Here is a 144,179-nt window from a genome sequence, read left to right as displayed (position 1 = left end):
GAGGGAGCCGGTCCAGAACTAGTAATTAAATAAGGACAGTACATGCCATTTTATGGATGAAGTAACTGCGATGAGTCCAATTACTTGATGTCTTGCCAGGCCACACACACACATATCTCTAGAAGTACCCTGTCTCTTAGATTTATGGTCAATTTATTAAAAATATGTAGGGCTATTTAAAAAGAAAAATAAAAGTAACCAAACAAAAGATTATCGACATTTTTAAAACAAGTGTTCCGGGTGACTTTATATACAAATACCACTTAAAGCCTATAAAATATAGGTTTCTTGGTCAAATTCAGCTCCCTGTCTGTTTTTATAAATAAAGTTTTATTGGTGCATAGTCAACTTCATTCTTTTGCACACTGTTTATTGCTGCTTTCACATTCTGTTGCTTTCACAATGTTGAATTGTTTCACCAGACACTATATGTTTTACAAAACCAAAGGAGCCGCTCTAAGACCCATTACAGCAAGGCTTGCCAACCTCTGCTCCAAGATTTTGGATTACGTCATTGCATAGATTCCTACTTATACTTTAAAACCTTTACTCATGACACAGCAATGTTTATTAGGTATTGTTGAACACTGATTAAAATGATGTTGATTTACAATAACATTTCAAATGTGAAAAAGTCTAGAGTCACCTACTAAAATGTCTATTTTAATTATAGTGATCATCTTCAAGTGTGAAGAAACTACAAATGAGAGTTGGGCATGGTGGCACACGCCTTTAATCCCAGCCTTGGGAGGCAGAGGCAGAGGGATCACTGTGAGTTCGAGGCCAGCCTGGTCTACAAAGTAAGTCCAGGACAGCCAAGGCTACACAGAGAGACCCTGGGGGGGGGGGGGAGAAAGAAAGAAAAAGAAAAAAGAAACTACAAATGTGCAACAACTTTTTTCATTTGTATTTAATTTTTAGTTACGTGTATGTGTTTCCACGTGTATGTGCATGTGAGTACAAGTGTCCACAGAGGCCAGAAGAAGGCATCAGTTTCCCTGTGAGCTGCTTGATGTGAGTGCTTGGAAGAGAACTCCGGTTCTGTGCAAGAGCAGGAAGTACTTTTAACCCCTGAGCCGCCTTGCTGGCCCTCAACATCTCCTTGATAACTTAGGAAGCAGTGTGTGGCCACCATGCAATCTGCAATGTAGAAAAGCCACAACCTAACAAGTGGGGAAACACTGATATTGGCTAAGTTTGCAATGTGTAGTTTGAACAAAGATCTATGACCTACTTACTGGGTTCCAGTTCCTTCACCTAGAATTAGTGTTATGTAACCAATCCTCCTTAAAGCCCATTACAGCATAAATATTCCATTGCCTATATCCCACCTCCCCAAAATGAAAATAACCTTCATGCTCTGTCCCCCACGGGAGGGGAGGGGGGCGCGGAGCTTTACGCTCTCATGAATTTACTGTTAGCACCGGTTTTTAAACAGCCCTGCAGAAACTCTGGGCAATCTCAATCTGATTCCCTGGGAAGTAAAGAAGAAGTCAAACTTTGGAATGAAGAGCATCAAACCGTACACAAAATATTTAACTCATGCCTGGATAATAAGAGGCTTTTGGTGCTGAAGAAATGAAAATGAAAGTGTGCCTAGGAAGAGGACAAAGTAGACATCATCGGTTTCCACAAAGATTTTGAATGGAGACAGATCATCAGCTAAGAAATGTAAAGGAGAAGAGGGAGGGGCCGGAAGGAAGGCTCGGTCAGTGAACTAACCCACCTGCAGGCCTGAGGATGGGAGTTAAGTCCTTACTATCTATGTAAGGAGCCAGATGTGTGGCGCACACTCTGTGTGCATACACACACACACACACACACACACACACACACACACACACACATGCACTCATGCACACACATACACACATGCATGCATGAATGCACTCACACACATGCACACACACATACACACACATATACACACACAAACACACATACACACAGAGGCATGCACACATGCACACATGCACCCACTCACACACACACACACACACTCACATACTACATACATCTCACACATACATACACATTCACACACACATGCACACTCTCACACACTACATACAACTCACATACACAACACAGCATGCACATACATTTTAAAAAATAAAACCAAAATAGTAAATGGTGATTTAAAAGACCCTTTTTGGAGTGAAATAAATATATCCATGTTGTGAGGTAGGATTCAAAATTTAACATAAATTTTAAAAGTAAAATGCAGCATTGCTCTTAAAGTAAAATATAACTTTTAAAAATATTTTGTTCATAAGCAAAACTTTGGTGATTATAGCCAAGACCCCCCACCTTGTATGCCTGTTCACTAATGGGAAAGTTGGAGAGGTATTGCCTTATGGAGAATAAATTCTGAGGGTTAGAGAAAGAAAGAAAGAAAGAAAGAAAGAAAGAAAGAAAGAAAGAAAAGAAAGAAAAAGAAAGCCCTTGTATCTTTGCATTGGTCCATCAGAATTTATACTCTGACATCCCTGTGCCTCAAAACTTCTAACCATCCCTAAGAAGTTTATTCCTCCAATATGTGTGTAAGTGAGCAATCAGAGTAGCTGGTTTATACATTCCCAGGAGCCGAGGTATGTTGTCCTCATGTGCAATAAACTACTGTGGGCAGAAGTCAAACAGCATACATCTACAAGATGATCTCTAAACTCCTTTCCAAGCAAGGGAGACAGAGAAGATGAAAGGTGGAGTTGGAAATAATCCAGGAAATTCTGTACTAACTCAAGGACAGAACAACCCCAAGTACAGCTTTGAGCCATGATTTCTTTACCTGCCCATGAGACTGTAGACCCACGTGTGCTAAACATAAAACCTTTAGAAAATCACACTCACTAGTGTGTAGTGGTCACTACTAGTATCTTCTTACTTTCCTACCTAAAAACATTTCCTACCTTCCATGTCTTCTAAGAATTAATGAAAACACTATTATTTTAGCGGGGGGGTTGGTGTTGGTATTTTTTGGGGGGTTTTGTTGTTGTTGTTGCTTTTCAAGACAGGGTTTCTCTGTGTAGCCTTGGCTGTCCTGGACTCACTTTGTAGACCAGGCTGGCCTCAAACCCACAGCTATCCGCCTGCCTCTGCCTCCCAAGTGCTGGGATTAAAGGCATGCACCACCACGCCCAGCCTAACACTATTATTTTATGTGGGTGGCTAATCTGTTATTTTTCTAGAAAATAATTAGCACTGCAAGCGATGCTGGTATTAGCCAATTTTGTAAAAGAAGAGGGGCTAGGGAGAGATGCAAAGGTGATGCTATGAGACAATGAGGCATAAAAGAAAAGTGTTCATGCTGAGCTGGCCCTGTTCCTTCCCTGTGCAACATGGAGAGCTGGCTCTGGTGATGTGGGGTCAGGAGAGCTGGGCCCATTGCATGAGTGTTGGAGAGCAGGCCCTGCCCCTCACCAGCTGCACCATTCCAGAGACTGGGTCCTGTACCTCACATTAGCAGCATTGAAGAGCTGGCTCTGGTGGCAGGAGAGCAGACGAGCTAGCTCTGAGGGAGTAAGCATAGAAAAGCTGGCCCCACCACTCATGTGCTGTGAGGTAGCGTGGGTGAGGGAAAGATGCCTCCCCAAACACCCCTCATTGTCTGTGGCAGGTAGGAGAGCTGGCCCTGAGGTCATGAGAGCAGGAGACCTGTCCCTGTCCCTCACTGGCTCCAGCATTCAGGAGAGTGGACTGTGCATCAACCCTGGGCTGTACAGCAGAGCTGACCCTGGTGGCATGGAGGATGGGTGAGCTATCCCTGAGGTGAGGAGAGCTGGCTTGGCCCCTTAATGGCTGAGGTATTGAGAGAGCTAAGCTGGACAGCACTGGTGAGCTTGCCCTGGTGGTGTGGGAGAACTAACTAGCAGGCTGACCAACTCAGCTACCACCCAAGCTCAGACCTAGGTATTTGCATTGGGCCACCCCAACATTTACCTCATCTATAAACTGCTTTAGCGTGTGAAAAGCCCAGCCCTACAGATCCAAAGCTGCAAGATCTCCACGACACAGGGCAATTAACAGGATATACGAGAGGAGTCCCAGTAAGGATCCAGGATTAGTAGTGTAGCAGAACCCAGAGGCCTTGATCCAAACCAATGACTCAATGAACATTTGCAGGTGAAGATATGTGGACAAAAGTGTGTACTGTGGGACACACTGACACACTACAGGTTCTATGACAAGAGTTGTTGTTGTTGTTGTTGTTGTTGTTGTTTATTCTATCCTATTCTGTTCTATTTTATTGTTTTGGGGAGGAGGTTGCAAGGGCATAGGGATGTGGAGATGAGTGAGATTGGGGTGCATGATGCAAAACTCACCAAGAATAAAAAGTGTTTTAAAAGCATATTCCCCACCCCACCCCCCAAAAAAGAGAAAGAAACTAGTGCCAAGTATCATAAAATTATCCGGCCATTTTTTAAATTTCCCACTTGTTTTTTTGTTTTGTTTTGTTTAGCCTTGGCTGTCCTGGACTCACTTTGTAGCCTAGGCTGGCCTTGAACTCACATCAGTCCTCTTGCCTCTGACTCCCGAGTGCTGGGAATAAAGGCATGTGCCACCATGCCCGGCACTTGTTTTATAAGTGTTTTTAAAGTTTAAGTCAGAAATCAAAAAGACAATAACTACCAATATTCAATAGTAAATATCAGTAGCCACAACAACTCCCTATTTCCCACTTCTTTCAGTTTTTGTTAATGCTTTCCTTGTTTTTGATGAAGACAGGTTTTGTTGGGGTTTTCTTTGGTTGCTTCGTTTTTGGTTTTGGTTCTGTTTTCTTGTAACATCCATAGGCTAGAATTTTACTAATTGATTCTGTGTTGTATGTTTCTCTGTCCTCTATATTTTCTATAAACTAGTACTTGAGTTGAAATACTTCAGCATTCTCAATATAAAGTGCATTGGCAAATTGTATTATCAATGCTGTCATGTAATTCATCAAAGGGTCTTGTTTTGTGAATTGCTAGATGGGTTTTGATGATTGTTTCTTGTGTCTGTGTATTTAGTTCTTTGAGGTTGCAAAACGGTGTGGGTTTTTTTATTATTTTACATTTCTTAATTGTTTTATTTCTGTGTGTGCATGCATATGTATAAACGTGTGCCAGGGTAGACATGTTGAGGTCAGGAGTTCATTCTCTCATCTTACCATGTGAGTCCTAAAGATGGAACTCAGGCCACCAGCTTGGTGGCAAGCACCTTTACCCACTGAGCCATCTCGCTAGACCCCTAAAAGTAATATTCTAATGTTATAAACCTGCTTTCATTTGCCAGCTGAAACACTTCTTTGAAAACCACATTCTAAAGCGCCTGCCTCTAGTGAGTTGTTGGTACCCCAGGGCACTCTGCAGAGCAAGATAAATGCTGTCCCTCCCCCCTCACAGATTCCAGAGTAACACATTGGCTCCTTACAACACTACAAAGGGCACCATTGCGGGCTCTACACGGTATTTTTCATTAAACAAACTAAAATTACTTGAGTAATTTCTATGTCCTGATCTGTAACAGGACATGTACGGGATGAGTCTACACTGTTAGAACTAGAAACAAGGAAGTTAGGAATATTGGGGAAATACACTAGCACTGCTCAAGAGCCAACTTAAAGGTTTGCACAGGCCAGATATAATCCAAACACAGAGGTGAGGAGATATGAGCAAGGAGTTGAGGCTGAAGAGAATGCTCACAAGGTAAGAGCACTTCTTGCTCTTCCAGAGGACCCGCGGTCAGTCCCTAGCACCCACACACGGCTGTTCACAAGCACTTTGAATTCATCTCTAGGGGGACCCAGCACCTTCTTCTGGCCTCTGCATCCATATGCACATGTACACATAGAGACACATTCACATGGAATTTAAAATAAACAAAGTAAAATAAAATGTTTTTAAAGGGAGAATTAAGCTTAAACTCGACTTATACATTTGAACTTAAAACTTCATGGTGACACCAAACAAAAACTGTCTAAGTCTAAATCATGTCCTTTTTTAATCCAGATGTTTTAACCTCGATATAATCAGATTCATGAATATTTTCCCTAAAAGTTTGTGCTTCATTATGTTTGTTCAAGAACTTCCCCCTCTCCATTATAGCATAAAAATAGCCTCCCAATTTCTTAATTGCCTTTCATATTTAAGTCTTACTTCAAACCATTTTCCGGTATCATGCAAGAGACGTTTCAGTGTTTAATTGAAGTCTCAGAAGGAACGATCAGAGAAAAACCAAAGAAGGCATTTTAGAAAAAAACTGTAGCTAGGGTTTTTCTGGAATTAAAGTAGAAATAAAGAGGAAATCTGTGCTCAGACACATGCAAAACAGCAGACAAGAAACTTAAAATTAGCAAAGGGGAGGGCGAGGGTGTTCACACAGATGAATAACAGAGTGGCATTTTTAAAACGTGTCTTTTTGGGGGGCAGGGAGCATGCACATGCCTCTGTGTGTGTGTGTGTGTGTGTGTGTGTGTGAAGACAGATTGGGGAAGCTGATTCCCTCCTTCCACCATGTGCATCCCAGGCAGGGATCAAATGCCCGGTGTCTAAGCACCTTTAACCAGCCCAGTTATCTCTCCGGCCCTGTATTTTTCAGTGTCAATAATGAAAGCCAGTCACTTTTATTTCTCCCAAATACAAAGAAAGGGAGAAAAGTCTGAATTTAAAACTGGGTACCATTATCTGCCTGGGACCCTGCTGACCGTGAGGGTCTTGGAATCAGACCAGCGTCATCCTCAGCCATCAATAGAGAAGCTTCCCCCTGGCACAGATGGGAACAAAAACAGAGACCCACAGCAGGCCAGTGTGCAGAGAGTGAGAGAACTTGGAGCACTCAGTCCTAAAAGGGAGGTCTCCATCAAATCCCTTTCCTCACGGCTCAGGGAAGCCTGCAGAACAGGAGGCAAGAGTGTAAGAGCCAGAGCCAGGGGTGATGGAAGACAACAGGGAAACCAGGCATTTCAAGAACAGCCGGACTGGCACACTGTGTACTCACAAAGATTGTGGCAGTCTGTGCAGGGCTGGCACAGGGCTAAGCCAGATGGGGTCCCAGCACTGAGAGACAGAAATGGACACAAGTCCCCATCCTTAACCTAGAAGCTATCTCACATCCAAAGACCTTCTAGGTCTGTGTGATCTGGCTGGAATGCAGACACGCCCTTAGCTCAGACTTCTAACCCCAGACAAGGAAGGTGAAGTTAGTTTGTAAAAGGAAGCAGCCATGTTTGAAAGCAATGTCTAATTGAGAGGCCGAGCAGATAAAGTGACTAATCAGAGAAAAATTTGACAGAATAGGATCTGCCCAGTTCTCACAAGAACAGAGAGGAAAGAGAACAGCACAGAGGGAGGGAGGGAGGGGGTGGGGGGTTGGGGGGCCGAGAGAGATAAATTGTACCAGGACAGTTTTACAGAGACCGGTTATAGAGAGAGAACAAGCTAAACACAGGTGAAGACAAGAGAGTGAGAAGGAGCCAGAAGATTAGAACAGAGTGCTAGAGTTAGTTTGAGGCCAAGCAGAACAATTCAGTCAGAGGCTCTGAGAAGCCAATTTGAATCACTCAGTTTGGGGAAGGGTTTGAGGCAGCGTCCAGAGTTCAGAAAGAGCTAGAAAAGGTGAGCTTACTCAGCAGTAAGTTTCAGAGGCTGAAAACATTCTAGGCCTAGATAAGATTGTACAGAGTCTAGAAGCTTCCAGGACCAGGCCTAGGTTAGCAGACAGAGGCGGTAAATCTCAAGATGACAATTGCGTCAGGCTAATGAAAGTTACTTTTACAAAAACTAGCTTTCTCCGACAGAGTTGTGGTAGTTCAAATGAAAGTGGCCTCCAAGGCCCACAGGGAGTGGCACTATTAGGAGGCGTGGCCTTGTTGGAGTAGGTGTGGTTTTATTGGAGGAAGTGTGTCACTGGGGGGTGGGCTTTGAGGTTTCACATGCTCAAGCCTGGTCCAGGACATCCCTCCCTTTTTTCTGCTTGAGGATCTAAATGCAGAAGTCTCCGCTGTTTCTCCAGCACCATGTTTGCCTGCACGCTGCCATGTTTCCTGCTGTGATGATAACGGACTAGACCAGCACGAATTAAATGTTTTCCTTTGTAAGAATTGCCATGGTTGTGCTGTCTCTTCACAGCAATAAACCCTAACTAACAAGAGTCCCATTGGGTACACAAATCCCTCTTATAGACAGACTTCATGCCCAACAGTCAATATCCAGCACAAACCAAATTCAGAGTCATTTTGGAGGTTCCTTGTTTCATAATGTTTTGTCTGGACGTTACTTCCTTTTCCCCCTTTGCTGATCTTCTACATATATATTATGGTTTCCAGCATTGTGTTTCTATGGGATTTCTGTGTGAGTGTGAATGTGTGTGTGTGTGTGTGTGTGTGTGTGTGTGTGTGTGTGTGTGTCCCTTGGATCTTTTTCTTCTGTTTGTTTCACCCTATCATGATTTGTTTGTTTTTCATTTGTTTTATCTTATTTTATTTTACTATTTTTTTATTTGTTTATGTTCTAATGAGAGAGAGAAAGAATGTGGATTTGGGTGGATGTGGAGTTGCAGGAGGGGAAACCATAACCAGACTATATTGTATGAAAACTCCATTGTCGGGCTGGAGAGATGGCTCAGTGGTTAAGAGAGCCGCCTGCTCTTCCACAGGTCCTGAGTTCAATCCCTAGCAACCACATGGTGGCTCACAACCATCTATAATGTAATCTGATACACTCTTCTGCAGATAAAGCACTCATATGCAATAAATAAAATAAATAAATCTTTTTTAAAAAAAAAAAGAATGAGAATAAAGAGCTGCAGGTGTGGCTCACTGACAAACACCTGCCTAGCATGCCCAGGGCCCTCGATTTCACTCCAAACATTGGAAAACAAATAGCAAGATACCTCAGGAACAATGAATATTACTCCAAAACGATTATCTAAGATGTGAGACAGCACAGTGAGGAAAAAAAGTGGAAATGATGTCCACAGTTGCTCTCTCTGTGGATGGTACCAGCAGCAATGCCTGACTTGTGACAATAGGGACAGAAACTGACAACAACTAGACATTAAACAACTGCGTGTAAGCCAGAGTAGAGAGGGTCTGCTTCAAGCTGAACAGCTCCGTTCACTTGTTTTATTCAAAGCAGAATTAAAATATCATAAGTGTAACTTTAAATTCAGGTAAAAAATGTATAATGAAATTTCTATAATAACCAATAGAAACAGATGATATCAACTCCAAACGAACAGAAGAGAAGAAAAGCAAGCAAACGGAAATATACGTATATCAATAAAATATAACTAAACTGAGGTTCCAGACATTTACTATTTTTTTGAATTTTTTGGAGATAGTTTCCCATCTATCCCAGGCTGGCTGAAGATAAGCCTAGATAAGCTTGATTTTCCAACCTTCCTCTCCTGTGAGTATAGGTATGGCCCACCATGCAGTTTACATGGTGCTGAGGATCTAGCCCAAGGCCTTGTGGGTAGTGTGACAAGCACCCTGCCACCTCAGTTATAAGCCTAGCCCTGGGCACTTAGTGCCAAATAACTCCATGGGAAGGAATTGGTTTTTTTTAACAAATAATGTTGTAACATTGAATAACTATGTGCCAGGAAAAAATATGGTCCCCTTTCTTATATTTTTGGTTATGAGTCTAGCCTTTGATAGACTGAGCCAACTCTCCAGCCCAAAAGCATGTATCCTAGGCTGGCCTTGAACTCCAGATCCCCCTGTCTCTGCTCTTTCAGCAAATCCTACTGGCCTGCGCCTGCCAGAACCGGCCCCCCTTTTTTTATGATGTCCACAAAAAATGGCTTTAAATAAAAGCTGAGGCTATAAGTTTCCTAGAAGAAAATATAGAATTAAATCTTTGTGATTCTTGGCTATACAAAAACAAAAGTAACAATGGAAATGTAGAGAAACTAAAGATGACACTATAAAGCTTAATGCTGCGAGGGAAATCATCAAAAAAGTGAATGTAACCCACAAAATGGAAAAGAAGATTTTCAGTCATATATCTGATAAGTAACTTGTGTCTAGACTCTATAAAGAATCCATCCGACTCAATAAAATAACTAAAAGCCCAGCCTTCCTAAAAACCTAAAGCTGTTATTCATTTTTAAAAAACAAGCCATATTTTAAAAAGAAAAAATATCTGAATTGACACCTTTCTTTTTTTTTCTTTTGTTTTGTTTTGGTTTGGGTTTTTTGAGACAGGGTTTCTCTGTGTAGCCTTCACTATCCTTGACTCACTTTGTAGACCAGACTGGCCTCGAACTCACAGTGATCCACCTGCCTCTGCCTCCTGAGTGCTGGGATTAAAGGCGTGCACCACCACCGCCCGGCTTGAATGGACACATTTTTAAAGAAGACATACAAATGGCCAATAAGCACTGAAAAGATGTTTGATAGCAGTAATCAAAGGCATGCAAAGCAAAACTACAAACCAGGCTTAGTAGAACACACCTGTAATCCCAGTTTGAGGAGGCTAAGGCAGCATTGCAAGCAAGCTCATGGCCAACCTGCCCTGTACTGGGAGGCCAGATCTAAAGATGGGGAAGAGGAGGGGAGGGAGACAGAGCAGGCTAAGATAGCCACACTCCCTAGGACAGTCTTTCTTTTTTTTAAGGCATTTATTGGAGAAACATGGTTATTGGTGAAAATGTAAAGTGGTGTAGTCACTTCGGAAGAGTTAGGCAGCTCCTCAAATGTAAACATTGGCTTGTTCTACGTGATACAGAAATTCCACTGCAAGGCCTCTCTCCAAGCAATCCAAGCACGTCTATGTATACACAAATGCTATACACAAATGCTTACAAGAGTATACTCAGAATAGCTCAAACCAATTAAATTGTCCTTCCTGATACAAAACATTAATTCATAACAAAGATGCTGTACCGATGTATGGCACAAGGTAGAAAAGTTTAAACACTATGCTAAGCAATAGAAGCCAAGTCACAATATAGGCGATGTGCTTTCCTTCCCACAGTCCCTTGCGGCCGTCCTTTCTAGTTTTTGGCCGGCAGAATGGCTCCCACAAAGAAGGGTGGTGACCCGAGAATATACCAACATTCACAAGCGCATCCATGGAGTGGGCCTCTAGAAGTGTGCTCCTTGGGCACTCAAAGAAAATGGGAAATTTCCCATGAAGGAGATAGGGACTCCAGATGTGCTCATAGACACCAGGCTCAATAAAGCTGTCTGGGCCAAAGAAATAAGAAATGTTCCATATCGTATCTGAGTACTTTTGTCCAGAAAATGTAATGAGGATGAAGATTCACCAAAGTAGGTCCACACATTGGTAACTTACATGCCTGTTACCACATTCAAGAATCTACAGATGGTCAATGTGAATGAGAACTAACCTGCTGAATGGCAAATAAAGTTACAGAATTGCAAGAAGGAGAAGAAGAAGAAGAGGAGGAGGAAGAAAAAGAGGAAGAGGAGGAAGAAGAAGAGGAAGAGGAGGAGGAGGCGGAAGAAGAAAAGAAGAAGAAGAAGAAGAAGAAGAAGAAGAAGAAGAAGAAGAAGAAGAAGAAGAAGGAGAAGAAGAAGGAGAAGAAGAAGAAGAAGAAGGCCAAATCACAAGACTGGATGTAGCCGGGCATAAGGGAGCACATCCCAGAACTCAGGAAGCAGAGGCAGGCAAAGCTCTGAGTTCAAGGCCAGCTTGGTCTCTGTGGCAAGTTGTAGGACAGACATGACTACACACTTAGACCTGTTTAAAAACAAAATAAAGGCTGAATAGTATATGATTCCATTTATATTCAATGTCAAGGATAGGCAGATTTATATACAGACAGAAAATAGATCAGTGGCTACTGGGGAAGTTAGGGAGCCATAAGACTACTCACTGATAAGAATCTCCTCTATGGTTTGTAAAACTATTTTTAAATTTAACTGTTCTGATGGCTACATTGACCTCGGCTCTAGCCTTCCCTCGGCTCCCTGGTTGTTGTGATCTCCTCAAAAGAATTCAGAATAAGCACACACAGTGTAGTTCAGAAGATAGGTAGGATTTATTATAAAGTTACGTCCTCTGGAGACGGAAGAGTGGACTGTGGCCAAAAGGACCATTGTGACAACCTAGGTTGTTGGTAGGCTTTGGAGAAGACAACTCCCATTTACAGGAGCCGATGAAAGGTCATGGCTCTTGCCCACAAAGTCTGTGGGTAGATAGTAATCTTATGACCTTCCAGAAGAATTCAAAGCATCATATCCCCAGGCAGGACCAAAGACAGAACTTAGAACTATTCATTTTACCAGTATTCCGAATCCCACAGCTTCAGTTCCTGAGTTCACAAGCTGCTCGTTTTAATCACTGGGCTGGCTCCTCTTATGGCAACTTAACACAAGCTAGAGTCACTGGAAAGGAAGGAACGTCAATTGAGAAAACGCCTCGGTAAGATCCGGCTGTACAGCATTTTCTTCATTAGTGATTGATGGGAGAGGGCCCAGCCCACTGTGGGTGGTGCCATCCCTAAGCTGGTGGCCCTGGGTTCTATAAGAAAGCAGGTCAAGCGAGCCAGGAATCAGCACCCATCCCTGGGCTCTGCATCAGCTCCTGACCCCAGGTTCCTGCCATGTTGGAGTTCCTGTCCTGACTTCCTTTGATGATGAATAGCAATATGGAAGTGTAAGCCAAATAAATCCTTCCCCCGCCCCCAACTTGTGTTTTTTGGTCATGATGTTTCATCACAGCAATAGAAACCCTATCTAAGAGAGTTACATTTCCTATTGCTATACTCATGGCAGCAGCCTAACTAAGAAAGGGTTTATTCCAGCTAAAGTATACATGTCATGGCAGCTGTAGAGTCAAGACAGCAGGGCCTTGAAGCAGCTGGATTCCATCCACAGCCAGAGACAAAGAGCAATGAACACATGCTGGTGATATTCATGCAGCTTTCTTCTTTCCCCCGTCTGCCTCGCTCCTTTTTATACAGTCCATGACCCTGGCCAGAGAATGGTGCCACCTACAGTGACCCAGTTTTCCCACCCCAATTAGGGCAATCAAGACAGTCTGCCATAAGCACACCCAGAGGCCCATCCCTCCGGTGAGTCTAGACTTGGTCAAGTTGACAATTAACATTAACATTGCTAGTTATGAAAGAGGGCACCCATCTTCAATGACTTTCAAGCCCCCTAATATGTAACTAGCTACCCAGCATAGTTAATGTAATGAAAAATCCTTACTTGTGCTCCCTGTATAATAAGGGAATTGTATATCCAGTAAAGTTGCTGAAAACAAAAACAAATTAAAAGATGGCTGGAGCCAGGATGGGGAGAGCACTACCTCAGCCATGTTTCTGCTTGTCTTGCACATCTGTTACAGATATTTCCCAGCAGAGTGGAGATGCATTGCTAGTTGACTCAAAGGCCCTAACCAACTAAAAATGGGGCTTTTCTTCCCAGATCTAGTTAGAAGTATCCTGGAAGAGTATCTCCAGCTGGCCTTCCTGAAGACTTGTCTTCATTCTTCAAGCCAGTCACACCGGTGAAAGGCATAAAGGCTTATGATCCATCAAGTTCAGGCAGGTGGGGCAGGCTAGGCTGTTACCAGAAGTCAAAGAAGGAAAGGGAGGAAAGACGAAAGGAAGGGAGGAAGGAAGGAAAAGAGGAGAGAGAAGAAAGAGAAAGAAGAAAGAAAAAGGAATTATCAAGCTGGGATTTACAGTTCACCTACTGCCCCACTTCAAATAATGTATTTATAAATCGCAGTCAAGAACCTTAATGAGTTTCCTAACAGAAAAAACTGCATCTAGTTCATGGTCAGCCCGTGGGTGCCCATCTTTACATGAGTCTGGTCAACTACTTATTATGCAAGCCTTTGTCTAAAGAAGCCCTATTCTAGTTGGATATTACACAATATGAAAAGGTTACATAATTGAATGATTTTATCTAACTTTATGAGGACATTTATGTGATTGCTTTTTGGCAATGGCCAAGGCCAGAATCCCTCTGATAAATTAATTTCCTTTAATACCACCCTTAATCATTTTCCTCAGAGGCTCATATACTTCAAAATTTACTTGTATTAATTCACCTCAGTTAAAAAAATCTTTTTTTTTCTTAGCTTCACATTTATTGTGCTTCTTAAAGTCAATTTTATCAACAGAACTTCCAAAATTGCCAAAGTACAAGGATGAATGTCAGAATGCCAAGGGTTTCTAGATGAATTCTGACAAGACAGAAAAGGTCAGAGCAGATTTCTTCAGCATGTTTAAATGTGGTCCTGATTATAAAGATTTTACAAGGAGTATTTAGGTTATTTCTTAAAATGACTGTGGTATTCCTCTCTACTTGATGGATTTAATTTTGCTTGGAATGTTCTCTCTAGAGCTCCCACCTTCTGCCTGGTTTCTGGTTTGCCCCATTTCATGTTTCTGCCCTGGGTTTAGATGTCATTTCTTCAAGACTTTCCATGCAAGATAGGCCAGTTGCCTCTTCAAATACCCTCTCTGAATTTAGAATTTGCCTCTAGGGTAGTATATAGTGCAGTACGTCGTAGTTACTTGTTAGTGTATTTCTCCCTCTGCATGATAAAATCAAGTCTCCAGGAACAAAGCCTGACCACCCCAGCCAAGTGCAGGGACTGGAGACAGTGTGTTCGCCCCAGCCAAGTACAGGGACTGCAGACAGTGTGTTCACCCCAGCCGAGCACAGAGACTGCAGACAGTAAGTGTGTTTGTCCCACTCAACCACAGGGACTGCAGACAGTAAGTGTGTTCGCCCCAGCCAACCACAGGTACTGCAGACAGTAAGTGTGTTTGGCCTAGCAGAGCACAGAGACTGCAGACAGTAGTAAGTGTGTTTGCCCCAACTGAGCACAGAGACTGCAGACAGTAAGTGTGTTCACCCCAACTGAGCACAGAGACTGCAGACAGTAAGTGTGTTCACCCGAGCCAACCACAGGGACTGCAGATAGTAAGTGTGTTCACCCCAGCCAACCACAGGGACTGCAGACAGTAAGTGTGTTCACCCCAACCGAGCACAGGGACTGCAGACAGTAAGTGTGTTTGCCCCAGCCGAGTACAGGGACTGCAGACAGTAAGTGTGTTCACCCCAACCGAGCACAGGGACTGCAGACAGAAAGTGTGTTCACCCCAACCGAGCACAGGGACTGCAGACAGAAAGTGTGTTCACCCCAACCGAGCACAGGGACTGCAGACAGAAAGTGTGTTTGCCCCAGCTGAGCACAGGGACTACAGACAGTGTGTTCACCCCAGCGGAGCACAGGGACTGCAGACAGTAAGTGGTAAGTGTTCATCAACCAACACGGTTTGAGAAACATCATTCAGAGCAAATGTTTCACATTCCCAAAAAAGTTCCATGGTCATGAAAAGACTGAGAAACTGTACCAATAAATGGCTGTAAAGAAGTTAAAGAAGGTGACTCCAGAAGCAGAAAAAAGGACCACCTCATGTCTCTGCTCTCGGTTTAGATATCATCTCTTCAAGTCTTCCCATGAAGGACACACTAGGTGGCCCCTCAAATATTCTCAATGGGGCAACTGAATTTAGCCAATTAGAGCAGATAAAAATATTGTATAAATGTTAATTTTTTTCTGTTACATTAGATGTTAACATTTAGGGATTGGGCTGAAGGACATAAAAGATTTTTTTGGCGGGGGGGGGGGGGGGGGGGGAGGTTTCAAGACAGGGATTCTCTGTGTTAGCCTTGGCTGTCGTAGCCTCGCTTGGTAGACCAGGCTCACCCCGAACTCACAGCAATCCTCCTGCCTCTGCCTCTCAAGTGCTGGGATTAAAGGCGTGATCCACCACCACCTGGCTATAAGAGAATTTTTTATCTTCCTACATTTTAATCATTTCTAATTATTTCAACATGAAAAGACCTTTTTTTTTTTTTTTTTTTTTTTTTTTTGGTTTCTCGAGACAGGATTTCTCTGTGTTAGCCTTGGCTGTCCTGGACTCGCTTTGTAGACCAGGTTCGAACTCACAGCGATCCACCTGCCTCTGCCTCCCGAGTGCTGGAATTAAAGGCATGTGCCACCACGCCCAGTAAAAAGCTATTTTTTTTTTAAAACAGAAGCAGGTATATATCTGTTGACTTAGTATAAAAAAGGAGGGAGGTGATGGAGAGAGAAAGAGAAGAAGTCCAGAAGGGATGAAAGATAGAAGCTCGCTGGCTTTGGGAAGTTTAGCTAAAATAATAAACTTGAGAACTTTTCTAAGCATGGTATCTGAAAGGCCATGCTGTTACCCCATTCTCAGCAGTCAATCAGGAAATTCTGCTTCAACCACAACCTCAGGTAATCCTTTGCCACTTACTCCCCAATTTTGTTCCATATGCTCTCAAATGCTGCTTCTGTTTAGCAAGTATTTACCACGACACGCTTGCTTGTGTGCCGGGTACTAGAGTGAACACTAGGGATAAATACAAAGGAAGTAAGGTTTGATCCTTGCCCTGGGCGGGAGCAGGACACAGTCCAGAGAGGAGACTGAAGAAAAAGAAATCAAAAAGTGTCCACACACTGAGAAGCACGGAAAACCCAAGTAAAGAAGCAATGTAGAAAAATGGGTGCTTTCCTTGGATGACAAAAGCCTCAGGAAAGGGGGGCTGGGCAAGCTGAATTTTGAAGATGAGTGGAATTTTCTCAGGTAGAGAAGTTGGAAAAAAAAACTTCCAGGCACAGCCAGTACAAGACCCAGTCACAGAGATTCAGGAGAGTGAGTTCAGCAGAACTAAAAAGAGGAGCAGCCATAACAAATAGCCCTTCTCCTTGGTAGCTTTACAGGGATGTAATTCATCCATCATATAACTCAATGTTTAAACTCTATCTCAGTGGTTTCTCAGATAGTCACCGGGTTGAACAACTGTCACTGCTACTTAATTTCAAAACATTCTCATGGGGCCGGAGAGATGACTCCGAGGTCAAGAGCACTTGTTGCTTTTCCAGAGGACCCAGGTTCAGTTCCCAGCACCCTCATGGCAGCTAACAATCATCTGTAACTGCAGTTCCAATGAATCTGATGTCCTTTTCTGGCCTCCGTGGGGACCAGGCATGCAAGTGGTGCACAGACATACATGCAGGCAAAACACCCATACACGTAAAACAAAACAAAAACATCTTTTTTTTTTTAAGAACCATTTTTTTTCTGGGGCTGGAGAAATGGCTCAGCGATTAAGAGCATGTAGTGCTTGTTCAGATGACCTGTGTTCAATTCCCAGCACTCATGTCACGTGCTCACTACCACATGTAACTCTGGATCCAGTCATATTAAATTATGGCACACCCTAATCTAGTATGACCTTATTTTGACTTGATTATATCTGAAAAAAAAAATCCCTATTTCCAGATAAGATCATTGTCAGGAGCACAAAGGATTTCAGTGTACATATTAGAGGGACACAAATAAAATCATAACAAGAAGTAATTGTTAGTTGCCCTATAGTAACCATTAGAAAATAATTTTTTTATGTATAACATCTATTTTCTGCTACCTATACCTTCTTGCTGTTTTGTGTTTGTAATTGAAATTAATTTTGAACTGGCACACAGCATCCTGGTGAGGTTCTAGTCTCCATCTGAAGCAACCTAGAATCACCTGGGAAGACGGAACCTCAACTGAAGAACAGCCTCAGCTGGCCTGTGGACGTATCTGTAAGAGACCGTCTTGACTGATGGCTGATATGGGAGGGCCCAGCCTACTGTGGGCGGCAGCATCCCTAGTAGGTGGGGCCGAGCTGTACAAGAAAGCTAGCTGATAAAGATACCACGAGCTTGAGGCACAGAAGATGGAGAAATCGAGCTGGTACCAGGACCTCCATCCTTCTATCTAACGTTCGCAGTAGTAAAAGGGTCATTGCATGCTCTCAGAAGAGAAAAATAACTATCAGTCTTACCCAACTGTGAACCCTGTGAGCTCCACTAATAAGCAGCCTGGCAAGACTTGCCCAGTGGTACAATAGTGGCATAAATGTTATGGGACCAGCCAGTCACTTCTGCTTGCTTCTAAGGCCAATTCCTCAAGCTAGAACTCATGCCCGGCGCCATCCATAGAGACAAGAGCCTTCCTTTCCTATATATGGTAAATCATCTGCAGATGAATTAAAGTACCTAACACAATATGAATGTCATGTAAATAACTGTTATACCTTATTTTTTGGCAAAATAAAGACAAAAGGTCTCTATATGCCCAGGAGGTGAATTTTGTTCCTAATGAAAATTTCATCTACAGTTGAATTCTCTATGTAGATTCCACAGACAGAGACACCCAACTAAGATTAATAACTGTTCCAAGGGGAAAGTTTTCCCAACTTGCAGTGTAGTGGAAATTGTCTGTGAACTACGTGCTACCCCAGTTGGCAAGTCCATGAAAAGAGAACCTAAATTACAGTACTCTTTTTTTTTAATATTTTAGTTAAATTTTAATTTATGTGTATTGGTGTGAGGGTGTCAGATCTTGGAGTTACAGACAGTTGTGAGCTGCCATGTGGGTTCTGGGACTTGAACCTGGGTCCTTTGGAAGAACAGGCAGTGCTCTTAACCACTGAGCCATCTCTCCAACCCAAATACAGTACTCTTCAGTCCTTTACTGCGTGGGACACTCCTGCACGGATGGTCCCTGACTTTTTAGTAGGTCATCTCCTGAGCTCTTTGCTCATTTCTAGACCACGTGTTCTGCTTTTGGATCATATTTTATGAAACAAATTGTGCAATACATGCTAGACTCCAGAGGTTGATCTCCCAAATCCTGTTTTAGTAGAGCCACAAACCCAAACATGAAATAAAAAGGAATGAAAAAAATTAAGATAAATCAATTTTACTAATAAAAATTTAATTACTTAGCATTTTTTAAAAAAATTACAGCCAGACATGGCAGCGCATGCCTTTAATCCCAGCACTCAGGAGGCAGAGGCAGGCGGATCTCTGTGATTTCGAGGCCAGTCTGGTCTACAAAGTGAGTCCAGGACAGCCAAGGCTACACAGAGAAACCCTGTCTTGAAAAGAAACAAAACAAAACTACAAACCTTTCCCATCACAAGAAGTATTTATACACAGTAGTTGGGAAGATGGCCAGTTGAGATATCTGTGGAAACGCTAAAGAAGGCTTCGGGTAAGATGACCATTTTTATGATGTTAATTTTCCCAATCCACGAGCAAGGAAGATCATTCCATCTTCTCATGTCATCTTCAATCTCTTTCTTCAGAGTTTTGAAATTTTTTTCAAACAACTCCTTCACTTGCTCCTGGCCTCCGTGGGCACCAGGCATGCAAGTGGTACACAGACATACGTGCAGGCAAAACACCCATACACATAAAACAAAACAAAAACATCTTTTTTTTTTAAGAACCATTTTTTTTCTGGGGCTGGAGAAATGGCTCAGCAATTAGGAGCACGTAGTGCGTGTTCAGATGACCTGTGTTCAATTTCAGCACTCATGTCACGTGCTCACTACCACATGTAACTCTGGCTCCAGTCATATTAAATTGTGGCCCACCCTAATCCTTCACTTGCTGTGCCAGTACCATGCTGTTTTAATTACTGTTGCTTTATAGTACAGCTTGAGATCAGGTATGGAGATTCCTCCAGAGGATCTTTTATTGTACAAGATTGTCTTAGCTGTTCTGGGTTGTTTTTTTTTTTTTCCATATGAAGTTGAGAATTGAACTTTCAATGTCTTTAAAAAATTGTGTGCTCACTGCTCAAACTTCACTGCTCAAACTATGGCACCAGCCAAGGACAATACGTGCAGTAAACTTCGAACCCCTACCCAGATGTAGCCAATGGACAGGACATTCTCCACAGTTGAGTGGAGAGTGGGTTATGACTTTCACACTAACTCTGGTGCCCCATATCTGACCACGTCCCCTGGATGGGGAGGCCTGGTGGCACTCAGAGGAAGGATAGCAGGCTACCAAGAAGAGACTTGATACCCTATGAGCATATACAGGGGGAGGAGGTCCCCCTCAGGCACAGTCATAGGGGAGGAGAGTAGGGGGAAAAATGGGAGGGAGGAATGGGAGGATACAAGGGATGGAATAATAATTGAGATGTAATATGAATAAATTAATAACATACTTTTAAAAAAGAAGGCTTCTGGTCACTTTCAAGGGATTCAGAGGCTAGTAAAGAATCCTGCCTGATTCTCTTTCTGTCCTTTCTAAATCCATTTTTAAGTATGATTTTTTTTTCTCATTCAGCCAAGTGAGAATACTTAATAAAAGTATTTTAAGTTATAATTTCTTTTTTGCCTTTACATGGGCATTACAGCAAGGGCACCCTTTCTAGGATCTGGAGTATATAATGCCTCAGGCTTCCAGTCCTCCCTTTAATCCCTCCTAACTCAGTATAAATTCTCCCATGCTAAGAAGCGCCTTGTCTTCCGTTTTCTCCATTCTTCCGACCCTCACTTAGCTATATAGTTCCAGAACTATTCGTTTACTTTTAAAAAAATTATTTCTTTTTCAAGTCTTATAATTCAATGCTTGCTTGCTTGCTTTGAAACAGTGGGTGTGTTTATTGTACGCTTTGCTTTTTGTGTATTTATTTTAATATGTGCAAAGGGCCAGGCATGATTGGTGAACACCATTAATCCCGGCACTTGAGAGGCAGAAGCAAGTAGAGCTCTGTGAGTTCGAGGCCAGCCCAGTTTCTATAACGAGTTCCAAACCAGCCTGGGCTACATAGTGAGAGTCTCAAGAAAAATACTACACTACACAAGAAAATTCAAGCCAGAAAATGAATGCTTTGATGTCAAAATAGACCAAAGATCTCATAAGCCAATTTTCATGATGAGATATGTAAAACAATGTGTACACTTTGATTTAGAAACAATGTATTTATTTATAATACAATTGGAATTTTGTAGATGAGATCTGACCCTGCATCCTAATCTTGTGATTCCATATTTTAAAAGCAAACTTAGACTTCCAGGTGAAGTCTAGAGTGTAAGAGGCTTGACTGATGCATCCGCCTGCAGCAATGACTATGAGTGCGCTCTGTCGTAGCACATTTCCTTGGATAAGCAAATGAGAAGAAATTCTGCATCATACGTTCTCAGTGTAATGTAAGTTTAAAAAAAAAATGAGGTAACCACGCCTACCCAAATTCAGACAACAGAAAATGCCAAGTGCTAGTTAGGTTACGGGCAGCACTAATGAGGTTATGAGCAGCACAGCTCTCACCATTGCTAGCAGGATTGTGAAAAGCCACCGCCATTTAGAAAGACAGTTTTACATAACTAAATAACACAGCAATTGCGTTGCTAGGTATTTTCCCAAAGCAGTTGGAAAATTATGTTCACATGAACCCCTGCGTATGTTTAGCACTTTCATTCATTATTGCTAAGTCTTGGGGTCAACCAAATGTCATTTAAGAGATGAGTGAACGTATAAATTCTATTATGTTCAGACTCATCCAAATAACCAGATTATCACTAAAAAGAATTGAGCTATCAAACCATGAAAAGACATGGAAGGAAAGAAATGGAAGCCACCAAAATAACAAAAAACAAAACAAAACAGAAAACAAACAAAAACAAATAACAAGAAGAACCTGCCAGCTATAATTCAATCCCACAGCATTGTGGGAAGGTGCAGTCGCAGAGACAGCAGGCTTAGAAAGAAGAACTCAGTGGCTGAAGCACAGAGTTTTGGGTTCTGTAAAACTATTTTTGCATGCTAGAGTCATGGCAGATATGTGTTATTATGAATTTGTCTAAACTCATAGGATGCCGGCAGCCAAGTATATAATGTAAACCGTGGGCTGTGGGTGATAATGATTTGTCCATGTTGGGCTATCAGTTGTGACGTCTGCGCCACAGTGGTGGGAAACGCTGACAGGACGCATGGGCATGAGGGCATGGATGTGAAAACTGTGTAGCTTCTCATGGTTCAAAGAATCGAGAGCTAACCTAAAAACGCAAATCTATTCAAAATAGATGAAGCAATTTTGCCTTAAATCTATAGGAGAAAACAATCTAGATCAGGACCAGAGTCAAAATTTAAATTTAAGGGAAAAAAAAAATTAAAACAAAGAGCTGACAGCATCTTCAAAGGAGCAATGCAGCTGCCCAAGCCTCCAGCTTTCGAGCATGGCGTGTGTGCAGTCCTTTAGAACGGCTTCCAGCCCGCTGACAAGAGCATGCTTCTCCCCAGGCCAAATTACAACACTGAGGCAGCTCGAGGGCAAAATATAATCAACCATTTGTTGATTATTTATTCTTTAATCATGTCCTCAAGCACCTACAGATGTAAGGAGGCATGTGGCCTCGGACTGAAGCTGTTTGCAAACAGCAGGATCGCCTGGCCCACGAAACGGCACTCGCTGTGTGATGAGGGCCGCCCCTCTAACACCGCGTGTGGTTAGCACCTATGCCCTGCTGCCGTTGGCAGAGCACATCCTCTGCGGGCACGCTGCCAGCCTAACAGATGGGCCTGAGCGTAGCCCTGCCAGAGAATCAGTGTGTGCGATGAGTTCACAACTGTGGTTATATTTCTTTCCAAGGATGCTGCATCTACAGAATGGGCAATTTCCGTGATTTCAAATCGAATTAATAAATATGTAAATCGTTCTCCGTGTCAGTGGTTTCCTGGGACGGCAGCACCAGCAGCATCGGGGGAACTTGGAGGATGTGTGACTCCCCAGGCTCTATGCTAACTTAATAAGCCAGAAACTCTGGAAAAGACCCAGCCGAGTACGATACATCAAATACAATACGTCAGATAACTCCTGATGCAGCTGGTATGTGAACCACTGCTCTAAACCACCAAGGTTCCCGGCACACAGAATTATTTGAAAATTTTTTCAAAATAATGTTATGACTCAAGAGATGTCTCAGATGTTAAGGACACTTGCTGCTCTTGCAGAGGACTGGAGTTTGGTTCCCGGTAACCACATTATGCTGCTCACAACTCCAGCTTCCAAGGAGCTGAAGGCCCCTTCTAGGCTCCAAAGGAACCCCCACACATGTACATAAAATGTTTTTATAAATAAAAGAAAAGCATTTAGCTAACGTTGCCAAATTCCCTGAAATACACAAGATGGCTTTAGTAAAAAATGGCAATAACACTATAGTTAGAGAAAAGTCAAAACAAGTTTAGAGCCTCAGAAATGACTGGGATTTAAGAAATACCCACAGAACAGGCACATGGGAATAAGAGCCAGGAGGAGCATAGAGGATTAACTGAGCCCCAGGGTGTAACCAGGGACCTTTGGTGTGGTGTTTGTTTTGTTTTCTGAGACAGGGTTTTTCTGTGTAGCCTTGGCTGTCCTGAACTCACTTTGTAGATGAGGCTGGCCTCAAAACTCATAGATATCCGGCTGCCTCTGCCTCTGCCTCTGCCTCTGCCTCTGCCTCCCCAAGTGCTAGGATGACAGACGTACTGGTGTGGTATTTATTAAGTAACCACCTTGTGACAGTCCCCTGTGGAAGGAAGGATGCAAATAGGATTGCGCAGAGGCGGAATCCAAATGGGAAGATTTGGTTCAAAGTCATCTCAATATGGGCAGAGATAGTAAGGCTAAGATTAGGGTTGTATAAGTGATGTGCCCTGGGGAGGTATGTCGTGGGACACTCTGTTAAACACTGAAGGGGCCAACAAGTGATAGTTGTCAGCCCATATGACTCCGTCAGCTGAGCTGACAGGTCCTTCATTTAAAAAGGATCTTTACGTTGTATCACAGAGATGGGCAAAGTATGTAGAACAACAGAAAGCCCTAGTGGTTATGACTGCAACACTGTCTCCCAGGTCAGGTCAGCATTCACAAGGATTATCATCAGATCTGACTGGCCCAGAGCCTGGTTCTTGTGTGTGTGTGTGTGTGTGTGTGTGTGTGTGTGTGTGTGTGTGTGTGTGTGTGTGTAGTGGTGGTGGTGGTGTGCTGTGGTGGTGGTGTCGTTGTTGTGTATATATTTGTGATCATATGGTATTGGTGCACATGCATGTGTGTGCAAAAAGGGCCAGATTACAACCTCACATGTCATTTCTCAGGAGCAGTCTGTATTATTTTTGGAGGCAGAGTCATTGGCCTGGAGCTTACCAAATAAGCCAGCCTGCTCAGCGAGCACCAGGGAACTACATATCTCCAGTCCCTTGTGTTAGGATTATAAGCACAAGCCGTTATGTCCAGTTTTTGATTAGTTGATGTGTGTGTGTGTGTGTGTGTGTGTGTGTGTGTGTGCGCGCGCGCGCGCACGCACGCGCCCTGGAGAATCAAACTTGAGTCTTCTGCTTACATGGTAAGCACTTCACCAACTGAGCTATCTCTCCAGCCCTCTACACCCCAACCATGTTTACTTAGAATGGCCTAAAAAATGAAGTTGGTCAATGACATCATGGAACTCCCTAAAAAAGAACAGCAAGATGCTGTCCCACCACCTGTTCTTACCTGCTGAGTATAGAAACAGCCATTTAACAGAGCCAGCCTCCCACTTCCATGCAGCCCTGTGGGTATCCTACCCAAGCATGGCTGTGCTTTAGATCCCACCTCTCTGTCCCTTCATTAACTTTGTCTGGGAGAAACACTAAACATCTGCCCTAGTAATTTAGTTAGTATGGCCTTTTGATAACAAACAGCTCCCGTTTATTCAATAATGCACGCTGCATTGACTGTTGGAATGTTTCACTCATGGCAATCGGGTAGCTTTGGGTCTGCAGGACCAGCCCTTTCATATGCTCCAGCAGGTCATAAATGGGGTAGGTATTGGGGTGGACCAACTCAAAGCCCTGGATCTGGGCTTGAGTAGTAGCTGAGTTGGTCAGCCTTTCAGGTCTCCGACACCCACACCACGAGGGCCAGCTCCCCAGCACTACCTTGGCTAGCTCACCCAGTGCTGCAGTTGGCAAAGGGCAGAGCCAGCTGTCCTACTCTCATGCCCTTGTGGACAGCTTCTCCGCCCCCATGGCACCAGGGCCAGCTCAGCTGTGCTGCCCAGTGAGGTGTAGATCTATGTCCTCCAGAATGCTGCAGCCAGCGATGAGTGGGGCCAGCTCTCCACAGCCCTTGGACATCCCAGGTGACAGCCCAAACCAGGTACATCTGTAAGGTCTTTGGAGGTAATCAACACAGACACCCCCCACCCCCACTACTGCATGGCCTCAGGTGGCAAGGCAGGCTAGCCACCTCAGGCTGTTCTTCTCCTCCGCGGGCCATGTGGAGGGTGGGCCTCTAGCTGGGTGCCTTCCGCTCACCTTAACTAGAATCTTATTTGGAGCTTTGTGATTGGGTTCAGATCCCTTAGCCACTGGTTAAGACAGTTCCCTGGGCTTTCCTCCCATGAAGCTTCACTTTATTATCATATCATTTGTCTTAGTTAGGGCTTCTATTGCTGGGATAAAACACCATGACCGCAAGCACTGTGAGGAGGAAAGGGTCATCTCACCCTACAGCTCCTAAGTCCATTACTGAGGAAAGCCAGGGCAGGAACTCAGGGAAGGAACCAGGAGGCAGGAACCGGGAGGCAGGAACTGCAGCGGAAGCCGTGGAGGAGTGCTGGAGGCCAGAGGACGGCTTTGTGAAGTCAGTTCTCTATAGCCATCTTTTCATGAGTTCTGGGGGTGGAACTCGGGTTGCCAAGTCTGCAGCCAGTGTCTATCCACTGAGCCCATCTCACTGGCCCCTGTTGTCACATCCTCACAAATCTATTATTGAAGGTACAAGACACCCATTGGCAAATTTTAGTCAAACGGCGTGCTAAAGGCCCTTAGACCGTTCTTTTAGCAAATTACCTTGCTTATAAGGCAAAGATATTCATTGTCGTATCTCCAAGTCTGTTCTTTTCTAAGACTTAGGGTGAAAACTGGAGTCTCAGGGCAGCCAGCGAATGGGGACCAGAGCTGTTGTTCAGCGACTGGCGAGTGGCCTGGGTTTCACATCCAGCAGGTCGACCCAGGCATTGCTTGCTTCCAGATGAGGAGAAAAAGACCTTGAGATCAAAAGTTCTAAAGTCCCGTTTCTAGTTCAGGGGCTGCTTAGAGCACTCAGGATGAGGCCGAGGCCCGGGCACTAGGCCAGGTTCTCGATCTTACCGGAGGAAGTGTTTCAATTTAGCTCTTTTAGAGTGAGATTCGTGGTATCAGGTGGCAATAGAGACTTGGGAGCTCCGCAAGCTTGTGATGACACCAAAAGTGTCACAGCCCTTTGTCTAGCTGCTGTGCTAAGCACTGCAGAGGAAACAGATAGATGTTCGAAACCAGCCGGCAGGCAGGTCCTAGTGAGACGCAGGCCCGGAGGTGGTGCTTCACCAGCGGGTCAGCACCAAACTGACAGCGTCTCAGACGGTCGTGGTGAAAGAATATCGCAAGCACATGAGTGCAAGCCAGACAGCCTTTATTTATAAACCTTGGGCAGAGGGGAGGGATTTATGGGTGAATGTGTCTGATTCGCTCGGGCTAGAAGCGCCAGGGCACTTAATCTACATGCAGTGGTACAGTACCTCATTTACAGGAGGTAGCATGGGGTCCTATCTCAAGAAGGAAAACCCAGTGCTTAATTATCCTATGGGGGGAGGAGGGGTTAAAGGCCCTTTGCTGGAGGCTAGGATCTCTTTAGCATAAGGTAGGGCACCTCCAGGAATCCCCAGGTGTTTGCTAAACCTGTTTGTTGTTGTTGTTGTTTGTTTAATTTATTCACTTTACATTTCAATTGTCGCCCCCTCTCTCATCTCTTCCTGATCCCATCCTCCTAAATCTGTTTTCTAATCAGGAAAGGGTCTGGCCTATAATCTCCCCTGAGGACTATGTGACACTCCTTTGAGGATCTGGAGGTCCCAAATCTGGGGAAGAGAGAACCCCGCTAAGAAAGGGAGCCCATGACTGACGTCAGTTGATTATCCCAAGACTTTGACCTCTCCAGTAGTGCCCCACACAGAGAAAGAGCAGAAACAGGCACTCAGGAGTGAGAGCTGAGCCTTCTGTAAAGTGCTACCCCAGAAACCAGCCAGCCCTGCTCCGCCTCTCTTTACCTGTCTTGTTGGCACTCCCCCTAGAACTAGATTTATCTTTCTTACCTGTTTCTTCCCCCTAGAACTAGATTTATCTTTCTTACCTGTTTCTTCCCACAGATGGCTTAATACTTGTTTTTTTCAAAATGTGGCTTCCTCATAACCTGGCTTTGCTCTTGGCCTCTGGTCTGTGGTGCTGCCATTTTACACATCCCTCCATATCAATCCCTACTATTATCCACCACACAGTCTATTTCCCAAATCAGATTATCATAAATGATCCGATGGTTGGTCCCGTTTCTTCCTCTTTTTTATTTTTTTAATTTAAAAAAAAATTTTTTTATCTTCCTCTTTTAATAGTCTTTTGAGTCATGTCACCTGCCTCATCAGTTGCTCTCTGATCTATAATTTGGCTCCTCCTACTCCAGTCAGTCAGGTGAAAGGCAGACTTAAATACAGTTACCCTCAAATGCCCCCTCAGTAGGGACAGTGTACAGCCACATCTACTACAACCTCACTCTCCACACCTTCTTTCTTTGTGCTCTAGAATAAGAGCCCTATCCTAAACACAGTCACAGCAACTGCCTCTGAGCTGGGCACATTTTTGGTATCAGTTTACCCCAACAGAACCTCAACTATTGGTGGAGCTGAACACCAAACCACCAGCCAGGAGATAAGAGTTGCAGCAATATCTCCAAGAAGCCTCCTTTGCTCTGGGAACCAATAATAATATAATCTTATTGGAGAGCCAATAAAGTGAGAATATAGTGCAGAGGCAATTTTAAAAGTGTACTCCTTAGGCAGGCGGATTGATGTGAGTTCAAGGCCAGCCTGGTCTACAAAGTGAGTCCAAGACAGCCAAGGCTACACAGAGAAACCCTGTCTCGAAAACCAGAAACAAACAAACAAAACCACCTCACTTGGGGCTGAGGCTGACTCTCAGAATAGTGCTTGCCTAGCCCAGCTCAGCAACTCTGTCCTTCTACTCGCTTCACGAGGACTTCAGTTCCATGCCTGGTACCACATACACTGTGTGTGGTGGTACACACCTGTAGTCACAACATTCACTCTCCCTAGATTACAGAGATAGTTTGAGACCGACCTGGACTAAATAATACCTTGTCTCAGAAAGAAAGAAAGATATATATATCTTGACCTTCCTACCTCTGCTGCTAAATTATTGTGTTCTTAATTTTGACACAGCATAAATTTAAAATATATTACCCAGATACATCTTTTATTATCTGCAAATTATTTTTAGTCTTTGGCTTTAAATCCTAACATTATATGTAGCACATTTGGCTTGTAGCAAATGTGCTAATTATTAATGTTTTTAAGCAGCACATAATGGTTTATGTGTGGGTAACAAACCAAGATACTCCTTGGACTTGAAGGGAAAGGAAGCTGGTTTTGGAGACATCAGATCTGCCTGTCTGAGTCCACTAGAACAGGCTGAGCTTGTCGGCTGGCTCCATTCCAGCTCTGCAGAGCTGCATGCTCCCAGGCAAGTGAACAGACAGAAAAGCTGCATTGTGGGTGCCCCCAAGTGGGTACTCTCTGAGGTGCACACTTCAGGATCTCAGGCCATTAGCATGAGTTCATGTGTGTAAGGTGCTTTCACATACAGGCAAAAGCTGAAAGGTGTATGTTTTTCAGCATATATTTCTCACTGTCATATAATGACAGGTGATCTAATATTTAATATAATATCCCAGGTTATCATGAAACATTTATTTCCTTGCAAATATCTTAAAGGAAGGTTTTCAAGTTATGTCTTATTTGAACCTGAACAACCACTTAACCTCCATGATCCATGGTTGCCTCATTTTTAAAATGATGTAAAGGGTGCCTAAAACAGAATTTACCCCATGAAATTATATGTTATATAAGACAAATAGGACAAATCCCAGCACATTATACATGCTTAAGAAATATCACTTATCATTAGTACTTTATTTATTAATACTAGCATTGTTAACAATATTGTTATACTTAAAACACAAAAACATAACATAACATGTTGTAAAATTAACCTTTTTATAAAATTAAACATAAAATTAACATAACTGAAAATAAAAAATCTATGGATTGAGATATAACTATATACTGGCATTATAGGAACTCCTAGATAATAAACTCTTTTCTTTAAGCATCCAAAGACAACTTCCATTATATACAACCAAGAACTGAACACTTGGTATGACTACAGCTGTGGATGAGGTTGACTTACAAAGGTGAACAAAACAAGAGATAAAGAAACGGTCAAGAAATGCTACAACCGAATGAAGAGATACAACAACCAAATAGAATTTTGTATGAGTCCTTGCGTTAGAGGTGGATAATTCCATAAGGGGTCTGGCTGAATAACTGAAATGTGGATTGTAGAGCAGATAAAAGTTCTGTGTCGGTGTAATGTTTCCTGAATTTGGTGCCGTTCTCTGGCTACATCAGAGAATCTTCTGGTTCTTAGGAAACATATACAGAAATATCAGTGGGCATAATGCTTACTTTCATATGGAATCAAAAAATAATAAAATGTGAAAGAATTGGGCTGGAGAGATGGCTCTACGAATAAGAGCACTGGCTGCTCTTCCTTCAGACCCGGGTTCAATTCCCAGCACCCACACGGCAGCTCACAACTGTCTATAACTCCAGTTCCAAGTGATCCAACACCCTCATACAGACATACAGGCAGGCAAACACCAGTGTACATAAAAATTTAAAATACATGAATAAATTTTTTAAAATTATGAGATAATCTTATACTTAACTGTCAATACATATAGACAGTGCCATATGTGTAGATGTGTGTGTAGGAGAGAGAGAGAGAGAGAGAGAGAGAGAGAGAGAGAGAGAGAGAGGAGAGAGAGACAGAGAGAGAGACAGACAGAGACAGAGACAGACAGAGACAGAGACAGAGACAGAGACAGAGAATGGAGAAATATCTAAGGACACGGCTCAGAGATTAAGTGCTTGCCACCCTAGCTTGAGGACCTGAGTTCAGATCCCTAGCATCCATGCAGAAATGAGCACATCAGTGCTGCCTTTATTCCCGGTACTAGAGGCAATGGCGGATGGACCCTGGGCTCCATGGCCAGCTAGTTCAGCCTACTCCATGAGCTCCAGGTCCTGTGAAAGGCCCTGTCTCAAAAGGTAAGGCAGAAAACGATCAAGAAAGACCCCAGATGTCAACTAATGCCCTCCACATACACACAGGTATTACATATCCATGCACACACACACAAACACATATACTAACACATACGCAAAGAAGGCTAAAATAAAATAGCAAAATTTGTAATATAATTGTTATCTGCACTCTTCTTGTAATTTTCATTGTTTAAAATTTAAAATTCTGACACTGGATGTAGTGGTGCTCTCCTTTAATCCCAGCATCCAGGATGCAAAGGCGAGTGAATCTCTGTGAGTTTGAGGCCAGCCTGGTCTACTAGTGAGTCTAGAACAGCCAGAGCTGTTACACAAAGAAACTCTGTCTTGAAAAACAAAACAAAATAAATATCTAAAATTCTAAATTTAAAAATTGAGTAAAACACATGCCTGGGGATATATCTTAGTGGCAGAGAACTTGTCTAGTGCACAAGGGTCTGGGTTAAAACTTCAGTATTGAACAAAAAATGTTTATCTGGGTTGAGTATCAGTTTAGTTCTTGACTAATTACCTAGCATGTATAAGGCCTTAAACTCAATATCCTATGTCATACCTAATAGATATAAAAATGAATGTTTTATTTCATATAATAACTAAAAATTTTGCATCATAAAAGAGATGCAAAGGTGTAAGAGTTTTTAAAGTCACCTCTAAAGAAAATATCACCTAACCATCTAGAACTTTGCAATAGACTCACAAGATTATTACAAATCATTAGCAAATAAAGTATGTTGTATATTATTGTAATATCCAATGAAGAATATTGTCTAATGTCTGATGTCCCTAAAGAATATTGAGTAAATTAACTAATTCTTTTTTAAAAGTTGAGAGTTAAAACATAAGTTCTTTTCCTGCATTAAAAAATAGATACATGCTTCAAGAGCTCGTACAAGTGCAGTTCTGTGACTGCGCCTTACACAGCACCTTCCCTGGGTTTCTTTTAAATACAGAAAAAAACATCCTGGCTCATTTCCTGAAATGTTAACTCACACTCCATGTGGCAGGGCTGGAGCAATGACTCAGTGGTTAAGAGTGCTCACTACTCCTTCAGAGGACCCAAGTTCAGTTCCCAACATGCCCCCAGCATCTCACACCAGCTGTAACGCCAAGTTCCAGAGCAGCTAATGCCCTCCCATGGTGTGCCCTTCCATGGTATCTGCACACACATGGTGCACATACATACAGTCAGGCGTACACATGCATACACACAAAATTAAATAAATAGTCCTTAAAGCTTAAAATCATACATTTTTTCATTTAGGTAATTGGTAGGTAAGAAAAAGAATCAGTAATTCATTGTGTCTTCTCTGTTCTAACTATAAAACAACACAACAAAAAAATTTAGGTTCTTTCCACCTCCTCTTCTGTGATATTCCCTGAGCCTTTGGGGGGGGGGTGACATAGATGTCCCACGTAGAGCGAAGCAAGCAGAAGTCACTGATCCTCAGCACTTTGACTGTGTCCTCAGTCTTTCCGTTAACCACCCACTACACAATGAAGCATCACCGAAGGGCAAGAGCAGCACTAACCAACCTGGAGGTGCAAATGGAGCTGCTTTAGGAAGCAGCTTGACAGCGTGAGCATTTTGTGCGTCCATAAGTGTGTGGGTTTATTTCTGGGTCTTCTATTTGATTCAATTCCACTGATCAACCAGTCTATTGCTGTGCCAGTACCACACTGTTGTTATCACTGTTGCTCTATGGTACAGCTTGAGATCAGGGAAGGAGATTGCTCTGGAAGATCTTTTATTGTACAGGATTGTTTTTGTCTATTCAGGGTCTTTTGTTTTTCCATAGGAGTTGAGAATTGATCTTTCAAGGTCTTTAAAGAATTGTGTAGGTATTTTGATAGGGATTGCATTGACCCTGTAGATTTTGGTAAGATGGCCATTTTTACTATTTTGATCCTCCTGATCCATGAGCACCTTCTAATATCTTCTTCAATTTCTTTCTTTAGAGACTTGAAGTTTTTTTTTTTTTTTTTTGTGCAAGTCCTTCACTTGCTTGGTTAGAGTTACACCAAAGATTATTTATATTATTTGTGGCTATTGAGGAGGATGTAGTTTTCCTAATTTATTTCTCAGCAGGGCTACTGATTTTTTTTTTTAGTTGATTTTGTATCCAGACTCTTTGCTGAAGGTGTTTATCAGCTGTAGAATTTCCTTGGTAGAATTCTTGGGGTCACTTATGTATATTATCATATCATCTGCAAATAGTGATCATTTGACTTCTTCCTTTCCAATTTGTATCCCCTTGGTCTCCCTTAGTTGTCTTATTGCTCTAGTTAGGACTTCAAGTACTATATTGAAGAGATACAGAGAGAGTGGACAGCCTTGTCTTGTCCCTGATATCAGTGTTGTGTTGGCTATTGGCTTGCTGTATATTGCCTTTATTGTGTTTAGGTATGTGCCTTGTATCCCTGATTTCTCCAAGACTTCCATTCATATTCTTAAATTTTGGCTAATCTTTCCCCCATTCCTTTCTCCTTTTCTTTCCTTCTTCTATTCTTTATGTTCCTTCGTTTGTTTGTTTGTTTGTGACATGGAGGGTTGCTCGTTCTAGCTCTCTCTACCACCCAGCCTAAGCCACAGCTATATTTTGAGAGTCTTGAACATATAATCGTCCTGTTTCAGGCTCCCAAGTCGCTGGAATTAATATCATGTGCCAGCACACCTAGCTCCATTTTTTTAAAGAAAATAATGATCATCCCAATAGATGTGAAATGACATTTATTTTTTGTAGAAAGGTTTTCTCTCTCTGTAGTCTTAGTTTGTAAACCAGGCTGGCCTCAAACTTATAGAGATCCTTTTGCCTCTGCCTACCGACTGCTGAGATTAAAGGTATGTGTCACCACAGGCATATTGTCATTGTGGTTTTGTTAGCATTTCTGTAATGCCTGATGATGGTGCCCTTTCATGACGAGGGATGGGGAGTACACTTACTAGTGGGCATAGGGACAAATATTTAGATTGGAGTCAATGCTGGCTTACTAAATTAATGGTTGTAGGTTCTCCTCCAAGATCCATAGCTTCACTAGCCCCAGATAGTTGGCTAGGTTCCAGACATGATTTTCTTCTGGCTGAGAAGATCTTAAGTCAAATTAGAGAGCTGTTATTACTGTCAAGACGTGCATACCATTACCACAGCTTTAGGATTATTGTGACATGCTGGCCATGGTCAAGGTTCACAGGTATCATAGCTGGGTAGGACTGTTGGTCACTTCCCTTCTTTGGAAGTTTGCATGGCACCTTCTGGCACCTGTTTTCCTTAAGAAGGAAAATGTCAGGTCAGTTTCACTTTAGGGGTCTCCGGGCCCCGTATCTGAAGTGCATGGCATCTCCAGCAATGGGTACTTACCTCTGCCTCTGGGGGCAACCAATGACAACAGGCACAGGGGGCAACCACTGACAATGGGCACAGGGGGCAACCACTGACAATGGGCACAGGGGGCAACCAATGACAATGGGCACAGGGGGAAACCAATGACAATGGGCACAATGTTTTGGGAGTCTCTTGGACAACTCTGACCAACAACGCCAGATGAGCATCCCAAGACAAACATCATGTGTTCTCTCTCACCTGAGGCTTCTCGCTCAAAATCTTCATATAAGTACATATCCTAGAGTAATTGCAGAAACCAGGAAAGTAAAAAAGGATCATTGCTGGGGGCAGGGGGAGCAACAGAGAGGAGAATAGCAAGGCATAAGTGATCTGATTAGAAAAATGGAGGCTCTAATTAGGGAATCAGAAAGATAAATACAAAAGAAAAAGAGAGGAGGGTAAAATAATTTTTAAAAAGTCTTTAAAGGCATAAAGAATTATCCTATTAATTATCTACCTTAAGAAAACTATAAGGCAGGTAAGTTTTGTGTGAATATATGAATGGATGGACAGATGGATGGACAAACAGACAAATAGACGGATAAAATTTAAATGAAAAAATTTCCCCATCTGGGCTAATCATGTTCCCATCAGGTGCCAAAGACAACCTAACAAAATCCAAACACCAGGCATGAGTTACATATAATTTTTTAAAGATCATTTTACTTAAAAAAAAAAAAAAGTTGGTCAGATATCAAAGCATGTGCCAATGAGGCTAAGAGTCAGTATTTTGGCAGGCTAAAGATCCAAATTAAATAAAAACTCTGAGGCAAGAAATTTCTAGAAGGAATTGGAAAATCTCAGGGGTAACGCTGTTTGTCTAGATAAAGTGGCAACAGCAAAGGGAGACAGTAAAGAAGTATGGTCTGACTTTCACTTTATCCTGCGTTGGTCACCACCAGCACACCCTAATTCTGTGGATTTCCCGTTTTCCTTTCCATCTGCCTTTGGTGGTGCGTGTTTGAAATGTATCACACGAGGTAACTGAAGACCGGGAGTTCCAGGTGGATTTTACTGAAGCAAAGCAGACACGGTTACAAAGTATCTCTCAAAACTTTTAAGTGTCCTGAATCAGCCTGGACTCACCGGCCCTTTGGAGATCACGTCCTCGCTTGCTACTGCCGTTCATATCCACGGCATTGTACAAAAGTAAACCCATAGCAGATGGCCTGGCTCGCTTGAGGATGGGGAACTCAACGCCTGAATTCCAAATCACCGCCCTAGCCCCACCCCCTTGATTTGTGATTTCATATAAGTGGACCATACATGGAATCTGACAAGACCGTGACAGATTTTTTTTTTTTTTTAGCTTCAAAATCCTGCTGTAAGGTCTGGCGTGGTGGCACACGCCTTTAATCCCAGAACTCGGGAGGCAGAGGCAGGCGGATGGCTGTGAGTTTGAGGCCAGCCTGGTCCACAAAGCTAGTCCAGGACAGCCAAGGCTACACAGAGAAACTGTCTCGGAGGGGGAAAAAATCCTGCTGTAACAAATTGTCACAGGAAAAAAAATGTCACAGACTTAATGATAATTACAACACAGATTTGCTATCTCCTAGTTTTGGAGTTCACAAGTCTCATTAGACTAAACTCCATGCTACTTCTGAAGGCTGTACAGGAAAATTTATCCTGAGCCCTTTCTACTTCCTGGAAGCTACCGACAACTCCTGGCAAGTGGTCGCTTCCTTGTTTCCAGTGCTTGGCACAGTTAGTGGAGCCTTTCTCATGCTGTGTCACTCTAACTCGGCTTCCATGGCCACATCCTGACTTCTCCGCTTGCATCTCTTATAAATCCTCCCGTGGCTCTATAGTGTTCATCCAGATACAAGACAATTTCCTCATCTCAATACCCTTAATTTAGTCTCATCTGTGAGGTCCCTGTGACCACGTGAAGCGGCACATTCCCAGGCTCTGAGGACTGGAACACAAACATTTTATGGAGGGGGTAGAATTAAAGCAACATTCTACCTACCACAAGGCTCCTCCATGCCAGACAAGGTGGCGCATCCCATAATCCCCATATAGGGAAGGTGGAGGCAAGGGAATTGGGAGTTCAAAGTCAACCTTGACTCCACAGTGCGTTCTAGGCCAGCCTGGACTATACGAGATCATGTCTTATAAATCAAAAAAACTAACTAACTAACTAACTAACTAACTAAAACAATCCCTCAAAAAACTCATCTAAAGAAGTTTCAGAGCAGAAAAAGCAAGGTCTAGCAATAATAAAAATAATAAATGTACCTACAGCTGAGATCCTTATACTCTGATGCAGGCAATGGAGGAGGAAGAGGTAAAGGTGTAGAACACCTGGTGTGCCTCTTGGAGAATAAAATGGGAAAGAATTAAGTAATTTAATTGGCTGCTTGAGTTAGGGCTTGGAGGGATGGCTCACCAATGAAGAGCGCTTGCTGCTCTTGTGGAGGACCTGAGTTCTGTTCCACATAGCGGCTCATAACCGTCTGTAACTCCAGTGCCAGGGAATCTGGTGCGCTCCACTGTCCTCCTCAGACACCGGGCAAACACACAGTGCACTTAAATACTTGCAGGAAAAACACTCACATAAGATAAAAATGAATAAATCTGGGTTCTGAAGAGGTGGCTCAGTGGTTAAGAACACTGGCTGCTCTTCTAAGGACTTTGAGTTCAATTCCCAGAACCCACGTGATAGAGCAGAACTGTCTGTATCTCCAGTCCGAGGGGCGTCTGAAGTCCTCTTCTGGCCTCCTCCAGTACTGCATATATACTGTCACAGACAGACAGACATCCAAGCACACCAAACATGTGAAATAAAAATAAAGATAAAAAAAAATAGACAAATCAAATAGACAAATCTTTTCCAAAAACATGTAAATTACACTAAATTAAAATATGAGCCTGGGCTGGAGAAATGGCTCAGAGGTTAAGAGCACTGCCTACTCTTCCAAAGGTCATGAGTTCAATTCCCAGCAACCCCATAGTGGCTCACAACCATCTATAATGAGATCTTGTGCCCTCTTCTGGCGTAAACGGGTACATGCAGGCAGAGCACTGTAAATGCAATAAATAAATATTTTTAAAAATATGAGCCTAAAATATACAATTGTACAATTTTTTATGAGTTGAAGAATTGTCCATATTGGGGTTGTTTGGGAGAGAATGTTGAGAAAGTTGGGGTTTTTTTGTTTGTTTGTTTTTTAGGTTTTATTTTATCTTATTTTATTTTATTTTGGTTTGGGTGGGGGTTTTTTGTTTTGTTTTGCTTTTTGCTTTGTTTGTTTGTTTTTTGAGACAGGGTTTCTCTGTGTAGCCCTGGCTGTCCTGAACTGTCAACCAGGCTGGCCTTGAACTCACAGCCTCCTCAAGTGTTGGGATCACAGGCCTGTGCCACCATGCCTGGCTGAGAGTTGTTTTGGGTTAGTTTGGTTTGGCTGTTTGGAGACAGGGTTTCATTATGTTGCCTAGGCTGGCTTCAAAACGGTGAACCCAGCTGATGCTCCGGTCTCTGACTCTCCGTTGCTGGGACTGTAGCTGCACAGCACTGCACGCCCCTTTGAAGCTTCACTGTTGCTTTAAGGATACACACTTGCTGTGCTCCTTCTCAGACACGAGTTCTGGTGGATGAAGGTGAAAAGACAGAAATGGTCAAGAAAGACAGAATCTGACCAAAGAACTGGGAAGAACCTGCAGTTAAGTCACATGTGGTCACCTGCTGCACACAGGAACCCACACACAGACATGTGAAAATGACTGGCCTGCTGTGTAAGCAAAAACAGGACAAAGTGTTTTCCCCACACACGGCTTCGAAATTTGGAATGTCCTCACCTCAAGGAAAAGCCTGGCCTTCTCAACTCAAAGCTTTCAGGTATTCATTTAACAACTTGGCTTTGCTGTATTCACCGGTCAGAAGTGTTCGTCTGACCGGTTCATCTCCAGTGCCTGCAAAAATCAAAGTCTTGATCTTGCCTACTTCAAATCAAGGAGGCAATTTTTGGCAACGCCCTAGTTTAATATACAAACAAATCTTGATGCTTCCACTTACAGATACCATTTTGTGGAATGTGCTTCCTTAATGTTTTGCTTCAAAAAAATACACTTTAAAATTATATATCCATATCTGACTTGGGAATGCGCCATAAGACACTAATCTAATCACCAAAATGCTTAGAGTAGAAATTCTTAGAAAGGTGAGGTGGGTAGTTTAGCGTGTGATAGTATCTGTATAATGGGCAACATTATTTAAATTAGCAATGGGGAAAGGTGCTGAGAAAGGTACAGTTAGTGCTGTGTAACTGCTATCAGGACGTAATAAGCCAGAAGTGAATTCACAATGAGCATTAATCAGCATAACGCATTTGCACAATATGCAATCCCCAGAATTTCTTAATTGATAGAGTAACTTTATAACCACATAACATCAGGGCTAATAATTTAATCTACAAATTCCTCCCTGAGACTAGTGTAGGGAAAAAAATGGTAGAAAGAGCTCTCTTGGGTCTGGCTCAGCAATCAAGACTATATTGTTCTTCCAGAGAATCTGAATTCAGTCCCTAACACCCATATCAGGCAGGGCCAGGGATCTCATGTTTGAAGCCTCCTAACACACACACCCACACACACCCACACACACACACACACACACACACGTGCACACATGTACACACACGCACACACAAAATTAAAAATAATTTTAAACTTTAAAAAAAATGAAGAAAAACTCTCTCTTATTTTGTTAGTGTTATAAAAATTCTCATCTCTTAAGCATGTGTTAACTATCCAAGTCTTCTAAAAAAAATAGATGGTTTCAATTTCTTGAGGGAGAATGGGGACTTACACTTACAGTTGGTTTTCAAAAACAACAACAACACACTCACACACACACAAAACAGAACAAAACAAACCCGCTGAAATTCATGTAAAACCTCCCTGTATCCCCGTATACAAAATAATCCTAGCTAACATAAAGAGGCCAGACACACAGACACATGCTACCCTCAGCCAGGCACAGCGTACCCCTGCATGCATTAAGAGTTAGGATATAAAGCCTGCTGCGCGCGTCTGTGAAGCCGCTCATCCCTTTCGCCGTCGTGCCGAGCCCGCTGAGGAGTCACCATGAGCAAGGCCCACCCTCCCGAATGGAAGGAATTTATGGACAAGAAGTTATCATTGAAGTTAAGTGGTGGCAGCCACGGACAAGGAATACTGCGGGGCTTTGACCCCTTCATGAACCTTGTGATTGATGAGTGTGTAGAGATGGCAGCCAGTGGGCAACAGAAAACATCGGCATGGTGGTCATCCGAGGGAACAGCATCATCATGTCAGAAGCCTTGGAAAGAGTCTAAACAATGTTGCGCAGAGGCACCCACATCCCTCCCCAGAGAGCCTGTGTGACTGTGACGTTGAATTGGGTTACGGACATTTTCATATGAAACTTTTTGCTAAATAAACTTTTGTGATACTCAAAAAAAAAAAAGAGTTAGAATATAAGTTAAGAATATTGAATAGGTCTACGGCCTAAAGTCTGTCCATGTCCTTCACCAAGACCTGAAATTTACCATTCACTGAGCACTTAGCAGTGCTTACCTGTGCTTCCATGAATGGTAGCGCAGCAGAGAAAGTATTGTTATTGATCGCTTGAATTATTAAAATATCCCTAATGTACATTGTTAAGAAGCCCATTTTTACTATACCATATCAAATAACACAGTTACACGAAACTAAAAGATTAACAATTTCTGCATTACATCTCAACCTTATTGCTCAATAATTACAGACTGCCCAAATTAATTAATTGAGTTGTAAGCCAAGCATTTTCTAAACTGTGGGGATATAGCAATACTCTGCCCTTGGGGACTAATATTCTGTGAGAACCAAAAAAGCAAGCAATAAATCAAATCTGAAGGAAACGGGGCTGGAGAGGTGGCTCCGGGTCTACAAGAGCAGACTTTGGTTCGCAGCACTCACGGCAAGCAGCTGATAACCACCCACAACTCCAGCTCCGCGGAATCCGAGCACCTACCCTGGCCTCCATGAGTATCCTCACACACAGGGCAGAAACTCACCCAGGCAAACATGCAGACATCTTAATAAAAGCTAAAAAATAGGAAGCTCAGCTGGGCAGTGGTGGTGCACGCCTTTAATCCCAGCACTTGGGAGGCAGAGACAAGCGGATCTCTGTAAGTTCGAGGCCAGCCTGGTCTACAAAGTGAGTCCAGGACAGTCAACACTACACAGAGAAACCCTGTGTCTCGAAAAAACAAAAGCGAAACCAAAAAGAAAAAAAAAAAAAAGGAAGCTCAGTAGCTAAGTAAGTACATTTACCGCTCTTATAGAAGACTCAAGTTTGGTGCCCAGCACCCACATGATGCCTTGTTACCATCTGTAACTCCAGTTCCAGAGGATCTGGTATCCTTTTCTGGCCTACTTGGCTACATACATATCCATGCAAAACACTCATACATATAAAATAAAAATAAGTCTTTTTTGAAAAAAAAATTAATAAGAGCTTTTTTTTTAAGATGAAAAAAGACAGCCAGGCATGGTGGTGCATACCTTTAATCCCAGTACTCAAGAGGCAGAGGCAGACAGATCTCTAAGTTCAAGGCCAGCCTGACAGAATTATATAGAGAGGGTGTCTCAACAATAATAAATCTTAGTTTCTGTTCTTGTTTCCTCCAACCTACTATTTCTCTCATAGATAACTATGAACCTCCTAGCAGTTCATAGTAATCCTTGGCTGCAGAGCAAGTTCAAGGCCAGGCTGGGATACATAAGACCCTGTAAAGAAAGGAAGGGAGGGAGGGAGGGCGAGGAGGAAGAAGAGGGAACTGAGGGAGGGAGGGAAAGAGAGAAGGAGAAAGAGGAAGACAGAGATATAGAAGGGAGAGAGAGAGGGAGGAAGAGAAGAAGCAGGAGTGAGTGTGTAAGAGAGCGAGCATGCTGGTAAGAATGTGGAGAGATTTACCAAGAGGAGACTTGATACCCTATGAACATATAGAGGGGGAGGTAATCCCCCTCAGGAACAGTCATAGGGGAGGGGAGTAAGGGGAAAATGGGAGGGAGGGAAGAATGGGAGGATACAAGGGAGGGGATAACCATTGAGATGTAACAAGGATAAATTAATAAAATAAATAAATAAATAAATAAATAAAAAGAATGTGGAGAGACTAGAAACCTTGTGTTTACTGTAGAAATATAAAATGGCCCAGCCACTGTGAAAAAACAGTACAGTGTTTTAAAATATAATTATGATATGACCCAGCAGTATTTTGCGGTATATGCCCAAAAGAATTCAAGGTGGAAATTCAAATGGGTATTTTTACATCTGTGGTCATAGCCGCATCATTCACAATAGCCAAAAAGTAGAAGCAACCCAAGTGTCCATCACCAATGAATGGTTAAGCCAAGTGTGATGCATATATGTGTGTATACATGCAAATATACATATGATATATATGGATATTATCCAGTCTTATAAAGAAAAAAATGTTCTGACACATGCCTCAACCTGAATGAACAGGAAAAACATGTGCTATGTGAAAGAAATCAGTTATTAACCAGGTGCTGTGGTGGTGCACACTTGTAATCCCAGCACTCTCAAGCCTGAGGCAGGAGGATACCTCTTTCTAAGCCAGCATGGATTATATAACTAGATCCAATCTCAAAACCTAAAACATGAACTTAAGAGAGGGGCGCGTATGCTGTGAGATGGCTGGGTGGGCCAAGGTGCTTGCTTGGCCCTGCACTTGATTTCAGCTGAATTCAATTCCTGGGATCCATGTGGTGGGAACAGAGTCGCTCAAGTTGTTCTCCGACCTTTACATGCGCACTGGCATCTATACACATATGCCTGCCCTCACATATGTACCAAGTAAGTAAATAAATGTAATAAGAAAACTTAAAAGAATCCCCTCGCAATGGGCAAAGGGACGCCTTGTTGGTGGTGGTGTCAGTCGGGGCAGAGCAGACGGCAGTCCTTTGTTCATCCTAGCCTGATGCCTGGCCTGGTGGCCAAAGTTCTTCTGTGCTTAGCGTGCATAAAAATCAGATCAAACCCAGGAAGCACAGTGAGAGAGTAGGAAGACATACAGAGACCTGCAGACTGCCATGCCACCCACGGACCTGCCCCTCTGGGGCTCAGCTCAGGTGAGCTGTCACACCTGCTTGCTGCCACACCACGAAAACCAGTGGATGTCACCCAGGAGCCGGCAGCCTGCATGGCCTGCCTGCCGTGGGAGCCACCACAGTGTGTGAGCGAGGGAGCGTGTGGTGGGTCAGGTGGGTAAGGAGAAGGGGAGCAGCTTGAGCGTTATGAACGAGATGGAACTGGAGACGTGAGGGAGGAGAAAAGTAGCCTGCTGTGAGCGGCCATCCCTGCCCCCTGAGGCCACTGTGAAGTCCTAGCCTGAGCTGCTGCTGGGGCCTTGACAGGGGTTGGTGTCCATGGCTCCTATTGCCACTGGAGAACGTCAGGCTGTCCCTGGTGGAGGAGCTGCGAGGGACCACGTGGATGTTCAGGGCCTGTGCAGAACCGGCTGTGGCACTCTCACCAGCAGCAGCACTCCAGAGAGCAAGAGTGGGCCCTGAGCCTTGCCCAGGGCATGCAGTGGTGCTGGCGCTGGTGGCAGGAATGTGGGTAAGCTAGTCCAAGGGCGTGAGTGTGGGAGAGCTGACCCCCCCCCCCGCCACTTGTCTGCAATAGGGTGACATGGACACAGGAGTGATGCCCACACCCCACACCTTGCCCCTCACCACCTCTGCCATTCAGGGTCACGAGCTTAGGAAACCTAGCCCTACCCCTCACCAGCTGCAGCACTCAGGAGAGTGGGCTCTGCATCTTGCCTGGAGAGCATAGCAGAGCTGACCCTGGGGGGGGGGGGGCGGGGCGCGTGCAGGTGAGCCAGCCCCAAGGGCAAGAGTGAGGGAGAGCTGGCCCCACCACCGGTCAACTGTGAAGTGGCATGGTGCAAGGGTGATGCCCACCACCACTACCCCCCCACACACACACATAGCCAGATGTGGCAGGGGAGAGCTAGTTCTGCCTCCTCATTAGTTGTTGCAGTTGGCAGAGTGGGTCCTGCACCTCCCCTGGGCAACACAGTGGGGCTGGCCCTGCTGGTGAGGGCAAGGGTGAGCCAAACCTGAGACTGTGAGAGAAGGAACGTTGGCCCAGCCCCTTGCAGGCTGCAGCACTTGGGAAAGCGGGCCCACACTTTGACTGGATAGCACAACGAAACCGGCTCTGGACATCTGGGTTTTGATGAACTGGACACAAGGTCATGAGAGCAAGAGAGCTGGCTGACCCTGCCTCCTGCCAATGGCAGCACTGGATGGCCTAGCCACAGCAGTACTGGAGAGCTTGCCCTGATAGTGTGGATAACGGAGATCCAATGCACTGACCAGCTCAGCTACCACCCAGGCTCACATCCAAGGCTCTGAGTTGGCTCACCCCCAAATCTGTATCGACTGCAGATGGTTGGGACTTGTGAAAGGGCTAGCTCTGCTGATCCAAAGCTACAGGATCTCCATGACACAGAGCAACAACAGGATAACCAGGAAAAATCCCAGTGAGGATCCAATATTGATGGTGTCATGGAACCACACCAATGACTCATCGCAACGAACGGTTTCAAGTAAAGATGTGTGGACAGACGGATGCACTGTGGGACACACTGTGACATACTATAGTTTCCACAATGAGATGTTTCTATGCTTTGCTTTGTTTTGTTTATTTATATGTATGAGATTTTTATTTCGGGGGGGGGGGGGGATGGTGACAAGGGTGAAGGGCAAATACGAGGTGACTGTGAGATGAGTGGGGCTGGGGTGCATGATGTGACACAAAGAATCACACCTTTAATCCCAGCACTCGGGAGGCAGAGGCAGGCAAATCGCTGTGAGTTCTAGGCCAGCTTGGTCTACAAAGTGAGTCCAGGACAGCCAAGGGTACACAGAGAAACCCTGTCTCAATAAACCAAAAATAAAAATAAATAAAATAAAATAAAAAGAAACAAAGAATCAATAAAAAGTTTTTTAAAAATAAAAAGAAACAGCAACTAGTTACAAAAAGACAGATAATATATGAGTTGTACCAAGGACCCTGAGTGGTCAAGTTCACAAAACCAGAAAGAATGGTTACTTTCTGGGGCTGGAGAGAGGGCAGTGGAAAATACCATTGCTATAACATTATACAGGCTGGGCAAGTTTTATTTTTATACAGTTATTTTATATTTAGAAATCTATCTATCTGGAAGAAAGCCAAGCACAATGGCACACGCCTTTAATCCCAGCCCTTGGAAGACAGAGGTATGAGGATCACTGTGAGTTGGAGGCCAGCCTGATCTACATGGTTGCAAAGTTCTTGACCCTTCATTTGTCTGTCCCAGTACTTCTAGTCAAGTACTCTTTCTGGGGAAAAATTGGGCTGTCTTTTAAAAAAAAACAACCTTTTTTAGGTTCTTAGAAAGAAATAACCCCGCTTAGCGTGCACCTGGTGGTGCAGACCTGTAATCCTAGCTACTTGGAAGGCTGAAACAGGAGGATCAAGGTTCAAGGCTCCCCTCGGTTACATACTGAGCTCAAGGCCTGCCTGAACTGCCCACCCTATCTGAAAGAAAAGTGAAAAGAGGGTTGGCTTGTACCTCGGCGGGTAGAATCCCTGACTGGCAGGTGCAAGGTGCTAGCCTCAGTCCCCAAGAGCGACAAAAAAAAAAATTAAAATTTATCTTCACCGTTAGCGACAGTAACAAGACGGTTAGCGCGGTCCGTCTTCAGAGTGCTCCTCCTTTTTATTTCACAGCCCCGCCAGCCTGTCTTTGTCTTCCTCTGCCGGTTACCAATAAAGTTGTTACAAAGTGACCTTGAGCGTCTTCCCCCGCCTTCTCCATCCGGGTGCTGCGGCGTGGATAAGAGCCGCACCGCGCCTGCGCGTCCAGCCCCATTGCTTCGACCTCTGCCGCCGCTGCCGCCGCCGCCGCCGCCGCCACCTCGGAAGGTAAGCGGAGGTAAGCGGAGGGCGCGGGGAGCGGGCCGCCGGGCGCCATCCAGCGGGCTTGCGCCTTCCGGGCACGCGGCCACGGCGACCGTCTACGCGGGGGCCCTCGGGGCCGGGGTGGGAAGGGCAGGCCCCTGGGGGACACTTGACCTTAAGCCGCTTTCCGCTCCGCAGAGAGGAAGCGGGAGAGGAGCCCACGTCGCCTGTCACCTAGATCCACGCCGCCACGCCAGGAGGAAAGATGTTCGCCTGCGCCAAGCTCGCCCGCACCCCCGCTCTGGTGCGTAACCCGGGCCTCGGCCCAGCGAACACGCGGAGGGAGCGGCTCTCCTTCACCCTTGCCACGATGTCCTCTGCTCCCTCCCTCCCAGCCCTGGGGCCGGCAGACTGTTCCCCTCCCGCCCTGCGTCCCCGCGGGGCCTGGCTGTCAGGCCCACTCGGCGTAGGTCACAGCCTCCTTGCTCCTGGGGGGCGCCCCCCTCCCCCCACGTCCCAGTCCCTGCGGAGTTGGGGGGTTCGGCGCGAAGGTCGGGGTGCTGGGAAGTTAGAGGAGGAGGGGGCCGCTGAGGCCTAGTTCCCTCCGCGGCGCTGCCCGTGCTTGTCTGTAGGTCAAACTCGCCGCTGCAGAGGGAGGGACTTTGCTTCCATGTGTAGGCGGAGAGAGGCGGCGGGGGAGCCCCGAAGCTTGCTTTTTGGAGGTTTTAAGCCAAGTCTAAAGCTAAAGGATTTGTCCTAGAGAAGCAGGTCCTGGTTCGGAAGGGATTTTCTGTGACCTTAGTGTCCGTGGACACTCAAGGGCAGAGAAGCCGGGACTGCAAGATGTCCTTACTGTGAGAGCATTTCCCCAGTTCTTAAAACTGCCATCAAACTGCTTAAACTCTGCAGTAAATGTGTAATTAATAGGCATTTAGGAATACTTTGGGAATAGTGGGGGCTCGATTAACTGCTGGACTGTTTTTAAATGACAGCAGTCCTAGTGACACTCCTGACGCTCCTGTTGGCCCACCTAAACTTGAATTACAGCACTACAAATTATTGAAACTTACACAGCAACACTTAGTCACTTTGTAACGAATTGTTCTTGGGATTTTAGTTCACAAGTAGATTAGATAGAACGTTTTACAATTCATTAGCATGAAGTGTTAGGTTGGCTTCGTGTATTCAAAATGACCGAACACCAAAGCTAGTTGCACCGATAAATTAATCTCTGCTGGTTCTTCTGCTTTCTCCTTTAGAATGTACAGCTACAAGAAGGTCACTGGAGACTAGTCTCTGTTCTTAATACTTGAGATTTTTCCTTTTCCTTCCACTAATAGATCCGAGCTGGATCCAGAATTGCTTATAGACCAATTTCTGCATCAGTGTTATCTCGACCAGAGACTAGGACTGGAGAGGTAAGTAGTAACGATAGAAATTAGGAAACAGTGTCAAATAAGTCTTACAGTTCTGATAGAGTGAAGGGGTATATTAATGAATGGTTCCAGGGTGGCCTCTTGCCACTTTTTTTTTTTTTTTTTTGTGGCGAGCACAGCCTCCAGAATTATTTAGTTGGTAGCTTTGAGATTAAAATATTCTTTGTTGAAAAGCATACTTCACTATTCTGTTCAGCCCTAGAAGGTATAGGTATTGCTAACTATCTTGAATAAGATAAGAATTACTCCAGGCTCTTATTTTCTTTTTCATTGTGCCATACACTTATTTATTCATACCAAGCTACAATATAAAGAAATTGCCATTTTGGCACTACAGGAGTTAAAGTAGATGCGATTGCTAAATTGACCTTTGCCTTCTTTCCTGTTCCCAGGGCTCTACAGCATTTAATGGGGCCCAGAATGGTATGTGCCAGCTGATCCGAAGGGAGTTTCAGACCAGTGTAATCAGCAGAGACATTGATACTGCTGCCAAATTCATTGGTGCAGGCGCTGCAACAGTAGGAGTTGCAGGTTCTGGTGCTGGTATTGGAACAGTCTTTGGCAGTCTTATCATTGGATATGCCAGGTAATCACTCTGTCCCAGAGGAAGCTAAAGATACAGTGGGAAGCTATAATTGGAAATAGGAAAGTAAGGAAATAGTAGCTCCTTGGAATGAAGTGTATTGTGTGTCTTGCATTATATGTTGTGAGTTGTGTCCGTTAGTCACTTACTCAGAGAGGTGAGAAGGACGGGCACACGCCTGTAACCCCAACCAGTCAGGAGACGGGGCAAGAGGAACACAAATGTCAGGATCCCTCAAAATGGTTGTAAACTAAGTATTTATATTTGCATACAAAGATGGCTTCTGTCTTTATGCCACGTGACTAGCAGTGGGTAGAAAAGAACTTAGGAGACAAACACTGTGGTATGGGGAGACAGCACCTCCATCCAACTGTCTAGTTTGCAAAGATGGGCACACAAGTTACCTGATTCTTTACCATTTACCAAATGTGTTGACATGAATATTTCAAAGTAACTGTGTCACCTGTGTTGTGTCTTCTAGAAACCCTTCGCTGAAGCAGCAGCTGTTCTCGTACGCTATCCTGGGCTTTGCCTTGTCTGAAGCTATGGGTCTCTTTTGTTTGATGGTTGCTTTCCTGATCTTGTTTGCCATGTAACAGAAATTACTGCCTGAAATGTTGGCGTTCATAGTAATTACGGATGTAATTCTGTGTATCTTGCTGTGACTCCAAAAACTGTAGTGCTGGCGTCATGGAAATGTACGTTATTTCCAAAGTCATTTCATTAAAGATGAAAACTTTAATTTTTGCCGTGATTTGTACTTATCTAAATTTAGATCACCATAAAAAAGATAATCCACTGAGGCAGGTGGATGTCCAGGTTAGAGGAAGGTGTAGCAGTTACCCTGGTTTTTATGGGAATTCTCTTATGTAGTGTTCCACAGATTGTAATCTATGGGGCTTTTTCTTTATGTAAGGGAGAGATATTTTAGTCCTTTTGAGCTTCTTTGAAACATGATTAATACAGATCACATCAAAATAGCTTTGTGTTTTTAAAGGTTACCATGAGGGCCTGGAGAGATGGCTTAGTGGTTAAGAGCACTGTCTACTCTTCCAGAGGTTCCAGGTTCAATTCCCAGCCACCACATGGTGGCTCACAACCATCTGTAATGGAATCTGATTTCCCCTTCTGATGTACATGAAAACAGCATTCATATACATAAAGGTTACCATTAATTAGAACACATAGAAACATAACCACCTTCCAAGTAGATGTGGCTACCCTTACATTGCTGGTTCTAAAAAGAAATCCTAGCTCCTTCCTAAGGCTTGGAAGCAGTTACTGGGAGAACATGAGATTTAAGCCTCACATTAAACAGATCTGCGTCTGCAGTAAATAATCATCTGTCTTCTGAGATGGGACCCAGTCAGACTGGCAGCTAGTTTCTGATTTGAGCAAGTTTCTTTAAGAGCAGTTACCAAAAGAGTGAGTTGGGCACATATTTTTAGTATCCTGAAACTCTGCTGCTGCCATTTGTAGTGGAAGTGAATAATGGTTGAGCGAGTGCTTCTTACTCAGACTTTTCTATTAAAAGGTAGAAAGTGCTGTGACCATAGAAAGACTGTTCCTGCCCTAGCAGATAAACTACCATCAGGTTGACATCTAAGATTCTGGTTCCAGGTAGAAGATAGTGGTGGTGAGAAGGGACAAACTAGAGTGTACGTATGTATGAAAATGTAATTAAAGCCATTACTTCATGTGCTAGCTAAACTTAAATTTTTTAGATGAAGAGGATTAGGACAGTGAACTAGTTTACTTTAGAGCCCTCAGCCTAAATTGGTTTCAGCTGAGAATCCTGAAGCACAGCGGGACACCTTTCCTTGTGCATCACCTAGGTGCTTGTTTAAACTAATCCCTAGACTCTTGGCCTATAATAAGAATCTTGACCCTGAGATTTGGAAATCTGCATTTGAAAACAGATTTCAATCATTGCTTAGACATAGCCTTGTTTATTTAAATAAAAGGCTCAAAAGAGCAGGAGCTATAATTGCTTTTAATTATTCATCTTTTCTATCAAATACAAAATTCCTAGGAAGCCAATTTCTCAACCTCTAAAGGAACTAAGGCAACAGTGTAGTTAATCCCAGCAGCCTCTGGCAGCGGGAGACTGAGGCAGGATTACCACAGGGACAGAGACTGACAAACATTAAGTGAAGTCAGGCACAAGACCACCAGTTTGTGATTTTGTTTTTCAAGACTAGGTTTCAGTGTAGCCTTGGCTGTCCTGGAACTCACAGAGATCTGCCTGCCTCTGCCTCCTGAGTACCAGGATTAAAGACGTGCACCACTATGCCTGGCTTGTGATTTTTATTTTTTATTATTATGATGATGATGATGATGATGATGATGATGTAAGTTTATAGAGACTAAGCCAATTAGAAGTTATTGGGAACTCAAGGAACAAGGGAACGTGGGTCACTACCAATGGTTGTAGAGTTTCATTTTGGGTGATTGAAACTGTTGTAGCACCAAATGGTTGAATAAGATTATGTACTGTCATCAAATTGTACCCTTAAGTGGTTGACATAACAAACCCATGTATTTTACAATTAAGTTCCTGTACTATGTAACAAAATGCAAAGCAACATCCTAACATTTTTTAAATCATAGGAAAACTTAGATGAACTTAATCTGTTCCAAGTTCAATTTTAAATAAAATCAGCCTTGGTAAACACTCATGGTGCTGGTTGGTGATCAAAGAGGTGAGCGACACAGGCGCTGGGAGAAGAGCTGCTTCTGTAAGGCAAATATGAAAGCAATCCCTATGCAGTGGGTGCACAGACTTCAGTCCACTGTGCCAACGCAGCTAGAAACGGTGACTTAGAGCTACAAGCTCTCTGCCTGGATGGGAAAAATACAACTTCAAAGTCTATGTCTAGAGAAGTAGCTGTCGTGTGGCATTTTGTTGGGTTTTGAGGCAGTCTCAGGGAGTAAGCCTGCGAATCTTCTGCTTCCCCGGGGCTGACCTTACAGGTGTGTGCGCAGCACTCTGCTCTGCTGTGATACTGCAGGAGGCACATCTATACATGCTACAAGCATCCTCCCACAAAGCTGCATCCTTCGCTCTGCACCACTTTTGTAACAAGCAGCACCTCCCTTAGTTTATGAGGTTTGAAACAACTCCTGATGGGAAAGACTTAATAACTTAGTTTCTGAATGGAACTAATAGAGAGGAAACTTCCATACCAACCAGACATGAAATGAAGCCTTTTCTCTGTTGAGTATATTAGGCTTATTTTAAAACACCCAACAGGCTAGCGCACCTCAACACTAGAGCGCCACAGCAGTTCATTTACTCAGAATGTTGTGCCTTAGGGCATTGCAGGTGATTTTTTTTTTAAAGATTTATTTATTATTTATACAGTATTCTGCCTGAATGTCTGCCTACATGCCAGAAGGAGGCACCAGATCACATTATAGATGGTTGTGAGCCACCATGTGGTTGCTGGGAATTGAACTCATGACCTTTGGAAGAGCAGCCAGTGCTCTTAACCACTGAGCCATCTCTCCAGCCCCGGCATTCCAAATTCTTAATATTGCTTTTTACTTGGTATTGTGTTTTCTTTAAAAGAGAAATGGGGAGAGGAGTGATTTTTCACAACTGGGAACCAAACCTGTCCTTGTGCATGTTAGGCAGGCACTCTGCTGTTGAGTCACACCACTGCCTTGAAATAATGTATTTTTAATATTTTGGTGATTAACTCAGTACTAGTTTGAGGAGGAAATGAACGTTGAACTAGTGGGAAAAGTTGTTATCTAGCCATGAACTCTAGACATGTATTTGATTAAAATTAAAACAGGTGAATTTCATATAAGAGGCAAGTTGTTTGGAAGTGGTCCAAATCATATTCCAGTGAGATCATGTGAAAAGCACCACCTGTCTACACCTTAGTCTAAACCTTGAATAGTCTGAGGACAGTCCAGAAGAGGATAGTCTGTTGCCTTGTGATTAGCACACAGGAAGATAAAAAGGTTTCCTGGAAATAGTGTGAGCTAGGTTGGGCACACACCTTTAGTCCCAGGACTTGGGAGGCAGAGACAGGCAGACCTCCGAGCTCAGGCCAGCCTGGTCTCCAGAGCAAGTTCAGTCCAACCCTGCGTGCCTGCATCAGACACAGTTCACAAAGCTAGGAACCTGGAGCACACTGGGGGTCCTGAGTTGTTTATCTTCCTGCTTCCAGGCAGGATGGAATGTTTCAGTCTCTAAGGAAACAGGGATTGGACAGGAGAGATGGCTCTGGTTGAGGGCATTTCTTACTGTTGCAGAGGACCAGGGTTCTATTCCCAGCCCCGACATGGAGGTTCGCAGCTATAACTCCAGTACCAGGGGATTTGAAGCCCTCTTCTGACTTCTGCCCATAGCAGGCACATATGTGCACATATACCCACAGGCAAAAAATTCATACACCTAAGTATGCTTTTTAATTTTAAAAATAAATCCTTTTGGTTGGTTGGTTTTTGTTTTTGTTTGGTTTGGTTTGGTTTTTGAAAACAGGGTTTCTCTGTGTAGCCTTGGCTGTCCTGGACTTTCTTTGTAGACCAGGCTGACCTCGAACTCACAGAGACCACCTTGCCTCTGCCTCCCAAATGCTGGGATTCAAGGTTTGTGCTACCACACCTGGCATAAACATTATAAAGCAGCAGAAGCTACTCCAGGCAGGTAACAACAGAGGTTGGTAACAAATTTGTAGCAAACCTAATTACCCCACTTTTGTGAATCACAACAGTGTTGCGAATCATTTTAACAGCTATGAATAACAGAACAGATCATTGGCAAAAGAAATGACAAAAAGTCAGTGGTTAAGAGCAGGAGCTTCAAAAAAAAAAAAAAAAAAAAAAAAAAAAGAGCAGGAGCTTCTCTTCCAAAAGACCCAGGTTCAATTCCCAGAACCCACATGACAGCTTACAGCTGTCTGTAACTCCAGTTCCAGGGGATGCAACACCGTCACACAGACATACAGGCAGGGAAAACACCAATGCACATTAAATATAAAAAAATAAATCTAAACAAAAAAAGTCGAGGGAGTTGTGGAGAGAAAATGAGCACACACGTCGTTTAATAGAATGGCCTATATATAGACTGCACAGGGTAAGGAACAAACGGAGACAAGGGAGACCAACTGAGGGAGCCCACGGAGTCAGTAAGGTTGAAGAACCATTTCAGTAAGAACTATAAGCTGACCAAGAAATCGAGAGTTTAAAATCTTAAGAAGTGACATAGATTTGACACATGATCAAGATTTGTGGTTATGGGCTATGTAGATAGCTCAGTGGACAGAATGCTTGTGCGTAAACATGAGGGCCTGTCCTAGTCTGGTTTCTATTCCTGTGGTAAAAGCATGACCTAAAGCAAGTTGGAGAGGAAAGGGCTTCTTTCAGCTTACAGCTGTGGGCCATCATAAATATACTGGGTGCATTAGCCACACTTAACAGTAGGCCAGCATGAGGTAACTCAGTGGTGTTTCCACACACTATTTATCTCATAATGCTTTTTTTTTTTTTTTAGCTTATTGATTTCCACTTTCATGTTTTGGTATGGGCTTTTGGGGTGTAAATGTTTAGTTTGTTTTTTACAGAAAGAAAGAAAGAAAGAAAGAAAGAAAGAAAGAAAGAAAGAAAGAAGAAAGAAAGAAAGAAAGAAAGAAAAGATATGGAGTTGAGCGGGTGGGATGTGGGGAGCGGGGAGGATCCAGAGGAGCTGGGGCAGGAACCTGGGCACAGGAACGGAAGCAGAGGAAGTGGAGGGATGGAGGGATGCTGCTTACTGGCTTGCTCTTCATGGCTTGTCCAGCCTGCTTTTCCATATAACCAGGCCCACCTGCCCCGGAGTGATACAATCACCGTATCATTCTTTAATCAAGAAAATGCACTATAGACAGCCCTCCAGGCCAGTCTGGTGGAGCCAGTGCCTTAACTGACATCCTGTCTTCCTAAATGACTCCAGCATATGTAAAATGGACAAAACCTAAAAGACAAACAAATCACAACAAAAACTAAGCAGTACAGGAGCTGAATGCAGGCCTCTAGTATCCACAGAAAAAGCTGTGTAAGTCCATTAGAGAGGAAGTGTCCCCAGCCTTGCTGGTTATCCAGTGCAGCTATAACCATAAACTCCCGAGTCCAGGGAGAGATCCTGTCTCAAAAGAATAAGCTGGAGAGCGACGGAGAAAAACTTAACACCAACCTCCACACACACATGTGGCCTCCATACACACGTGTGGCCTCCATACACACGTGGGGCCTCCATACACACACGGGGCATAGACAGCATACATCACACACAGACATACACAAAAAAAGCATCTCCCAAATTTGTAGTCAAGTTGTTAATTGGTTATGAATACATGTCACTGAGGTTAGTTATAAGGAATGATCATAAACAAATAGGAAATAACACTTGAGAAGAAACTCTACTGAAAGTTCTACATTTTGGTAAATGGGATTTAGTTTACATCTTAGGTGTCTGATAGAGGAAACAGTATTGTCATAATATTAGCATCCGCAAAGCCTTTAAAAAGTAATTTGCACACCTTTAATCCCAGCACTCAGGAGGCAGAGGAAGGCAGATGTCTGAGTTCGAGGCCAGCCTGGTCTACAAAGCAAGCTACACAGAGAAACTCTGTCTTGGAAAAAACAAAGTAATTTCTATATAAAAAAAAGTATAAATGTATCAAATTCTCTGCCATAATGATGACATCAGCTTAGTAATATCATGATATTATTATTCTGCTGATAACATTATGGTCTTAAGACCAAATACATGGCCCACAGCCTCAACATGGCCCGCAGCCTCAACAAACATGGTGGCTGGATATGTCTTTGCCGAGAGCAACACTATGTTCTGGTTTCTGTGATTTTAGAGATAGTCAGAAAAGCCCAAATTTCTTATGGTATGTGATTTTAAAAATGTATCTTTCTTTCTTTCTTTCTTTTTTTCTTTTTTTCTTTTTTTTTTTTTTTTTTTTTTTTTTTGGCTCTCTTAGACAGGGTTTCTCTGTGTAGCTCTGGCAGTCCTGGAACTCACTCTGTAGACCAGGCTGTAAACTTGCCTGCCTCTGCCTCCAAAATGCTGGTATTAAAGCACCACCACCTGGCTCTTTGCTTAATGAACTTTTAAAGAGCCAGCAACATGTATGTATTTGTCCTTTTCTCACCCAGTCCTCCTCATACCCCGGCTGACCGGGGCATACCACTGTAGCCTTCTGCTCAAGTGGTTTTTTTTTTTTTTTATAATATACAGAGTTTGCCACCCATGGTGAAATGCAGGCTGAGGAGCATTAGAATCCCCCAACAGTTTTCTAGAGATGCCAGATCTAGAGCCTTGCTCCAGATCAGCTGAATCAGAGTTTGCATTTAAACAAGGGATGCAGAAGATTTTTAGACATGCTAAACTTCAAGTAGCACTACATTGCAGTATTCCAGTCCTCCCCATGCCATGACTCAGACTTCATAGCTTTCTACACTGTCAACTCATTCACTGGAGATTTTTTTTCCCTCCTTGCACTAGAATGTATTCTCAACCCAACGATGCTCAAGTGTGGTCTGATCTGATAGCATCTGGGGCTCCAAGGCCTTTCAGAAGATCATGAGCTATGCCCCTTTTCACCTATACTGTGAGACCAAGTTTTCATTATATACTTCAAAATATGTCACAACTGACATCATAGAAGCAGATATAAGAAATCTGTTGCCAGACTGGAGAGGTGGTTAAGAGCAGAGGTCCTGCGTTCAGCAACCCCATGGTGGCTCACAACCATCTATAATGTGATCTGGTGCCCTCTTCTGACGCGCACAGGTGTACATGCAGGTGAAACACTACATACATAATAAATAAATCTTATAAAAAAAATCCTGCTGCATTAATTAAGCATAACATAATAACTTACAAACATGAAAATGTGCCAGGTGTGGTGGCCCATGTGTAGAAGCAGGCAGTTTGGTCTCCACAAAGAGTTCCAGGCCAGCCTTGAATGTAGTGAAACCCTCTCTCAAACAAACAAGGGGGGAGGGGAAGTGGTGAAGAAAATTCAATTCCATTAATGTTTCTAGAAACTATAGGGTTTTCCAAAAACTATTATCTTGTATATTATTAGATCTTCAAAGCCCTCAAACCAGAAATACAGAGAACTGATTTGATATGTCAATGAGACATTTCATTTACATTGTGCTTAGAACTGTGCAGAGAGGTGCACATGGTTGACTGCATCTCTTAGTCTCTGTACAATTCAGCTTTGTGGGTTTTGTATGCTTTTCTCTCTAGGCCACAGTCTTTCAACTAGCAATCTGGTTATACTCCCTAAAACTTGGCCCTGCTGCCTGGCAGGAATTTACATTTTTTTTTTCACCTGAATGTCATAATTGATTATCTCCTCTAAGATATTTAGTAACTTAGACTTTTTTCTCTCCAGGGAGTTTCAATACTGAATAAAAGAATTGACCTAAGATCAAGAAGGACCCATAACCCAAAGAGTCTTGATTGTTCCCCCTGTTAGCACGAGTTAGTATTCTGCTGATGTTGGTGGGGACTCCCAAGGAGACCTGTGGTCCTTGGCAATGGCTGATTTTCAACAGTGGTGTTTAGTCAGCATTTTCCAGCCAAGGAGATGCTATTTCTTACATTTGATTTGAGTCCCAAGAACTGCTTCCTCAAACAGCTAAACAAGATTGGCTGGGTCTCTTGGCTCCTGAACAACTCAATATTACTCCCTCAAGTTTTGTATTTAGCAGAGAATTGGCAGATTTTCCCATCTCTCCAGAGATAAAGTATCTGCTACTCTCAAGCTATCTGAAATTGTATAAAAATAGCAAGTGTGTAACATTGCATGTTTTCACACCTCTATTTGCACCATAGCACATAACTTTATTTAAATTATGGTGCTGGGAAAAAAGAATCTTACTTTAACTGGGCCTGTTAGTGCATGCCTTTAACCCCAGTGCCTAGAAGGAAAAGGAAGAGGAAGGCAGATCTCTAGGCAACTCTTATAAAAGAAACATTTAACTGGGTCTGGCTTGCAAGTTAGTCTATTGTTGTTATGGCAGGAAGCAGGTTGGCACGCAGGTGCTGGAGAGGTGGCATGCAGGTGCTGGAGAGGCGGCATGCAGGTGCTGGAGAGGCGGCATGCAGGTGCTGGAGAGGCAGCATGCAGGTGCTGGAGAGGCGGCATGCAGGTGCTGGAGAGGCGGCATGCAGGTGCTGGAGAGGCGGCATGCAGGTGCTGGAGAGGGGGCATGCAGGTGCTGGAGAGGGGGCATGCAGGTGCTGGAGAGGCGGCATGCAGGTGCTGGAGAGGCGGCATGCAGGTGCTGGAGAGGCAGCATGCAATTGCTGGAAAGGTAGCATGCAGGTGCTGGAGAGGCAGCTCAGAGTTCTCCATCTGGATTCAGAAAGAAAGAGTGACACTGGACCTGGCTTGAGCATCTGAAACCTCAAAGCCCACACCCAGGGACACACTTCCTCCAAGTCCATACCTCCTAATAATAGTACCACTCCCTGTGAGACTATGGGAGACATTTTCACTCAAACCACCACAGAGATCTTGTCTCAAAAGTCAAAATGAAATTTAAAAAAGGAAAACCTAAGTTGTTTAGTATGTCCCCACACAGGAGTCTTATTCAGGTAGTTTCTCCTAGAATTGTAGTCTCAGGCAGGAGCAGTGCCACCTAGAATGTTTATGCTTGAAGAGGTATCAATGCTTTACAAACAAAAAGCTAGAGCATTTGGTCAACAGTTGACCTAACTGTGTCTAAGGTTAAGATGGCCCCTGGAACGGACAGCCCATTAGTCTACAGAGCCAGACGGGTCAGTATGGCTAGAGGCTTCCCTCAGTGTCTGCCATAAAGAATCCATGGCTTTGGTTACATAGGCCTTAGGTTAACAGGCAGATTTGTAGGGAGCCATGAAGGAAAGGCAATGGAATTGTTTCCTCAAATAGCTACACAAGGTTGGCTAGGTCTCGTAATTGTTGGACAACTCATTATTCTTCTTCAGTATTTAAACGTCCCAGAGACAAAGTATCCATTGCAGAAGAGATACATTTTGTCATTCAGGAGAAAAAAGTATACACTTATGCTAGGAAGCAGGGCCAAATTTTAGGGAGAAAAAAACTCTTATAGAAGTAGGTTTCATCTACTTTTAGTTAGTTTTTTGTTGTTTTGTTTTTTTTCCAGACAGGGTTTCTCTGTGTAGCCTTAGCTGTCCTGGACTCACTTTGGACCCACTTTGTAGACCAGGTTGGCCTTGAACTCAGAGATCTGCCTGCCTCTGCCTCCATGAGTGCTGGGATTACAAATGTGCACCACCACACTTGGCTTCATCTACTTTTGTTGATAATTTAAGAGTGTAGAATATGATGGCAATTCCTCCATCTGGCAAGTCTCATGGTGGATCTATGGTATCACTGGTTGTCAAGGATAAAAACAAAACCCGGAAAGTCCATTTTTTTCCCTGAGCTTCTCTCATTAGCTAGCTGGTATGACTTGAAGATGAAGCATACCTTTTATTTCCCCTACAATGTCACATAACATTAATTATCATTCTTTTTAAGAAACCAAGGATATGGTTTCACTTGGACAATTCTGTACTTAGAATGTTCTGAATAGAAACCACCGTGGTGAGGACAGATAACAAGAGGTAATTAAAGCAAACATTTCCAGTGTCATGCAGGAAACTCCTGGGCTGTCATAGGACAGGAAAGACAATCTGTCATGATATGGAAGAGACTAGAATGTCTGGGGTCAAGCTGTCTTTGTGTCACTTTGGACCCTGGCCTAGCAAACATGCCCCAATTTCTCCACACATTTTCCATCACATCATCCACAGCCCACTTGACCCAACTGGCAAACTCTAAGCAAATCTACTCTATTATGATATATAGTGATACTATGAAAATGTGGAAGGTTTTTTCGTGGGGTTGAAGCTTGTTGTATAAGACAGATAGAAGAGCCCCTGGAGACCGCTGTGTTTTGCCTAGCTAGACACACAAAAGGTATTTCATCAGGTAAGCACTCACTCCCATGTATGCCTGTGTATGTACACACATCTTTTGGTAGACTTTTAAAGGAGCAATAACAGACCAATGGATTAAAATAGCCCTATCACAAGGCTGAAATACCATATTCCACGACATTTGGAAAGTTTGAGAGCATTAAGCTTTCACAGCTGATTCTTGTAGCATTTAGTAAAAGAGCACTTTTATGATGGAAATGAGTTTTTCCCCAAACAACCTCTTCTTATACCTAAGGGATACTAGTTTTGCTCAGAAGCAATGCCTCCTTTTGTCTTTAAAAAAACGCCATCGTTACCAGGTGGTAGTGGTGCACACCTTTAATCCCAGCACTCCGGAGGCAGAAGCAGGCAAATCTCTGGGAGTTCAAGGCCAGCCTGGTCTAGAGTGAGTTCCAGGACAGCCAGGCCTACACAGTGAAACTGTCTCGAAAAGCCAATAAATAGAGGGGAAGGGGGGCTGGAGAGATGGCTCGCATTTAAGAGCACTGGCTACTCTCTGCCAGAGGACCTGGGTTCAATTCCGAGCACCCACCTGGCAGCTCACACCTATCTAACACCAGTTCAAGGGGATCTGAGCCCCTCACACAGCCACACATGAAGACAAAACACCAGCACACCTAACTTTTTGTTTTGTTTTGGTTTTTTTTTTTTTTTTTGAAACAGCGCATCTCTTTGTAGCCTTGGCTGTCCTAGCCTCGCTTTGTAGACCGGGCTGGCTTCGAACTCACAGTGACCCGCCTGCCTCTGCCTCCCGAGTGCTGGAATTAAAGGTGTGTGCCACCATGCTGGGCAATTTTTTTGTTTAATCAGTGTTGGCTAACATATTTTGCACTTAGGGACAAGTGTAAATTGAAATCTGGATTGTTCATCAGAAAAGATGTCCCTAAGGCATTTACACAAAAGATACAAAGATAATTCCAACATTTAGTGTCTATAGGCCAATGCACCAAATAAGAATGAAAAAACACATGGAATAAAATGAAATACAGGCATTCAGACTGGCAGCATTTCAGATTTTTAATTTTTAAAAAGATGTATTTATTTTATGAGTGCCCTATCTGCATGTACATCTGCCAGAAGAGGGTATTAGATCACCTCACAGATGGTTGTGAGCATGTGGTTGCTGGGAATTGAATTCAGGACCTTTGGAAGCTGAGCCATCTCTCCAGTCCCAAAATTTTAAATATGTGTGTGGTGTGTGTGTGTGTGTGTGTGTGTGTGTGTGTGTGTGTGTGTGTTCAGGATACCCCAAAGACCAGAAAAGTGTTAGCGTGCTTGCAGCTGAAGTTCACTGCAGTCCTTTTCAAGCCACCTGCCAAGCTGGGATCTGGACTCTGGTGTTCATGACACAGCAGCCACAGCTCTTAACCACAGAACCCTCTGTCTCTCAGGTTTTGTACCACGTTCTTAAAGGAGACTAACCTAGAGATAAATGAGGTTGATACATTTATGCAACAATTAAAACAAGCCAGAGACTGCAGGGAATTTTATGGCAGTTGAGAATACTGAGCAATGAAAATCCAAGAGGGAAAACAGGGAAACATAACATTTTATCAAGCTGGAAATAGTGAGAGTTGATGGTACATGGGTTCAGGGCTGAAAATAGTCATTATACTAATTTTATACAAACATTATTTTAAACATTGTTTTTACATTTTTTGTTTGTTCTTTCGAGTCAAGGTTTCTCTGTGTAGCCGTGGCTGTTCTGGACTCACTTTGTAGACCAGGCTGGCCTTGAACTCACAGTGATCTGCCTGCCTCTGCCTCCTGAGTGCTGGGATTAAAGGTGTGAGCCACCATGCTCAGCTCCTAAACATTGTTTTTATAAAACATAATTTTAAGCAAACATTAGCTTGTTTCCATTTGGAGAAAAGGTAGAATATAAGGATTTTTATAGAACAAGAGGTAAAGGGAGCTCCTTTGTTTACTATTAGCCTGTCAATATGCCTAAGCAAGAAGTATGCTGTTTGCACTGAATTTGTTTTTTACTTAGCTTTACTTTATTTTTTATTTTTTTCTCACCTTAGGCATCTTTTGAAAGTTAGTTAAGGGCTGGAGAGATGGCTCAGCAGTTAAGAGCACTGACTGTTCTTCCAGAGGTCATGGGTTCAATTCCCAGCAACCACGTGGTGGCTCACAACCATCTATAATGTGATCTGATGCCCTCTTCTGGCCTGCAGGTGTACATGCAGGCAGAACACTGTATACAAAATAAATCTTTTTTTTAAAAAAAAGGTAGCTAAAACTGGAATTTCAAAACAAGGCAAAAACCATACTTCTTGCTTATATAAAAGAATCCTGCACTGGGCATGGTGGTGCACACCTGAAGAGGCAAGCAGATCTCTGTGAGTTAGAGGCCAGCCAGGTCTACAAATTGAGTCCAGAACAGCCAGGGCTATTACACAGAGAAACCCTGTCTTGAAAAAAAAATCTGAAAAGATTTTCTTTAAAATAACATGATCCTCTATACATGTTAGATCTCAAACCTGGACAAATGACTAACCGAGGATCCTATTTAACATGGCACAGTGAAACCTGGTCACCGGGTTCTCCCAGACCCTACCTGTTAAAGGGTTTGGCTGGATTACAAAGGGAAGGGCAGCTGGGGGAAGGGATAGAGGAAAATGTAATACCAGTGCTGCTGCCACTTGGAATAAAAAGAAATCAATCTGGAGACAAGAATTTCAATTTTTAGTCAGGTGGTGGTGGCCCACACTTTTGATTGCAGCACTGGGGAGGCAAAGGCAGGCAGATCTCAGTGAGATGAAGGCCAGTCTGGTCTACAGAGGGAGTTCCAGGACAGTCAAGGCTACACAGAGACCCTCTCTGGAAAACAAAAGCAGAAAAAAAAATTTTTTTTTCTGAGACAGGGTTTCTTTGTGTAGCCTTGGCTGTCTTGGACTAATTTGTAGACCAGGCTGGCCTCGAACTCACAGCGATCCGCCTGCCTCTGCCTCCCGAGTGCTGGGTCTAAAGGCGTGCGCCATGACCACCTGACTAAAGTTTCAATTTTTTAATATACACGGTGAAAAAGCAGTTTAAAAACTCAATTCTCATTGGTTCTTTTGAAATGCCTTAACATTTTTAGGATTTTTTTTCTCATATTAAGATATTTTTAAATATGATTTATTATTTTTCTGTGCATTGGTGTTTCACCCACATGCATGTCTGTGTGAAGGTGTCAGAACCCCTGGAACTGGAGTTACTTGCCTGGGAATTGAACCCCGGTCCTCTGGAAGAGCAGCCAGTGCTCCTAAGCACTGAGCCATCTCTCTAGCCTCCACATTAGATATTTTGTCAGATGGAGGAAAGCAGCGTTTTAGCTAAGGTTTTCTAGATCTAGCAATTTATGACCTGGCAGTCCCACATTTTTGTCCATCCTCATTTCAACTGGTAACCTGAACAGCTGACATTTTGCTGATATAATTAGTGTTAAAATACACTAATATTACTGCAGTGTTACTAACATTACAAGACGGTGCTTTCATTTTAACTTCAGAACTGATACTGTTAATAATCTGGTTTCCTTCAGGTTTCTCAAGTAATTAAAATGAGTTTTAAAGGAAGATTGAGTTGGCTCACATACATATGTACAGGCCGGGAACCTATTAAAAGGTTCAGTGACATTACAGTTTCACTTTCATGCTAGGCATCATTATTAGACTGCAGTCTTGTTAACTGTCAGACACTAGTCCTAACAAACTTACAATTTTAGTTTCACTTGGTGTGAAAAAATTGAGTGTATTTTATGTAAATACATCAACTATACTCATAAATCTAGATTAAAAATAAGACAGAAATGGAAAGGCATGATTTCCCCCCGCCCCCCGCAAAAAAAAGTTTTTTAAAAATAATCAATGCAAGACTTCACGGGCCCCTTAATCACTTTTTTCAACTTGTACATATTTTACTGGACAACCAACATCCCTAAAATTAGCACCAAAATCTTCATTAGGAATTCTGTTTTTAGGAGTGTACCTGAACCAGCTCTAGCGTTGTAAAGGTCTGTCTCTTTTACTTAATCAACCTTTCTTCCTGCCCCAGTTTTAAGGGCTTATTACGTGTATGAGTGTCTGCCTGTATGAACCCATGCACACCACATGCCCACAAAGGCCAGAAGAGGTTGTGGGGTCCCCTGTTTGTGAGTAACCATGTAAGCTTGGGTCCTCAGCAAGAGTTGCAAGTGTTCCTAACCACTGCACCATCTCTCCAGATCCTTTCCCTGCAGTTTAAAAAAAAAAAAGCTAATTCCAAATATTAGCATTTCTTGGCACTACAACTTACAAAGGAAAAAAAAATGTGGCTAGAATGCCTCTTCTATGCTGTGTTCTCATTGGCTTTCTTTGGTCCTCTTTTAAAACGTTAATTCCGTTTTTAACCTTGAAAAGAATGAGACGATCCTATTGAAATTAGTATTTTTACATGTAACTATATATGAAAGGAAATTTGATAAAAGAACATACACCATAATTCCGAGAAATTTTCTCCAGTACTAGATCGTTGCATTGTTTTAAAATATGGTGACATGGGTGGGTGGAAGACTATGTATTTCCTTTTGATCATTTCCTTTGAACATACTGCTATGTAACAGACCATGTACTTGATGCGGGGTGGGGACGAACAATCAGATGCCGTTCTAGCTTAGTAAAGATCTGAACAAAGACCTCTGAGAAAAGGCTTCTCAACGCAGGGCTGACTTATTTTGCTTCCTTCTGCACACCGGGGTGCGGGGGTGACGACTGGCAAACCCCGACCCTCCCAAACCTTAAGCTCCCCAGCTCCAGCTTCCGGGTACCCTGAGAGTGGTCCACGAGCGCCTCTCCGTTCAGACCCCCACATTTATAGCCAGGCCGGAAACCGACACAGACGCCCTGAGCTCAAGGATGGGCTCCTTTAGGCTACCCAGACCTCACCTCTCTTCTCTCCCAGCGCCCACGCCCTCCCGGCTCCCTCCATCGCCACCTGAGCGCACGCCCCAGATCCGGTGCCCGCCTCCCGACGGCTGCCAATCACAGCTCTCCGCAGTTCCCTGGTTACCGAAACAACGGTCCTTGGGCGCTTTGGCCACTCCCCTTTGGACATGTTTCCCGCCTTCCGTGATTTTTTTGCCCAATCACCGGCGTCCGAGTGTTCTTAGGTTCCCGCCTCCCCTTCCCCGCCCTCCTGAAAACCCGCCCTCTCTCTTAAGCGCGGCGGAGTCACCTGACCCGCAGGCGCTCCTTGGGTGGAGAGCAGGAAGGGGCGCGAGGAGAAAGCGGCGGGGATGCCGGGAGTGGGGCGGGGAGAAGGCTTGTCAGTCGGGTCTCGCGAGAGAGGACGGAAGCCTGTGGGAGCCCGTGGCCTTTAAAGTGCGATTCAGCCCTTTCCTCCGGGGCTAGTTTGTAAACACCGCTGGGCTCCGGGCTCCCGGGTGGCTGGAAGGACCATGAATTAGTAACCGGGAAAGGTGAGTAGTGGTTGAAGGGGCCGCAGGCTTGGAGGCTGTAGGGATGCAGAGGAAGAAGGCGCTAACATGGCGACGTCGCTGCCGGTAGTCCCCACCCCCCGCCTCCCACCCCTCCGGCGCCCCTGCTGTGGACCCCGACCCTCCGGACGGCTGTGTCCCCGCCGCCGCCTCTGGCTTGGCGGACCGACCGGACCGTTAGGTAACGCGGCTGCGGCTCCGGCCCCTCCCTCCCTCGCGCGCTTTCCCCAAGCCTTAGCGAAAAGGGATAACGGCTCGTCTCAGACCCCTCCCTCCGATTTATCATCCTCTTGTGTGGTCACCGGAGAGGTCTCCCCGGGGCGTCCTCCGGATACGCCCAGCTGACGGGGAGACCCCCTCCTCAAGTCCTTGATCGGGTTGCGAGAGGGCCCACGCTGTGTGCTCCCCACCCAAGACAACCCCCGGCGATCGAGGACCGCGGGGGGTTTGGGATGGTGCGGTGGAGAAGGGTTGGGAAGCGTGGCTGAAAATCTGGCCGGGGTCCCCGGCTAGGGTGGAACGTGATGATGGAGCCAATGGTATGGAGAAGCTGGGAGCTGGAGGACTCGGCCTTTTCTGTCCTTTCTGCCACCCGCACGCTCCAGGTGGGGCGGGGTTGAGGTGTAGGTGCAGGTTGATTCTGCTATTCCTCTCCCCCCGCCCCCCATTTATCTCGACGGGTGTTCTGCGGAGCTTTTGTAGGGAAATAATAAGTGCTTTTTATTAACACCCGAGGGACAAGGGAGAGAGGTAGGAGTGTGTACGTCTGCCTCCCTGTAGTGCTCGCTTATTGAACCAGACCTAAGAGGAGCTGGGGACTATTTTTATGCACCTAGATAATAGAAAAATTGCCTTTTCTTAATGGGGAGTCTTAGAACTGAGGAGGTCGAGCAAAACTACCATCAGTATAATTGAGTAAAAGCGATTACTCATGATAGACCCTTAGGCCTGTTGACTGAGATTACCTTTTGGAAGTAGCAGTTTCTCAGGGATTGTAAATTATGGAGACATTCACATCACATGCAGGTAATGCTACATTTGAAATCAGACCAAACACTGACTATTCTCTGAGTTCATTTTCTTCTGTTTGAAGAAATTCTTACCTCCTGGAATTGCTATTGTCAAGTAATAACTCTTCCAGGAATACTACTTCAGAGCTAAATGGCCTGGGTCTATTGCACCAAAATTGTAAAGGTAAGACTTTATGAAAGCTTATTTTAAAACAATTAACTAGATGATTTTCTGAAATAGAGACCCAGTAGGAATCTTGTATTTAAATTTGCTAAACCTATTTGAAGAATCCCTGGAATAAACTTTTTTTTTAAAGTATAGAAATATTTCGTATTCTAAAAAATATATCCTGTATAAGTCAAGAAAACTTAAGTTCATAGATCTTTAAGGCCATCAATGGTTGGTAATTATTAAGCTTCTAATTATTAAAAATAATAGAAAATTTTATTTCAAATTTGCAGTGTGTATTCTACCATCCTAAGGTGTTTTTCAGGCTTTTTGGGGGGGAAGGGTCTGAAGACAAGGTTTCCCTGTGTAGCCCTGGCTATCCTGAAACTCATTGCATTCCAGGTTGGCCTTGAACTCAGAGATCCGACTGCCTCTGCTTTCCCAGTGAGTGCTGGGATTAAAGGCAGGAGGCACCATACTTGACAGTTTTTTGATATCCTAAATTTTAGAGAGGAGTTTTCAGAGACATTGTCCATTTTATTTTTGATAAAAGGTATCAGAATACTCCTATAGATTATATAGAAATCCCTTTAACTTTACTAGGCTCTTTATTTTGTATTTGGAGCATTATATTAGCAAATACATTACCTAGAAATTCTTGCATTCATTTTTTATTTGGAGGAGCACTGTTAAACTAAAATAGTGGAAGGACTGGTTACCATGTCTGCCCTTTAACACATAATTGGAGGGGTGCTTCTATGGGTATTAAATTTTTAAAGCTGTATTGTTTTGAAGTGATCCTATCCACTAAATATCTCATGACCAACATTAAGTCAAGAAATCTACATTTTTTTAATTTAGCTTTTAAATAATCTTAAAAACTTGAGTTTTGATCTGTACTCTCCTCATCATCCTAGTTATATTGCTAGGTCTGGGAAAGAGCTTATTGATTATGTTGTTTTCACTCATTTGTGTCTTCGGGCTCTTCCAGCATATGTGCTTCTGGTGAACTGTATTTCTTTTGTTAATTTTAGTGAAATGACTTTAGAAAGGTTATGAAGTCTTTTGTAATATTTAAAGCAGAAATTTTACTGGACCCTTCCTTGATTAGAATTCAATGAAAATTATTGGACAATTCAACTCGCATCTATAAAAAGTAATTCATATAGTACTTATATTCCCCGGACTAACTGGTAACCCACAAAACCCACCTAACACTGTTATGTATACTCAGTGTTTAACATTTTGTGTTTATTTTATATTCACATCAATTTCTTTAGACTGAAAATTGGCCTGAGATGCAGTTAGTTATGTGTATTTTTAAAAATGATTTATTTGGCTGGGCGTGGTGGCACACGCCTTTAATCCCAGCACTCGGGAGGCAGAGGCAGGCGAATCGCTGTGAGTTTGAGGCCAGCCTGGTCTACAAAGCGAGTCTGGGACAGCCATGGCTACACAGAGAGACCCTGTCCCAAAAAATGTAAAAAAAATATGTATTTATTTTATATATATATGAGTGTTCTGTTTTCATGCACATCAGAAGAGGGAATCAATCAGATTCCATTACAGATGGTGTGCTCCACCGTATGGTTGCTAGGAATTGAACCCAGGACCTCTGGAAGAGCAGCCAGGGCTCTTAACTGCTGAGCCATCTCTAACTCGTGTTGTTGTTGTTGTTTTTTGTGTGTGTGTTGCTTACTCGTGTGTATATGCACCATTTGTGTTCAGTGCTGCCCTTAGAGGACATTTTACATCCTGAATCCCTGAAACTAGGATTATAGATTGTTGTGAGGCACCGTGTGGATGCTGGGAACCCATCTCAGCTCCTCTTCAACAACAGCAGATACTCCTAACTGCTGAGCCATCTCTCCAGCCCTTTGTTTGCTTTTCTACCCATGCTAGAAAAGCTCTTTTTATTTTGGTTTTCCAGACATGGTTTCTCTGTGTAGCTTGGCTGACCTGGACCTTGCTTGTAGAGCAGGCTGGCCTCGAACTCACAGACATCTACCTGCTTTTCTCTCCTCCTGAGGGCTGGGATTAAAGGCATGTGCCACCATTGCCCTGATGGAAAGCCCTTTTTTATTGAGCCTCTATAAGTAATTTGTTTTTATTTTTACATTTATGTGTGTGTGTGTGTGTCTCCTTGGCTGCTTTTCTGTCTGTGTGGGGATTGGCATATGTATGGAGCTATGCATACAACATATGCATATGCTTACAACTTTGAAGAGTATTCATTCTCTTCCCATCACATGGGTTTTGAGGATGGAGCCCTGGTCATCAGGCTTGGTGGCAAGGCCCTACATGTAACTCTATGTTGACTATGTTGAAGAAATAGTGGTCATCATCACTATTTTTCTGTCTGTGGGGAAATATCCTAGAAAACATTTCCTTTGTTCTATTTCTCAAAATTAAAAGTTAAAATAAGATATCATTTCACAGAAAATAGAAGATTGTCATGAGTCTTTAAGGCCTTGGTAATTGCAATATTATATTACATAGATATGAAATATACAATTGTAAACAAGTATGTGATGTGTATATCTTCTCACTTACTTTTATTGACAAACCAAAACTGATACATTTTCATTTTAAGATAGATTCTATGGCCAGGTGTGGTGGCATACTCCTGTAATCCCAGCACTCGGGAGGCAGAGGCAGGCAGATCTTTGTGTGTTCGAGGCCAGCCTGGTCTACAAAGTGAGTCCAGGACAGCCAAGGCTACACAGAGAAACCCTGTCTGGAAAAACAAACAAGCAAAAAGATTCTATGAAGCTTTTTTCCTTTTGGCAATCATTCTTAAGGGTTTTAAACTCTTACTTGTCATTGTTTATGTGTATAATGTGTCTGTATTGGGTGTGGCATTCAGAACAACTTTATAGAGGCAGTTTCTTCCTTCTCCCTCACATAGGTTATGAGTATTGAACTCAGGTGTCAGGTTCAGGTTCCCACAGCAAATGCTTTCTGGCTAAGCCATCTCACTGCTCCTAAAATAATGATTATTATTTCTGTTTCTTCTCTTGCTTTCTCTTGAGGGGCACAACAAAAGGGGTTGTGAATATATCTTGGGGGGGTGTAGGTGTACTTACTCAGGTCTATAACTTAATTGGTAATTATCAAACTTTCTCTCCATTAATACTCAAGAATTAAAAAACATTTGAAAATACAGTAGTGAGTGATTTGTTACCATGATATCCTTGATAAGGTTCTAAGAGAAACAGAATAATTAATTGCAATTGGCAAATGGACTTGAGTAATTGTACTAGTATATATTTAACTTTATCTGTATCACTTTCTTTTTTTCCTTGGTTCCCTTCCCCCCCTCCCCCACCCCCCCACCCCCAGTTTTTTATGTAGCCCTGGCTGTCCTGGAACTCACCAAGTAGCCCAGGCTGGCCTCAGACTCAGATCCTCCTGCCTCTGCCTCCCCAGTGCTGGGATTTAAGGCGTGAGCTGCCTCCAGTTTTTAAGTGTGTTCTCTAAAATGTTTTCATTTTGTTTAATAGGTTCTAACCGTTTGCATTCCAGTTTTCTACCTTTCCTCATTTAGTTTTACCTTTCCTAGCATTGTAGTTTTCCATTACATACATTTTGTCATGTTTGATGGTTAGGTACAGTTAACCAAGTCACTTAAACCACTTTATGAATTACTTGGCATTAAAAGTCTGAATGGAAAAAATTGTTTTCAGTTTCTGCTACTTATTTGAGAGAGGATGTCACTCTGTAGTCCAGGCTGGCCGGCACTGCTGGCTCAGCCCCATGGTAGTCCTCCTGCCTCAGTCACCTGAGTCCTGGGGTCACAGTCAGCAGCCACCATGTCCAGCTACTATTGAGTATGTTTATTTGCTTAATTTTGAAGACAGGATCTCGTTACATAGCACTGGCTGGCCTGAAACTCACTGTGTAAGCTAGGCTGCTATGCTTTGCTTATTTATTTATTTATTTTTATTGGATTAATGAACGCATTTTTGTTTTTTTGAGACAAGGTTTCACTGGGTAACCCTATATTTTTCTGTTGTATAAACTTTGCAGTATTTGCTACCTTTTTCTTCCTTTGGCTTGGTTCCATAAAATAATAAACTCAATGGAATTACTTATCAGAGGATATAAATATTTGTGGAGTTGGCAGGCCAACACTGACATTTCAGTGAGAGTGTGCTAGCTTTACCATAATTTTGCTGGCTTTGTTGTTATGATGTGGTTACTTGATTGGGAGCTTTTAGTGGAAATAAGTTATATTGTTTAATAGTTCAAAGTTATATGTTGACTATATAATTTTTAGTTACTGAACAATGACCTATGTACTGGAACAAATATTCTCTATTTTATATTTTCTGTCACATCCCTGTTTATTTCTCTTAAAGTTTACTGGAACTTACAACAGACAAATAGCATCAGTGCTTAAATTATGTGCACTTAGCACATTGAATTTGTTAGTTTTAATTTATGATCTACTTTCTGAATTACAGATTTCAAGGAATTACTAAATTTTTTATCATATATCCTCTGGCATATTGGATGTAGATTTAGTCATCCAAATTGTGAGTTGTGTTATACTTAGGCAGATTATTTTCTGTGCCTTGGTTTGCTTTTACTTTCTCTCTTTCTTTTCAGTTATTTATTTAGAGACAGCATTTCTCTGCCTATCCTGGAACTCACTCTGTAAAGCAGGCTGGCCTTGAACTCGAGAGATCCAACCTGCCTGTCTCTGCCTCCCAAGTGCTGGGATTAAAGGTGTGCGCCACCACTGCCAGGTGCCTCAGTTTTCTTTAAGGAGAACAACACTTAACCTTGTACACATTTGAATAATGTATGTCAGTGCTCACAGCTGTGTCAGGGAAGTTGCTGATACTCAGGGCCTGTGACGGTGATTACTATCAGAATTCATTCAGAAATGCTCATCTCCTGGAGTCCATCCAGGCATGTTTATGATGTGGTTTGAAGACAGTACAATAGTCATTTATTTGGTAGCTTTGGCAACAAATTTGGATTTTTCCCTTAGAATTTATAATTTGTGGTAGAACCTACTACCTTAGAATTTCCGTAAGGCTGCCTTTGCTCTCCCAGAGATCCGCTTTTCTGTGCCTCATGACTGCTGAGATTAAAGGCATTGTCTCCAATATTACTTTATTTTACTTTTTAGTTAAAGAGTATTTTTGTGATATTGGACTAATTTCACTATTTACTCACTTCTTGTGTGTTTTATGCATCTCATCAACTTTGAGATCAAAGCTTCAGTATACTATTGATAATGATATTCCTGGAAAACATCTGTTGAGTGCTGTGAGTAGAGAAAAAACATTAAAATTCCTGCTTCCCTCTTTGAGGTTAGTGTAGGGATTCGGAGGGCACCACCAGCGGCAACAAGATCAAAGGTTGCTGCCATCAACTCTACCCAGACCTGGGGGGCGGGGGCGGGTACCACGGCTAGGGCTACCATTGAGGCATCCTCCCCTCCCCTCCCCTCCCCCCTGCCCCCCCCCCCATCTAGGAATTTCTCCATGCCTCACACTACCTGATAAAATACCATCCCCAAGCTCCTGAGAGTCCCCTGCGTCCTTTCTCCCACCCCAGTCCTTCCCAGAGTGCCTAACTCTATCATCTGCTCCCAAGAGCTATGTACCTTGAGTGGTGGACCTCTAAAATTTAAAGTTGCTAGCTACTGGACCGCCTTCCTGCCCTGGGGCTGTGGAGACAAAATGGCCACCGCCTGGAAGCAGGAGCTGTCCAGGGTGACTATTCTTGCCTCAGCTAACTCTTTCCTGCTGCCTCCATGGGAGCTGGCTGTGGCGTCTATTCCTGCTTCAGCCGACTGTTGGATTCGGACACCTTTCCTCCCTCAGCCTGCTGTTGCGCTGCCATGGAAGCCATCCATGATGAGGACAACCTTTCCTGCTTCAGCCTACTGCCTTCACAATGGACTCTTGACATGTTGTAAACCCCTCAAGGCAGAAAGTTGGCCAGACCTCTATGTGAGAAAGCTCTAGCAGCCCAACCCCTGTCCCTCAGAATGCCATCTGCAGCCCCTCACTAGGACTCATGTCAGATTATGCTAATGTGGGATGAAAAATCTAGACAAAACCCCACCAATCCCTGATTGTCCCCCAGCTCAGGCTTGAAATCCCACCAATCCACACGCTGGAAATCCCTGCTCCAGAAAGCCCCACCCCCTAAAAACCCTATATAAAGGGGGCTGTGTCTGCCCAGCTTTCTGCTGTCTCCTTCTGGGAGCAGAGGCGGCCGCTTCAGTATTTGTCCTTCCTCTCCTGGATTCTTGCTTCAATAAATCTCTTAAGAGATTTACTGCCTTCTCTGTCTCTTCCACCAAAGAAGAGGAGGAGGAAGAGGAGAAACAAAGGAGTGGGGCTCAGGCTCCAAGGCCCCTCAGTTCTCAGGGCGTAGGGGCAACCCTTCCCTGGGAGCTGCATCATTTCAGTTGAGGAGGACTCCTCTCAGAGCTGTGAGGTTCCTGGGCTCCCGTGCCTCAGGGCACCCTTGGGACACTGTCCCACCTCAGGGCTGGGATACCTTCCCAGCTCTGGGAGTTGTGAACACCCTTCCACCCAAATCCCGGAAGTCAGGCTATACAGTGCACACAACGCCCAAAATAACAACAATTGGGAATACGTTTCTCATTTTAGAGGAGTTTTATTTTTCTACATTGGTGAGCTATGAATTTCATATCCAGTATATGCAAGAACAATATCAAATCCACAGGCTGAAGATCAGTTTAACTCTCACAGCGGATTTTGGCATTAAATGTGCAGTGTTTAGTTCCTAGTTATAAAAATAAAGACGTATGACATAATATTAAGCGTTAGGGAAATGTACGTTTATGCTCTTTGAGTTCATGCCCTATTCTGTATTTTACACATTATTTTCTTAATTCTTTTTGATATCCATCAGATGCATGTGAATATCATAGTTAATCATAGTATTTGCATTTTCCTAATAAGAGAACTCAAAGATACTTTCACAATGGATGGGTAATAAGTAGTTTTTAGGTATGGCTGTGGGCTTTTAGTCTCGTGGATTTAGGTTTGTTAGGAACAGTTTGCTGTTCCCAGTGTAGTTCTAAGATCATCTTGTACTTTGTGGTATTTGTGAAGTCATAAGGAAATTGTGACACAGAAAATTCCCTGCCTATTTATATGGTTCTGCTGCCCTTGAATAACCTTGTGATAGGTAGTGCACAAGCCCATCCTCCTTGTACCCTAATATTTTTGTTCACTATAAAGATTTTCCATTACTGACTCATAAGTTACCATACATTTAGCATCTTAATATTGTAGTGAGAATTTTGTAATTTTGTTTTCCTAAAAAAAAAAAAAAAAAACCACAGAAATGTTATGGGAATAATGTTTTCATTTTAATCCCAGGTATAAGGGTAAGAGGCTACTTCACAGCAAATGACTTAACAATGATTTGCCTTGTGTTCTAGCAGGGGTGTGGTTTATCCAGCTGCAAATAGTTTCTGTGAGTATGTGATGGTTGGGATTCTGGGAGCTTTTCAGAGGACATATAAATGCTACGGCTCTAAGAGTCAGAGTGGCTGTCGTTGCCAGATTGGTAGTTGGATTCTTTTGGTTGCTATTTGTCAAATAGTCATGTGTAAGGAAATTAGTTATCCTGATGGTGAAGATCAAATTTGCCCCAAGGAACTGGATGCTCCTAATCAGTAGCAAGTGTTCTAACAGTAACCCCACCCCTTTTTCCTCTGTCCCTTTTTCTCCTTTCTAGTTTCAGGAGGTTGGAAGGATAGAAGAGAGGAAAGAGAACAAAGTAGCAAACACTGGCTACATAAGAGTACAAAATTATTTTTGTAGTTCATTAAGTCTAGATTGGCTCATCTGGGGGCCCTCCATTTAAACAAAATCATAAAAACATGAAAAGTATATTTAATAATAAATTTCTCTGTAATATTTCAATATATGTATAGATAATGCAGTGTTTTAAAACAAGTTAAAAATCTCTCTGTCATCTCATTTCTGCATGGTTAAACATTCAAAATCTTTCTTTGAGCTTTTATATAGAAATGCTGTAAGAGCTTCTTGCATCTATTCATGTGTAACTTAGAACCAGTAATCAGCTTCCTCAGCTTCCTACTTTTTGTAGACTAGTAATCACCGTTGCATTCACTCTCAGTTTTTGTAAAAGTGTGTGTGTGTGTGTGTGTGTGTGTGTGTGTGTGTGTGTGTGTGTAAGATGTGTTTTGTTCATACATAGGTAAAACAATGCAGTGCTTATTGGCTTATTTCACTTAACATAAACAATAATCTCTAGTTCTATTCATGTTATCACAGGTGACCGGATCTCATTGTATGCTTGGAATCCTAAAGCCAGAACCAGTGTGTTGACAGTGTTATATGCGGTTTGCTATGTCTGGGGAGGAATCCATGTGCAAAATCACTCAAGTTGTTGGCTTTGCAGTTGTAGCACTGCCCTCCCTTGTGGAAGTTACTTTTGTAAAACTGTGTTTGTTTCTCTTAGCTTATTACTTAACCTTACTATCACACAAATAATTGAGACTCTTTTCTAATACAAGGCATCACAACACAGTCTGAGCAGTTTAAGCCTGTTCTTAACCCTCTAGGTTATTTTGTCTTACTCCCAGCAAACATGCCAGCAATACCTGCACTTTGTAGCTTTCCTCAGCTCCAACTCCTTCCTCCTTGGACCTCTCTCCTACTTCTCCTAACTACTTCCATGTCTGGCAGGAAGTCCAGCCCTATTCTCTCCCCTGCTCATCGATTGGCTATAAGGTGTTTTATTGACACAACAGGGGAACAACTGGGGAGCAGAGTTTACACAGTATGTAGACAGGAAATTAGAACTGAAACTACACAATAACCTTATGGCTACATTCCCTCTTTTTTGCTCCCATCTGTCCAGGTCTGCCCTTCACCTGGGAGTCTGAAGTGCTTTCCTTGTGGCCATCTCTGGCAATGGCTCTTCTATTTCTGGCTCAATCAATCAATAAATCTCTCTCTCCCTCTCTTTCTCTCTTTTAAGGTTTTTCTTTCTTTCTTTTTTTTGTTCTACCTGCATATAACTCCCGCAGGCCAGAAGAGGGCACCAGATCTCATTATAGATGGTTATGAGCCACCATGTGGTTGCTGGGAATTGAACTGAGGACCTTTGGAAGAGCAGCCAGTGCGCTTAACCTCTGAGCCATCTCTCTAGCCCCTCTTTTAAGGTTTTTCAAGACAGAATTTCTCTGTGTAACAGCCCTGCCTGTCCTAGACTCTCTTTGTAGACCAGGCTGGCCTTGAACTCACAGAGATCCACCTGCTTCTGCCTCCCAAGTGCTCTGATCAAAGGTATGCGCCACCACACCCAGCTCTTGCTTAATCTTTTTCTGAATGGCTCAGTCTGTTGTAGATTGGGCTCCCCTGGATGTATGACTGAGGATATTTATTCTTTTTGGAGATCTGTAATCTCTGTATACCTGCAGAATTCTTTTAATAGAACCTATTCACAGGTTCCAGGAATTGAATCATAGACATTTTTAGGGACCATTCTGTTTACTACAGATTGACTCCTTAAACTTCTTAGTATAAGTTTAGATCACTAAAAAATATAATTCCAGGGGTTTTGTTTGTTTTAAAGATATGGTCAGCAGTCTTGTACTATTCCTGGCTTTAAAATCAAGTTCGGCAGTTGAATTTTTTATTGTTCTTTTCATTAAACTTTTGTTTCCTTTTCATTCCTTCATAATTTTATTTGGCTCCTGTATATCTTAGTGTTTAGGAATACTTTGTTAACATTTTATGCTTCCTTATAATAACTATAAACCTACTGCCTTAGTCACTGTTCTATTGCTGTGAAGACACACCATGAGCACAGCAACTCTTACAAAGAAGAACATTTAATTGGGGCAAGCTTACCGTTTCAGAGGTTTATTTCATTAACATGGTATGAAGCATGGGGCATGCAGACAGACATGATGCTGGAGAAAGGAGCTGCAAGTGAACTGAGTCACTAGACCTACCTTGAGCTTCTGAGACCCCAAAGCCCACCTCCTAGTGACATACTTCCTCCACCAAAACCACACATACTCCAACAAGGCCATTACTTCCTTTAGTACCAATCCCTATGGACCAAGCATCCAAACACATGAGTCTCTGGGAGTCATTCCTCTATTCTAACCATCGCAGCTAGCTTCTCAGTTTCCATACTTATTTTGTCTCTTTTCCGTTCTTATGGAACTCCCTCTCAGGACAGTGGATTTTCAGATAGTATTCCAAAAATGGGAAAAGTAGTCATTAAACGAAAAATAGTGTTTTTACTATCAACTGTGGAGCATACCTTAATTCAGAACAGTGTTGAACACAGAACAAGATACAGTCAATAAAACCATGTTTGCCTTTAGCAGAAATATAGTATAGAAAATGAGGATTAATTATACCTTTATCAATAGAGGCTTTGTGGCTCTCTTATTTTAAATTATCACGTTTTAAAATTACAGAGCCGGGGCAGTAGATTTTGGATGTGTGAGAGGTATGGGAGCATTTCTGTTTTTGAAAAGCATGAAAATGAGGACTCAGGGGGAAAGGCAGATTGAAAACTTAGAACCTGGGCTGGAGAGATGGCTCAGAGGTTAAGAGCACTGGCTGTTCTTTCAAAGGTCCTGAGTTCAGTTCCCAGCAACCACGTGGTGGGTCACAATCATCCATAATGAGATCTTCTGGCATACAGTTCTATATGCAAGCAAAATACTGTATACATAATAAATAAATCTTAAAAGAAAATGAAAAAAAAAACCTTAGAAACCAAGTATCCTTGGGGGAGCTTTTATGTAACATCATTCATTAATATGGAATCTTTTAAGCTGTGACTTTGTAAGTGTGCCTCAAACCTGCTTACGTAGTATCTTCTGCATACCACCCAGGACTTCTCTTGGATATATAAGACTCTTAAGTATGTGATAAAAAAAAAAAAATAGACTCCTTGTTAACCTGATGCCTGTCCCCTGGGCTCTGTGTTTTGGTAATGTTTGGCTCTCCATGAAGTGCTTACTGCTGGCATTATTGCTACCTTTGTATTGGAGATACTGCCTTTGCCCACAGATTAGTTATGTCCAAGTGTGAGAAATATCCAGAAAGTGGGTCGGGTAATGTTGGTGAAGTAGAGATTGATTTTTCATGTCTCTACCTTCCAAGCTTTAAAAGGTATTTTTGTTGTTGTTGTTGTTGGGGGGGGGGTTGTTTTGTTGTGACAGGGTTTCTCTTGTAGTCCTGGATGACCTGGCTGTAGACCTGTAGACCAGGCTGGCCTCAAACCCACAGAGCTCCACCTGCCTCCTGAGTGCTGAGATTCAAGGTGTGTGCCCCCACACCCAGCTCTATGAGGTATTCTTTTTAATGTTTACCAAAGTCTAGATAATTGTGGATAAGTCAAGCTGTGCAGGACAGGTATGGCTGCTTAACTTGACCTTGTTGCTTTATGTGATAATTGCCTTGCTATGTTTCAAGTGTTAGTTCTAAATCTTCAGTGAGCAGCTGCTGAAGTAAGATTATAAATATCTTTGTGAAGATAGGCTGCCCTAAAGCCATGCTTGTAAAAACGAACATTTCTCTGAAAAACAAAATAGTTTGCAGGACTGTATCTGTGCCTGAAATACGTGAGCATGTTTTCCATAATCGTCACACAGAGCCAGTGTACAAGGCTGATCTGCAGGTGATGGAGGAAGAAGGGACAGTTAGGAATGCCAGGATGGCAATGTAAGATCAAAGGAAAAATTAACTGTACTTGGAAGAGTAAACTCATATAGACCATCCACAAAAATGTCCTTTGAATTGCTGTTCCATTTATAGCTGTATTTTGCATTTGTGTAGCTAAATAACCTCTTGAGTCCTTCTCCATAAGGAACAGTTTGTATCTAAAACAGATTTGTTGTTGTTGTTGCCAGCTTTGAGATGAGACACTTTGTGGTTTCTGGTTTTTCAGTTTAAGTTATTAAACATGCTAAGGCGCCTTTACTACTAAAGGACAGTGTTGCCCTTCTTTCCAGTAGTCTGGAATAGGGAAGTCTCCCTGACCCTGACCTGACTTGAGAACGGGTGCTCATTCCCAAGACAGTGCACAGGAGCAGCTATTTCATTTTAAGCATCATGCTTTGCAAAGTGCTACCTTTTCATAACATAATTGATAGAACCTTCTGCCAAGTTCTTACCTACCTCACCTTATCCAGTACTTACACAGCAGGTCTGTGTGACCATTTATACATTTTGTGGATTGCCTATAAGAGTTTGCTGTCAGCTGGGCAGCCTTCCTGCCATTTTTGACCAGTTGTGACAGTTCTGCCCCATAGAGTGTGAGTAAAAGTTTCTTCTGGGGTTTCTGAAAAGTTTCCTTAAAGGGAAGCCATTATTATTTTCTCTTTCCCTTGCTGTCTGATCCACAGCCCTGAAGCTAGATCTTTAGCAGTTCTTTTTTTTTTTTTAAATTATTATTATAACTTATTCATCATTACATCCTGATTGTTATCCCCTGGCTCTTATCGCCCTGTTCCCCACCCTATTCCTTCCCCTAGACCTCTAACGCGGGGGGGGGGGGGGGGGGGTTCCTTCCCTTCCTCAGTGTGTCCACAAGGCGCCAAGAGTTCATGTCAGAGGCAGTCCCCCTCACCCCCACACAGAGACTGAGCTGTCCATCAGCTACATCTGAACAGGGCTCTAAGTTCTATGCATGCAGTGTCCTTGGTTGGTGCATCAGTTTGTGAGGGCCCCCTAGGTCTAGATGGTCTCCCTGTCTTATCCACCTTGAAGGGAAGGGAAATGTGAGAGGATCTGAGTAGCAAAGGGCCTTGGGTCCTGATGATCATGGTGTTGGGATGCTTGTGTTTATGTGAAATAATTAAGCCTCTTAACAATCCAAGACTGAATTTTCTTAGTATATCGTATTCTAAGATTGTCTATGTGTGTGTTTGTGTGTAACATCAAGATGTTTCCATGTAAGAGACACTTTTAAACCAGGGCCCACAGATTTTATTGTGTAGCAGCAGCATAAAAATTAATTTTCTTTTTTTTTTATAAAAATTAATTTTCACACTGAACATTTTGATGCTTAGGTCCATCGGCTCTGACAGTTCACCTGCTATCTGTCCTTCAGGCAGATGCTGCTAAAAATCTCTTACTTTCTCCCCTTCACCAGGTTCTATTGCCTTTTCTCTATCCTTAAAGTTGATTCAAATCTATTAGGTGGTAATGTGTTGGCAATTTGGGGGGGCTGTATGGTGAACATCATTCTGAAATATTTGATATTTTGGAAGACACTTTAATTTTATATAAGATAGTAGATAAAATTTAATATAAAATTATATTAAACAGAGTAATAACGTTTGTTCTTTTCTCTACAGATACTAGATGGCAGCTTCAGAAGTATTGCTCGCTTAGCAAGAGCTGAGGGATTCCTGTCAGCAGAGTAAAACTCATGGCCTACCAGCTGCAAAGGTAAGGGAATTTTGAGCTTCTCCTTCCTCCTCCCCATGCCTGTGCCTGTGCGTGTGTGTTGTATGTGTACATGTACATTCATATCATGAGTACACATACATGTTGACACCAGAGGTCAATGTCAAGTGTCTTCCTCATTTGTTTACACCTTTTTTGTTTTGTTTTCTGAGAGAAGGTTTCTCTGTGCAGCCTTGCTGTCCTGGAATTCTCTCTGTAGGTCAAGCTGGCCTCGAACTCAGAGATCTGACTGACTGCCTCTGCCTCCCAAGTGCTGGGATTAAAGGTATGTATCAACACCTTTTTGAGACTAGGTCTTTCACAAAACCCAGAACTTACTGACTTTTTTTTTTTACACATCTTTTAATTGAAAAATAAAATAATTCATATTACATCTCATTTGCTATCCCATCCCATGCATCCTCCCATTCCTCCCTCCCTCCCACTTTCACCCCATTCCCCTTCCCTATGACTGTGACTGAGGGGGACCTCCTCCCTCTGAATATGATGCTAGGGTATATAAGTCTCTTCTTGGTAGTCTGCTTTCCTTCCTCCGAGCGCCATCGGGCCTCCCCATCAAGGGGACATGGCCAAATAATGGGGCACCAGAGTTCGTGTGAAAGTCAGTCCCCAGTCTCCACTTAACTGTGGAGAATGTTCTGTCCCTTGACTAGATCTGGGTAGGGGTTTGATGATAACTGCACGTATTGTCCTTGGTTGGTGCCTTACATTGAGCAGAACCCCTGGGCCCAGATCCGCCCATCATAGTGTGGAACTTACTGACTTAACTAGACTGACTGGTCAGCAAGACCAGGGTTTCTCCTGTCTCCACCTCTTCAGTGCTAGCCTTTCCCCGTCCAACGCCCCCACCAAGTTGTGAGGATCTGTTTAGGTTTCTGCAGAGAGCGTTTCACTAACTGTGCCATCTCTCTGCTCCAAAGTAAAGCTTTGAATGTAAAATTGGTTTTCTTTTTCTTTTCTTTCTTTCTTTCTTTCTTCTTCTTCTTCTTTTTTTTTTTTTTTTTTTTTTTTTTTTTGCCTCTAGTGAAAATAGTGGTTTCTGTAGAGCATTTCTCAAACACTAGTATCCTATATTGATAGTGTGTTCCTCTGCGTGGGTGTGTTGGAGGTTGGTCTGGTGTATTTTGATGGTAATTACTGTTTGCTGTCTCTGCCCCACCTGTACGTTGCCTAAGGGCCTAACCTGTTTGACCAATAAAGGGCCATTACACCTGGGCAGGGCAAATGGGGTAGGCGTAGCTAAGGTTCCAGGGCTGGGGAGACAGAGCTACAGGAGGAAAGGAGAGGGGAAGGTGGCCCATTGTGGGTTAGGTGGAGGAGAAGCACGTGGCCTGTGTGGATGGAGGTTTGGCCCAGATGATGATAATTAGCAAGTGTCTGGGATTATGGATGGGAGGTAGCTCAATAGAAATTATTAGAAGCAGATGGCATGGGATTGCTTGATTGCTAGTGGGTTAAAAAATACAGCCATAATAATAATTATATTATATATATTTTACTATATATATATAGTAAAATAACTGCAACATAGGTGGGGTGGAGATCTGGAGGGTTAGCAAATTTAGAAATGGCCTTTTGGAGATAGGATGTTTATTAGCATATGGAAGCACACTGAAGACTTAAATTCTATAATTTTTCTTATCTCAAAAGTTCTTAAACTTACTTAGCTTTCTAGCAGAGTCCAAATATAAAAGTCCTAATTCACCTAAAAATTTTTAATTGTAGTAACAAGTTAATCTAGGAAGTGTTTTGTGAATTACAGAATTACTTGGAGCAAAAAGTTTATTCTCACAGCTGTGTAAACTTATTTCCTCTGGAATGATTGAAGCTTATTACCATGGTTGTTGCCAGCCAATCCAGAAACATCAAGTTGAAGTTGGCATAGTTTGTCACTCATACCTTTTGGAATTGTAAATGACAGCAACAGTGATATTAGAGAAATAAAGTATGGTGATTTTTGTGTACAAGCCATTTACTATGTAGTTCCTAAAAATGAAAGGAAAATAGCAATTTAATAAGGGCAGTCTGGTTTGTAGAATCTCTCTGGACGTGGTGAACTAATGAGAGACATTGTCTACTCTATGAAAATGCATAAGTTAATCTATGGTTTCTTCTTGAATCTTGAGGGTCAAATCAGAGAAACTACATAAATGAACCGTTTTTCTAATTTTGACTCCCCAAATTAGGGAAAAATTGAAATGTAGCTATTTCATTTTATTTTATATTTTTATAATTTCTTTTTTAGATTTATTAACTGTACATCCCAATTGTAGCCTCCTCCCTCATTTCCCAGTCCCACCCTCACTCCCTGTTCCTCCCAACCCCCCTCTCCCCAGTCCTCAGAAAGAGGAAGCCCTCCTCCCCTAGCATCTGACCCCGCCTATCAAGTCTCATCAGGGCTGCTTGCATCCTCTTCCTCTGTGGCCTGGAAGACCACCCCTCCCAGGAGGAAGTGATCAACAAGCAGGCAGCAGGGTTCATGTCAGTGACATAGCTTAATTTTAAAAGTAAAGCAGCCAGTTGGTTGGTGGTGGTGCACACTTTTAATCCAGTACTCCCTCAGGAGGCAGAGGCAGGCAGAGCTCTGTGAGTTTGAGGCCAGCCTAGTTGTCTACAGAGCAAGTTCCAGGACAGTCCGGGCTACACAGAGAACTCTTTTGAAAACTATTTTTTAAAAAAATTAAAACATTTTAAAGCAAGTAAGAAGAAAAGGATAACCTTGGTCATTTTTATACACTTACTTGCATTTTGAGCTATTTTATGTGCAAATTAATGATCTGGTTAGAAGTATTCTACATAAATTTATTCCTAGAGGACAAGGGACTGTGTTTAAATCATTCTGCTGTGGAGTGTAGCACAGTTAACACTTGTTGCCTGTGCGAAAGAGTGCTCATTAGCTATGTGATTCGAGTAGGATTTGAGTTTCAGGATGGAGGGCAGGTAGAGGAGTGAGGTCGGAAGTGTCAGGAGCATCTCCTGAGGAAGGGGTGAGTGTGAGGGCCCTGAGGGTGTTCTCAGAAGAGCAAAGGAGCTAATTAAAACCCGACAGAACAGTAAGTATTTAATTAAAAAAAAACCTACACACCTTTAATCCCAGCACTCAGGAGGCAGAGGCAGGCAGATTGATGTGAGTTCAAGGCCAGCCTGGTCCACAAGGTGACTCCAGGACAGCCAAGGCTACACAGAGAAACCCTGCCTTGAGAAAAACAAAACCAAAAAACCTACATAACTAGGGACAGATTAAGAGCTAGCATATACGAGTGTGGACGGCAGGAATCTGGCTGTAGGGATCTGAAAACAGTGCTAAAGTAGTGGATTTGCAAGTTAAAATGACTTACTTTAGGGTCAAAAAGATGGCTTAGTGGTTTAGAGCGCTTGCTGTTCTTCCAAAGAATTGGCGTTCTATCCCTAGCATCTACATCAAGCAGCTGACTCACAACTGCCGCTGAGCCCTGAGGACACCTCTCCTGTGCACACACAGATACATATACTTAATTAAAAATAATAATAATTCTGAAAAGTAGGGGACTGATGAGATGACTCACAGTTAAGAGCACTGACTGCTCTTCCAGAGAACCTGCGTTCAATTTCCAGTACCCACGTGGCAGCTCAGAACTGTGTAACTCCAAGATCTGACAACCTCACATAAGCATACTTGCAGGGGAAACACCAATGCACGTAAAATAAATATTAATTAATTAAATAATAAAAATACTTTTTTTTCTTTTTAATTTAAGCAAGGTATTGTGGTACGTTCCTGTAATCCCAGTTTTGGGAGACAGGAGGATCAGGCATTCCAGGAAAGCTACATGAGACCCTGTCTCAAAGAGAAAGATCTGGAGTTCAGGGCTGCATAAATGAGATTCTGTTTCTAAAAAACAACAATGTGTGTGTGTTTGTGTATATCAAATTTTTTACAGCAAGTTTGAATAAACTTTTTCTTTAAAGCTACACTCACAATTTTTTTTAAAGGTTTATTTATTATGTATACAGTGTTCTGCCTCGTGTAACACCTGCAGGCCAGAAGAGGGCACCACAACCATCTATAATGGGATCTGATGACCTCCTTTGGCTGTGTGGGTGTACATGCAGGCAGAGCACTGTATGCATAATAAAAAAATAAATAAATCTTAAAAATAAAAAAACCCTCCATTCATACCATATGAAAGGATGGCATGATAAGTCCTGAGGACTCTGAGGCCAAAATGATGTATTGGCTACACAGAGATATTTTCAGTTGTCAGCAGTCTCAGAGCTGTTCCCAGGCAGAAGGATCAGTATATATGCTACCTGTTTTGTTGTTCTTCGTTTCTTCAAGTCGGTGGCCAAGATATTTATGAGGTCTTCCTTGGTCAAATCTACTCTTTATTAATTTTGAACGAATCGATAGCTTTTCTTCCTGTTAAAATAAAAGCAAAACCTCTCCCCCAATGCAACACATTTTCTACCTTCCATTTTGAGTTGACATTCTTAAAATAAACAGGCTGATTCAATCCAGCAGTCCCCCCCACCCCACCCCCAACAATCAATGTCTCTCAGCAGTTGTTGGTTTTTGCTTATTAGCATTTAAAATTTAAAGTTAATAAATGATTATATAATCTATCTCTGGGGGTCATTATTACTTGTTTTTGCTTTTTGAGTTTTATAGTCCTGTTAGATCTCTCTATAACTGCTTGTCCTGTACATTTGTAAGGTATATCTATACCTTTTTTATGCCATAATGTCTAAGAAAATTGTTGCATTGATTGGATACATATGCTTGAGCAACATCAGCTTAAATCTGCAAAGGCATTTCCAAGATAACCCTCACCTCTAATAAATGCAGTCTTAGAATTATCCTGTTCAGAATTCAGGGCAAAAGCCCATTGGAATTCTGAATATGAATCTATAGTATGGTACACATACTTTAATTTTTTCTATAAAATTAGCTCTACAAAATGACACACATAAGCTATTGTATGACCTTGCTCTAAGGAACTAGTTAAAGTCGAAGCCTGCTCTTCTCCAGATAGCTGATTTTGCGCTTGGACTATGAAGACTGACTCCCTTCTCAGTGGGGCCCTCACCCCACCTAATCCCATCACTCCAGAATTTTGTAAGAGGTGTCACATAGAAAATACAGGCCCAACTTTTCTTGATAACAGGCACAGGGAGTTCCAGCAAGTACCCCACCCCATGCTGAGATCTTAGGCTCTGACAAACTGTCTTTAATTACATGCCTGGTGCCATCCCCTCACATCTAAGACAGTTAAGTACTGTCTTCTGTGATAAAGGCACCCCTGTATGCAGATGAGGTATCCTGGTTCCTTCAGCAAGTCATCCTCACTCCCCACATCATCCTCATGCCCCGGGGTTTATAACTCCTTAACTCACAGAGTAAGGTTGCCTTAGATTCCTCACCTCATAGGACTGTGAGATTTGTCATTCCCGTAAGGACTCCTGAGACACACCAGGCTCCCAGGACTTCTAACTGCTTGCCAATGCTTGGAGTTCTCAACGAAGCTGTGACACTTGTGGGGCACCCACGCCCCCAATCCCAGTTGAGACCTGTGGTCGCATTCTAAAAGTAGCTGGCTGGAACACTCATTCCCCACCTCCCCTGGAGAAGCTGAGAACCTCACTCTGTGCCTAAGCAACAAGCTGCTGGGGAAGCACTCACTGTCTACCTGGGTCTCCCCTATCTGCCTGTGGGAACCTAGCTCTGTGCTCAGACCAAAAGCCTACCTGAAAGTGCTCAACCACCCTGTGAGAACAGTTGGTGTTTGATGTCTAGGTCCATTGGTGTGTGTGTCTCCCCCAAGACAAGAAGCCGCTGGACCAACCTGCAGAGACCCAGTCAGGGCCGTTCCTGTCCAGAGGCAAGAAGTGCCAACCAAGGGACCCGTGAGAGAAATCCACAAAGACTTAAGGAGATTGCAGAATGACTGCCCATGGAGATGCTAGATTAGTGCCCATACCTTTAATCCCAGCACTCAGGGAGTCAGAGGCAAGCAGGTTGCTGTGAGTTCGAGGCCAGCCTGGTCTACAAAGTGAGTCCACGACAATCCCAGGCCACCCAGAGAAACCCTGTCTCGAAAACATGTTTTAATCAGAGATTTTATTATGCACTTTGTTTATTTTGTTTTGTTTTTCGAGACAGGGTCTCTCTGTGCAGCCTTGGCTGTCCTGGACTCACTTTGTAGACCAGGCTGGCCTGGAACACACAGCGATCTGCCTGCCTCTGCCTCCGGAGTGCTGGGACTAAAGGCGTGCGCGCACCATCATACCTGGCTATTATGCACATTTACAGAGTATCTTTACTCCTTTTTTTGATCTCCTTCCTTCAGAGACCTTAATTTTTATATTTAAACTCAGCATTTCTATGACTATGTTTAGTTTTTCTTTCTTTAGCATCCATGCACCTTTGAAAACTTTTTTCCTTTCCCTCGCCTTCCTTTAGAGATTATTTTTTCTTCTTTCTTTGGAGACTTTACTTTCTGTATGAATTTATTTCTCTGTCTTTTACCACTTTTTAACTTAATATCTTTTTCTGTAGTTGATTTTCTCCAAACTCTTTCTCTGGCGTTGTCCATAGGCATACGTTACAGGCTCTAGGTGTTTGGGACTTCAGCCTCTCGATTATACTGCGGGAAAGCGCGCTAGGCAGGCTCTGCAGTTATCAGTAGGCTCTAGCTCCGGGAAGGTGCTAGGCCCACAACTGTAGGCATTCCTCGGACTGGTTTGCCTTCTGTTGAGCTAAGCTGCTTAGTCCTGATGCCTGTCCATGGTTGCTGGCCCCCTCTCAACCCTTGCGCTCACACGGAAGAAGCTGTTCTCCTGCTCAGCTCCCACAGCATCTGATCGGAGAAGCCATGATTTCTGCCTTTGGGACCTATCTGTAGGCTGGTGTGTGGTCCACTGCCTGTCCCAGGCCCTTGTGCCACCTTGGGCTGGTCTGCTGTTTACCCTCCCGTTAGAACATTCATGGACACCAGCTGTCACTGTACCTACTGTGCCAGTGGCTGTGTTGAAGCTGTAGATGCACCTTCTAGCTACTGGCTCCACTACAGTCTGGGAAAGTGTACTTTAGCCCTGGTAGAGGAGGAGCAGCCCTCCACGCTAGGTCTCACGGTTTCCTGCTTCCTACCCCACAGATGGTTTTTCTGCTTAGCAGGGGCTGTAGAGGAGCCACCTTCCACATGGGACTTTGTCTAATACCTGAATCTTTTGTGCTAAGCTTGGTTTTCTGTCTGGTTGGATTCTGTGCCCCATATTGGGTGCCAAATGTAAAGTGTATCCCTATGGTTTTTCTGTGTCAGCTCTTGCTCTGAGACCTTTATATGTATCAAAGCCTCAGACACTATTCTGACCCAGCAATACTGGTTTGGCCTACTCCCTGCCCCTGCCATCTCAGTCTTGTCCTAGAGACTCATGGTCCTGAGAGTCACCCTCTTGTCTCCAGGCCCAGAAGTCCCGCTTTTTCCTCTCCTGCTCAACTATAGGTTGTTTGGTTCTTTTTGGGAGGGCGTGACCTCGAGCTCACAGAGATTCATCCCTCTGCTTCTGCCTCCCTGAGTGCTGGGACTACAGGCCACTGGCTGTTTAGCTTTTTTTGTTTTGTTTTTGTTTTTGAAGACAGGGTTTCTCTGTGTAGTCTTGGCTGTCCTGGACTCATTTTATAGACCAGTCTGGCCTTGAACTCACAGCAATCTGCCTGCCTCTGTCTCCCGGGTGCTGGAATTAAAGATGTGTGCCACCACGCCCAGTTGCCTGTTCAGCTCTTTATTTGGCCAATCAGAATGTGGTGGAAAACATTGATTACAAAATACTAGAACAGGAGAGGTTTCATAATAATGATAATACCAAAGGCCACCCTGTGATCACATCTGCACTGGCACAGAAATCAGCATTTGAATAAACAGTTCACAAAAACATCACTCCAACAACCTCCTCTGTGTGAAATATAACCAACTAGCTTGTCTTTTCCTTTGAGAAGACTCAACTCAAGCAACACTTCCTTTGGTAGTCTTCCCAGGCACTCTCCACAATTGTCAAGGTACTCTAGGAATGAAACACCATCAGATAAGTTGTTTACAAATAAATTTTAAAAGACTACTAAATTGGGGGCACGTGGTTAGAAATCAGTGTAATAAGTAAAAGCCTATGGCTTCGAGTGTAACTCACTTGAGGAGCACTTGCCTAGCACGTCCATGTCCCTGGGTTTAGCCCTTAGCAACTCACAGCCCATATATACAAATACACACACAACATGATCATATATTCAAGAGAGAATTTTGGACTCAGGTCTTAAATATGTCAGACCTATATAATCTGATACAATATAGCTGTTGAAAATGATAACTAAGGTAGGCATTGTGGCTCCTGCCTGTAATTCTATGATATAAAAGGCAGAAGTGAGAGAATTGTTCAAAGTTCAAGGCCAACATGGTCTACAGAGCAAGTTTCAGACCAACCAGAGGTAGATAGAGAGGTACTGTCTGAAAAGTAAAGTGCCATTTAATATTTAGTGCCATTACTATTAAATACTATGGCAAAATTTAGATGACTGCACTTTAAAGCTATAAAACTATATTTGATTGTAAAGCTTATATCTCATCTATTGACAAGATTGAACTATGTGCTGCTGTAGACTCTTGATAGCAGTTGTCTTTGCATGTTGACATTCTAGGTGATTCCTGAACCCCACACCCATTTGCTCTTATAGGAGTAAATTTAAGTTTTCTTACTAAATCCAACAGGTACAATTTAGTGTGTATTTTCGGAAGGAACATATGATCTTCAGAAAACCAATTTAGACATGAACGTGTTTGTTTTGCTCTTTTTGAATGATATAATATTGACATAGGCATGATACCTGATTTCACAATTTTTATTCTCAAAGAGGTTTATGCTATTTAGGTTTCCACAGTCTAGTAAGGTACTTAATTTTAGCTTCCATTTGAGGGTATTTAGCTGTATACCTCATCTTATTTTATGCTCATGAATGAATGAGTACTCCTGTGTAGCACAAGCTGACTTCAAACTCAAGACATTCTTCCTGCATAAACCACAGTAGCCAGCTCTATGCCAATTCCACATGTTAATGAGTGCCTAATGTGGAGTTATTACCCAGTGCTTATAAAATCTTTTCATTTGAAATTGTATTGCTATACATTCTGAGTTGCTATGAGTTTATATAAAGTACTCTTAAGTTAGTGCTGGTCTGGAGAATTAGAGCCTCCTTAACAAAAATGAGGGATCAGAAGCCTGCCATCTCTATGACATCTTGCTTTTGTTTTTTGTTTTTGTTTTTTTAAAGATTTATTTATTATGTATACAGTGCTCTGCCTGCATATACCCCTGCAGGCCAGAAGAGGGCACCAGATCACATTATAGATGGTTGTGAGCCACCATGTGGTTGCTGGGAATTGAACTCAGAGGCCTATGGAAGAACAACAGTCAGTGCTCTTAACCTCTGAGCCATCTCTCCAGCCCTTGCTTTTGTTTTAAAGGAAAAACAACAACAAACCCAGTGACTTCTGTTTGAATGACAAATGCATGATGAGAAGTTCTTTGGATTTTCTTAGTGTTCTTACTCTCTTCTTAGGCAGCATTGTACAGTTGGATGTGAGTAGAGAAGTGGAATGTATCAATTTTACCCAAGGTAAAGGAAGACACTTTCTTCTTCCCACCTCTTAGCAGGATAGCTTTTGTTCCAGGACTCACCACTTTAGCCAGTTGTACATTTCTGCACGAGAATTACCTACTTTTTCTGAGAAAGACATTGAACACACATAAACAAAATTATGAAAAATGTGAATTTCCCTTTACATCACTAATTTACTTGGGATGAGAATACAGTTTACTCTCTTTAACACAAGATAAGGGATAAGATATGTGGAAGAGTTGGGATGGGGGAAGATGGCTCAGTCAGTAAAGCAGGAGCACACTTCTCCAACCTTAGCCACTGGGGGTGGGCTCGGCACAGAGATGGGGGAGGCCAGCCAGCCTAGTGCAGTGAATGTGTTCAGGGCACAGTTCCAAGTTCAGTGACAGGACCTATTTCAAAAAATAAAGATGTACAAAGTGTCCCTGTGTTGACATTCATGTGTATCTGCATGCACATGTTACATACATGTAAACAAGTATACACCAAACAGTACACATACTATTTATGTTAGGCCCAGATAGCTAGATCCCCAAAGACCACCGGGAGTCCAAAGCCGTATGCAAAAGCAAGGAGCCTTTATTTCTGCAGAAGTCCAGCATGCAAGGATCACCATTTAGATAGAATGGTGACCCCGAGGTGAGCTCAAAGGCTCTTTTTAAAGCCATTTAGAGGAATTCCAAGGGAGGAGTTGGCGACCTTTAACAGGATTGGACCATTCAAACTGAAAAGGCGCAGGCAGACTGAAAAGGTGCGGACAACCTTAGTCACGGTCATGAGTTAGACATAAGACAAGGTATTTCCAGACCTTGTCTTTCCAGCAGTAAACTAACCTTAAGAAATCTTTCTTCCTCCAACCAGGTGGCTAGGCCGTCCCTGCTTGGCTGCTGTTTTCTGTAACAGCTGAGCTCTTTTCAGAGGAATGGAGGCTCGCACCTGCTCTCAGCTAACGAGAAACTGATGCCTGTCGTGGACTCGCTAGACTTATTTAACCAGGCCTCCCATTTACACAAGCACACCAAAATAATAAAGAATTGGCAGATTTTTAAACATTTTCAAAAACTTACTCTTTTCCTCCCTCCACTCCTCCCAAACAGGGTTACTCTGTGTAGCCCTGGCTGTCCTGGAACTTGCTTTGTAGACCAGGCTGGCCTCAGACTCCTAGGGATAAGCCTACCTCTGCCTCCCAAGTGCTGGGATTAAAGGCGTGCGCCACCACACACCTGCCTCAAGAGTTGTTTGTTGCTGTTAGTTTAATGGTATGGCCTAATAATGTTTATTATTAGGCTATAGTTATTGCGGTGGTATTATCTAACCCACTTTTACAATCAATAGAGACACAGACAACCTGATGTATTTTAGAATAGCCTATTTTCACCTGGGCAAGGCAGACTTTCCCTCCTAACCTGTCTTCATTTACATCCCAGACTCCATCCCATGCCGGCAGCTTCTAATCATTTCTATTTGATTTACCTCCCATCCATAATCCCAAACTATTTGCTAAGGTAATTCGTGTGGGCCATTTCTTTGTTGTGGAACTTGAGCACTCCTCCTCTGGGCCCACATGGCTCTTTCCTATCCCATGGCGATTCTGTCCCATCTGTCTTCCAAGATTCTCTCAAAGCCCTCAAACCTTTGCTCCGCCCCTTCCTTCTTCCTTCCCTATTTAGGCCTTTTATTCAGCTAATAGGGCAGCAACTAGATCTTGTGAGCCAGTAATTAGCATCAAAATACATAGCACCAAACCAACCTCCAACACTACTTGTTTATACTTAAGTAACATTAAATAAGTAAATGGTAAAGTTACCTATATAAAGAAAATTTTATATAATTTATATTCAAGAACAAATTTTGGTGAATTCTGCTGAGATCCTAATCACAGGTGTTATTTGTTGTTGGTGGTGTTGATGTTATTGTTAAAAGTTTCTAAGTAGAAATTTTAAAGTACGGGGGTTGAGATGGGGAGGGAGAGAGATTGAGATTATTTTGTTTTGTGACAGGGTATCCCTGTGTAACTGGGATCCCTGACTATGATCCTCTTGCCTCAACCCTCCCTTAAATAGGGATTTTAGGCATATACGACCAAGTCTGGTTTTTCTTTGTCAAACTTCAAAGGTTTAAAATAAAATGGGGGGAGGGGGTCCTATCTTAATGGTTGCTGGCCTACCATGTCCTAAGGGCTAACTTAATGCTTTACCTTGCTTACCACTTTGATGGAGTTGGATGGATTTATACCTCTAATTAATGCATTTATATGAGTTTTTGTATCTCAGAAATACTATATTATAAAGATTCTTGATTTTTGATGAAATGGTGTTGAGAGTAATTGTTTTTCATTTGGAAAAGGCAATGAATTTCAAGAAATGTTTCAGTGCTATTTGTAACATTGTGAAACCATTTTATTTTTCAGTGTCTTTGCCATGAATCAGAGGAAATGATAAGCAGTTTAACTTAATGAAATTCAAGTTACATGTGAATTCTGCCAGGTAAGTGCACGATAAAATAGTTAATATTTTGAACTATGTTTCATAGTATATTATAAAACTTATTTTTTATAAGTTGTATTTACTAGATACATATTTTCGTGCTTTTCCCCTAAACTTGAAGCCTCTTATTAGTTTGTTTTTTTTTTGTTGGTACTCATTTCTAAATTATCAAGTGAAGAGCATTAAAATAACTGGCGTAGTGGCACAGGTCTGTAATCCCATTACAGAGATTGGACCACTACAAGATCAAGGCTTATGCTTACATAACAATACCCTGTCTCAAAAAACAAAGCAAACCAATGAAAAAGCCATCCAAATACATATTTATAGTTTTTCTTTGTTTGTTTGCTTTTGTTTTGTTTTGAGACTGGGTTTCTCTGTGTAGCCTTGGCTGTCTTAGACTTGCTTTGTTAACCAGGCTGACCTGGAACTCACAGAGATCTCCTGCCTCTGCCTCCCAAAGTGCTTGGATTACAGGAGTGTGTCACCATGCCCAGTCATGTTTTTGGTTTTAATGTCTTCTAAAATCAGTTGTTGATTATATAAGATGTGAGGAAAGTGCTCAAATTGTAACTGTTACAAAATGCCATATACTCAGCTCCTCTGGTTCAGCTTTCCTGATGCTAGGACCATGAGGTCGCACCAGTGCCCTGCTGTAACAGTTGTTAAAAGAATTAATTTGGATCTCTAAGTAGAAATTCTGAAATAGGAAAATAATTTTGATCCAGAAATGTCTTTTTATAGTTGTATTTGAAACAAGATCAAAATTGTTGGTTAGATCTTCGTTAAGCTTAAAAGTCCCTTCCTCAGTGTATACATGCAGTAGTCCGCCTTAGAGGTGCTGATTCCTGAAGCTGGGGGGAAAAAAACCCAACCGTTTCCCAATTACAAAGTTATAAATATTATTTTGTCCACCCAAGCCATTGGCTCAAGTATTTCAGGAGGACCTATGGAAGAGGGGGGCCATGCTCTTAGGATGAAAACTTTTGGAGCCTCTATTTTTATTTTTGTTTTATTGTTGTTGTTATTTTTGCTTTATTGGTGATGTGGTGGTGGTAGGTATGTGGGTGTGTGTGCACTTGCGTACGTTTTAAATGACTTCACAGGCCCTGATCTCAGGAGATTAACTTTCGTATTGGGGTAGAGGTTCACTTGAGAATGCAAAATCTTCAGATTAAGTGATGTTCAAAATACTGTTTTGAATCATGAGATCTATCAAATTTTAGTATTGTCCAGACCTACATCTAGAAAGTCTTTACATAGAAAATGTCTTCATATAGAAAGATTTTACATAGATGTGGGAAGGAGTGTAAGCTTTGTCACAGGTGAAAGCAATCTTGGCGGGCTTTGCCCTTGGACACACGGGGGATACTCCCTGAGATTAACCTTGAGATAGACTGGGTGGAGCCATCCTGGGCCTGGAATTCAGGGATTCCACCCGGATTATTGTGTTTCTTATCGACCCTTGATGGGAGGAGGAGACTGGCCCTTGCACGTGAGAGGCAGAGGCGGAGAGGATGAGAAGGAGGCAGCAGGTTCAGACCAAGTTGAGCGTGGATTGGGGGGCGGGGGTGATCAGTGAACAGGCCAGACCAGCACGCAGGCCAGAGACACCTAGGGACCCGTCCCGTGGAATGGATACTGGGAGGTTCACTCTTGTTTTCCTTTAACGTTTTTTCCCTCTTGTGTAAGATAGTTGGGTCGTATTATAAAGTTTAATTGTTAAGAAACAGAGCCAACAGAAAGACTGTTTTTGTTTTTAATTAATTAATTTATTTTCCAAGAAAGGGTTTCTTTGTAACTCTGGCTGTCCTGGATTCACTGTGTACTCATGGAGCTGCATCTGCCTCTGCCTGCAGAGTGCTTGGATTAAAGGGGTGGCCACCACTGCCCAGCATAGAGAAACTTCTTTACATTAGAAATCTTTATGTAGAAAGAAGAGTTCTTAAGCGTGTGTTAGGTGTATGTGAAATTTTTTGTTTAAATGTAAACTTCATACCATACTGTCACTTTTTGTGTTAATAAAACTATAGGTTATTTTTTTAAGTCCTTCTTCCCTCTGCTATGTTTCTTTCCCTGTGATTTACTTGTGGAAAGGACTAGGTAGTGTCTTGATAGTTGTCCCCAGGCATTGGCGTGGGCTGATTATTGGCTGATGGTACTGTTAGATGTGCTTTATACTTTCTGTGTAGTCTTTTCCTGGGATAAAGAAGTTTTACTAGCTTCAGCTCTAAAAACGGTTTTGTGTTTTGTTTTTTTCTGAAACACACATGCTAATTTTGTCTTATTTCTTAGATGAACTATTTTGGTTTTGTTTCATACTGCAGTATAAATTATATAGAACAAAGTACCAATGCGAAGTGTAGACAGTACTTTCTAACTCTCAGTTGTTTATGATTGCCTCTACCTCCCCTTCCAGTCCCCCCAACCCTAGGTAGGAGAGAGAAGGTTAGAAGGGACAGGGGACATAGGTCTCTTAGTTCCGGCTGGTTAGGTTCATCAGGTTCTTTGGGAAAATACCAATCTATGTCATCAGGATATCCGGCAGTCCAGCCAACAGCAAACCCAACAGAGGCCTTCTTCCTTCTCCGAGAAGCTGCTCAGGGCATCCTCTGTGGAGCCTCTTTTGGCTCTGGTGTTTATACCCTCTCAGAGTCCTGAGAGTTAAATTATCTCTAGCTGGCGAAGACCATGCCACTCTCCTAGCCGTTGTTATCAGCCCTGGATAAAATAAGGCAGCTCTATATCCTATACTTGGGATTAATACAAAAACCTGTTTACATGACATAACTTGTTTTTAAAGAAACCCAAATTTCCACTACAGTGAAGTTTTGTTTTGTCAACTTGTGGTAGATGACTCAGTAGTTAAGAGTATTTGCTGCTCTTCCAGAGGATCCAGGTTTGTTTCCAGCACCCAAGTGGCCTCTCATGTGTGTAACTTTCTTTTTTTTTTGTTTGTTTTTCTTTTTAATTTTTTATTATTACTTTATTCTTGTTACATCTCAATGGTTATCCCATCCCTTGTATCCTCCCATTTCCCCCTTATTCCCCTCCCCTATGACTCTTCCTGAGGGGGATTACCTCCCTCTGTATATGCTCATAGGGTATCAAGTCTCTTCTCGGTAACCTGCTGTCCTCAATGTGTGTAACTTTCATCTGATCTCTTCAAACATCACATACACACACACACACACACACACACATACACACACACACAGAGGCAAACACAAATAAGTAAGAATACGTCTTTTTTTTTACTTTTTCCTACATTAAAATAAAAAAATCACGAAGATTCTTACCGTGTTCTTCTAACTCTCACCCCTCTAAGTTGATTTGTGTGATGTGAGATAGCAAAAGGTAAGGTTGTGGGCTTTTTCTTGACTTAACATAGCATTAAAGACTCCAGAATACTTAGAAAAATGAAGCTCACATACATTTCCTAAATTTATTTGGATATAGATAACTTATTTTCTGTAACTACTGACATCCCTGTAAGGTATGATTTAAGAAGCCTTTATCTAGGAAGTTAATTAGCCAGGACTGTAAAGCGTATATTCTGTAACTACTATTCTACAACTACTCGGTAAGTCAGTACTCTTGATAGAAAATTTGTAGAACCAAATTTGGAAAAGATGGTTTCATCCACCTCTGAAATGTATAGTCAAGAGTGAAGCCTGTGCTCAAGTAAGATGATCTTATGTGCACATCTGCTTTTGGGCTTCATTCTTTCCCATTGCTTTGTATGTTTACCATTTGACTGATAACCACTCTGTCTTAATTATTGCTCTTATAATTATTAATTATTGCTTTTATATATGATTGATATAATATCTGAGTTTTACAAATTCTATAGCTTGATTACTGTCCTTCAGGATTAGCTTGTTTTTATTTACGTCTTTGCCCTTCATAAATCTTATAATCAGAGCTCTCTCTCCCTCCCACTACCCAAAACCTGATGAGATTTTGGTTGTGACTGACCTTGATCTGAGAGATATTACTTGGAACAGAGCTACCATCTCATTGGTTCTTAAAGTGTTTGAACGTGGCATAGCTTCAATTTATCTAGAGCTTCTTTGATTACCTGTGGAAGTATTTTTTGTGGCATTTGAGGTGTTTGTTTTCAAATGTGTGGTTCATGATTTTCATTAGATTTACTTTCAGGTATTTAATTTAGCATAACAGTGGAATTGGGTAATTAGACAACAGGGATATAATGGAGTAAATGGGAAAGCCAAAAAACTAAAAGTAAAGAAGTGAGTTAACTTCTTAGAAGAACTTATTAAAGAAAAAGAAAAAAACTAGCGATATTATTAATTTAAAGAGGAGATCACCATGGATATAATGGACATGGAAAAAAGTGAGAGAATGTTATTAATAGTTAGGCCAATTTATTTGAAAGCATAGATGGGAAATTTTTCTGGAAAAATAAAACTAATATAAGTGCTTAAGTTTGTATCTATGTAAAGATACTGGGTTTATGACTTAAAATCTCCCCACAGAAAAAATCCCAGGCTCAGATAGTTTTACTGGTGAGTTCTTTCAAATATTTAAGGAAGAATTAATACGTCTTTTTTCTAAAGATTTGTTTATTATGTGTATGAATGTTTTGTCTGAATGTATGTATATGTCTGCCTGGTGTGCCTGCAGAAGTCAGAAGAGGGCATCAGACTCCCGTGATCTGGAATTATAGATGCTGAGAGCTTGTGGGTGTTGGGAATCAAACCTGGGTCCTCTGGGAGAGCACCAAGCACTCTTAACCACTGAACCAACTCTCCAGCCCTTATACCAGCTACCAGCTTTCATACAGATTCTTTTGGAAAGTAAAAAAGAATTAACATGTGTCAACTTAACCTTAAAGCTTTCACACAATAATGCATAGAAAGGTTATTTCTAATGCACATAAATGTAAAACAAATCCCAAACAAATTATTAGCAGGTAAAATCAAGAGCTGTGTCTCTAAGATGGGGTTGCTCCAAGCATTCTAATTGGTTTATCAAGTGAGGATCACACAAGTGATTGGCCACATTACAAATAAATACATTTGAAGGGGGGACAGGTGGAGTGGGGGCTAGTGAGGGGAGGGCTGATGTAGATACGGTACTTGTGTTTGAATTCTCAAAAGAAAATCAAATTAAAATAAAATAAGCATCAGGTATGGAGTCACATACCTTTAATTTTAGCACTTGGGAGGCAAGCAGATTTTAGAAGTTGTAGGTCATTCTGGTCTACATAGTGATACTTTGTCTCAAAAGAAAAAAAATATATACATTAAGAAAATAAATTTTAAAAAACTGTCAGCATCAGGCACTCAAAGGTAGCTGGCCTGGTTTATATGAGACCTTGTTTCAAAAAAACAAAACTTCTTAGAGTAGTTGATGTTGAGGGAAATTTTATTTTCATAATATTTTTATTGATTATTTGCAACTTTCACATCATGAACTCCGATCATACTCACTTCCCAGGTCCACCCCACCCACCCTCATGTGCCACACTCCCCAAATAAAAGAAAGAAAATAAAAAAATAAAAGCCCAAATTGTGTTTCTCATATACTCACTGGTAGCCAGCCCTTTAAAAAGAACTGAGCCTCTGCCTCCCAAGTGCTGGGATTAAAGGCGTGCGCCACCACGCCCGGCCCCATCACAGTTTTTAAGAGTGCTCTTCCATGGCTTTTGGTCTAGGATATTACTCTTTTGTTCTCTTCTGCTGGTGGGGATAGGGATTGTCACATAAGCCTTCTGTGTCTTTCTCAACCATGAGTCTGCAGTCATCAATACATGGCCAGCAGGGGCTTGGGTCATGGAATCCCACATGGTCTCTGGTGGGGCAAATGTTCCTGGTTTGTTTTTTTTTTTAACTTTTTGTGAGTTTTACATCATGCACTCCAGTCCCACTCACCTTCCATCCCTTCATATCCACCCTTTGCCTTTACACACCCCCCCAAAGAAAATAACAAAAACAAACAACAAGAAATAAAGGATAAAAAGCCATCTGGCCCTGAAAGCTGTATTGTGTCGGTGTGTGACACAGTGTGCCCTTTTGGCCACATATCTTTACTTGCAAGTGTTAGTTGCTGAGTCATTGGTCTGATGTGAGGCCTCTGGCTTCGGCTGGTCTGTCAATACTGGATCCTCCCTGGGACTCCTCATTTCTGTTCCCCTACTACCATGATACCCATGCCACTAGGGGGAGCTCTCCAGCTCTTGTGCCTTCAGGCCAGCTCATCCACACCCTGCCGCTAGACCCTGCTCCACTGTGCTGCCTAGTCAAGGTGCTGGACCTGGTGAAGGGCCCGCTCTCAGGTGCTGCAGCCAGCAAGAGGTTGAGCCAGGTCTCCTGTGATGGGCAGCAGCCCAGACCAGGCCTTTCATGGTAATGTGAGCCGCAGGCATAGACACAGACCCCTGATGCTGCACGGCCATGAGCCCAGACATGGCCTCAGCGGCATCTCAGGCTAGGGCTTCACCATGGCCTCAGGTTGCAGGGCAGGCTACTTGCATGAGGCTATTTCCTCTCAATGTTCTGCTTCTTTTTCTCTCCCACCTGTTCTCCACATACTCACACATGGCAGTGGCCCGTGCGGCTGGCAAACTGTGTAGCTGGTGGGCCTCTGGGTGTCATCTTCTGCCCTTGCAACGTGGCTGCAGTTGCGTCCTGGGTTTCTCCCACCCACTGCCGTGTGTCTAAAAATTTGGCACATCTTTTTTCTGAGAGTTTTGTTTTGTTTTAATAGACTGTGTCATCAATTTCCATAAAGTAGTTCAAGGACCTGTATGAGTTCTAATGTCCTTTCTGGAGTCTGCAGTAAAAACCATTGTCATAATAAATACTAATTTATTATTTGCCCTTTTTGCTTTCATTCTTTAAAAGCATATAAATAGGAATTTCTCCATAAGCTGCCTGAGTATGATCACAGCAGGTTGAATATAAGAAGTAAATATGAGAATCCCAACCATTTTATTCTTTTGAGCTAGATATTAGATTTGCGGAAATAAACCAAAAAAAAACAAAAAACAAAACCCTTTTTTTCTTTTTTGCCTCACTGTATCTCTAGCCCCGATTTGTAAAAAATTTCAAGAAGCTCTAAAAGGATGTTACTGAGTAATAAAGATACTGAAATGTTCCAAACCTTGTTGTAACAAAACGATACAGATTGAATAGGTCAAGAAGTTAACATGGTACAGTAGGGTTGTCTCTCTCTCTTGATGAATGAGCCTCCACATGGAGGTTTGAATGCCTTCCTTGATCATGATGATAAGATGCTAACCTTGAACGACCTGGGTACTAGTGTTTGAAGAACAAGCAAGTTCTGCGTGATCAAGGCAGATACTAAGCTTGTGTCGCTGCCACAGCACTGTTAGTTGAAGTCATTTCAAACCCACCTAGATTCAAAGGAAAGAACATAAAGGTTTGCTCTGAGAAGAGCTGTGTAGAGTTTGCAGCCATTGACGAACTAAATTATGTTATATATATAAAATTAAGTTGTTTACTGTGCAAAGCCATAATTATTAAAACTGAGCTTGTTTGGTCTGTCTACATTTTGTGCCGTAACCGTTTTATTACTAAAGAGAGAGCCTTTTCAGTACTAGGGGGAAATCACTTAATGACAGTTGCTTCGTAATTCTCATTTCGTGCTCTCTCTGGGATTTATATATTATAAACAAGTTACGGGTGTCCTTCAGGATTCGTTTTATGGGGCACTATAGTAAAAAGTACAGAATATGAAAATGAATTCATTTATTGCTTGTTAAGAACATTTTAGGTACCAAATTATTCGAGAAAATACTCTTTTGGTTTTTGGAGACAGGTTTTCTATGTAACCCTGGCTGTCCTGGAACATTGTAGACCAGGCTGGCGTCAAACTTGAGATCCACCTGCCTCTGCCTCCCAAGTGATGGGATTAAAGGTGTGTGCTACCACTGCCTGGCTAAGAAATACTCCTTAGACCATCAATATCTACTTTTTTTTCCTTTCAGGTTTTTGTTTTTGTTTTTCGTTTTGGCCTTCAAGATATTTTCTTTTTTCTTTTTCTTTTTTCTGAGACAGGGTTTTTCTGTATAGCCTTGGATGTCTTGGAACTTGCTCAGAAGATCCACTTGTCTCTGCCTCCCAAGTGTTGGGGTTAAATGTGTACATCAACACACCCAGCAAGATACTTTTTCTTAAGTTTCCTGACTTTTGAATATGATGTGCTGAGGTCGTCATTTTGTCACTCATGCTGCTGCTTTTCTGAGCTTCCGGACTCAGTGGGGGTGCATCTAGCTAAGTAAAAAAAAGTCTCAGCTGTCATAAACTAAAACATTTCTCCTGCTATTTTCTTGTTTCTCTATTTATTTAATGGAAGGAAGTTACCATTCATAGTCTGAGCAAACCCATGCTCACTAGGTAGCCCAGGCTGGCCAGTTCCGCCTCAGCCTCCCAGGTGCCGGTGTAAGCCACTGTGCCTGGTCTCTGCTACTTTCCCCACAGCTCTTGCATGCTCTATTCCTGGCTGGGGGTTTTTCTTTACATTTCAGCTTTGACTGCTGTATTGGCCTGTCCTCAAGCTTATGGTTTCTTCCTTAGTCCTGTCTAGTTTCCTGATGAGCCTACTAGGGGCATTTTTCATTTGTTTTAATTTTTAAATTTTTCTCAATACCCACGTCTTCTTGCATGTTGTCTATTTTTCCTATAATAATTTTTCTAATATTTTCCATTTTCTTAGATTTGTTTGTTTTTGAGGCCAAGTCTCACTTTGTAGCCTGGCTGGCATTGAATTCCTGAGAAGTCCTCCTACCTCTCCCAGCCATCCACCCAGCACTGACGTTATAGCTCTGTGCCAACATTACAGGTTGTTTGTACCATGATACTTGTTAGTAGTGGGTGAAGCTGGGCTTCTCCGTGTTTGATGTCACATGCAAGTGTTGTCTGCAGCAATAGGACCTTACGCTCAAGTTGTAGAGAACAGCCAGCAGCCATGTAAATAGGCTTATGTAGAGGTTTCCATGGGTCTCCTTTGGGCTACAACTAAACAAGATGTAATTCTTTCCTGACATTGGAAGTTTTACTTAGTGTCATAAGATGTCTTGATGGGGGGGTCATTGTCTCCTTTGTTATTTGGTGACTTCATTTAGATTCCTTTCATATATGTGTATATTGTAGGAAGCTTCTGCATTAATAGGTTTCCATGTGGTTTTTCAAATGGTCTTTAGTATTAGCTGTCACTGCCTGTATTTTCTATTTCCTCTTTTATCCTTCTCTCCTACCTCTCTCCATTTAGTCTCCTATTTTAGTTTCTCCTTTGTCTCTCCAAGACAATATATTCTATTTCCCCTTCCTTGAAAGCTCCATACCTTTTACTAGGTACCCACCCTCTGAGGTTATTTGGATTATAGCACACATTTTGAAAGCTTGAAGTCTACATATAAGAGAAAGCATACGTTCAGTATTTGTCATTTTGGGTTACCTTACTCAGAATGATTTTTTTCTAGCTGCATTCATTTACCTGATATTTTCATAATTTATCTTCTTAACAGCTGGTTAATATTCTACTGTGTAATATACCACATTCATTATCTATTCGTCAGCTGATAGGCATCTATGCTGTTTCAATTTCTGGCCATTATGAATAGAATAGCAATGAAGATGGATGAGCAAGTCTCTGTACTAGGGTGTAGGGTCCTTTGGGTGTATACTCAAGAATGGTATAGCAGCATCTTGAGGTGGATTGATTTCCAGCTTCCTGAAGAACTGCACACCGATTTTCATAGTGGCTGTGCTAAGTTTGCACTTGTAACAGCAGTGGAGGAGTGTTCTCCTTTTCCCCGTATCAGCATGAGCTGTCATTTGTTTTATTGATCTTGGCCAATCTGATGAATCTGATGGCAATGTCCTAATCCTTTTCTTTCTTAAGATTTTTACTTTTATGTATATTAATGCTCTATCTGCATGTACACCTGCATGCCAGACGAGGGCATCAGATCCCAGGATAGATGGTTGTTAGCCACCATGTGGTTGCTGGGAGTTGAACTCAGGACCTCTGGAAAAGTAAACAGTGCTCTTAACCTCTGAGCCATCTCTCCAGCCCTAACCCTTTTCTGTAGCACAGATTTTGCATGTTATATCTATCTACTTTAATATAAAGGTGGAAGATTGCCAGCCCACCCAGTAGTCTGTGAAACTGAGTCTCTGTAGATCCCTACGTGGGGAGCCAGGGAGGCCGCAGGTGTCTGAGCTCAAGAGTAGTACGCACAAAGCACCTCTCATGTTTGTTATGAAAGTGAGGAAAGCATGAGGTGACTTTGCAGTTAGTTTAAGAAAAACAGGTGCTGAAAGGGAATTCACCTGGTATTATTTCTTACCATCAAAGATGCTCCTGCCAGGATGTTCCCTCCACACTTGTGCTTTCGTATGCATTCAGTCGTCATGAAATCTGCGATTCTTTCTAAAAGGATACCTTGTGAGAAGAATATTTTGCTCTCCGCTCCATCCATAGTTGACAGTGAGTTCACAGCTGTTTTACATGGGCTCCCACAGAAGACAGGGTTCAAGTTTTCAGCAGAAGTGTATTATTTCACATTTAGATAGAAAAGTTTGCAAATTTGGTGTAAATCAGATCTTTAGATTTATATTTGAAATTGTTCTTCATTTAGAAACATACCATAAAATATTTCATTCCCTGTGCTTTGTTCCAGGTAATACAAGGACCTGTGGAATATGAGTGATGACAAACCCTTTCTATGCACTGCCCCTGGGTGTGGCCAGGTAATAGATCCGCTACTTAAAATAATCTTGTATGTTTCGTTTCACTAAATCATTGCTTGAATATATTATCATAAGGTTTTACTACAGTGATTTGTTTTTTTAGAGTAGAGTTAAGATAAAAATAAAACAAAAAATTAAGAAATTCTTTAATAATGTATCCTAGTTCTAGAAAAGACAGTGTGGTATGGTGGAACTGATTTATCTTATAATAAAGGTCAAAACCATAGACAAAACCCCAGGACTTCTATTATTTGTAGTATGTTATTTGACCTATAGTCGTTGAAAATCATTGGTAAACTACTTAATTGGAAATCAAGAATGAATTGCTGTATTTAGAAATTATTTTACTTATTTGAACTCATAAAACTAGCTGATACCTACCACAAGCAGTATTACTAACCTATTAATGTTTTGAAGTCTAACAAGCATGTATAGAAGCATTTTCAGGAAATGATATTTTAATTTTTAATAAAACATTAAATTATTAATCTATTGCTATTACCATTATCCTACTCTTTTAACTGCAGACACTAAAGAAAAATTGATTTGGGGAGGGAGAGTTTCAAGACAGGGTTTCTCTGTATAGCCTTGAATGTCCTAGACTCACATTGTAGACCAGGCTGGCCTCGAACTCACAGAGATCTGCCTGCCTCTGCCTCCCAAGTGCTGAGATTACAGGTGTGAGCCAACAAGCCCAGCTGAAGAATTGATGTTATAGAGTACTTACATACAGAATATAAATCAGATCCATTAAAGTACTTCATTAGTTTTTATTTTTAGTTGGTAGTTTAAATTGAAATATAATCAGCATACAGTAAACTGCATTATAGTTCAAAGTTTGGTGCTTTGGGTTTTTTGTTTGTATCATTTTGTTTTTTACAGTTACAGATTTTGTTCACGTGTGTGTTTGTGTACGTTTGCTTGTGGGCATACACATGCCACATCAGTCGTGTGGTGGTCAGAGGACATCTTGAAGGAATTGGTTCCCTCTTTTCATACTTGATGTGTTTTGGGGGATCAAGCTCAGGTCATGAGGCTTGGAAGTATGCAGCTTTATCTGCTGCGATGTATCATTTTATCCAGTGCTATAATGTATCATATGTAAATATGCTTATCGAACTGTTACCACAGTCATGATAGACTGCGTGTCCTCCATTGCTGTATGTTTCTTTGTGCTCTCCAGATGTATGTAAGTGGATTCATGGAGTATGTTAATTTCTATGATTCTTTCATAACAAAATATAATATTCCTCAATTGTCTTTGTCTACATTCTATGACCACTGACTAATATTATAGGTTAGGTACTGGGCAATTTATAAAGAAAATAGTTGATTACATAGCAGGATGCTGTGATTTAATTGGATCCCCAGAAATTTATGTATTGAAAATTTATCCTCTAAAGTCACATGTTAATGTACTTGGAGGTGGAGCCATCGTGAAGTGTTTGGGATCCCACTACTTCTTTTTTTATTTTTATTTCTCTGTGTAGCCTTGGCTGTCCTGGACTCGCTTTGTAGACCAGGCTGGCCTCAAACTCACAGCAATCCACCTGCCTCTGCCTCTGCCTCTGAGTGCTGGGACTAAAGGCCTGCGACACCATGTTTGGCCAGTCCCACAGCTTTAGGCCTCCCAACCTCTGGAGTAGTAAGCTAGCTAAGGCTCTCTTCTTTGTTTGGATAAATTTATTTACAGTTTATTCAACATCTGGCTTATTTCCAAATTTAGTTATCACAGATAAAATGAGTGAAATTTGCATATGAGTCTTTTTAAGATTTATTTATTTTATGTATATGAGTGCTCTATTTGCATGTACACCTGCACACCAGAAGAGGACACCAGATCTCATTACAGATGGTTGTGAGTGTGGTTGCCGGAAATTGAACTCAGGACCTTTGGAAGAGCAGTCAGTGCTCTTAACCTCTGAGCCAGCTCTCCAGCCTCTCATAAGAGTCTTTATGTGTACAAATGTTGTGGTTTCTGTTGGATTACTACCTAGAAGTGTAAAGGTAGAGTCATGCAATGGATCCTGTGTCATTTCAGGAAATGGCAGATTGCTTTCTAAAACAGATAGGCCACTTTATGTTCCTTTCGGTAACTTATAAGGTGTTTAAATGTTGTTAACATTTGGTGTTTTCCTTCTTTTAAATTTGACTCATCCTTTTGTGCATAGATTGGTATCTCATTGTACTGTCTCATTCTTTGATGACTAGTGAGAAGATAGCCCTTTGTATACTTTTATTGTTCTGTGAAGTCTTTTACCAACTCTTGTCTGTTTTTAAGTATTGAGTTGTCTGAAGGAATATAGCTCAGTGCTGTACCACTTACCTAGTAAGAAGTTCATTTAGTCCCTAGTACCATAAGAAAGAGTGTGTGAAAATGGATTTTATTTTATTTTTGTTTAATTTTTATGTTTTGTCTACATGTAAGTCTGCACCATGTTCATACCCAGCACTTGCAGAGGCAGGAAGAGGGTGTCAGATCCCCCAGGAACTGGAGTTACACATGGTCAGTCATCATGTGGGTGCTGAGAGCAGAACCTAGATTCTCTGGAAGAGCAGCAAGTGTTACTAATCACTGAGATTTTTTTTTCTGCCCCCTTATTTTAAATTTTATTTATCATTATGGTGGGAGGTACATGTGTGGAAGTCATGACATAAGTAAGGACTTGATGTCTCTACCTGGATGTGCTTTCTGGGCATAGACTTCAAGTCACCAGTACCTTTACACATTGAGCTGTCTATCCCCCCTGCCCAGATGCCATTTTAAGTAGATTGGTAAGAAACTGTGTTTCTGATAAAGTGATGATTGGATCAGATTGGACAACGGGAACATTGAAGAAAGTATGGAAGAAAATACATGTGTCTGTTGTGGCTGAAGCGTATCATGACCAGTGAGGAATGCGGCAGAGATCAGAGGGAGTAGAGCTTTGTGGACACGATGAGCTGCATGTGTCTACTCACAGAGCAGTGTGAAGCAAGGAAATGAGAAGATGACAGTGGTGGGGGGGGGGGAAGAGGAAGGGGGGGTAGAAGCAGTGGACGCAAGGAGACTTTCTTTCTTTTGGGTGGGGGGGTGGTTCAAGCAAGGTCTCTCTGTGTAGCCTTGGCAGGATGGTCTTGAATTTACAGGAGTGCACTTGCCCCAGGCTCCCAGCGTGCTGGGATTATAGGCATGCACCACCATGCCTAGCTGTGAAATGGACTTTTAATATCTAATTTAGAGCTATAAATTTAGAGTAAAAAGTATAACTTTAAATTCTTTGAAACTAAAGTTTAGAGTGTGGTTTTACTTTCCACTGATTAGACTTACTCTCTGATAACCAGATTTTTTTTTTTGGACTTGGTACCAAGTAAGATAAGAGAGCTGGGTAGTTGTTTATTTTGTGTGTGTATCTGTAGGTGGGTACTTATGTGTTATGGTGCACATGTGGAGATCAGACCACTTGTAGGTATCAGTCTCTCCTACCATATGGGTCCCTAGTATAGGACTCTGGTTGTCAGGCTTGGCAGCAAAGACGTTTCCCTGGTGACTCATAATGTTAGAGGTTTTTACTCCAAGGTCAGTTACCCCTGTTGCTTACAGCCTGTAATAAGGCAGCATATAAGGGGAAGGCAGAAGCTAGAGCAAAACAAACTACTCAAGGCACAATCTGGGTGATGAAGAGGCACCCAGTCCCCATCGAGGTCACCGCCTAAGTGTCTCCAAGGCCTACACAGGACTCAGGTTCTCCCACTCCCAGTGCTGCCACCCTGGGAGAAACCTTTAGATTTTTGAAGGATATTGGTGCTCTAAGCGACACCCACAGTTCATTCACTGCTTCTAGGTGTGTGCAGTCTTTGCAAAGTAACCAGGTTTGCCCTGTTGTTCTAGAAGTCACTCTTTGAAAATTGGCCTCAAATAAGCTCTAACTTTTTTTCTGTGTAAAATAAAATAGCTGCTATTATTTTGTGTGTGATCCCTTCGTAATATACACTTGTTTTTTAAGATATTACTTTTAATTACATGAGTGTGTATATGTGGGGAGTATTACTGCAGTTCCCATGGAAGCCAAAAAAACTGTATTGAATTCCCTGGTTCTGGAGTTATGGGCAGTCTAATCCATCCAGCATGCTAAAACCATCTTAGTTTATCTAGGAAGCAATTCACATAAATTCTATAAATAATTTTTATCCCAGCATATACTAGTTAGTGTTTAAGTGTGTATTTAAAAAGAATCCATATTACTCTCAGCTTCATGTTAAATACAAATTTTCCCTGATGATTTCCCAAGGTCAGATTCGCCTGTATCAGATATCAATTTGAGTGTAGTTTGTCCTTCACATCAAAAAATGTTGCTGTCTTTGTAACTAGTAGTTAGTTCATTTGATCTTTGGATCATGTATGAGAGTTTATAAATACATAACCTTAGAGTTTGCTTAGGTTACTCTTTGTCTCTTAAGTCAGAGTTTACTTTGGTTTTCACATTATACAGCAGGCAGTGCTAATTTATAGGTTATTTGGTTAATTAGTGTTGTTGTTGTTTTTAGTTATTGCTGTTGCAGCTGCTGAGTATCCGATAAGGCCTTGTACACAGCACTTTACCACTAGACTACATCTCCAGCTCTAATCGGTCCTTGACATTTATGGCCAAACCAACCCAAGCAGAGAATACTAGTTGAATAAAAATTCCAGATGAAATTTCCTGAGTTTTTACCTCTTACTTTTGACCGCTTCACATTTTCTGAGTATGACACTTAAAACAAGATAGTTCATAAACAAATGCTTTAATGACTACCTTCTATAAAAAGTCACATTGGGAGGTTCCGTGGAACCTAAAATGTGTTTTACATGAAGATACTTTTAATGTGGAATGTATAGTATAACAACATTGACAATTTTAATACAAGAATACAAAGCAACAGAGTAACTTAGCTCTGCAGTGAGTCTGTTGTCTCGAGAGCTTTGCTTTTGAGTGTGCTTGTCAAAGGCATCACTACTAATTTCACCAAATTTGGGAAGGATTGTTAAAAGGATAAAGTAATAGGAATATAGCCTGTGTGGGGAAGAGTTGGATTTTACTCCGAGCGAGTGGATAGTTAACGAGTAAAGCAAGAGACAGAAGCACAGAAGGATTCCTTCAGTGTGAAGATACAAACAGGTTCTCAAGAAGTAATGGTCTCATAAACTAGTGGCTAACTTTCTGTTGGTGTTTGTAGGTAAAGTTGATTCTCTTCTGCCTATTGCAGATTTAAGAATCTACTGCTTTTTTAAGGACTTCATTTTTCCCCATTAGCATTTAGTTAATGTTTGTGGCAGATTTCCCAAGGGGATGCTCAGCTTTCTTTGAAGGGTAGACATGAAGATAAGTCTATTCTAGGGATAGGCCCAGTAATGAAAGGTCAGAGCACAGCAGACACTGATGGAGGGCTGGAGAGAGGGCTCAGTAGTTAAGAGTGCCTGGGCTCTGTTGTTCCCAGCATCCATGTCACAACATTGTAGAATCCAGTAATCTTGCTTTTATAAGCATCCACAGACATACACATGAGCATAAATAGAAATAAATCTTTTTTTATAAATTGAACCTGGGGTTTGTGTGTTGGACTTAGGACACTAATAAGTACTAGGTGTCAGACTTAACAGGTACACTGAAATTTTGACACCTCCATTTGTAAAGCAATAGAAACAAGTGAGGGTTAATTTAACTTCTGAATCAGGAAATTGGCAAAATAAATGACTAGTTTTCTTTCTATTTGGCGAACAGTGATGCTTGACAAGGAGTTCTTTCTAAGGTTGATTTCCAGACACAGTATGTATTTGAACATGACTGTTGTGCTATAGTGGTAAGTGTCACTGTTGGCGTGTGGTACTTACCTAGTATAAGGTCAGGAAAGGTGTGATAATAGTTTTAAGTATACATTCATTTTAATATGAGTTATGATTCTAAAAGTCACTTTTTTACATTAAACCTATTTAAAACAGATTTATTGTGTTGTGGTTATTCTTTGCTGAATTATAACCCAGGAAGTCTTCACTATAGTAATATAAAGCCAGATTTCCTTTCTTTCTTTATTTTTAATTGAGCCAGGGTCTTACTATATAGTCATGGCTAACCTGGAACACTATGTAGATCAGGCTAGCCTCAAACTTACAGACATCTTCCTCCCTAGTGCTGAGATTAAAGATGTGCACAACCATACCTGGACTCAGATTAATTTGCACAGGAGTTATTTTTAGAACATTCTCAGTTAAAAGGTGGTAAGTAACCTTACATCTAAGTTAATATAGTAGTTTCTTAAAGTCTTTGAACTGTGTAGTGTATATTTCTCTGATATAATAAAAGAATAGTGGTCCATTTTGTTAATTTTTTGCCTCAGGTTTTATCTTCATATCTCTCAAATGAATTATAGACTATCATTTCGTGTTCTTCAGTGATGAGTTTCTCTGATTATTTGGAATCTAGTACGTCTTTGTGTGCTAACGGTAGATTGACCGTCTTATAGTTTATAAGCTGGTATTTCACTGTTAAAGGTGGTTTTACATGTTGTGGAAATTGATATCCTTATCAGTTTTCTTTGATCAATTGAAAATCTTAACTATATTTTAAAACTTTTTGCCACAGCGTTTTACCAACGAGGATCATTTGGCTGTCCATAAACATAAACATGAGATGACACTGAAATTTGGTCCAGCACGTAATGACAGTGTCATTGTGGCTGGTTAGTATATGTTTTTATTAATGGCTTATATAATATTTCACCAGAATGTGCACAATTTTTGTGTATTCTCTGTAAATACTATAGTCTGGTAATATTCCAACTGCTTCATTTACAGTAACTGTTGGCAACATGTATTTACCCATTACATTTCTGTGTGTTCTTTTGACCATTTCATTTTTTTGTGTGCTTTTCAAATACCCATTTGAAGTCAGTTTCATGGCAGTTAACCCTTGAAACATTCATGCCTTCTACAAAGTGTACATTTAACTGATAGCTGAACTCATTAGTACTTAGTGTTTATTTTAGCTGTTATACACCTGGTTTTCAAAACTTTGTGAAGATAATAAATGATCAAGTACTTCCTAAACTTGGTCATTACAATTTTGTTTTTAAGATATTTCATATGAAATGTTTTATTAATAAAATATTCAGAAGCTGAGTTGTAGATCAGTAGTATAGATCTTGCCTGCCACTCACAAGGCTCGGATCTTAATCCCCAGCACCACAAAATAAAATAAAATGTTCTTCATAAAGGAGACCTAAGTTCAGTTAGTGTTTGTGTGGTGTGTGTGTGCGCCTTATAACCTTAAGTTATCACCCTGAGCAGATCATTTTTCATATGTAAAAAGAGAAACCCAATTTATGTGTTAGCTTATCATCACTTTATCCTATATTGGCTGTTTTCTTTGATGTTTTAGATGTATATTCATATGTATTTATATAATACATATTATGCATAGTTTCAATATATTTCTTGTCTAAATATCGTGATAAGTTCTTTGTCGAATTTTATATCTACTTAGCTCTTTCTCTCTCAGAGCTACACATGCATATCATAAATCTAGAGTCCTTTGTTCTACGAAGCTCATCTTACTCTAGCTATGATTCTAGAATTAACTTGAATACTGAGTAGAATTAGTATTTTTCAATTGTAACTTAGTCTAGCACTCAAAACACCATAAGCAGTGTTTTGTGAAGATGTTAAGGCAACAGCAGATGGTTCCTTGTGTTTTCAGTACTATGATTTTTGTAAGGAATAAATAAGAGGGAGCAAAAAGTTGGTGATTTATTAAAAACAACTTACGGAGGGGAACTCTTGACAGTCTTCGGTACTGTAAGTAAAAAGACACAGAACAGAGTGAGGCATGCACTTCTTTGGAATGTGTAAATAATAAGTAGGACCACACCAAAAATTAAAGAACAGTAAATAAGCAAAAATTTTAAACTTATATAGAAAGGGTTTTCATGAGTATGGAGGTCTTTGTTTCCTTGATGTTTCCTGTCTTACACATTCTCTGTAAACTTTAATCTAAATAATGTTTTTACCTTGGTTCCTAGAACTTACTTTTCTGATTACATTTAGTACAGTAAAAAAATAGGACTTGTTTAGCCACAGCATTCTTACTAACATTGAGATAAAAAGTTTGACATAACTGTAAATAGAATGCATGATAACCAATAGCTTTATGCAGTTTGCATGCTGATCAATTGTGCCTGTGATGACTTTATCAAGTCTGATGGTACCAGTAATAATCATCAATAAAAAATGATGTAGACCTGTACGGTTTGTAGACATTTTCCTCTCTTTGTGTTCATCCTGATCAACTTAGACAGATCTTTTGGGTGTGAACAGTAGTCACATTTATATTTGACTAATTTGAATTAAAATAAACTTAAGCTGATATGTATATACAAAATCCTCATTAAAATACTACTTTGGAGGTCATTGAGGCTAAAACTAGGGTGTAGGTTAAAGATTAAATAATGGGTAAGATTACGACGTAAGAGACCCCTGCAGTAATTCTGCTATTGTTTGCACTGTCTGAGACAAGCCTGCTGTATGTCTAACATGTATAATGAGTGAATTGTTTTTGTTAAGAATATTTATATGAAGTACATGTGAGGGGCAAAGAGAAAATTGTAATACCGACTGTAGAAACTCAGTAATTAACAAATATCTAACCTTCAGCTAAAAAGATTTTATCTTAACCAGTTCTGTACTAAGTAGACTCGAGTTTGTCTATAACCTCTAAAGTTGCTGCCCTCAAATGTGTAAAATGTGAATGAATGTTAATGTACTACAAACTCTAAATAAATATTCCTCAAAATACTAAGACTAAGTTGGAAGACTGGTAAATTTTGTGTTATTCATTCATTTGTTCTACATACAATACATTAATACTCAGTATATGTTAATATACATATCAATGAGTACATATTTAAATATAGTTGAAATAGTTCAGGTTGCAAGAAAATTGAGCTCTCATTCTTGTTTAAATTAAGCCAGAACACTTTTTTTTTTGGCATGTGTATACCTCTTCACCAGTTTTTAAAATAGAAAAAGCGCATAGTAGTGAGAAGGGTTTTGTTTTATTTGGGGAAACTTTTGCTTTAACGTTTTTCCTCTTTCAGGATTTTGATGTAAAATTGTATATTCAGTTTGACTTCATAATACTTTATGAACAAATAGTGAACATGCAAGTTAAAATATGAATTTGTTCTCATTAGTTTTCCCTAAATTGTATGCATTTAACAATCATAATTTTAATGATAACTTTTTAAAAATTTTATCACTTTGTTAGATAATAGTAATTATTTCTCCAAAATATGCTTATGTGTCTCTACTCAGAGTAGTACACTAAACCTAAAAGAACTTTGATGAAGTTGGTATCTTGATGAAAATAGAGCTTAACCAAATTTTGTTTTAAAGAAAAATTCTTCAGAGAGAGAAATAACATTTGCTGGGCCACTGCTACTAATTTGTTAATTTGCTAGCAGCATTTTAGAATCGTAATATGATTATTTATATTTGTGTGCTTAGATCTTGACATTTATTTCAGATCAGACTCCAACACCAACAAGATTCCTAAAAAACTGTGAAGAAGTGGGTTTGTTTAATGAGTTGGCAAGTCCATTTGAGAATGAATTCAAGAAGGCTTCAGAAGATGACATTAAAAAAGTACGTTTTTTAACCATGAAATTATAAAAATAACACATCTGATAGGAAAGTAATGATGGTTTTCACTTCCTAGTTTCTCAATTTAAGCATTTTGATTGGCTGGTTTTGTTTTGTTTTAACTCTTTACAAAATTTTCTTTATCATTTGCATTAGATGCCTCTAGATTTGTCTCCTCTTGCAACACCCATCATAAGAAGCAAGATTGAGGAGCCTTCTGTTGTAGAAACGACTCACCAGGACAGCCCTTTACCTCACCCCGAGTCTACCACCAGTGATGACAAGGTTAGCACTATGGAAGAGATTTCCTTTCATAAATTTAGCATTTGTACGTGCCTTTGCCTGTTGTTATAGTTGTGGGTGTGCCGGGCATGTGGAGGTCAGAAGACAACTTGTAGGCATCAGTTCTCTTCTCACGTTATGTAAGTCTGAGGTCTTGAGCTCAGAGTTTCAGGCTTGGTGGAAAGCGCCTTTATCCACTGTGCTAGCTCACTATTCCCAGACTTGGTTATTTTTAATCTCTGTAAAACATTAATGTATTAAGTTTTGTATAATTAAATGTTAGACTATAGATTTTGTATATAAAAAACCTGTGTTGATACTTCAGGAAGATTCCATCTTCATAGATCATTATCAAGAGAGAACAGCAACCCATTTAGAAATGGGGTGTTATTTGAAGATTTGAGATGAAAAATCTGTACAACTGAAACTATTTGAATAGGCTATTCAAGAGTGAGTAATCATTGCTCCACAGTATATATTTGATATCAGCAAGAGTGTTATTTTCTTAAGCAGATTAGTAACAGGCTTTCTGGGCTATAGTTATGTGTTGAGTTACATTAAGATGTGTACTTCCATCACTTTTTCACTTGGAAAATGCATAAAATAAGCATATTTACTTAGGAGCACTGTGCCTACACACAAAGGGACAATGACTGTTCCTTTTTAAATTTTTTTTATAAAATTAGAACACGAATAGCTCTCTACCATAAGAGTATAGTCATGTATTGCTGACAGAGATATATTCTTTTTTTTTTTTTTTAAGTCTCAAGGAACAATTTCGTCCTTCTATCCAAAGCATAGTGTATTTACACTAATGTAGACAATATAGCCTACTATATACTTAGTATGTTATAGCCTGTCATTCCAAGGTTATAAACCTATACTACTTGAGACCACTATATTGACTGTGGAGGTAGTTACTTATACTAGTATTTGTATTTAAACATAGAAAAGGCACAATTAACAATGCAGGCTGGGGAGACAGTTCAGTGAGTAAAACTTGCTTCATATTCCTGACAACCTGAGTTTTGGTCCCTAGAACCCACATAAGAACCAGACACAGTAGCACAAGTGCCTATAACCCCGTCATGCCCTTGAAGGGGCACGAGAGGAGACAGAGAATCTCCAGAAACTCATAGGCCTGCTACCTCACTTACACACTGGCAAAAGAGAAAGGCAAAGACTCACACCCAAAGGTTGTCCTCTGGCCTCTTCAATGTGCATGCCTGCATCCACACACACAAACATGTACACATACACATACACTCATATCACAACACGCACACACACACACACACAAATCACCAGTAGAAAAATTGTGAAGGGCACTTACAAATTCACATGCAGCCGGGCAGTAGTGGTGCACACCTTTAATCCCAGCACTCGGGAGGCAGAGGCAGGTGGATCACTGTGAGTTCAAGGCCAGCCTGGATTACAAAGCGAGTCCAGGACAGCCAAGGCTACACAGAGAAACCCTGTCTCAAAAAATAAAACAAAATAAATTCACATGCAGAGTGAATTTACACTGCAGGACTAAGTGAGTGTCAAGTGAATGTAAAGACCTAGAACATTATTTTATACTACTGCAGGCTTCATAAATACTATGTGTAGACTATACTGAATGTGTCTTTCTAATTCTTTCAATAATAAATTAACCTGGCTTACTGTACCTTTTATAAAGTTCTTATTTTTTTTTACCTTTTTGCCTAATAGCATTTATCTTAGATCACAAACAGATGATATAGGCATATAATAATACTTTATTTATATCCTTATTCTGTACTACTGCTTCCCCAGAAACTGAATTCATTCTGGGCAGAAACCCTACCACTGAGCTATATTCCCCAACCTTAGAATTCCTGAAGCTAAGCACATACTCCCTTTCATTAGATTTCCCAAAATCATAATTTTAATGGTTATACTTTATCATTATCTTGATATAGTTAATTATCCTCTTCTTTCTTAACATATGGTCATTTCCGCATTAATTATAGTTATTATGGATCCTGAGAGCAGTCTTATTTCCCTGCAGAGCATTCCTTTCCCTTTTATACTTTCTAGTTTTTACTCTTTGTGGCTACTTATCGTCTTCTAGGGTTGCTCCGTCTGCATCCGCTGGTCGTCAGTTCCTTGTAGGTGGTTTGTAGTCTCTCTAAGCTGCGTCAAATCACTTCTGGACTCTCTGTTCTTATTTTTAGGCAATTCCATCAAGACTTGTAATTTTAGAAACTATAAATTTGTAACTCCCAAATTTATATCAGCTACAGTATCTCTCCTGATTGCCAGGCTTGTCTGACTCTTGTGTTGGCATCTCAGTTTGTCTGAAACAAAGCCTTTAATTCTTTCTCCTCTGAGAAAATGTTTTCCAGCCATGCACGATGTAGTTCCTTGTAATTCCCGCACAAGGACGGTAGTGTCAGGAATACTGCAAATCCAAGGCTAGCCTTTACAACTAAACAAATTTTAGTTTAGTTGTAGTCCTGGGCTATGTAGCAAGACCCTGCCTCTTCCTCCCAGTCTCCTCCCTGTACACACCTCAACAAAAGGAAAGAAAAGCCTGGCCATCTACTTACTTAAGCCAGGCCTTTAGGTGTCACCTTTTCTGACTTGACTTTGAAGTTTATTTACCAAGTATGTTTTGAGCCTTACTCTGTTTCGTGTTCCCTGTCACTGTCTTAGCTGTCACAGTGCAGTTTTCCTACTAACTCTCCTCCTCCTCTGTCTCCTTACCTCCAGGGCTGAGAAGAGAATCAAGGGCCTCAAGCATGTACTCTAGACAGTGTTCCTCATCCCTTTATTTTTCTTATAAAATACAAAGTTTCTTTATGTTTCCTAAGCTACTTTCATATTAATAGTAATTAAGTAATAATATCAATAGTGTCAGTTTCCTGAGTTGTCTGGACTGTGTGCAGATGCATGCCACCATGCAGGCTAAACTTGTTCTAACCTGCTTCAGTGTCTGATCTGCTTTCTTTAGTTCTGAATGTGGGAACTTAAAAATTCATTGAGTTGGGGCTGAACCAATGGCTCAGCTGTTAAGATTGTTCTTCCAGAGGGCCTGGGTTCAATTCCCAGCACCCACATGGCAGCTCACAACTACAACTCCAGGACCTAACACCTTCACACAGACACACCATACAGACAAAACACTAATGTATATAAAAGTAAAAGTAAATTTTTTTAAAATCATTTAGTCATTCTTCCCTCTGCTGAATGTTCTTTAACGATTTTCTATTAAAGAGAATTTACATTCATTCCTTAGGAAAAACCTCTTTGATCTTGGCTCATCTGTCCATCCATCTTCACTTCATGCTACTTTCTTTATTCATCAAATAATTCCAAGTTTTTTTCTGCCTGACATTACCTCTTTCTCCATAGCATGGCCTATCAGATCAGATTGCTTTCTTCTTGCAAGTTTTCCTTCCCTCGCTGTTCCAGTGTCCAGCTTTACTTTATCTTCTACTAAATGTCTCGCTTATCACGTCATTGTTGAACATTGAACATCTGCTTTGGTCTGAAGTTTCTTTGATTGTTTTACCTGTTTTTATTGTCACTCTGCTCACTAGTTCTTGACTTGTAAGGTTTTAGATGTGCTGAAAACTGTATTTACAATGTTACCAATTTTGTCTTCCTAGTATCTTCATAAGGCTTCAGCTGTAAGTAGCAGTATAAAGATCAAAAGAATATACTAGTTAAGGAGTTAAGCAAGGCCTTCATCTCTCTTTTAATCTGTAAAACTAGGGGAAAATATTTTAAGAATCATCCTCGCTGATTGATTAATTCTGTTTATTTCCCTTCATTTTGGAAAGCTCTCAGCAGTAGTTACTTATTTTGTATGATTCATAGTATCATTGTTACTCTGTCTTTTGATTCTAGAAAACTGTTACTAGATGAAAAACTGCCTGAGATTAGCAAACTTTTCTTTTAACTTAAAATACTCTATTACCACCACCACCCCCCACCCCCCAAAAAAAGCTGGATGCAATGGCTCGTGCTTATAATCCCAGCAATCCAGGAGACAGAGGCAGGGGGGTCGCTGGAGTTCAAGGCCAGCCTGGTCTACAAATCGAGTCCAGGACAGCCAAAGCTACACAGAGAAACCTTGTCTTGGGGGAACAAATTTCCCCCCTTTTTTGTTTTATTTTGTTTGGTTTCTTGAGACAGGGTTTCTCTGTATACCCCTTGCTGGCATGGAACTGACTATATAGACCAGGCTGGCCTTGAACTCAGAGATTCACCTGCTTCTGCCCCCTGAGTGCTGTGATTCAAGATGTATGTTAGCACTCATCTTAAAACCCTTTCTTTTCTTTTCTTTCTTTTTTGGTTTTCACCACCATGCCCAGCCCTTAAAACCTTTCCAAACATCAAACTTGTTTAAATTATAACACTCCTTTGCTGGATCAGTCTCTTGCTTATGTAGTACAACAAGCAGATAGGATAGGGCAATCCTTTCTGGATTTTGTTTTCTGCTTACTGACAGTGAATTATATTTCTATTTCTTACTGACAATTTCACAGAATCATTGCTAAGTAGCCCAGCCTTATTTACTTTAGATTCATAGATAAGCATACTTAACCAAAAACATACATTTGTTTTTTGTTTTTTTGTTGTTTGTTTTTGTTTTTTAGTTTTGAGAATTGCGTTGAACTTTACAGTTGCGTCTTAGATATTTTCAATTAACTTTAGATATTCACTTACTTGGAGGGGCGTTAAGTATTTTCTAGTTGTTGCTTTCAGAAATGTGTTGCATTCTGTTCACAGAGGTACATGAATTAACTTGCAATTTTAAATACTACCCTTTATTTATCTTAAACTTAAATAGGAAGTACCATTGGCACAAACCGCACAGCCCACATCCGCTATCGTTCGTCCAGCATCATTACAGGTTCCCAATGTGCTGCTCACAAGTTCTGACTCAAGTGTCATTATTCAACAAGCAGTACCTTCACCAACCTCAAGTACTGTAATCACCCAGGCACCATCCTCTAACAGGCCAATTGTGTAAGTGATTCCAGTCAGCCACTGACTGCTCTTGAGTTGTTAGGGTTTTCTTACTACGGTTTTCCTAGGATATTTAATTACTTGAATTAGTGTGTGTGTGTGTGTGTGTGTGTGTGTGTGTGTGTGTGTGTGTTTTGGAAACTTAATATTCTTTTAAAAATAATGTTATCTAACACATTGGAAAAATAAATATCTAAATCTTAGCTTAAATGAACATAGACTATAAGTTAAGGTGGTCTTATTTTTATGCTGTTTGACACAAAACATAAAGTTATTCCATTTCAAGATGACATCTCATTTCTTTAAATTAACTCCCAAGACCTTTCTAATGAGAATTTTTCTCATTTCACAAATTGGAAATCCAACCCCCCAGGTTGTTGTGGTGGTGGTTGTGGTTTTTTGGGGGGTTTTTTGTTGTTGTTTAACACTCATACATGTTTATGCATTTAAGATGCAATTAGAAATACCTAGGTTTTGGAATTTGCCTTTTGGAGGTTAGAAAACTGATTTTTTAAGTAATAGGAAGGAAAAGACTGTTATTTTCCAGAGGTGGTTGGTATAGATCTTTACATTTTTCCCTTGTTTTGTTTTTCTTAGTCCTGTACCAGGCCCATTTCCTCTTCTATTACATCTTCCTAATGGACAAACCATGCCCGTTGCTATTCCTGCATCAATTACAAGTTCTAATGTGCATGTTCCAGCTGCAGTCCCAGTAAGTTGGAGAGTTAGACCATTTAAGTCTTTGTGTCAAAATTGGTCTTGGTAAAACAACCAGAACATACAGTTAAACTGCTTGATTGGCTTACTAAATGGAATTTATCCAAATGCTTATTAATGGGGAGTAATATTTATTCATCAATACCTCTAATCAACTATACTACCCTAGACAAACATAAATGGATAGAAAACATTTTCCCATTTCCTCCCACACACTTATTTTCTATATTTTTTATTTTTTGTACTTTTTCTTGATTCAGCTCATTTCAGTTTGACTAGATTTATGGAATTTAAATATTTCCAATTTCTTATTTTAAGATGTTTGTGTTGGAATGCTTTCAAAGAGCTATGGTGTTTATAGTTATAAAATTCTTCATAAGAACACACTTGCCTCTTATGATTACATGAAGTTACCAAATTCCTTTGGTGACCCAAGCATGTTAAGGTCTAAACATTCCTATTTAGACCTGATGACCATGCCAGTAATCCCAATACTCAATAGGCAGAGATAGGGTCAGAAGTTCAAAGATAGCCTCAGCTATATAATAAATTTGAGGCTAGCCTGGGCTACTTTTTTATGAAAAAAAAATCCCAAAACCCCCCATTTTATGAGGGACACATTAAATGTACAAATTTGTCTAATGAATATTTTAAAACACTGTTGGAGATGTGTAATTTGGAGCGTGTAGTAATGCTCTTGCAGAAGGCCTGAGCTCACTTCCTGGCGCCCATCTTGGGTGGTTCACAGTGACCTATATATAACTCCAGCTCTAGAGGATCTGACACCTTTGGCCTCTGTGGGTACCTGCACACAGTGCACATGCCCACACACAGGTAAACACACATATACATAACTGAAAAAATTAAGTCTTTATTTAGAAGCACAGTATTTGAAATGGTGAAAATTTTCTATTTTTCCAATCCTCGTATTTCACAAATAGCATACTTTCAAATTAGTCTTCAAAATTTTACATTTTCATCCTGAAAAGCACTATTAGATGTCTAGCAACATTCTCTAAAACATACTATTTTTATTTTCCTTAAATGATTTGTGATATAACATGTTTTGAATCCTTCTTACATTTCCCATAAAGAGTACTTCAAGTCTTAGTCATTCATATAATTAAATGGTTTCCTTTTTTCTGGGGCTGGTGAGATGACTCAGTGGATAAAGACACTTAACCCCACGTTTGACAACCTGTGGTCCAATCCCCACGTCCCACATGGTGGAAGGAGAGAACCAACTCCAGCAAATTGTCCTTTGACCTCCATATGTGTGCCATGTCATGCATGTGGGAACATATATGCAAAATAAATACATGTAAAAAGTTTTTTATTCTGTTATTACATGGATACATAGTGTTGATTCATGTGGTATAATCCTTTACTTTCTGAGACTTTTTAAAAGCCTACTTGTAGTAACTTTCTAAAATTTGTGGTTTGGATATGCGTCTCCGCAATATTAGTAGCACATTAAGTGTTAACTTTATTCTAAACCTTCCAACCTAGCTGTCTTTGTACCTACCTTCCTTCCGTCTTGCCTTCCTCTTTTGAAGCAGGATCCCACAGTGTTGCACTGGCTGGTCTGGAACTATGTATGGACCAGCCTGGCTTTGAACTTGAGTGCTGGGATTGTTAAGTGATCTAAATAGCCAACTCAATCATTGATTGAGGCAATTCCAAAATGTTTTGTCTTCTTTAAATAGAACCTTGTTACTCAAAAATACATAAAAGACTTAGTGAGGATTCAGTTATAAGGTTTGTTCTCTCTCTCTCTCTCTCTCTCTCTCTCTCTCTCTCTCTCTCTCTCTCTCTCTCTCTCTCTCCTCTCTCTCTCTTTCCTTTTTCCCTTGATTTTCAAGACAGCATTTCTCTGTGTAGCCTTGGCTATTCTGGACTCAGGGTAACCTCGAACTCACAAGAGATTGGGAGGGGGAATTACAGCCCTTTGAGAAAGGCTAAAATATGGAGATTAGTATTTCAGAGAAATTGATAACTTTTGATCTAGTGGCATAGTTCATCAGAATTCAGTGCAAACATATAGTCAGCTGTAGTTAAAGTTTATAATTTTCTAAACCCAAAGGCATAAATTATAATCATGTGTAGTGGGAGAAAAAAAACATACATCTTATTTTGTAAATACTGAGTTGAAGTTATTTCCAATATTTTTTGCACAGCTTGTTCGGCCAGTCACCATGGTGCCTAGTGTTCCAGGAATCCCAGGCCCTTCCTCCCCTCAACCAGTGCAGTCAGAAGCAAAAATGGTAAGCAAGGGGCGGGGGAGTTGGTTTTGATTTTTTTGTCTTGAACATTTATTGAGTCTCTTAATTTTTTTCCCCATTAAGGCCAGCATTTTATAAAGTTGTGGACTGTACTACACTATAGAAGAACCAAGAATATTAAAAAAGAAAAGCTTCCATTAGTGTAGTAACTGGCTAATGACACTTTAATATAAAGAGTGAGGGGATAAAATTGTGGTTTTTGTTGCTTGTGATCTGTCTGGTTTGGACTATGCCTTAAACTCCTCCTAGTGGAGGCTCTGAATACTACAGCTGAAATTAAGTAGAAGCTCTGAAAGCTGCTAAACAGTTAGTGAAGCTTCTCCAAATTGTGTGTCAGTTAGAAAACATTGCATGTGATTAAAAGGAAAGCCATAATTTTCTTTTGTGCTTTCAACATTAAAGTATTTTTATTGTTTAAAAAGAAGAGCTTTGGTGGCTTGAAAGATGGGTCAGTGGTTAAAAGCACTAACTGTTCTCTCAGAGGACCCAGGTTCAGTTCTCAGAACCCACATGGTGGCTCACAGATGTCTCCAGATCCAGGGGATCTGACACTTTCACACAGACATACATCTAGACAAAAACCAGTACACATTAAATAAAATATAATTAAAAAATAATAAAAAGATGAGCTATAGACTAGGATTCAGGAGTAAGTTTTTATTTTAATCCTGACTCTGTATTCACCATGTTTGGATCTTTCCCTTCATATAGGCTAGGTAAGCACTCTGCAACTGAGCTACATCTTAACCCCCTGTGTTTGGTTTTATTTTGAGACAGGGCTTCACTAAGTTGCCCAGGCTGGCCTTTTACCTCACTCCATTGCCTATATAGACTTTGAACTTGGGATCCTCTTGCCTCAGCTTCGATAGTACCAGGATTAGGGGTCGGCACTACTAGGCCCAGCTTGGCTTTAATTTTTCTGAGATTCAATTTTCTTAACTGTAAAGTAAAAAGGTTAACTTTTCATTCCTAGAATTTTTCTTAATTCATACCCCATAAACTGTCTTAACTTTCTTGATAGAGGCATGAAATTTCTCATTTATCAAAATCAGTATAATAGAACCTTTGTGGTCTATTAATGTTGCAGGGATAATTTTCACTAATATCAATTAATATATCTTAGTAAAAATAGATTAGGATTGCTAGATTCTTATTTGCTTCAGTTTTTTGTAGGCACTATAGTAACACAAATTTGGACACATAAGAGTATTACTTGTGATGCGCCTTAGATTTTTTAACTGCTGTGTATTCATTCAAATATTCTGAAATTTGCACATGATAACTTGTGTAAAACTTATATATCACCTGGATAAAGAGTGTTTGAGGTTCATAAATGATCTAGTTATTGATTGTGCTGAGAAAAGAATACAAAAGCTGAAGGGGAAAGTTTTCACATTTTCAGTACATTTCAAGTCAGTCCTGTTAAAATACTGAGTTTTTCCTTAATGACAGAAGACCTTCATTGGGGATGTGTCTGTTACATGTTTCCTATTAAATATGGTGTGTCTAGGGGAAATGAACTTAACTTGCCATGCATGCAGAAAATCAAAGCTGAGTAGCCTAGGGGCGAGGGGGAAGGGCCTGTTGTGGTAAGTGTGCCTGGACATACTTTTACATCATTAGGGCAGCTTTTATCTTACAAACTGACCCAAGAGGAACAGACACTAAAGGAAATGCTTTTGACTATAAGAATCATAATTCTAGTGACTGTTAAAGTTAACATGAAATCATTAGTTGAAAACTAGGGGAGTAAGAATGACCTACTTAAATTTAACAATCCAATTAAATTTCCTATTAGAATTTTAGCTGGAGGAATAAATATGCTTTGCCTTTTTTTTTTTCTTTGTTTGTTTTTTCAACACGGGGTTTCTCAGTGTAACCTTGCCCAGTCTGGACTGGCTTTGAAGACCAGGCTGGCCTCAAACTCACAGAGATCCACCTGCCTCTGCCTCCCTGAGGGCTGGGATTACAGGCATGTGCCGCAGCATCCAGCAAATATGCTTTTCTTAATTTTGATTAAATAAAAAACAAACATTGCTTTTAAATTTTGCAAGTGTGTTCTCACATGTAAGTGGATGTATGCACCTGTGCATGCATGTGTCGAGCTGTGTCTCTCCACACCTTGAAGCTCAGGGTTGAGCTAGCCTGGCTAACCAGCAAGCCCCTGGGATCCACCTGTCTCCACAGCCCCAGCCCTGGACTTACAGGCACACACAAGCACTTTACCACTGGGCCATTCTGTTAGTGTCTTTCCCCACTGCTCCTGCTTTAATTTATTTTCAGTATTTATTTTGTTGGTAATTGTATGTATGTGTCTGTCTATGTGTATTTATGGATATGTGCACATGAGTGCAGGTGCCTGTGGAGGTCAGAGGCACCAGATCCCCTGGAGCCAGAGTTACAGATGCTTGTGAGCCACCTAATGTGGGTGCTGGGAATCAATTAATTTGGGTCTTCTGGGAAAGCAGTGTATGCTCTTAATTGCTTAGCCATGTCTCCAGCCTGGCTTTTAAGTTTGTAACGATGGAAATGTTTTTTATAAATGCAAGATTATAAAAGTAATACAAAGTACCATGTACCTAACGTCCATTTAATTGTTTCATAGGTTTTAATGTCAACTTTACATGTATTTAAATGAGCCACTTTTAACTACAGCTTTCTGGTCAATATGTCTGTTCTTGTAATGTATGCTAGTATTATCATATAGACCATTAACACATACCGAGGACGTTTTCTAGTTAATTATCTCTGTTTTGTGCTTTGGACCATAAATTCTACTTTAGTGTAAATAGACTCGTAGACTGTTCTGTGGGTGGCTCGGCGTATGTCTGAGCTTGATCCATGGTGATGAGTATATTGTAACTTACTTAATTTTATTGCAAAGTAGTATTACTTTATGTGAGTGTACTACAGTTTTTGTCCATTTTCTTAGTAATAGACACTTAGTGTCCAGTGTTGAGCTATTGTAAGTAAAGCCACTAAGTACATGTTGTTATTGCTCTGTCTAGTAAGGTCCCTGCAGTGATAGAGGCTGACTCAGGGCTTCACAGGTGTTCAGCGAGATCGATGCCTCTGCGCTACATTCAACAGTCCTGGCTATCACAGACGTTCTTGTGGGTCTTTGTGGACAGGATTGTTGGTATTTTCTTGAAGAACACAGTTGCTGAGTCAGATACACCTCCACCACCACTCCTGAGACAGGGTTCTCTGTGCAGCCTTGGCTGTCCTGCACTCACTTAGTAGACCAGGCTGGCCTCGAACTCACAGAGATCTGCCCCTCTCTGCGCCCCGAGTGCTGGGATTAAAAGCATGTGCTACTGTACCAGCTAACCTTTTCTTTTTCTATATAGCCAGGCTGGCCTCAAACTTAGAGTGTAGTTAAGTCTGACCTTGAATTTCTAATCCCCCTGCCTCCACCACCTAAGTACTAGAATTATAGCATGTGCTTATTATATAGTGCCAGGAATCAGACCCAGGACGTTGTCCATGTGCGGCAAATGCTCTGTCAACTGAGCTCCATCCCGTCCATTTAGAAAAGTTTTTGTTTAATTTTGGTTCTTGATTTTTTCAATCTACAGCTTGAATGTTTGAGACAAATTCTCACTCTGTAACCCAGTCTGGCCTAAAACTCAAGTTGACTTCAAATTTGAAGCAGTCTGCCTGCCTTTGGCCTCCCATGGACTGGGATTATAGGTGTGAGCTACCGTGCTCAGCTGCCTTTCACATTTCTAAAGGCTATAGTTGTAGTCTTTGTTTTAAATTTTTCTTTCTTCTAATCTTTTAGCTTCTTCAAGTAGAAGCCTATGTCATTGACCTGTTTTTTTTACTTTTTACTCTAGGCATTTATAGCTATAAATGTTCTTGTACTCACCAGCTCTGATACCCTACATTATCATCATGATGCAGCTTCTAGTTTTCCCTGTGGTTTCTTTGGCAAGTGGGCTATTTAGAAATGTATTATATAGTTTTCAAATATTTGGAGACCTTCATCTAGTTTCTTACCGATTTCTAATCATGTTGTGAAAGCATGCCATCTATGGTGATCTTCAGGCATTTGGTTTACAGCTATTTCTGTTCCTTACTATTTATTTAACAAACATGTGCTAAAACATTCATCAAGCAAAGTCGTACCATATATTTCTAGTCATCATGAGAGCCAAGAATTCCGTCTTCTAGAACACCCAGGCTTTTATCCTATGAATGAGGTATTTGGGTTTCATTGTTTTGTTTTATTGATGCCATTCATAATGACTATTTTTATATTTGTTCAGTTGGTTTTGGTTTTTCAAGACAGGATTTCTGTTTGTAGTCTTGGCTGTCCTGGAGCTCACTCTGTAGACCAGGATGGACTGAAACTCACAGAGATCTGCCTACCTCTGCCTCCCAAGTGCTGGGATTAAAGGCATGCACCATCACTGCCAGGCTCATGATGACTTTTACACACAAATACTATTCAGAGACTACTTTTTAAAACAATCTACAGGGGCTAGAGAGATAGCTCAGAGGTTAAGAGTACTGGGTACTTTTCCAAAGATCCTGAGTTCAATTCCCAGCAACCACATGGTGGCTCATAACTATCTACAATGCGTGTAAGCGCATATGCAGGCAGAACATTGTATATATAATAAATAAATCTTTAAAAAAAACAGTTTATACTAAAATACCATAAAACAGTTTACATTTATTAAAGTTACAGGTTTGAAAACAATTCTGAAAGTTCTCAAAGTATCTTCTAAGCACAATTCTGTAATGACTGCTTCTTAAAAGCTTAAGCTGTGATTCATTTAAAACATGTTATACTTCTTCTATAAACTCAATATATATTTTCTTAGTTGTCTTAGAAACTTTCTTCAGTTCTCTAATAGCTGCTCAACATAATAAGTCTTGATTTTCTTAAATATCCTAATAGCTGTCATTTACAAGCTTAAAGTTATCTTAATGCTTATAATAAAATCATATAACTGAATCAGTCTGTAGGTCTAAACATTTTAACCTAAAATCCAAGAGTAGCCAAACATGGTGGACTTTAACCCCAGAACTGACAGGCTAAGTCTGAAAGGATTGTAAGTTCAAGGCCAACTGGGCAATTTAGCAAGTCTATCAAGAAAGAAGCGGGGGAGAGGTGAGCTTCCTGTCAGAGTATACAGAAGCATCTTAATTGTAAATAAGTGATTTCCTGCATCAGAGACTGAACAGTGCTTTTCAAATGTATGAGTTCCCACTCATATGCCTAGATCTATGTAATGCTTTAAGTAATCCTGACTCTACCTACCTGTAGCTCCTACTTAAATTTAATTTCCCTTTCACTTCTGTAGTTGGATTTTGCTTTGTTGTTTGGTAGCTGGTACCAGACTTTGCTACTTTGTGGGTTTTTCTTCTACTTTTCTCCACTCTTTTTCCACCCTCTCAACCCCCTATCACTACACAGGAGAGAAAAAAGGAGAGGAGGGAAGGTGGGCAACATTTTTGTTAGACTGCTTCCCACTGATAAGGGTGTCAAGTTTGGTCTTCACAGCTAGGGTATCTAATTTCTTCTCTTTCTTTGCATACTACTACGACCAGAAGCACCACGCAGCAGCACAGCCTGCCTCGTGGGCCCTATCATTCACATACCCTCTGAAAAGTCTCCAGGATTTCAAACATCATCCGGCACAGAAACTGTCTGCAGCTAGCAAAATTACCCTTCTGCCGGAGCTCAAGTCAAAATCATAGTCACCTACAGTGAAGCAGCCCCAAATCCCCACACTTGGGATTAAAACAAAAACGTATTCTTATAATACTTCTGTGGGTTTGTTTGTTTGTTTTCTTAAGAAACCAAAACTCCAAAAGTCTTAGTATAGTAATGACACTGGCTTTAAGCCATCTGAATGTCCTTTTTTTTTTTTTTTTTTTTTTTTTTGAGATAGGGTTTCTTCCTCTGTGTAGCCCGAGCTGTCATGGAACTCACTTTTTGGACCAGGCTGGCTTTGTACGCAGAGATCCACCTGCCTCTGCCTTCTAGGTGCTGGGGTTAAAAGTGTGCTCCACATGCCTGGCTCTGAAACTTCTTTTAAGATGTATTTATGTTTTATATGTATATGTGTTTTGCCTGCATAAGAGATTATGTACCATGTGTGCAGTGCCCAAAGAGAGCAGAAGAGGATATAGGGTCTTCTGGAACTAGAGGTACAGACCATTGCGAGTCAACTATTTAGGTGTTGGGAACTGAATTCTGGTCCTTCAGAAGAGCAGCCGGTGCTCTTGTCTGCTGAGCCGTCTGTCGAGCCCCTATCTGAGCTTCTTAAAGCATCCTGTTTGAGTTACATGTCTCTCAAGAACTTGTACTGCAGTCTGATTCTGTATAGTGAGCAGTTTCAGTTCTGCTGACATGATGTTAAATTCTAACTAAAAATGGTTGAAGAGCAATGACAAGATTGAGATCCATATAAACTACAGTTGAGAAATTTGACTTTGAATTTAAAGATGGCCACGTATGCTTTAATTTTCTAATTTTCCGATACCCACTGCTTACAGGTAGATAATATGTGTTTGTGTCTACTACAAATATAAAATTCAGATCATTTGTTTTCCTACTGAAATTTGCAACTTAAGCTTAAAAAATGTTTTAAGGAACTTTCAGGTCTTTGGAAAACTAAAAATGTGATACAGAAATAAGTAAAAACTCACAAATATCAAAGTTTATCTAGTACTTTTTACCACTGTAAAAGAATTCCCAAGATCTGTGAATTTCTACAAAATTACACTAGGTTTCATGAAATTTAGGCTTAAGGGATTTCTCAATAAGTATATACTTAATTTTTATATTATTCTTTTAATAATTAACTTCTAAATGTTTACAATTTTAAAAGAAAAAAAAAACCCGCTCTTTTGAGTAAGATGTTAATCACCTTAGCGTTCTGTTTCAGGTTTAGTAAAGTGAGTTCCTCCAGAGTGATTTCTTTAAGACTTGTGTGACAAACCAAGGAACTCTTTGCACACAGTGGGTAGCCAGTAGTTTTTCTGCAGGGGGTTTCTACTAAAAGCTGACAGAGGGCATCTTGGCAAATGTTCAGAAACCTACATTAACTTAGCTGGGCCCTGCATGGAACCTCATGTTCAGCAGAATTCTTCTGACCTGTCTCTGCATGCGGAGCTAATCAGCAAACACCTAATGAGCCCACACCAAAGAAACAGACCCTCTCCCTGCCGACTTCATTTTCATGGGTTCTCTAGGGGTAGGAAGACAAGACTTCATGAGGACTGATGATGCTGCAAAGACCACAATAATGATAATTAACTTGCTGAATTTAGAAGATTATGCTGTTAATTAGTTGCAAAATAAAGATAAGTAATACAGCAGCAGATGGTAGGATACCACCCAGGAGAAGGAGGGTTATCACTCTGACGAGCTTCTGTGCCACATATGAAATATGGATCCGACTTGTTCATAAATTGCTCCTAGAGCACATTATCCTCTTCTTTGAACTGTGATGGAGTAGTGTGTTCCCACCGAGTTTTCTGACAGATGGGATAACATTTATTTTCAGGTGCTGCATAAACATAGAACATAAATAACAATTTTTTAAAGCAAATAATTCTGAAAAATGAGTGTATAAGATGGGTCAGTACAACAAACTATTTGTCCTTTAATTAATTGGCATAATCTGTCTCTAAGGGGGGAAAAAACTTTCAGTATAGCAGTTGAAACTTATATCATGAAAAATTAACTCTAGACACAAACACATTTGTTTGTGTCTTAGAAATATGTTTTATTCTTTGAGACAATGAATACCTTTGCCTTCAAAATAAAACTATATCCTGTTTTTATTGCACATGTTGGAGATTATAGACCCTTTAAATCTTATTTAATTTTAGATATCCTTATGTCAGTGTGTGAAGGTTTACGGACTACTCTGATCATCCTGCTTAATCTAGTCTTTTTTTTTTTTTTAAGCTTACATATACCTTTGTGTAATTTTAAGAATTAGTGATTTAGAGCCATGTTAATTAACCCTTAAGTCCCTTTCTTGTAGTTTATACCCAGTGGCACACTTTATAAGTCAAACCCATTGTAATCAATGTAACAGCATGGAGCAAACATCAGTGCTTCCTCACTGGATGAGCACTGTGTACCCTAGGGCAGTCAACTGGTGATAAGGATGAATACTGATGCTGCTGTAAGTGCTCTGTGTGGTAGTAACTTGCCCTACTAACTGTTGTTCAAGAGAGTGACATTTATGTGCTTCAGACTCCCCTATGTGTAGTTACTTTATTTCATTAATCCTGAGTTAAGCTATTGACTATAAAACTAAATTCTTTTAAATTCTACAATGTTTTGCCGACAGAAATTTTGCTAAGCTCAACCTCAACATTATACATCTTATATATATCTAGAAATGAAGCTCCAGTATAGATTAGGTGGTAATCTTTGTATTTTGATGATGAAAGGCATAAATCTGAAGATTGACCATCTCCCCAAACTCTCCTCTGTTCTGTTTTTATGACATGACCTACAATGCTATTTTATGGCTCTTATCTTTCTGCCTTCAGTTCTTCAACATTTCCTACATCTTCCTGATTCTAATCAGTAACTAATTTGGTTAGTCGTCTAATTTGTTTTAATCCACCCATTCAGCATTATCCTGTCTGTTATTAGTCTTATTTTTGTGTGTTTGGTACTAATGTTGTTACTCTAAATGGCTTAAAAGGGGAAAAGAAGGAACCAGTGATCACACCTGGATCCTGTGGTCTTGCGCATCATTCATGTATAAGATGGTTGGGTCACATCAGCGTTTCAGATGATCCCCAAGTACTTTGGAAAATAAAAATTTATATAAACTAAACTATGCTTGGATCCTCAGAGAAAGCAGTGAGTAATGGTTGCCAGTGACCTGTGTAACATTTAACATTCCACACGGTTCCATTTACATCTAGTAATTTTGGAAAGCCCTAGATCAACTACAACATGACTCTTCAACACCAACAGATCCACACGTGGATAGATAACTCTTCTTCAGATGCATACCTAAGTCTCTTAAGAAAGTGTACAGGCCGAGGTGTGGCTCAGTGACAGAATGGTTGCGTGTCCTTCACAAAGCCCTGGGTTCATTTTGTAGTACTTGCATGGGTGGGTGGGTAGGTGGAGGGATGGATGGATGAATAGATGGGTGGATGGGTGGGTAATAAAAATATCTCTGACTCGGTTACTAAGAACAATGTCAGTGATAATTCAGGTCTTTTAGTCACTGAAGTCCCCTCATTAAGCATGTTTCTATTAATCAATGAACTGGTTGCTTTTAAAAAAAAAAAATACAGAGAAATATATAAGACAACCTCTGCTCTTAAAGAGTTTATTTGCTTGGTAGATAAAATGATTACATGCAACCAGTTATAGGGTAAATGTAATTCAATGTTCATTCCCTCAGTCTTTTTTCTTGTCCTTGGTGTGTGTGTATGACTGATGAGCGAGTGGGAGTTAGGCTGTAGCGCTGGCTGACCTGGAACCCTCAGTGAAGAATCGGCTGGCCTTGAACTCAAAGATTTAACTTTCTCTTCTCCCCAATGATAGGATTAAAGGAATATACTGCCACGCCCAGCTCAAGTTGTACATTATAAACAAATGTATCAATAATATCTAAGGCATCACTCAAATACTGGATCTGTCATGAAGTGTAATTCAGTTATTAGCAAAATAAAGTAGATCTTCCAGAGGACCTGGATTGGTTTACATCACCCACATGGTGCCTCACAACCTGCCACCTGTACCTGCATTCCATAGGATCCAGTGCCCTCTTCTGTCCTTCATGGGTACCAGGCACACAACACTATGTACAGACAGACAGACACTCACACATACACATAAAATAAGTAAATCCTAAAAGGTGGGGAGGTAGTCTGTCGTACTAGGGAGGGGAAGGACCATAGATTTAAATTTTAAGTTATTCAGTATGACAGATTCTCACAGTAGCCTAAAAAGTGCAGCATCAGATTGCTATGAAGGCCCCTTAGTTCAGAGTGCTTTCAACTCTAGAATCCATGGCGGAAGGGGAGAGCTGGTTCCAAAAGTTGTCCTCTGAGTGCATGACATGTACACACAAAAATAAGTAAAAATACATTTAAAAGTGGAACATCAGGTTATGATCCTGGTAAATACTAAGAATCTGAAAACAAGAGATCAAATAGATCCAAAGCTAAAAGAAGAGAATTGATTGTTAGAATCTGGGCAGAGCCTGGTAAAGGGTAAGGGCATAGGGTCGCAGCGGGTCGGCGAAACCACGAGACGGTTACGCTGCACCTCTATAGTTGAACAGGGTGGGCTCTGTTCAGATACTGTGTTTTCATTATTTAGGTCTTCTCAACAGTACAACAAGGTATCACATCCTACATCTGTACCAGACAGTGTTGGAGAAGCTTTCCATAGTCCCAGCTCTTCACACTGATGTTTACTGTCCTCCACTGAAGTAAAATAAATAAAAACAACTGTGAAGCCACACGTATTCGTGTGTTCCTTGACAAACACTGTCAACATTTAGGTTACTCAAAGAATATGCTGGGAGTTAGATTTGCATGTAACACGGGAACCGTTTTTTAAGATGGTGTTTGCATTTCAGAGATTAAAAGCTGCTTTGACCCAGCAGCACCCTCCAGTTACCAACGGTGATGCTGTAAAAGGCCATGGCAGTGGATTGGTCAGGACTCAGTCAGAAGACTCTCGCCCACAGTCCTTGCAGCAGCCAGCCACCTCCACTACAGAAACTCCGGTACGTGTGCTGCACTCATCATTCCCCCCTCTGGACAGCCTTAAAAAGGGAAATGCAGTGTGACTGATGTGACTGCTTCATATGCTTACAGTCTGTACGCTTGTGACTATAGTAGAGATATAACCATCTTGATTTGATACTTGTTTCATGTTGATAAAAATTGAATCCAGTACTTCAAACAAGCTAAATAACGTCCCTTCTACTGAGCCTGTATCCAATCCTAGTGCTGTATAAGTTTTAGTACTAGTTGTTTGTACAAAAGGGTTAAATGGTTATTTTATATCTTAAGGGTAAGAATACTTTGATGATTTGTCTACAGAGCCCATCTTGAGCTTAGGTTTGTAAATACACATTTTATCTGGTCATGACATTTTAAAATATACTTAATAGTGGGTAAAATAATTTTTCAAGATTATCTTTTGGGTCACATGCTGGTAATCAGAAGTTCTTTCGTCAGCATCATATCCAGAAGTTTTGTTTCTTTATTTGTCTACCAAACTGCCATATTCTGTGGTACCATTTGGGATTTTTAAGACTGAGAGTACCTAACATTGAATAGTCATATACACCTCACAGTCTGACTTATGCCCTGGACTGAACAAAGAGAACCAAGCTGGTTCATTAGTGAAAGTCAGGACTTCTGTGGGTTCTCCTTACCTGAAAAAGAACTATTATTGTAAAAATAATTTCAAAATAATAGAATTGGAAAAAAGTAGTTATAAACTTACAGTGAGTAGTTTTCAAAGACTTGAATGATATAAAATCTGTTTAAAAAGGAACATTTGTAAAATTAGTTTAACAAAATACACATACTCTCCCTCCGCCCCCACCCTTTGGTTTTTTGAGACAGGGTTTCTCTGTGTAGCCTTGGCTGCCCTGGACTCACTTTGTAGACCAGGCTGGCCTCGAACTCACAGAGATCCACCTGCCTCTGCCTCCCCAGTGCTGGGATTAAAGGCATGTGCCACCACGCCCGGCCACAAGCTTTTTTTTACTGTCTGGTTGTAGGTTTCTGTATGTGTTCTCATCTGTGACAGGAGGAAGCCTCTCTGATGATGGCTGAACAAGGCATCAATCTATGAATATAGCAGAATTCTTTTAACAAGACAGTAAAAAATACACATACCTTAAGGAAGATGTTCACACTGAGCATGTCACTATCACATACCTTGATTGTTTAAAAGGGAATCAGCCACCGGGTGGTTCTCTGTTGTTCCAGAGTGCTGATGTCATGAAGGTTTACAGCATAAACTTGGCAGTACTCCCCTTCATGCACTCCCCATCAAATCATAGTGAGTTGATTTACTCACTATACACTCAGGTGACAAGTTTATCTGCATGTTGTCACAGGCTTCTCCAGCTCACACAACTCCACAGACCCAAAATACAAGTGGCCGTCGAAGAAGAGCAGCTAATGAAGATCCTGACGAGAAAAGGAGGAAGTTTCTAGAACGAAATAGAGCAGCAGCTTCGAGATGCCGACAAAAAAGGAAAGTCTGGGTTCAGTCCTTAGAAAAGAAAGCAGAAGACTTGAGCTCACTAAATGGCCAGTTGCAGGTATGAGCGTAAACACGTTTACTTCTATTAGTTAGGAACAGTGTTTTGGGTTTTTTTGTTCGTTTGTCTGTTTTGTTTTGTCTGGGTGTGTATGTGTGTATGTTGTGTTGTGTTGTGTTGTGGGGTCAAGACAGGCTTTCTCTGTGTAGCCCTGGCTGTCCTCAAACTCTGTAGACCAGTCTGGCCTTAAACTCAGAGATCCACCTGCCTCTGCCTTCTGGGGTTAAAGGTGTGCTCCACCACCACCTGGCCAGGAACATAGTTTGTCCATTAGGACAGGATGTGTACCGCGTATATGTGGACTCTGATACACCATGGTTTCCTAATCCTTGTGAATGCTGACAGGAAGTAATACCGAACTTTCAGCACTGGTACGATGAGAAATTTTACATGTAAATGTTATTTGTGTGGCATACAAACACCATAATTACCTTGCTTGAACTTTACAAAGTTCACAAAATTTAAATATACCATTATTTGGGGGTTTTTGTGGAGTTGTTGTTTTATATTAACCTTAAAGTTGTTTCAGTGGCAGTTTTTACATTTCTTCTTTGGATTATAATTATCTTTCTGGTTTTTTGTTTTGTTTTGTTTTTTTCCCTTCTTGTCCTTTTTTATTTTAACTCAATATAATGCTTGTAAAAGGTGCCAAATAGACAGTTTTTGAAACTGAAGGATTCTAATAATCCACAGAACAGCTATAATTTGGCCAGTGGCAGACAAATTATTTCGTATTGCCCTCCCATATACCTCAAATACATTTCTTGGGACCGCATGCGATAAAAAGATTTTAAGGCTTCTTTTCCCATCGAAGTCTTTGGTAAGATTTCCAATAAAAGTATCAGGTAGTACCAACTGTGTTTCCTTCCCTCTCTCCTCCTTCTTCCTTCCTTTTTTATTTTTTTATTTTTTCCCCCCTCCAAGACAGGGTTTCTCTATGTAGCCTTGGTTGTCCTGGACTCACTTTGTAGACCAGGCTGGCCTCACAGCAATCTGCCTGCCTCTGCCTCTGGAGTGCTGGGACTAAAGGCGTGCGCCCAGCTCCTTTTATTCTTTCTTTCTTTCTTTCTTTTTTCTTTTTCCTATTTTCATCATTTTGCTTTTGGTATTATGACTATTCTCCAAATGTATCTTTTGCACCAGCAATTAACTAGAGTTTAATTTTAATATATTGTAGTTGTTTATTAATATGTCCCCTTTTTTTTAAGCAGTGGAAATAGAAATTGAGATTGGGGCCTCACTACCACTAGTGTTGCCTTAATTATTTTGGAACTTTAGCTTAGGGAGCTAAATTGCCCAGACTTGCTTCAGACTCAAGATCTTCCTGCCTCGGCTTTCGAAATAGCTGGTGTTGTGAACACGTGGTTAGATCAGCCTGTTGAGTTACCCATTTACAGGGTTAAGGAGAGTCTTCCTATAGAAACACAGCTTACAGTAAAAGGGACACCTGCTTCCTAAATGGATCTGTAAAGGTGCCACAAATAGAATTCTTTAAAGGCTTAGAAAACTGTTTTTTTACCATCCTATATAGTACCCAAAATATATTTCATAACAAGTTTTCATATGTGAGGACAACATCTTAAATGCCTTTATTGCATTTTGCATATTGATTTGGCTATTTTAGGGCAAATAGATTATCTTTTACAAAACTTATTTTTAACCATCTAACTTTAGTAATTAGTAAAAAAGACTAATTAAAAAAAGACTTATACTAAACAACATGAACTCCAAATATACTAATAATTAGTAAGAAATATTATCATTATCATTCTAACAAATGAATTTACTCAAATTTCCATAATTTCTTAAAATTAATTTTCTCTTTTAAATAAAACAAAACATACATACTAATTTATGTATAGACCACAAAACTATTCTTTGCTATTAGAATATTTATTACTTACATTTTCAGATATTCATGTTAACAGTGATTTAAATCTATCTTTTTGTTGTTTTTAATAAAATCTTTTTTAAATTTTTTGAGATTACAATTTATTTACATTTTTCTTTCCCCTTTCCTCCCTCCAAACCCAAAATATACCCCTTCCATGACTCTATTTTTTTATATTTATTTATTTATTTATTTATTTATTTATTTATTTATTTGAGACAGGGTTTCTCTGTTTAACCTAGACTGTCCTGAACTCACTTTGTAGACCAGGCTGGCCTCGAACTCAAAGCGATCCGCCTGCCTCTGCCTCCCAAGTGCTGGGATTAAAGGTGTGCACCACCACCGCCCGGCCTTAAGTAATTCTTAAATGTAATTTAATGTAAATGTAATCTTAAATGTAATTTCTTTGTTTCTAAACTATAAGCTTGCTTATTAATTGCATTTCCAGGATGAATTTTTCATTTTTAAAAGGTGAATGGAATCAGTGAAAATTCATTCTAATTATTGACATTTTCAAGTTTTCAAGTAATCGAAAGAGCATATAACAAGGCTACCCAGTTACGGTGTTCATATAATTGTAGTTTTTTAAACTAAAAAACTTTTATATAAATGCTAAAACATAAAACTGATCTATAGTGATTAAATTTATTTAAACAGCATATGTCCCTTACAGTGCTACTAGAGAGAGATCCAGTTACACCTTAGGCCAAGCATCCCTTTCTTTAAATAGCAAATCTGTTTAATAGAATGCTGGTAAGGCCATATGAGTTGTTTCTTCTCCAGAGTGAAGTCACCCTGCTGAGAAACGAAGTGGCACAGCTGAAACAGCTTCTTCTGGCTCATAAAGATTGCCCTGTGACTGCCATGCAGAAGAAGTCTGGCTATCACAGTGAGTAATGTTCCATTACCTACAGCTGTAGGCTACACAGTGACAGACTGCTGAGTGAGCAGGGCTAACGGGGGCGGGGGAGGGCAGGTTGCAGTTCTAGTACTTAAGATTGAATATCGGATTTTTTTGCATTATTATAATCTGGGGTGGGAAGAAAAGTTTTGCTCTTTCTAGCTTTTCTTTTAGGCATTAGTATGGATCTCGCAGGTTTGTCAGCTACACATTTTGAAATACGCAGTTTACTGTCAGTGATCATTTATCTTCACAGAGTTGCACACTTCGGCTTGGATTAAGAAAGCCAAATAGTTTTACCTTTCCTGCTCTCCGCGCGTGCGCGCGCGCACACACACACACACACACACGCACACGCACACGCACTCACACTCGCGCACACACACACACACCCCTTTAGTAATGATGAGGTTCTTTGTTTGTTTGTTTGTTTGTTTCAAGACAGGGTTTCTCTGTGTAGCCTTGGCTGTCCTGGACTCCCTTCGTAGACCAGGCTGTCCTCGAGCTCACAGAGATCCACCTGCCTCTGCCTCCCGAGTGCTGGGATTAAAGGCGTGCGCCACCATGCCCAGCTCTGATTAGAATTTTTTAATCAACTATCTTCAAACTATATCCTGTCCATTTATAGTATCATATCCTATTGTTCTTTTTTAGATGTCAGCATTGGACAGTATTTGTGTGATTGTGAGCTTTCATATGGCACTGTTATGTTAGTCATGAAAATGCTAAAACAGAGCTGTATTGAAATTATTTGCTTATAAATTTCCTTCTAAGTGTTTTCCCCTCCTAAGATGAGATTCTTTTGTTTCCAGCTCTGTAGAGGTGAATTGTGCATGTTCCTCTCTCTGATGTCTTTCTTGACAAGATGCACAGTGTTGGAACCAGCTGTTACTCCCGAGTAAATGGCCAATTTTGTCCTTCACACACAAATTTGTAACAAACAGCAGAGCTGGGGCTACATTAGGCAACATTCATAATACATAGCCTGTGGCCTTTTGTTTTTATGATTTAGTGATATTTCAGGATATTTGTAAATGTGAAGATTGTTTCAACCATATGTATCCACTTCATTTTAATTTGCCAATGTCAGTAATTTAAAAGAAGGAAACAGTTTGTTTTGGATGCAAACAGTTCCTCAGGTACTTACAATAAAACTTAATGGCTACCATCTTTACTTGTAGTCAGTTGTAAGCAGTTTCATCAAAATGAGCAATATTTTTTAATTTAAAAGATTCAGTAGACATCGCTACTCTCAACTGCCATGTATATTTAGTATACTGATTTCTGTCTGTTTTGAGCATATAAATCTGTTATTTGATATCTAGTCATTTTGACAGGACAGTGAAACATATTGTGGAGTAAATTGGAACCATACAGGAATATGTTTGAGACTTGTATTAACAGTGATTGTTGTGTGGATGAGGCCGTTAGGGTTCCCATCTGACTTAACCGCTTACTCTCCTATAGTTGCTCCTGAGTTCAGCGTTATGCATACATGATTTTATTCAACAAGAAAGCTGCCTTGGATTTGATAATTTAAAAGGAAGTTAATGAATGGTTTTGTAAAATTAGAAGGAAATTAACTGTTACATTGTATGTAATTAAGAATAATCTACAGTTTTAAAATCTTTTATTACTGACTAGATAATCCCAACTATTTTAATTATATAGGCAATATATGCAAACCATTAATGATTGTTTCATATAATATTAAGCATATAGAACTGCCAGTGCATGTGTTGTTGAGTATAATGGCTGAAAACCTACATTCATAAGTTCTTAGTAAGCAGACTTTCTCTTCACTTGTAAAAAATGCAAGAAATTAGAGATTTTTGTTTGGAAGATAGTTAAATTAGTCATTTAGATAATTAGTTGAGAATTTAAATTTCTTTTTTATTTATTGAGGTTTTGTTTTTGATATGGGGTTTCTCTGTGTAGCCCTGGCTTCCCTGTAACTCACTCTGTAGACCAGGCTAGCCTCCAGCTTAGAAATTCCCCTGCCTCTGCCTCCCAAAGGCTAAGACTTAAGGCATGTGCCACCATGTCCATCTTAAAATTCTATTTTAAATTTTGAGATAAGTCTGATTTCTGTCACTAGTCAAGGTACCAGTAGAGATTAGGCAAATAAATTTTGAAGCAACAAATTTCATACTCTGAATGTAGCACACAGAATCAGTGGTGGTAAGCTGTACTACCAGCTAAAAATTGTTAAATATTTAATGAAACTTATTCACTACAAATCTTTTAGGCTAGAGTGGCAGTACTGAAAGTTTTGTACCACACCCTAGGACCACACCCTAGGACCACACCCTAGGACCATACCCTAGGAAACCCCTCAGTGTGGGCAGACTGAATATTGACCGCTCTGGTTGCTAAATAATATGAAACCTGATTGAAAAAAATCACAATGCACTTGTAATACATATGTTAATGATCTTATTGGCATGAATTCATATCCTCTAAATATGAGCATATACAATTAAAATGGTATTATCTGTGTAATCGTAAATGGAGGGAACGCTTATTGAGTATATATATGAACATAGGCAGGAAACTCTGTAAAGAATTGGGTTGCCAGGCTTACAAGACAGCTTAGCAGCAACACCTGTGCTGTTCAAACCTGGCAGCCTGGATCTACATTTAAAAAGTGGGATGCGTTGTTAAGCCTCTATAGAAAGAGGCAGGAGAACCATCTGGAAGCTCACAAGCCAGCTAGTACATAGAACAAACAAGAAAGGACGCTCTGTTTTCACAAGTTGGAAGGAGAGAGCCAGCTCCTAAAAAATGTTTCCTGCCTTCCACACACACATGTACTCAGGCACATGGAGAGGGAGAGGGGTTGACTCTTCAGACGTCTGATGTCCTTTAGAAGCTGGAAGTTCTCTGAGGGCAGCACGTGGGTCTTCCTACTGTTTCATTATTTTGGTCATTTTCTCCCCTGAGCTCCTAGAGCTAGACATAAGTGCAGGTATAATTCATTGCAAAGATATTTTATATACACAAATTATAATTACCTAATTTATAACTGATATTTCTTTGTACTGCCTAAAGATATACTTTGGCCACTTCTGTGGATCTGTAGATAAATACTCCTTTATCATTTCATATTGAGTCATTCTCTCCTACGTATTTTTTATTTATTGGTTTTTCAAGACAGAGTTTCTCTGTGTAGCCTTGGCTGTTCTGGATTCACTTTGTAGACCAGGCTGTCCTTGAACTCACAGCAATCCTCCTGCCTCTCCCTCTTGAGTGCTGGGATTAAAGGCGTGTGCCACCACGCCCAGCTCTATATTTTCTTATTGGTAAATCAGCCTCCCTGTGTTTGAGAACTGATGTCTGTCTAGAACCTAACATTCAGACAGAGAACAGTAGTGAAATAAATAACAGCTTTTTAGTATTCTCTCCATTTGATCTGTCATTGCCAGTGGTTTCTTTAAACATGACTGTTACATTGTCAGAAGAATAGAATTATAAATATATTACAAAATATTCATTGTTATTTAAAGAATTCTTTCTGATTCATATATTCTTTTAAGATTTCTAGTTGTAGCCAGGTGTGGTGGCGGACACCTGTAATCCCAGCACTCGGAGAGGCAGATCAGTGTGAGTTCAAGGCCAGTCTGGTCTACAGAATTCCAGGATAGCCAGAGTTACAAAGAGAAACCCTGTTTTGAAAAACCAAAAAAGAAAGAAAGACAATTCTTTGTTTTGTTTTGTTTGGTTGGTTGGTTGGTTTTTGTTTTGTTCTCTTTTTTGTTTTTGTTTTGTTTGTTTTTGTTTTGCTTTGAGACAGAGTTTCTCTGTGTAGTCTTGGCTGTCCTGGACTCCCTTTGTAGATCAGGCTGGCCTCGAACTCACAGTGATCCACCTGCCTCTGGCTCCCAAGTGCTGGGATTAAAGGCTTGCGCCACCACGCCCAGCCCCTTGTTTTTGTTTTTTAATTGTAGTTTGAGGTCAGATTTGACTCAGGGAAACATTTTTTTGTACTTACAGTACATTATGGAAAAGATAGAATTTCATCTCACCAATATATTTTAAAATCTGCTTTTCTGGTTTTGTGTGTTTGTTTGTTTTTGTATTTTTTAAAATACATGGATTTGAGGCTAGTGTATAAATCCTATAAAAATGACTATTTCAGAAAATACTCAAAATGGGGAATTTTGTTTATACTTGCCAGGTATGTCTCCCTCCACAAGGTGCTCACTGTCCACCCTCTACGTAACAAATGATGAGGTAATTGTTCCATAAGGTTCATTGTCAGTAGCACTGGCCATCTGACCAGTAGGCTGCTCTGCATTCTCACATCTACTAGAAAGCCTTCTAAACACTTAACTAAAACTTTTTAAATTTTTATTTTATTTTATGTGCATTGGTGTGAGGGTGTCAAATTCCCTGGAATTAGAGTTACAGACTGTTGTGAGCTACCATGTGGGTGCTGGGGATTGAACCCCAGTCCTTTGGAAAAGCAGCCAGTGTTCTTAACCACTTGAGCATTTCCCCAGCCCCCAGATCGGGCGTGTCACCACACACCTGTGATCCACACACCTGGCGGCTGAAGCAGGACACCTGCAGTGAGTGTACCACCACCCATCACCTGCACACGCAGAGCCTGTCGCAAAACCTAAAAACCTAAAAGAAGGAAGGAAAAATGACGAGAATGTATTTGCTCTGGTGGTGTTTTACATTGTATAGCAGCAAACAAAATTAAGCTCTATCATTTAGGGATTATTTGCCACTGTGATAAATGTGGAAATATAAGGAGCAGATTAAAGGACTAGGAAGAGGGAAGAGCAGTGTCAGTAACTGTGTTCTCAGTGGACCAGAGGGCTGACGAGGGCTTCTGTTCATTAGACCTGGAGCTTGCAGGGTTAGCAGAGATTTGTCTCTGTTGAGTAAAACTCTAGTCTAAAATAAAGAGATAAAATAAAAAAGATTTGTTGCTCAAATCTAAATACTGTAAATTTGTTTCTACAAATACTTAGACTGGCTTTCCTGAATGTCTCTTCAGTTTCAGTATCTTAAGTCTTATATGGATATATATTTGAATCCCGATTAATTTGTATAGCTCTAACAGCTGGTGACATTTAGTCTTTGAATGTTACTTTTTCTCATTTGTGTGCATCATTAGACTTAGGTGATGTAATCATGTATGACTGCAGTACGTGGAAATTCAGGCAGAAATAGTACAGTTTTGGTAAATGCAAAGGGACTGGTTGAAAATACAATTTGTGTGTAAGATTCATTTGTTTTATGTATGTAGTTATAAATTATTTTTTATCTTTTAATGAGGGTGACAGGTAGGCCAGTAGACTGGTTTTGTTAGATATGCTGCTCAGCACATGCTTGGTTCTACTGTGCGCAGGTGTAGTCCAAAGGCCTACCGTTGTCGTCTTCTGTGTGGCCCAGGTCGTCCTCAGACTTGCAAGTCCTTCTGCCTCTGCCTCTGCAGAGTCCTGAGATGATAGTTGTGTTGCCACTACCTCATCCTGCCTCCTTTTTGGTTGGTTTGTGTATTTATTTATTTTTTGACAGATTCTCATTATATAGCTCAGATTTGGCCTTGAACTCAGAGGATCTGCCTGCTTCTACCTCCTGAGTGCTGGCCTGAAGTGCATCACACCACACCTGCTCGGCTTCATTTTCCTTGACCATATTTAGCAAGTATGTACAGGAAGGTCTCATGCTATGTAGCCGTGCCTTTGTTGGCCTTTGACAGACACAGTTGCCTACTTCCTGACTACAGCCACTATTCAGTTTATTTCAGTTGTACAGCTTGTCCTGCGTAACAAATACTGTAAAGCACCTTCCAGACTCCTCTCAATAATGTTTTTTTGTCAGTACTTATATTTTTCTTTTTACGACTCAGCTGCTGATAAAGACGACAGTTCAGAAGACCTTTCCGTGCCAAGCAGTCCACATACAGAAGCGATCCAGCACAGCTCTGTCAGCACATCCAATGGAGTCAGTTCAACATCAAAGGCGGAAGCTGTGGCCACTTCAGTCCTCACCCAGATGGCAGACCAGAGCACGGAGCCTGCACTTTCACAGATTGTCATGGCTCCTTCCTCCCAGTCACAGCCCTCAGGAAGTTGATTAAAGACCTGCAGTGCGGCAGCTTTAGATACTGATTAGTGACTTTGAAGGGAAATCAAGGAAAGACCAGTTTGCATTTATGCGAAATCTGTGGTTGTAAATTTTTTTTCTTTTTTGTACTTGAAGTTAAATTTGGGTCTAGAGTTGGTGTAGCAGCAGTTGATGATCAGACTGAGTAAGTTCTTAGTCTCTGGAAGACTGATTTTTCTTTATATATATATATATAGTTAGATTTATTGATTTTTCTGTACTCAATGTGTAAATTGTATCATAATTGATTGTGGTTTATTTCACTTTGAGTCAGTGATGTTTTAATAAATGGGGGTGTTAACAAACCACTCTTCCACTTCCATTTCTTTGCCCACCCCTCCCCCTGAGCTGTGGTGGTCTTGTTATCATTTATACCAAAGTTCTGTAGAATCCCTATTGACTTTGTAATGTGAACAAAGTTGTAAGGCACTAGGGAAGAGAATGACAGAAAGTTCCTTTTATCTTTTTGCCTTTTATTTTGCACATTATGCAAAAGGAAAAATATTAGAAACACTTTTTTTAAGTGAGTGAAAGTATGGTAAGACATATAGTGCTTTGTGCACATTCTTAGACTAATAAAAGTCATTCATCGCCCTGCAATGTTTTTAAGATTAAGTAAACAAAAGTTTTAGAATCTTGAGCATTTCAAAACTGACTTGATTTTTTAAGTCTTAAATTCAGTATTTTAAACCTGTGTGCTTGAGGCTGGAAACTATGAAATTATCTAATGTATGGTACAGGGTTATCAGACTAGTAATTTTTTAATTTGCTCTTGTCATTTGGGATTTGTTTTTGTTTGGTTTCTGTTGTTGTGTGTGGTTTTTGTTTTGTTTTACAGATTTCAGGTAACAAAGTAAGAAGTTTATGCATAATGAGGTGTGATGTGGTTGCCAGAAAAGCCTAAAATTATGACTTAGAAATTTTAAAGACTGTTTCCCCATTGTCGTACTTGTACTTGCGAGCTAACTTGTACTTATTCTTGTGAAAGCACTGTCATCTTTTAGTAGCCAATTTTGATAATGTTTCTCGTGGAAAAAAATCAGTATCTATCTTTAGAACATTGTAATTATATTGTGGGAATGTGACTGAATGAGTGTGTATGTGTGTGTGTGTGTGTGTGTGTGTGTGCGCGTGTGTGTGCATCTTCCACTAGTTTATGCCAGCGATATTTGCTTGAATGTCTAACGATGCCTTCAGTGTGATGCTGGCAATAGATGACTGCAGTTTCAGATGCCATTACTGTGCAGGCTTGGATAACTAACATTCCATGATGTAGCTTGTTCTGATGAGATGATTGTAGTTAAACTTTGCTCATTATCCGGTCATCTGTGGAATACTGAGTTTTCTAATGTGCCATTATCTATTTTTATTCTGCAGTTATGTTAAAAAAAAAAACAGTACAATATTTTAAATAGACTAAATTGTTAAACATAAAAATTTTAAAAAAAGTAGTAGATGTGTGTAAGAAAACCTTGTAAAATAGTTATGAGTCCTACCCAGTAGCAACTTCTGGCGTTTAAGCAGGATTCCATTCTGTAAATACCTGTAATGTGTTTATACTAAGTTGTGTAGTCTGTTCTGCATCCACACTACACGATCACTAGGGTCTCGGTGCCATCTTCCAATGAGACTGACATTTCCAAAGCCTGTATGGAATACCCTGGAGAGTTCAGGGGAGTCCCCATCCCACCTGCCTGAGTTCCAGACTAGGAAACATGCAAACTATATAAACGACATTTCAGGACTTTTAAGTATGACAATAATAGGCATTTTATTACTTGGCTTATTAAAAATGAGAGCAGTTTGGTTGCAGATTCTACTTCTATTACTTTGATCTGATCTCATATTTAAAATAATCAGCTTTAATCATGCTTTATGCTTTTGTCATAATGATGCTACAGAGTTGGTCTCAAAGGCACAAAACATGAATTCTCCAGACAAGCTCTTTTTGTTGTAGATGGATAAGGTTGGTAAAGCCTCCATGTCTCACTCTTTGCACCCTCTCAATACTTTTCTTTCATCTTCCGATTTGTGCAAGCTTCGGTTCTTTGTAACAGATTCTTGCCAACTGTAAAGTAGACGTACATAGATGTGAGAAGTCATGTAACGGTTAACGAACGTAACAAAATTGACAAAGCACTTGCTGTAAATCAGTATGTACTCAGCAAATAAAAATCATTATTAGTTGTATAAACACACACAAAAATTACATTTTGAATTCCAGGATGTCACACTACTTCTGTACCTAGCATTTTGAGTCCTTATATTTGCAATGTTACACAAACTGTACTATTTTCTTTTATGTACAGTTTGCATGACTAAACCATCAGAGAATAAATTCTATCTTTAAATTATGTTTATAATTTGCTTGTTTTTAATCTGTCTTTCACAAAGTGTAATACCTGCTGATTTTTTCCCCATGTCAGGGCATCTAACTCCCTGAGAAGAGCCTGGGATTCTTTCCGTGTCTGTACCACACCCTTCCCTTGGAAGGCCCGTGACCTGACAGGCATGGCTTCTGTTCTGTTCTTGGTCCACTTTGGATTCCCCTCACGGGCAATGAGTGACCTTTTTATTCTGTATGCCCCCGCCGGGACACCACCCAAACTTTACCCTAGACAGCACCTTGTCCATGTCCAGCACTGAAGTAACTGGCCACCTTCTGCTCTTCGGCTTTCATCAGTTGGTAACAGCACAGTTCTTCCAGCTGCTTAAGCCAAAACAATTTCCTCACCATTGAGTCTTCATCCTCACACCTGTACCCTACCCAACATGAAACGCTGTTTGTTCTCCCTTCGAAAGAACCCAACTTGCAGCTGTGTCTCCACATTTACACTGCTTGAGGCCTGACCCATGCCCTCGTGGTTCTCAGATTGTTGTTGCCGCATGCCTCTTGCCTTCTATCCCTGCTTACTGTAGCTCATCCCTAGTAGGGCAGCCAGAGTGGTACTCTAAAGATTTGTCACAGCCCCCCTATATCCTAGATTGGATCCCCTTTTCACTCAAAGCTTAAGTCCTCAAAAACTGCCTGCAAGCCCTAGACTGCTCCCCAATCATCCCTGTACCTCACTGACCTCTTTTCTTTCCTACAAGGTTTTCATTAAGTAAATACCTAGTACCCCTAGGTGTCAGTGTTCTGAGCATTCTTAACATTGTCCAATATCCCAAACCAAATATCTCTGCCTTCCTGGAGCTTGCATTCTAAAGAGGATGCAGGAAATTGTTGGAAAACAGTTACGAGGTAAGTACAGAGTGAAAACTTGGAGCAATTCACAGCATTTGGGGTGGCATTTTAAAAATAGCTGTCCATCTGAACCAGACTGAGGATATGCAACGAATTGTTGAGCTAGTTTGAATATACCCTCTCTGCCAGTGTGGGAGTACACAACACAGCACATCTTGTGGCAACAAGCCGATGTACACGCATACCTCATTTTATTACAGTTCAAAAGTACTACATTTTTCTTTTAATTTTACATTTTTATTGAAAATATTTTATACAATATATTCTAATTTCCTCCCCTAGCCCCCGCCTAAGACCCACCCTCCCTCCCCCACCTCACTCAACCACAAATCTACACCCTTTCTTTCAATTGGAAAACATACCTAAAAATATTAATGGTAAAAACAAACCAGAATAGGAGAAAACAAACAGAAAAGGGAAGCCAAAGAAAAAGCACAAGAAGCCAGGTATGGCTTTCAGTCCTAGCCCTCGGGAAGGCAGAGGCAGGTCTGTTCTACAGAGTGAGTCCAGGACAGCCAAGGGTACACAGAGAAACCCTGTCTCAAAAAAGAGAAGAAACAGATTCAGACCAACACCCATTCACACAGAAATTCTATAAAAACAAATGGAAACCATAATATATAAGCAAAAGACTTGTAAGCTTTTGTTTTTGTTTTTTAAGCTCAGACAAAACACCATTGACTTGGTTTTGTGTTGGCCATCCACGACTGGGTTTGGGCCCTGTCCTTAAGCCATTAAGCCATACTGTTTTTCAGCAGTATGCTAAAGGTTCTTAGAATGTTAAAGAGTAAAGCACTTTGATGCGTGCCTGTTGTTTTATTAGACAAAATGCTTTTGTGTGTTAACAGGCTATTATCTAGCAGAAACAACATTCCTGCATGAAGGAGAGGTCCACAGCTTGATACTGACTGTCCTGCAGGGAGCAGGAAACGAACCCACTGAAGCTCCAAGATGTGTTTGTTTTTCTGTAATGAAAAGATTTTCTCTAAATTTCAGTAAATTAGGGACGCTTTGAAATTTCAAATTCATGTTTTCTTGACTTACTCAAGGAAAGATAGTCACTAGTTAGTATTAAAAGTAGTTTTTTGAGTCCTACACCTGTAAAACTTAGTTTGATGCCTGTTACTTTGTGAAAATACAGAATAATTCCCCTTATTCCTAGGATTTCAACTTTGATAAGTGTACATGCAAACACACAAGACCTAGAGAACATAGTTACCTACAACTGTACTCTAAAGATGCCTGGAAGAAATGTTTTTTAAATCCGAAATTTCTAGGTAACTGACACAGTCAGACCATTTGTGGCTGGTGCTTGTGAAGTCAGTTCTTCAAACACAAATGAACCTTCTGTGACTTCTCCGTGTGTTTGGTTGTGTGCTCTCAAAGTGCAACAGGGCCTTCCCGTCACCAGT

The 144,179-nt window shown here is 41.1% G+C and overlaps 2 protein-coding genes and 1 pseudogene across 7 annotated transcripts; all 3 read left to right on the top strand.

Annotated features, from left to right (window-relative positions):
• The first annotated feature begins 38,446 nt into the window (after positions 1-38,446).
• Positions 38,447-38,855, top strand: LOC311607407 (small nuclear ribonucleoprotein G-like; annotated as a pseudogene). The gene has a single exon. The product of its transcript is annotated as a small nuclear ribonucleoprotein G-like (transcript).
• A 5,384-nt stretch (positions 38,856-44,239) lies between these two features.
• ATP5MC3 (ATP synthase membrane subunit c locus 3) lies at positions 44,240-47,129 on the top strand. Of its 2 annotated transcripts, none has more exons than XM_084798905.1 (5): positions 44,240-44,392; positions 44,567-44,672; positions 45,709-45,786; positions 46,197-46,390; positions 46,869-47,129. In XM_084798905.1, exons 2-5 carry the CDS (start codon positions 44,634-44,636, stop codon positions 46,981-46,983), a joined length of 426 nt encoding a protein of 141 aa, XP_084655031.1. In that variant the 5' UTR covers positions 44,240-44,392; positions 44,567-44,633; the 3' UTR covers positions 46,984-47,129. The 2 variants fall into 2 exon arrangements, with proteins under 2 accessions (XP_084655031.1, XP_084655032.1); XM_084798906.1 differs by having other exon boundaries at positions 44,260-44,402.
• Positions 47,130-62,612: 15,483 nt separating this feature from the next.
• On the top strand, positions 62,613-141,877 carry ATF2 (activating transcription factor 2). Of its 4 annotated transcripts, none has more exons than XM_084797980.1 (14): positions 62,615-62,838; positions 77,393-77,486; positions 89,561-89,636; positions 100,309-100,378; positions 106,978-107,074; positions 109,915-110,033; positions 110,187-110,315; positions 115,135-115,313; positions 115,911-116,025; positions 118,208-118,294; positions 128,902-129,051; positions 130,402-130,608; positions 133,283-133,388; positions 139,267-141,877. In XM_084797980.1, the coding sequence occupies exons 4-14, from the start codon at positions 100,331-100,333 to the stop codon at positions 139,491-139,493; spliced, it is 1,464 nt and encodes a 487-aa protein (XP_084654106.1). In that variant the 5' UTR covers positions 62,615-62,838; positions 77,393-77,486; positions 89,561-89,636; positions 100,309-100,330; the 3' UTR covers positions 139,494-141,877. The 4 variants fall into 4 exon arrangements, with proteins under 4 accessions (XP_084654108.1, XP_084654109.1, XP_084654106.1 ...); XM_084797981.1 differs by lacking the exon at positions 62,615-62,838 and adding an exon at positions 62,977-63,037; XM_084797982.1 differs by lacking the exon at positions 106,978-107,074 and having other exon boundaries at positions 62,613-62,838.
• The last annotated feature ends 2,302 nt before the right edge of the window (positions 141,878-144,179 follow it).

The sequence above is a fragment of the Acomys minous genome (assembly GCF_964271855.1).
Source record: "Acomys minous genome assembly, chromosome: 10".
Taxonomy (NCBI): Eukaryota; Metazoa; Chordata; class Mammalia; order Rodentia; family Muridae; genus Acomys; species Acomys minous.
The sequence above is the reverse complement of the archived record's forward strand: the minus strand, read 5'-3'. Positions and strand labels throughout refer to the sequence as shown.

Bases quoted from the DNA above. Each gene is read 5' to 3' on its own strand.
- ATF2 (XM_084797980.1), top strand. From the start codon at position 100,331: ATGAGTGATGACAAACCCTTTCTATGCACTGCCCCTGGGTGTGGCCAG. The intron at 110,034-110,186 runs GTACGTTTTTTA...CATTTGCATTAG, and splicing joins CAGAAGATGACATTAAAAAA to ATGCCTCTAGATTTGTCTCC. The intron at 116,026-118,207 runs GTAAGTTGGAGA...TTTTTTGCACAG, and splicing joins ATGTTCCAGCTGCAGTCCCA to CTTGTTCGGCCAGTCACCAT.
- ATP5MC3 (XM_084798905.1), top strand. From the start codon at position 44,634: ATGTTCGCCTGCGCCAAGCTCGCCCGCACCCCCGCTCTG. The intron at 45,787-46,196 runs GTAAGTAGTAAC...TCCTGTTCCCAG, and splicing joins CAGAGACTAGGACTGGAGAG to GGCTCTACAGCATTTAATGG. The intron at 46,391-46,868 runs GTAATCACTCTG...TGTGTCTTCTAG, and splicing joins CTTATCATTGGATATGCCAG to AAACCCTTCGCTGAAGCAGC.